Raw genomic sequence first — 144,179 nt, forward strand, 5'->3', positions numbered from 1 at the left:
TCCGGAGCTACCAGGATTACTGGGATTCCTTCCTCCTCTATTCTGCGAAGAAGTCTTGGCAGTAACGCGAGAGGAGGGAAGGCATATATTAGCTGGTATTGCCCCCACGGGGCGATCAGTGCGTCTGCGGTTTCTGCTAGAGGATCGCGGGAGCGAGCCACGAATCTCTGAACTTTCCTGTTGAATCGTGATGCCAACAGATCCACATCCGGGGTGCCCCACCGTAGGCACAACTGGTGGAAAACGTCTGGATGGAGGGACCATTCCCCCTGATCCAGGGTCTGACGGCTGAGATAATCTGCCTGCCAATTCTCCACCCCCGGAATGAACACCGCAGAGATTGCTGGAACAAATCGTTCCGCCCAGCGAAGAATGCAAGCCACTTCTTTGGCCGCTCGGACACTCTTGGTGCCCCCCTGATTATTGACATAAGCCACGGCCGTGGCATTGTCCGACTGGATCCGAACCGGGCTGCCCTGGAGCTGCTCGGTCCAGTGAATCAGACAAAGTCTGATCGCTCTCAGTTCCAATACATGTATCGGTAATCTGGATTCTTCCGGGGACCAAAGTCCCTGGACAGATAACTGACCGAGAATTCCTCCCCATCCGGATAGACTGGCATCCGTGGTCACTATCGTCCAATATATTGGCAGAAATGACTTTCCCTGGCTGAGCATTGGAGACCGAAGCCACCAAACCAGAGACTCTCTGGTCTGTTTGCTCAATCAGATCTGATTGTCCAGGGATTCCGGATTCCGATTCCATCTGAGAAGAATCTCTTGCTGAAGAATTCGGGTATGGGACTGGGCAAATGGGACTGCTTCGAATGAAGCCACCATCAACCCCAGAACCCTCATGCAAGTCCGAAGGGAAGACCAGCTGTTGGACAGTAACAACTGGACTGCTGATTGAATCTTTCGGAGTTTCCCTACCGGAAGGAACACTCTTGTCCTGACTGTGTCTAGAATTAGACCCAGATATTCGAGCCTCTGGGTGGGAACCAGAAATGACTTTTGCTGGTTCACCAGCCACCCGAATTCCTGTAAAGAAATCATAGTAATTTCTATGTTTTGTAGCAAGGTCTGAGGAGACTCTGCATGAAGCAGAAGATCGTCTAGGTAACCTAGAATCGATATACCTCTTTGGCGCAGAAGTGCCAACATTGGGGCCAACACCTTTGTGAAGACCCGCGGAGCCGTGGCGAGACCGAAAGGTAACGCCACAAACTGATAGTGGTTCTCCTCTACGGAAAAGCGTAGAAAACGCTGATGTCCTGCGAAAATGGGAATGTGAAGATAGGCGTCCTTGATGTCTATGGACGCTAGGACATCCCCTGGATGCAGGAAGGCTGCTACCGTGCGAATGGACTCCATTCTGAATCTTCTTATGTTGACGAAAGAATTGAGTGCTCTTAAGTCCAGAATTGGACGCACTTTGCCCTCTTTCCTGGGTATTGTAAACAGGTTTGAATAAAACCCTTGAAACCGTTCTGTCCAAGGAACGTGGACTACCACTCCTTGTTGTAGTAGATCTGTGACTGCTCTCCGCAAATCTTCTAGACGATCCGGAGATAGTCGGATATTGGAAGGGAAGAATCGCGCCGGTGGGAGAGATCGAAACTCGATCTTGTACCCTGACTTTATGACTTTGCAAACCCATTTGTCCGGGATTCTGGAAAGCCATGGATCCGGGAACCGGCGAAGACGTCCCCCCACCCCAGTTATGGGTGGGGGCGCACCTTCAGGCTTTGGATGGTTTATCTTCAGGTCTGGAGGGGGCGGGCTTTTGCTTGCCCGACCAACGACCCCTGACGCCTCCTGCAGGAGCTTTGGAGGACTTAGTTTTTTCACCCGCGGGACGAAAAAACCTCTTGTGAGCAGAAAAAGAAGGCCCTCGTCTTTGACGGAGTTCCTCTACCTTTAAAATTTTGCGGTAAAAAGGTGCTTTTTCCACCGGTGAGATCCTTAATGATCTCATCTAAGTTGGCTCCAAATAGACGCTCTCCTGAAAAGGGGATATTAGCCAATGCTTTTTTGGAACCTTGGTCGGCTATCCAACCTTTTAGCCACAGTGTACGCCTGAGAACCACTGCTGAGACTGATGCTCGCGCCATTAATGGAGTGGCGTCTAACGCCGCATCACATACAAACTGTAACCCCTGTATCATTTGTTCCAACAAATCTGATACCGCCTGAGGGACTTCTTCTAAGTCCCGGCGTAACCACTTGGTCCATTCAGTTACAGCCTGCGAAACCAGACCAATAGCAATTATTGGCCTGAAAGCTGATCCAATCAAGGAAAACATGGTGCGAGACATAGCTTCTATCTTGCGATCCACTGGATCTTTAAAAGACGGAGCGTCTTCTAAAGGAATAACCGTGGCTTTATTCAATCTAGCAATTGGTGAATCCACCACAGGTGGTTCTGTCCATTTCTTAATAAGGGTTTCCTCAAACGGATAACGTCTGTCAATGCGTTTAGAAATATTAAAAGTGCGTTTTGGCAGACGCCATTCTTCATCGATTGGATTGCCAAAACATTTGGGCAATGGAAAAACCTTTGCTACTTTGATGCGCTTTTTAGTCCCAAAGGGGATCTCAGTTTCAGCTATTTCTGATGGAATACCCTGTAACCTTAAAGTCTCTTGAACAGATACAATGAGTGCGTTTACCAGACTTGTATAAAGTACTCGAAATTTCTACTTGAGTAAAAGTACAAGTGCTCGATCAAAAAATTACTTGAGTAGAAGTGGAAGTGCTCGCAGAAAAAGTTACTTAAGTAGAAGTACTAAAGTATTCAACATTTTTTTTACTTAAGTATTGCAAGTAGTTTTTTCAAAAAATTTGCTACTTAAGTACTAAAAGTAAAAAGTACCAGTAGTTTTGAAAAAAAAATTCTACTCAAGTACTGAAAGTAGAAGTACAAGTACTGTGTTATGTAGTTATTAAAGAAATAAGTCAAAAGTTTGAACATCATATTGTTTTTTATTATTTCAAATGATTTATTCAAATGATTAACCTGTGTTTGTTAGTAGTTTCTTGATGCACTTTAAGCGCTGTAGCACCATTTATTTGTTTGTTTCATATTTTCTTTTTATTGGAAAGATTTGGTATAGCAGCTTTTATTATACACAGCCTTTATTTTCGTATGCGCTGATTTACAAATGACATTATACACACTTTTTTGAGCTTTATGCAACCTGCCATCTACTGTTCTGGCAGTGGTAATTTTTTTAAAAGTAACGAGTAACTATGCAGCACAAAAAAAAAATACTTGAGTAGAAGTATCGAAATCATCGAAAAAATGTAGTGAAGTAAAAGTAGAAGTAGGAGAAAAAAATTCTACTCTAGGAAAGTACAGATACCGCATTTCGGTACTTAAGTACAGTACTTAAGTAGTTCTACTTCGTTACTATACATCTCTGGCGTTTACCAACGCTTCCTCTCGGGCTATGGCGGATGCCGAAACATCCTCCTCACTGTCTGAAGAGACAGGACCCGAGACACCAATACCAGATGAAGTACCTGCAACTGCAGAAATAGGCTCAGAGTCTGAATCCGAGGTTTCAGATAATAAGGGGTTAGGCGGGGGTCGCTTTCTTGCGCCCTGTCCCTGACAAGCCACTTCCACCCGGGACACAAAAGTTTCCATAATAGCTGACAAAGATTCAATTGTCAATGGGGTGCTGGAGGATCCCGCAGACCCCTCGAGGGGATCCGGAGGAGATACATGAGTGGCAGGGTCCATGTTAATACAGGACACTTTTGCCAGCAAAAACAAAAAAACTTTTTTTTTTTTTTTTTTTGTGTGTCTCCCCCTAGCGCAATAGCGCCCCTCAGAGTACCTGCTTCTCTATCCCAGAGAGAGAGAGAGGGACCCCCAAGGCTCACCCACCGATGCAGTGCAGTTTCCAACAAACTGCAGCCAGCGTCTGTCTTACACAGACTGGAAGGAGCTGTTTGCTTTTTCCCGGGCAGAAGGCGTGGCTCCGCCCCCTGTGTACGCCTTCCGGCGTTCCCAGCCCTCCACGAGGAAGCTGGGCTCACAAAACATGGCCGCCCCCATAGAAGAGACATAAGACTCCAAAAACATGGCGGCCGGCGTGACCTGAGGACATATATGCATTCGGTCTACGGCAAAATGGCGGCGGACCGCCGATATCGTCTTCCCAGCACATCCACCTGCACTCTGCTGAGAGGTGACATATGGATCTACAGAGATACACTGCACATAAGGTAGGATTATACCTCCTATGTCTGCTGTAATGTTACAGTCTGCTGGGTAGAGTGTTAGCTCTTGAACCAAGTCCACTTCCCACAAACACATGCTGTATTACAAGGGGGACTTGTAAGTATCAGATATATACTGACCATATATGGAGGGGCCCATAATATATACTGCCTCATAAATGAGGAAAAAAGGGAACGTTTACTCACCATACCGAACCGACAGGCACCCTCTCTTCACAATACCCTCTCCACCGGGGTGGGGGTTTGTGGACGCCTCGACTCTCTGGTCCTGGCGTCCAAGCGAACTTTTAACTCGCAAAGTCAGTCCCTTTACTGGGACTCCGTCGCGGCCGACTCAGCGCACTGGTCTGCACGCGCTTTTAGGCAGAAACCGGGGTGACCACTGGATCTCAACATCCAGCCCGTCGCCCGGCCCCGCATACTTACTTGAATATGTCGCGGCCGACCAAGCGCAATGCCATGGTCTGCACGCGCTCGTAGGCCGGCTGGGGTGACCACAAGTGTCGCCCAGTCCGGCATTTTTGCTTGAAGATCTCACAGGAAAAAAACACTGGAGAAAACTACCTAAAAAATGTCTTTTTCTTAAAGAAAAAAAGTCTTGCCAGGACCAAAAGATCCCAGCAAGGAACTTAGGTCCTTACTCCTGACTAGACAGAAAAAAACTGATTCCCTGTAGCAGAAAGAGGGAGGATATACCCTCAGGGACTGCCCCCTAGGGTGGAGCCAGAACGTTTTGTCATTCTGCCTAGTCCTACTCCTGCGGAGACAACATAACCCAGCTCTTGAGAATCAAGAAGACTACGTCTGTCAATGAGCGATAGAGAAAAGTCATTTAAAGGGCTGCAATTTTTGGTATAGGTCCAGTCTCTTTTCAGGTTAGGGGCAGGTATCCAGTCTGTGCTTTAGGGGCAGTTAGAGAGATCGGCTGTAGTCACACAAATTGCTCTATTAATGTCCACAAAAGTCATTTAAAGGGCTGCAATTTTTGGTATAGGTCCAGTCTCTTTTCAGGTTAGGGGCAGATATCCAGTCTGTGCTTTAGGGGCAGTTAGAGAGATCGGCTGTAGTCACACAAATCACTCTATTAATGTCCACAAAAGTCATTTAAAAGGCTGCAATTTTTGGTATAGGTCCAGTCTCTTTTCAGGTTAGAGGCAGGTATACATTCTGTGCTTTATGGGCAGTTATAGATCAGCAGCAGTCACACAAATCGCTGTGTTAATGTCCACAAAAGTCATTTAAAGGGCTGCAAATGTTTTGGTATTGCTGTGCAGTGCACTAAAAAGGGGAGGGGGTAATCCACAGTATAATATACTTTGTAGAAAGCATATTATAGTGGATTAGTAGTATTGTGCACTGTGCAGCATTGTGACAGGTGTGGTGACTGAGCCTTGCTGCAGCAATACTACAAACCAGAGATGTATAGTAACGAAGTAGAACTACTTAAGTACTGTACTTAAGTACCGAAATGCGGTATCTGTACTTTCCTAGAGTAGAATTTTTTTCTCCTACTTCTACTTTTACTTCACTACATTTTTTCGATGATTTTGATACTTCTACTCAAGTATTTTTTTTTTGTGCTGCATAGTTACTCGTTACTTTTAAAAAAATTACCACTGCCAGAACAGTAGATGGCAGGTTGCATAAAGCTCAAAAAAATGTGTATAATGTCATTTGTAAATCAGCGCATACGAAAATAAAGGCTGTGTATAATAAAAGCTGCTATACCAAATCTTTCCAATAAAAAGAAAATATGAAACAAACAAATAAATGGTGCTACAGCGCTTAAAGTGCATCAAGAAACTACTAACAAACACAGGTTAATCATTTGAATAAATCATTTGAAATAATAAAAACAATATGATGTTCATACTTTTGACTTCTTTCTTTAATAACTACATAACACAGTACTTGTACTTCTACTTTCAGTACTTGAGTAGAAATTTTTTTTCAAAACTACTGGTACTTTTTACTTTTAGTACTTAAGTAGCAAATTTTTTGAAAAAACTACTTGCAATACTTAAGTAAAAAAAATGTTGAATACTTTAGTACTTCTACTTAAGTAACTTTTTCTGCGAGCACTTCCACTTCTACTCAAGTAATTTTTTGATCGAGCACTTGTACTTTTACTCAAGTAGAAATTTAGAGTACTTTATACAAGTCTGCTACAAACTGGTGTGATAGACCAGTGGGCCCCCCAATACCACATATTGAAGTGGGGTGTTATCTGAGTATACTTTTACAAGTGTATTTGTGTCCTGCAACAATATTGCCTCTTTTGCTGAGTTAAGTCTGATACACACAGTGCCAAACACACTGGCCAATTTTTGGAACAACTGGTGTGATAGACCAGTGGCCCCCCAAATACCACATATTGAAGTGGGGTGTTATTTAACAGTATACTTTTCTAAGAGTGTATTTTAGTCCTGCAAAAATTTGGCCTCTCTTGCTGTGTTAACTGTGCTACACACAGTGACAACAGTTACTGGCCAATTATTTGTAGAACTTGCGGACTGACAGACCGGCAGATAGGGAGGAGAGGCAGGCAGAACTTGCATTGCACGAGAGGTACAAGGCAGACTGAAAATGTATCAGGAGCGAGCCATCAACCATGTACAGTCACATCTGGCGCTCCCAGGACGCCGGCACATGGCTCCGCAGTGTGGGCTTTTTTTAATGTGTCCGTTGCCATTTGCAGCCTTTGCAGTCAACACATAAGTCGCGGTAAGCCCAACACTCACCTAGGGACAACCGCCTTAAGAAGGCATCTGAAATCCCATCACCGAGCCCAGTGGGAGCAACACCGTCAGAACCCACAAAGCCACACTCCAGGCTCTCACCGTCCAGCCTCTTCTCCTTCTCCTCACATTTGTCCTCCACTCCACCTTCCATGATGCTGTCGTCACGTTGTTCTGGAAAAAGGCAGGCTTCTGTGGCTCAAATGTTGGAGCGTAAAAAAAGGTGTCCGACTACATCGGGTTAACGGCTGATGTGGACGCTCTGAGGAGTGATGAACCCCTGGACTACTGGGTGGGCAGGCTTGACCTCAGGCCAGAGCTTGCACAATTTGCAATGGAACTGTTGGATTGTCCCCCCTCCAGTGTCCTGTCTGAAAGGACGTTCAGTGCAGCAGGGGGGGGGGGGGGGCGTTCAGCGCAGCACGGGGGGGTCGTGACCGATAAGTGCACTCGCCTAGCTCATGACAGTGTAGACTACCTCACATTTATAAAAATGAATGAGGCATGGATCTGAGGAATTCAACACATGTGACCAGTAGACCATGTTTCATTGAAATTCCGCATGCCAGGCCACAAATATCCGCAAGACCGCCATCCACCCACAGCAAATCCTGGTCCTTGGCTTCGCTACATACAGCAGCATAAAAGGCATTTCATGTCCATTGAATGGCTAATTATTGGAGCCTATACAGGCCGAAACTTAATTCTGTATACTGTGTGAATGCCTAATGTACCTCTAGCCATCAAATACTACGTTCTTTGCTGTCAGTTAAACCCATGTGGGCCAATTTTTGGGGCCTATACAGGCCGATACTTACTTCTGTATACTGTGAATGCCTAATGTACCTCTAGCCATCAAATACACTACGTTCTTAGCTGTCAGTTAAACCCATGTGAGCTAATTTTTGTAGCCTATACAGGCCGACACTTCTGTATCCTGTGAATGCCTAATGTACCTCCAGCCATCAAATACACTACATTCTTTGCTGTCAGTTAAACCCATGTGGGCTAATTTATGGGGCCTATACAGGCCGACACTTACTTCTGTATACTGTGAATGTCTAATGTACCTCTAGTCATCAAATACACTACGTTCTTAGCTGTCAGTTAAACCCATGTGAGCTAATTTTTGGAACCTATACAGGCCGACACTTACTTCTGTATCCTGTGAATGCCTAATGTACCTCCAGCCATCAAATACACTACGTTCTTTGCTGTCAGTTAAACACATGAGAGCTAATTTTTGGAGCCTATACAGGCCGACACTTACTTCTGTATACTGTGTGAATTCCTAATGTACCTCTAGCCATCGAATACACTATGTTCTTAGCTGTCAGTTAAACCCATGTGGGCTAATTTTTGGGGCCTATACAGGCCGACACTTCTGTATCCTGTGAATGCCTAATGTACCTCCAGCCATCAAATACACTACGTTCTTTGCCGTCAGTTAAACCCATGTGGGCTAATTTTTGGGGCCTATACAGGCCGACACTTACTTCTGTATACTGTGTGAATGCCTAATGTACCTCTAGCCATCAAATACACTACGTTCTTAGCTGGCAGTTAAATCCATGTGAGCTAATTTTTGGGGCCAATACTGGCTGACACTTCTGTATCCTGTGAATGCCTAATGTACCTTCAGCCACAGAATACTACGTTTATAGCTGTCAGGTAAACCCATATGGGCTAATTTTTGGGGCCTTTTATGGCCGACACTTACTTCTGTATCCTGTGAATGCCTAATGTACCTTCAGCCACAGAATACTACGTTCTTAGCTGTTAGGTAAACGCATGTGGGCTAATTTTTGGGGCCTGGAATGGCCGACACTTACTTCTTTATCCTGTGAATGCCTAATTTTTCAGACTGGAATGGAAAATCAATGAGTCTGTAAAGGTTCCGCCAAGTTGTGGAATGGATGCGGACCCATTTTACAGATGTGTGAATGGACCCTATATATATTTACCGGCTGCTGTCAGTTCTGGCTGATTTATGAAAAAATGTTTTTTTGCTGTAAAAAAAAAAAAGAATTTAGGGCAACTTTTCAAATTGCAATACTTCTGTTATGACATTGTCCTGGGACTAGTTGTGCACAGCTAGTACGTCTTTTGTGGCTGCAAATATGACCTAAAGGTTTTTAAAAATCACCTCCCATTAAAGTCAATGGAGCCCGCCACGAAATTGCGGTTCGCGGACTTTTGAGAAAATTTGCGGCTGACGTTCGTGAACCGCCCAGGCCGATGTTCGTCCATCTCTAGTCAAGAATCCTAAGGAGCGTATGTCAATGAATGAAAGGTAATATCAAAAAGTTAATTTTTCAAATTTTTTGAGATGCACCTGTAAACCTGTCTAAAACCCATTATCTTCTGATGCAGCCTATACCCTGGTAACTTGCTATAAGGTTACAGTGGTGCAGTCTGGTCACTATGGACACAGGAGAATGAACTGTAGACAGGAAGAAATGCTTCCTCTTGCTCATCTCAGCCTAGGCAAAGTCACTTGACTGGAGCTCAGGAAAAGCTTTTTAATTAAAAAAAAAAGTAAAGCCTTTCTAAACCAATACACGGTTGCTTCATATTGTGATATCAGGATGTGTGTCATGCAGACTTGAAAAATTAATAAAAAAAGTAAATTTTTCAAAACTTATCGTATTTATCGGTGTATAACACGCACTTTTTCCTCCTAAAAATGGAGGAAAAAGCAGCAGTGCGTGTTATACGCCGATATTAAAAAAAAAAAAAACGGCCAGGAAGCATTGCCGAGAGCAGAAGGGGGCGGGCCGGGCCGAGGAGAAGGAAGGACTAACTGTCTGTCATAAAAGCAGAAGGGGGCGGGCCGTGCCGAGGAGAAGGGAGAACGAGCGAGCGCAGTCATCGGAAGTCCCGCCTATGACTGACAGACGTCACACGTCTCGGCAGAGGAGGTGGGACTTCCGATGACTGCGCTCGCTCGTTCTCCCTTCTCCTCGGCACGGCCCGCCCCCTTCTGCTCTTATGACAGACAGCTAGTCCTTCCTTCTCCTCGGCCCGGCCCGCCCCCTTCTGCTCTCGGCGCTCCTTCCCGGTCTTTTCAAATATGGTCAGTTCAAATGGCGCTTGCGAGGCTGCATGTTTGGACATTGCGCTTGCGAGGCTGCATTGACACTGCTGGTGGGCTGCATGTATGGACACTGCTGGTGGGCTGCATTATGGACACTGCTGGTGGGCTGCATTATGGACACTGCTGGTGAGCTGCATTTATGGACACTGCTGGTGGGCTGCATGTATGGACACTGCTGGTGGGCTGCATTATGGACACTGCTGGTGGGCTGCATGTATGGGCACTGCTGGTGGGCTGCATGTATGGGCACTGCTGGTGGGCTGCATGTATGGGCACTGCTGGTGGGCTGCATATAAGGACACTGCTGATGAGGATGCATTGTTGGACTGCAGATGAGGCTGCATTCATGGGCACTGGTGAGATATCCTTTGATTTAAAAAAAAAAAAAATGTTCTGAGTTCAAAGCTGTTTATTTTAAATTTAAGCTTTTTTCCTGAAATTTCTCTCCAAATATTGGGGTGCGTGTTATACGCCGATAAATACGGTATCTCAAGAAAACTGCAGTCAACTTCTCATTGTGGGATGGAAGCTTCCAGTTTATCACCAATTCATCTCAAAATGTCCTTGCAAACATAGGCTTGCTATTATGATTTATAGCTCCCATGAAAAAAAAATAAAATGTCTCAGATTCTCCTTCACAGATACAATATGAAGCCCCATTCAACCTTGTATTTACATATTACAAATTACATTTGTTTACACACTCAAATGAACAAAGCTTTCCTTCGCTAATTTCTAAATTCCATCTTCTACTCCCACTTAATAGAACATAGATTGAATATTTAAAGGCTAATTTTACCTATTTATAAAAATAATGCACACCTTTTTGTAGGTTAAAAAAAGATAAAAAATGTGCATTTGCTATATTTTATAACAGAAGTCTGGAAAGCACTGCACTAACGATCAGCAGAGAGAGAAGGTGCAGGAGCTGGAACATGTGAAATGTTCCAGCCTAAAAACAGATGGGACATGTATCATATTTCTAAAGGTTAACTTATCCTTTAGGCCAGTCTGCTTTTTTGCCTCTTTCAATCTCTTTAACTTATCACTCTCTTTCAAACAAACAGTCATAATATAAATAAAAAAAAAAAAAAAAAACCCTTCTGATCTCATCACCGCTTTCCTCCCATCTCATATCTCCTTATCCAAACTGCCTAGTTTACACTAGGGTTGCACAGATACTGGTATCAGTGCCGATACCAAGCATTTGCATGAGTACTCAAGCAAATGCTCTGGTACCTGAAACCGATACCTTTGCAGTGCGATTTGACCTCATACAAAATGAATGGCCTCAAATTGCACTGCAAATAATTGCATGCAATTTGAAAAAGAATGCGGTGCAATTCTTGTCTGAATCACATGCAGTTCCCCCCATCGCTCTTGTATGAACCCAGGCTTGTCATAGTGACTTTAGACTGGGTTCACACAGGAGTGGTGTGGGAAACATCAGATTCAGACAGGAATCGCACCGCATTCCTGTTCAAATCACATGCAATTCTTTGCAGTGCAATTTAAGCTCATTAATTTTGTATGGGCTCAAATTGCACCGCAAAGGTACCAGGACTCTGTATCGTTAAGTACTTGATCTAAAATATCGGTACTCGCCGGTAAAAACGGTATCGGTGCAACCCTAGTTAACACAGTCTCTCAGGACCTGAAAACCTATCCCTGCACTTATTCCTGTAAAACCACCTTCCATGTAGGTTCCAGTTAAACACAACTGCCCTAACTAATGTTCATGCATACCCTTATAATGCACCTTTTCGTGCTAGCGTAAATTTTGACCTAAAAGTGACAAGACATCTGCTATTATATTGTTCTTGTTTTTAGCCTTATTCCTAAAGAACAGGCAGGGCTCTCACTTCTATTGCATCTTGCTACTGTGATTAATGTTTGTACATGCTTTATAGCTTGCCTTGTTTGTTGCAACATTTACTGCAATTGTATTATTAACATTACCCATAATAGTCTTACTTTGTACCCAAGTGCCCAAGAAGATGACAGTGCTTTATAAATCAATAACAGAAATGATGAGGACAATTCAGATTAATTAAAAGAAATTATCTTACATTTTTAGAAAACAAACTTCTTTAAAAAGAATTTTGACAACTTAAGAAGCTAAGTTCATTTATTATACACACACAGTTTTGTTTTTACTTACATTAAATACATTGGCAGATTGGGGTAAAAGTCCATTATGATTATAACCTAAAGTTAGAATTTTTTTTATATGCAAATGAGACAAAAAGAAAATGCATTTTAAAAAAGAGGGCATTTAAACTGTCAGAGTTGCAATGTACAAACTTGCCAGGTTCTATTTATATGTAATCAGAAAAGGAGGGTGAAGGCAGTCAGTTGCACTATGGCCTTCCTGTGGACAGTGGTAGTTGTATGTGGCAATACAGCGTGCTTCATTACCTTAACAGTACAAACATTACTTCAGGTGTCCCTGAGCACCAACACCATGACTACAGCAGTAAAATACTACTCCAAAGACGACTATGCTGAGGCTGGGCCCAGCTGTAACGCCAGGCACTTTAAAACCATGGCTAGCAATACAGTTTTACACTTCAAAGTAAAAAATACAGTTCAGTTTAAAGTCAACAATCATTTCTTTTTTTTTTTTTTTAAGTAAATGCTTATTTGCCAACATCTTCTGGCAGCAGAACTACACGGCTTTTAGGACATTACTATACAGCAGTTTCTCTATGGAACTATATTTCTCAATAGTGCACAATACAGAAATATTGGAGTGCTTACATTATGCCTGCTGACTAAAATCAACCAGTGCCACTGTGATAAAAGAAAAAAAATAAACCGGCATTGACTGATCTCAATTATCATACAATTGAAGATTAGCTGGATAGAGCTGCAAGAGTGAAAAACGATCTCTCACTAAGAACACAAGGCAAGGGAGTATAGCTGGCCATACACTGTTAGATTTTCCTTTGAATGTTCTTAGAAAAATTGTTTGTTAGAATATGCTTACTTGCTATCATTGAGTAAACTAGTTCAATTTGAAAACCATTAAAATTTAATCCAGACATTTGTCAGAATCCCAAATGTATTAAACAGGTTTCATTAAAATATGTACGATTTTTCCTTAATGAAAATTACATTCATGGTTAGAAACCTGTCAGCGAAAAACAAATTCCAACTACTTCAAATTCTCTTGTCACTACTGTTGAAAATGAATGTTGATTTGACCTCACTAACCATAAAAATCAAAATTACCATAACCAAAAAATGAAACTTTTGGATGAGATTCTACCAGCATATGACCAACATCTTACAGTCCTTACACAAAATTCATGCTCCTAAGAACAATGTCAATCTTCTCCTAACCTTGGGTCAGGAAATAGATGTGACCCACGTGCCATGAGAGCTTGATCCTTTTTCTCTATATGTAATTGTGCACAGATTTTACATTAAAAAGAATATTCTGGGTGTGGCTTCTCAGAAGCGATTGTTAACATTTAACTGTTGACCTCTACACAGCCCAATCACAAATGATGCTCTAATCTGTAACTCTATTTTCTTTCAAGGTGTAACTCTACACTCAAAGTATCCATAGACATTAGAAGACCGTTCTCTGATATGGCACTGATTGAGAGCAGCCCAACTCTGACTGATGGGTGTCAGGGAGAACACAGATCAGGTATGTTAGAAAACCTGCCTCTCCTTCTGATGCAAATGAACCCAAGGTTGAATGATGGTCAACATGTTTTGGCCAATGGATGTCCCTTCTGAATTTAATAACCAGAACACAGGACTCACCCATCCCAAAACTGTCAAATTTGGCAGATGGAAGTGCATGGTAACAGACGCACTATCAGAGCAAGATTTTATAGTCCACAGATATCAACCTTTACATATTGACACAAATGACAGGCATAGGTTTGTTAGCGGATTAAACCTAGATAAGACACTAACTAAATCCAATCAGCCAAAGAATCTGGATCATTTAGATAGGTCAATAACCAAAAGGGCGAGCTGAGTTCCTGGAAAACTACATAGAAATAAAAATTACACATAATAGTGTCAAAAGTATGTTGCCAAATACAAAGTATACCACATAAAAGTTAAAAGGGTATTAAACAACCACCCTGTTAAATCGATCCTCATCTGTAATGTAGTGTGAACCCAGACATTCATCATTTTTAACACTGCAGTAATATTTAGGAGTAGCAAGTCTTCCAAGATACCATAAAACATGTAAGAACGATTTTCTTTAATCAGAAAAAAAAGCGATATAAGCAGGTTTATAATAAAGTGGTTTTCATTTGCATTTCAGTGATTTCAGACTACTAAAATACATGATGAGTTTATCAAAGTGTTTAAACGAATAACTGCCTGTGTTGCATACTCTTAACCTGCACTGCAATGGAAAAAGGATTGCAACTTTAAATGGCAGCTAGGAACCATGTAGCTCTTTCACTTTAATAAACATTTTCAATCACTGCTAAAATTCACCCATAGCTTTGTCATTTAGGTGACCATTAGATCTTGGTAATAGGTGCTCTAGGACACTAGGTAAAACTAGCTAACAAGATATATTTTGCTCTTTGTCCTGCTTATAATATACAAGTACATTGTATACCTGTATATAATATACCACACACAAAACATATCAGCCTAGCTATGGAAGGAAGGCACATTTCATGGCAATCCATAAAGCCACCAACATCAGTAAGAACACTTTTAACACACAGAAAGGCACATACCTGCCATGTCACCTGGTGTAAGACTAAAGAGAACCTCGTGCCTTGGGCCTGGTAAAGTGTGGCCCAGCGTTTCTCACTTGCATGTACTTACAATAAATATGTGTTGTGATTAGTTAAGGAAAGACAATCCTAAACCAAAGGAATGCTGATAAAACACTAGTAAAGGGTGAGCAGTTGCTCATTTGCTACGGATAGGATAGCAGGCTTTGAAAATCGTTCTGAAAGTAAAACAAAGCAGACAATATATATATATATATATATATATATATATATATATGAACATCCCAACTATCTTTCAATGACTTCTGAAATAAAGTGCATGCTGTCCAAAGCAGCTATTGCTGTAAGCAATACTTAACCCACAGGTTTGCAAGAAAAATTTTTAAAAACAAAAAGCAGACAAAGAAAAATCAGTAAACTATAATCAGTTTAAAAAAAAATGAGAACATTAACATCTATGTCGTGTTTACATTACTTGTAGAGATGACTGCTAAATACAAAATGTGAGTTTAGCCCTCCTTAACAGTGCCTTTGTTGCATCAGGTATTGCAGGCAGCTAGTTACAGTTGTGTCTCTATATTGACCCAACAATGTCAAGTGTGGTGCCCTACCTTTTTTATGCACCATTTGACATTTTTCCCAGGACTCAGAGAATTTGTTTTTCATTGTTAGAACCCCAAAGAGGTTGCCAGCATTTTCAGATATGACAGACTGGGGTACTTAAAAACAGAATAAGCACCCCCTCTGAGTCCTCGATGTCCATTTTGATGGCATTGTACATTCATAAACAGAGCGGCGAATACATATTATACACAGATGGCTTTACAGAGATGGAGCTTCTAGAGAGCGGAGATGTAGTGCTTCTAGAAATGCAAACATTGAATAAAATCCAATCTGAGCTCCTAAACTGCTAGGCATATTAAATATTGCAAAACACAGAACCATCTCTTTAGGTTCTTGTAAACCATTGTATGTGCTTTATATTCCAGACACAAATGTGTTTTTCCATTCACAATAGAAAATTAATGAATGTTATTACTTCAATAAAAAGGTCCAACCTGCTGCCTATAAAATCTGACAGAGATAAAAAGATACAGAACATAAACTTCACGGTCGGAAGATGATGTACTCACCCATTCCAGTGCTCACAATAATCACAAGCTTGTCTTACGTTCCCTGTTCCACATCAACTCAGCATCCGTGTATCTACAATCGTTTAACTTTTCAGGCTAAAGCAATTAAAAACTCACCATGAGCAGATCATTTAACCACATACAGCTGTCAAAAATTTAGGCACACAAAATACACATTTGACAGAAGATGCAGGCAAGAAATCAATTGTTTACAAGTGGTAGGAAGTATGAGGCTCCTGGAAGTTCTACTGAGTGATGAGAAACTGCAAAACAGACACTTCAGAAGAAGGTAAATGGAAGCAAAGAAACTTACATGAAATCAAAACAAAATCAATATTAAAGTCACTATATGCATCTATTATACAAAGTAGTATCAGTTTCTTATTTTGTTTTTTCTTCTTTACTCTGTTCTGAAGGCGAGATCCCCAGATGCTTTCAATTGCTGTGTCACCAAGAGTAGTCTGTGTGTGTTTGTCGGAAGCGTTTAAAAAAAAAAGAAAATTAAAACCCACAATAGTGCAGTTATAGCAGGGAGGTCTCTGAGGGCTGCAGAGGTGTGGGAGGTGGAAGGGACAGGTTCAAGCCGGCTGCTCTGTTTCCATGTGTGTGCTGTTATCCATTGGTGAAGGGAAAGAAAGGAAGTGCAAAAGGGAAAGTCCTGGCAGAAGAGTGAGGTGCTGGAAAGTTGTTTAGTTGTAGTTCTGGAGGGTAGCAGGGCAGGTGCAAGAAGAGAGGTTATAATCTTATCTCGGTTCCCCATTGCTCTCTCGTCTCCTCCGTTAATTGCTGCAGCACTGGCTCTTATTTTGCTGTGTCTGCTCATGTAGATCCACGCCTCGGCTCCGACCAGCAGCCCCGCTTGTGTTCTGAGGCTCATTTTTTGGCAGTTTCTTAGCTGTTGAAGAAAAAACAAGAAATTAGGTAAAAATAGACCCCATCATATTCTAATTTCTTACAGGCAACAAGCTTTCTTTGTTATTATTGCTCGTCAAACAGAACATAAAGCCAAATAATAAAGTGTTGCAGGAATTTTGTAAAACCAATGAGGAATGTCAAGTTAACGTCTGTTGTGGAATTTTAGTCGGAAAATGAAGTCCTGCTAGACCTTTTCAGGCTGGCCCCTTTTGCAGGTATAGCTATGTCAAACATTAAAAATAAGTGCCTTTATTGTGTAAAATCTAGTTATACACTGTCTCACCCTGCTCTGCACATGCTCAGTTGCTCTCCATTTTAGGCACTGTTGAGTTTGTAGATGCCGATCTGCTGACAGCCTGAAAACAGAATTAAGCCCTTCTATCCTTTAAAGCCAAGGAAGATGTTCTGTTTGACCTGCATCTGCCATGGTGCTGCACATGTGATCAGTTATGACAGCAGCCATTTGATGATTTGACAGTTTGGTTGAGAACACAAGCAGATATGACAGTTAGCAATCCCGGCATTCCAGGAATGAAACACTTTTTTGAAACTGTTAAATCAAAGTGTTTAGTTCCGCTTTAGGATTTACTGCTGTTCAGGTGCTCTGGGCTTCAGGAAAATGGCAGCCTCCAGCTAGAAGAAACAGGAGCAATGGAGCAATACTGGAGGCAATTTACAGCACTCAGTACATTTTGGTAACAATCACTAATGTGGAATGCAAGTTTCTTGCTAAAGAACCTTATTTTTTATCAAGTTGTTATGGGTAAAGTTCAGCTTTAAGTTATACACTGAATAAATGTTTGCTGGTTCCTGATAAACCAATCGTATGCATCCACTGTTTCCGTATGTCGACAGCAGGTAGGGCCACCTGTCAGAATATAATAGCTACAGTAGGAGATTTGCACTGTATAGCACTGATGGAGGAATCTGTCTTCAGTCTGCGGGTTGACTGGAGAAAAGTGTGTGTGGCCAGCTTTATAGTGGGACGAGTGTTTTATGAGCTCTACAGGATTAACCTAGCAAATAGACTATGAACCAGACCTGCAACCAACAGTTTTTTTTTTTTTTAACAGAGTACAGCAGTGCACTAAAATATTGTTCCTCATTTCAAAGCACAGAATACAATCCGATCTGAATATTTTCTTTGGACAATGCCAAAAACATTGTCAGTTGTATTTCTTTCAACAATAACTACAATTAAAACCACAATTGCTTTTTCACAGGAAGAACAAGGAAAGGATTTCCAAATACACCTTAATTTTTAGAAGATACTTAATGTTAACCACTTTACTATCGGGCACTTTCATCCTCTTCCTGCCCAGGCCAATTTTCAGCTTTCAGCACGGTCACACAACACTATACCCATATGATTTTTTTTTTTTTTGTACACAAATCAAGCTTTCTTTTGGTGGTATTTAATCACCGCTGGGTTTATTTTTTGCTAAACAAACTAAAAAAGACCAATTTTTTTTTCTAAGTGTATTTCCTAGTTTATGTTATACAATTCTATAAATAAATAACTTTTCTTCTTCACTTATGAGGCTGCACTGATGAGCATTGCTAGGCGGCACTGATGATCAGTGCCCTGATTATCAGTGTAAACGATGGGCTGACAGGCTTGCCCGTTAATGGCTCTCCTTTCCTCCCACAGACACAGTGTGCGAGGAAAGGACTGCCGATAACCAGCAAGTCTGTTGACATGTGATCAGCTGTGATTGGTCACAGAGCGTGCTTGATGCGCGCTACAGGAGGCATGCAGGGGGCAGGGTTTTGGGAGGACGTCTATGGATGCCCTCCCAGAACTGGACAACTTCAATGTAGCCGTCTTTTGGCTTTAGCGTGGTCGGGAAGTGGTTAAACAAAATGAATCTCAAAAAGATTGAAATGTGTATTGTCACCTTCAGTCTTTAGAGTTAGACTATAAGGTAGATTAATAAAGCAGTCAATCTAAACCAGACAAGGTTTGCAAGTGAATTTTTCAGGTGTATGTGAAAAAAATGACAGATTCATCAGTGAATTTTTGGTGAATGTCGGTCCTTGCTTTATAAATTATGCCTCTATCAAGTGTGTACATTATTCTCGTTTATTTTCTTAGCCAGATTTGGCTCAAGATGTCTAGATTGGTTGGATGAAGCCAGCATGGCACTGAGGAAGCTGCCATTACTGACCTCCCTCTAAAAATACTAGTTGCCAAGTTACTTATGACTATTAATTTCTGAGACATTGAATTAGAACAAGCATGTAAATCAAGAAGGCCACATCAAAGTCGGAGCGGCTTTTAGTAGAAGGGAGCAGTTTGTGCCTCTGTCTGGGATTAATTGCTGCCTGGGTCCCCTTTAGAATATCTACTCTCACTTCTTTTACTGGTGTCATTGTGTCAGATAGTAGAGAAAGTGAAAATAAATACTCCCAAAAGGAGAAACAAGTAGCCTTCAATTCTGACAAAAATTATAACATTCCCCCACTAAATCTAAATTCTCCCTCCCTTCCAAAATGGCTGGAGTTACCCTAAGGTTTACAATTCGGGCCCGTTCACACTTTTAATGCAATATAGGTTTTTAACAGTTATTGGTTTACAAGAAACTTCGTAATAACATAAAGACACCCTGACTTTATGTTATTAATGAAGGCAGTTTATACAGTGTGTATTATATATATAGCTATTTCTGTTAGCTGTGACACCCTGACTTTACCATGTGTCATCACATTCCATTCTGTTTTCACCCCCGTTTGGCTAAAACTGGTTTTAACTAGTCAATGATCCTAAAAGTATATATATATATATATATATATAGATGTAAGACAAAAGATAAGTTGAGCTCAGGACTTTGAGGGACAAAGTGCCTGAGGAAAGAGGAATGTCGCATTCTGGATTTTCAAATGAAATTACGAGCGTCCCTGAACATGAATGATGCTGCATTATCTATTTTATCATCTGTAATACATCTTTAAACTGAGCAAGTAAATTCCTTTTATTATTCTACTTTTGAGCTGTTTGAATTATTGCACCACATACCTGAAAGGTTAAAACACAGGAACATGGAAATAATAAAGTTTAACCGCTTCCATACAGAGCAGTTAGACCCCCTTCCTGCCCAGACCAATTTTCAGCTTTCAGCACTCTCACACTTTGAATGACAATTGCTCAGTCATGCTACACTGTAACCAAACAAAATTTTTATCATTTTTTTTCACACAAATAGAGCTTTCTTTTGGTGGTATTTGATCACAACTGGGAGTTTTTTTTTTTCGTGATATAAGCAAAAAAAGAGCAAAAAATTTGAAAAAAAAAAAACACTTTTTTTTAGTTTCTATTATAAATTTTGCAAAAAATACATTTTTCTTCATACATTTGGGCCAAAATTTATAATGCTACATATCTCTGGTAAAATTAACCCAAATTAGTGTATATTATTTAGTCTGTGTGAAAGTTATTGAATCTAGAAGCTATGGTACCAATTACTGAAAATTGATCACACCAGATGTACTGATGGCCTATCTCCTTTCTTGAGGCCCTGAAATGTCAGGACAGTACAAATACCCCCCAAATGACCCCTTTTTGTAAAGTAGACAGTCCAAGGTATTTAGTAAGAGGCATGGTGAGTTTTTGGAAGTTATAATTTTTTCCCACAATTCTTGGGAAAATGAAGAAAAAATGGATTTTTGTAAGAACTTACCGTAAAATCCTTTTCTCTTAAGCTCATTGACAGACGTAGTCTTCTTGATTCTCAAGAGCTGGGTTATGTTGTCTCCGCAGGAGTAGGACTAGGCAGAATGACAAAACGTTCTGGCTCCACCCTAGGGGGCAGTCCCTGAGGGTATATCCTCCCTCTCTCTGCTACAGGGAATCAGTTCTGTTTAAAGCAGTACAGAGAAATTAACCCAACCCAACTCAATGATAGAGGGGCGGGTACTACGTCTGTCAATGAGCTTAAGAGAAAAGGATTTTACGGTAAGTTCTTACAAAAATCCATTTTTCTCTATCGCTCATTGACAGACGTAGTCTTCTTGATTCTCAAGAGCTGGGACATCCAGAAGCAGTGCCACAAATGAGGGGTGGGATTGACAAAATCAAATCCAATCTAGTAGGCCCAACCGGTGCCAAACTAGAAGTTTTAAAGGCTCATTATAAACAAAGAATGAGACTAAAGAAAAATTTTCCAACGGAAAAAACCCTCGAGGTAGACCACTGGTCTCCTCAAATTGCGGCCTGCAAACCCTTGCGGCCAAATGAGGCATCAGACGATGCCATTACATCAACTTTATAATGTTTAGAGAAGGTATGCACCGACGACCAGGTAGCCGCCTTGCACACCTGGACCACTGACGCCTGATGGCGAAAGGCCCATGACGCACTAAGTGCCCGAGTGGAGTGCGCCTTAACAGGGAACGGGGGCTCCCGACCCTTAATAGAATAAGCCTGCACTACCGTCTGTCTGATCCATCTGGAAATGGTCGCGGCAGATGCAGGCAACCCCTTTTTGGGTCCATCTGGGATCACAAAAAGTGAATCCGTCTTGCGAAACGAGTCTGTCGTTTTCAAGTATACCCTGATCGCCCGGACCACATCCAAGGAGTGCAAAGCAAATTCCCGAGGATGACTGGGCTTAGGACACAGGGAAGGTAATACAATTTCTTCATTCAGATGAAATTCTGAAACTACTTTTGGTAGGAAGGATGGATTCGGACGAAGAACCACCTTATCTCTATGAACCACCAGATATGGTGAACGACAAGATAATGCGGCCAGTTCTGACACCCTGCGTGCAGAAGTAATAGCCACCAAGAAGGCCACCTTCTGGGACAACGTGGGTAGAAGGATCTCCCTAATATCTACAAAGGGAGGTTTCTGAAGAACCGACAACACTAAATTAAGATCCCAGGGGGGTAACGGCGCGTGCACTGGCGGAGCCAGATGTCGCACCCCCTGGATGAAATTCCGCACCAAGGAATGAGTAGCCAAAGGCTTCTGAAAGAAGATGGCTAATGCTGAGACCTGACCCTTGATAGTACTCAAGGCCAGTTTCTGCTCAACCCCTTGTTGCAGAAAAACCAATATTCGACTAATCGAATAAGACCGAGGACGGAACCCCAAAGGTTCACACCATGCAATGTAGGACTTCCATGTGCGATGATAAATCTTTCTGGAAGTCGCTTTCCTTGCTTCAACTAGAGTAGGAATAACTGAAGCTGACAAACCTTTGTCCTTCAGCACCTGGGTCTCAATAGCCAGGCCGTTAAAGCCAGCGATCGTAAAGCAGGATGGAAGATCGGTCCCTGAGACAGTAGATCCTCTCTGAGAGGAAGTCTCCACGGGACGTCCGCCACCAGTCTGACCATGTCGGCGTACCAAGCTCGACGAGGCCAGTCCGGAGCTACCAGGATTACTGGGATTCCTTCCTCCTCTACCCTGCGAAGAAGTCTTGGCAGTAACGCGAGAGGAGGGAAGGCATATATTAGCTGGTATTGCCCCCACGGGGCGATCAGTGCGTCTGCGGTTTCTGCTAGAGGATCGCGGGAGCGAGCCACGAATCTCTGAACTTTCCTGTTGAATCGTGATGCCAACAGATCCACATCCGGGGTGCCCCACCGTAGGCACAACTGGTGGAAAACGTCTGGATGGAGGGACCATTCCCCCTGATCCAGGGTCTGACGGCTGAGATAATCTGCCTGCCAATTCTCCACCCCCGGAATGAACACCGCAGAGATTGCTGGAACAAATCGTTCCGCCCAGCGAAGAATGCAAGCCACTTCTTTGGCCGCTCGGACACTCTTGGTGCCCCCCTGATGATTGACATAAGCCACGGCCGTGGCATTGTCCGACTGGATCCGAACCGGGCTGCCCTGGAGCTGCTCGGTCCAGTGAATCAGACAAAGTCTGATCGCTCTCAGTTCCAATACATTTATCGGTAATCTGGATTCTTCCGGGGACCAAAGTCCCTGGGCAGATAATTGACCGAGAATTCCTCCCCCGGATAGACTGGCATCCGTGGTCACTATCGTCCAATATATTGGCAGAAATGACTTTCCCTGGCTGAGCATTGGAGACCGAAGCCACCAAACCAGAGACTCTCTGGTCTGTTTGCTCAATCGTATCTGATTGTCCAGGGATTCCGGATTCCGATTCCATCTGAGAAGAATCTCTTGCTGAAGAATTCGGGTATGGGACTGGGCAAATGGGACTGCTTCGAATGAAGCCACCATCAACCCCAGAACCCTCATGCACGTCCGAAGGGAAGACCAGCTGTTGGACAGTAACAACTGGACTGCTGATTGAATCTTTCGAAGTTTCCCTACCGGAAGGAAAACTCTCGTCCTGACTGTGTCTAGAATTAGACCCAGATATTCGAGCCTCTGGGTGGGAACCAGAAATGACTTTTGCTGGTTCACCAGCCACCCGAATTCCTGTAAAGAAATCATAGTAATCTCTATGTTTTGTAGCAAGGTCTGAGGAGATTCTGCATGAAGCAGAAGATCGTCTAGGTAACCTAGAATCGATATACCTCTTTGGCGCAGAAGTGCCAACATAGGGGCCAACACCTTTGTGAAGACCCGCGGAGCCGTGGCGAGACCGAAAGGTAACGCCACAAACTGATAGTGGTTCTCCTCTACGGAAAAGCGTAGAAAACGCTGATGTCCTGCGAAAATGGGAATGTGAAGATAGGCGTCCTTGATGTCTATGGACGCTAGGACATCCCCTGGATGCAGGAAGGCTGCTACCGTGCGAATGGACTCCATTCTGAATCTTCTTATGTTGACGAAAGAATTGAGCGCTCTTAAGTCCAGAATTGGACGCACTTTGCCCTCTTTCCTGGGTATTGTAAACAGGTTTGAATAAAACCCTTGAAACCGTTCTGTCCAAGGAACGTGGACTACCACTCCTTGTTGTAGTAGATCTGTGACTGCTCTCCGCAGATCTTCTAGACGATCCGGAGATAGTCGTATATTGGAAGGGAAGAATCGCGCCGGTGGGAGAGATCGAAACTCGATCTTGTACCCTGACTTTATGACTTCGCAAACCCATTTGTCCGGGATTCTGGAAAGCCATGGATCCGGGAACCGGCGAAGACGTCCCCCCACCCCAGTTATGGGTGGGGGCGCACCTTCAGGCTTTGGATGGTTTATCTTCAGGTCTGGAGGGGGCGGGCTTTTGCTTGCCCGACTAACGACCCCTGACGCCTCCTGCAGGAGCTTTGGAGGACTTAGTTTTTTCACCCGCTGGACGAAAAAACCTCTTGTGAGCAGAAAAAGAAGGCCCTCGTCTTTGACGAGTTCCTCAACCTTTAAAATTTTGCGGTAAAAAGGTGCTTTTTCCACCGGTGAGATCCTTAATGATCTCATCTAAGTTGGCTCCAAATAGACGTTCTCCTGAAAAGGGGATATTAGCCAATGCTTTTTTGGAACCTTGGTCGGCTATCCAACCTTTTAGCCACAGTGTACGCCTGAGAACCACTGCTGAGACTGATGCTCGCGCCATTAATGGAGTGGCGTCTAACGCCGCATCACATACAAACTGTAACCCCTGTATCATTTGTTCCAACAAATCTGATACCGCCTGAGGGACTTCTTCTAAGTCCCGGCGTAACCACTTGGTCCATACAGTTACAGCCTGCGAAACCAGACCAATAGCAATTATTGGCCTGAAAGCTGATCCAATCAAGGAAAACATGGTGCGAGACATAGCTTCTATCTTGCGATCCACTGGATCTTTAAAAGACGGAGCGTCTTCTAAAGGAATAACCGTGGCTTTATTCAATCTAGCAATTGGTGAATCCACCACAGGTGGTTCTGTCCATTTCTTAATAAGGGTTTCCTCAAACGGATAATGCCTGTCAATGCGTTTGGAAATATTAAAAGTGCGTTTTGGCAGACGCCATTCTTCATCAATTGGATTGCCAAAACATTTGGGCAATGGAAAAAACCTTTGCCACTTTGATGCGCTTTTTAGTCCCAAAAGGGATCTCAGTTTCAGCTATTTCTGATGGAATACCCTGTAACCTTAAAGTCTCTTGAACAGATACAAATGAGTGCGTTTACCAACGCTTCCTCTCGGGCTATGGCAGATGCCGAAACATCCTCCTCACTGTCTGAAGAGACAGGACCCGAGACACCAATACCAGATGAAGTACCTGCAACTGCAGAAATAGGCTCAGAGTCTGAATCCGAGGTTTCAGATAATAAGGGGTTAGGCGGGGGTCGCTTTCTTGCGCCCTGTCCCTGACAAGCCACTTCCACCCGGGACACAAAAGTTTCCATAATGGCTGACAAAGATTCAATTGTCAATGGGGTGCTGGAGGATCCCGCAGACCCCTCGAGGGGATCCGGAGGAGATACATGAGTGGCAGGGTCCATGTTAAAACAGGACACTTTTGCCAGCAATAAACAAAAAAACTTTTTTTTTTTTTTTTTTTTTTATGTGTCTCCCCCTAGCGCAATAGCGCCCCTCAGAGTACCTGCTTCTCGATCCCACAGAGAGAGAGAGGGACCCCCAAGGCTCACCAACCGATGCAGTGCAGTTTCCAACAAACTGCAGCCAGCGTCTGTCTTTACAGACTGGAAGGAGCTGTTTGCTTTTTCCCGGGCAGAAGGCGTGGCTCCGCCCCCTGTGTACGCCTTCCGACGTTCCCAGCCCTCCACGAGGAAGCTGGGCTCACAAAACATGGCCGCCCCCATAGAAGAGACATAAGACTCCAAAAACATGGCGGCCGACGTGACCTGAGGACATACATGCATTCGGTCTACGGCAAAATGGCGGCGGACCGCCGATATCGTCTTCCCAGCACATCCACCTGCACTCTGCTGAGAGGTGACATATGGATCTACAGAGATACACTGCACATAAGGTAGGATTATACCTCCTATGTTTGCTGTAATGTTACAGTCTGCTGGGTAGAGTGTTAGCTCTTGAACCAAGTCCACTTCCCACAAACACATGCTGTATTACAAGGGGGACTTGTAAGTGTCAGATATATACTGACCATATATGGAGGGGCCCATAATATATACTGCCTCATAAATGAGGAAAAAAGGGAACGTTTTACTCACCATACCGAACCGACAGGCACCCTCTCTTCATAATACCCTCTCCACCGAGGTGGGGGTTTGTGGACGCCTCGACTCTCTGGTCCTGGCGTCCAAGCGAGCTTTTAACTCGCTAAGTCAGTCCCTTTACTGGGACTCCGTCGCGGCCGACTCAGCGCACTGGTCTGCACGCGCTTTTAGGCAGAAACCGGGGTGACCACTGGATCTCACATCCAGCCCGTCGCCCGGCCCCGCATACTTACTTGAATATGTCGCGGCCGACCAAGCGCAATGCCTGGTCTGCACGCGCTCGTAGGCCGGCTGGGGTGACCACAAGTGTCGCCCAGTCCGGCATTTTTGCTTGAAGATCTCACAGGAAAAAACACTGGAGAAAACTACCTAAAAAATGTCTTTTTCTTAAAGAAAAAAAGTCTTGCCAGGACCAAAAGATCCCAGCAAGGAACTTAGGTCCTTACTCCTGACTAGACAGAAAAAAACTGATTCCCTGTAGCAGAGAGAGGGAGGATATACCCTCAGGGACTGCCCCCTAGGGTGGAGCCAGAACGTTTTGTCATTCTGCCTAGTCCTACTCCTGCGGAGACAACATAACCCAGCTCTTGAGAATCAAGAAGACTACGTCTGTCAATGAGCGATAGAGAAACATTTTTTTCTTTTTTTTCCCAAAACGTTGTCAATTTATAAGCTATTTCTAACACATAGCATGTACACAGCAAAAATGACACCCCAAAATTAATTCTGCTACTCCTTCTGAGTATGGTGATACCACATGTGTGAGACTTTTACACAGCCTGGCCACAAAAAGAGACTCCACGTCCAAGTAGCACCATAAGGCATTTTAGGAGCATAAATACACATAAAACTTTCTTACTACCTATCACACTTTTCAAGGCCCTAGAGCACCAATACAATGGAAAAGTCCACAAAATGACCCCATTTTGGAAAGCAAACACTCCAACGTATATTCTATGAGGCATTATGGGTCCTTTGAACATGCCATTTTTTTCCAAAAAGTTTTTGGAAAATGTGGGAAAAAAATAAAAACTTTTTTTTTTTACACAAAGTTGTCAATTTATAGGATATTCCTAACACATAGCATGTACATAGCAAAAATGACACCCCAAAATACATTCTGCCACTCCTCCTGAGTATGGCAATACCACATGTGTGAGACTTTTTCACCGCCTAGCCATATAGAGGGGCCCAACATCCAAGGAGCATCATCATGCATCCTAGCCACTTGCCTAGGCCTATTTTTGACATTTGGTGTTTACAAGCTAAAATCAGTTGTTTTTGCAAGAAAACTACTTAGAACCCCAAAACAATATATATATATTTTTTTTAGCAGAGACCCTAGAGAAAAAAATGGAGATTATTGCAATATTTTTTATCACACCGTATTTGCGCAGCGGTCTTCCAAACGCAATTTTTTTGGAAAAAATTCACTTTTTTGAATTAAAAAATAAGAAACCAGTAAAGTTAGCCCAATTGTTTTCCATAATGTGAAAGATAATGTTACGCCGAGTAAATAGATACCCAACATGTCATGCTTCAAAATTGCGCACGCTCACAGAATGGTGACAAACTTTGGTACTTAAAAATCCCCATAGGCGACACTTTAAAAATGTCTACAGGTTGCTATCTTAGAGTTACAGAGGAGATCTAGGGCTCAAATTATTGCTCTTGCTCTAACGATCGTGAAGATACCTCACATGTGTAGTTTGAACACTGTTTACATATGTGGAGCGGGGTTTCCGTATGCGTTCGCTTCTGCGCGCTAGCTCACGGGGACAGGGCACTTTAATTTTTTTTTTTTTTTACTATTTATTTTATTTTTTTTTTTTTTACACTTTTTTTTTAAAAAAAAAATTGATCATTTTTATTTCTATTACAAGAAATGTAAACATTACTTGTAATAGAAAAAGGCAGGACAGGACCTCTTTTTTGTGAGATCTGGGGTCAAAAAGTCCTCAGATCTCACAAGTACACTAAAAGATAGAAAAAATAAAAAAAATAAAAAAAATAAATAAAAAAAATTAAATAAAATGAAAAAAAAAAAAAATGGATTTTTGTAAAATCTTACCGTAAAATCCTTTTCTCTTAGCTCATTGACAGACGTAGTCCTCGGTGATACACCACCTTCGGGTTATGTTGCCTCCACAGGAGCAGGACTAGACAGGAAATTAAAAAGCTCTGGCCACACCCTAGGGGCAGTCCCAGAGGGTATATCCTCTCTCTCTCTGCCTCAGCAAATCAGTTATGTGAAAAAGCAGTCTTTAGAGATTTTAACCCAACCCAACTCAAAAACAGAGGGGCGGGGACTACGTCTGTCAATGAGCTACGAGAAAAGGATTTTACGGTAAGATTTTACAAAAATCCATTTTTCTCTAGCGCTCATTGACAGACGTAGTCCTCGGTGATACACCACCTTCAGGACGTCCCAGAGCAGTATCACAAATGAGGGGTGGGAAAATGGAAATCAAATCCCAATCTAGAAGGCCCAACCGGTGCCAACTAGAAGTTTACAATGCTCATCCTAAATGATGAGACTCAACAAAAAAAGAGAAAAATTTTTTTTTTTTTTTCAAACAGAAAAAAACCCTCGAGGTAGACCACCGGTCTCCTCAAATTGCGGCCTGCAAAACCTTGCGGCCAAATGAGGCATCCGCCGATGCCGTCACATCAATTTTATAGAATTTTGTAAAGGTATGTACCGACGACCAGGTGGCCGCCTTACATACCTGGACCACTGACGCCTGATGGCGAAAGGCCCAGGAAGTACTGAGCGCTCGAGTGGAGTGCGCCCTAACAGGGAACGGAGGACTCTGACCCTTAATAGAATAAGCCTGTACCACCGTTTGTCTAATCCATTTGGCAATGGTCGCGGCAGATGCAGGCAAACCCTTTCTGGGGCCATCCGTGATCACAAAAAGTGAATCCGTCTTACGGAATGATTCCGTAGCTTTCAGGTATACCCTGATTGCCCGAACCACATCTAAGGAATGCAACGCATGTTCCCGATGATGCTTGGGCTGAGGACACAAGGAAGGTAGTACAATATCTTCATTCAGATGAAAATCTGAAACCACCTTAGGAAGAAAAGATGGCTTAGGATGAAGTACTACCTTATCCCTATGAATCACTAGGTATGGGGACTGGCATGATAATGCAGCCAGTTCTGACACCCTGCGAGCAGAAGTAATAGCCACCAAGAAGGCCACCTTCTGGGATAAAGTAAGCAAGGGAATCTCCCTGATGTTTTCAAAGGGAGGTTTCTGTAGAACCGACAAAACCAAATTAAGATCCCAGGGCGGTAAGGGCGCGCGGACTGGAGGAGCCAGGTGCCGCACCCCCTGGATGAAATTCCGCACCAAGGACTTGGTAGCTAAAGGTTTCTGAAAGAAGATTGCTAATGCTGAAACTTGACCCTTGATGGTGCTCAAGGCTAGCTTCTGCTCAACCCCTTGTTGCAAAAAGGCCAATATTCGAGTCACCGAATAGGTACGTGGAGGAAATCCTAAAGATTCGCACCACGCAATATAAGTCTTCCATGTGTGATAATAGACCTTGCTGGAAGTCGCTTTCCTTGCTTTAATAAGGGTAGGAATGACTGAAGTAGACAAACCTCTGTCCTTCAGTACTTGGGTCTCAATGGCCAGGCCATTAAACCCAGCGACTGTAAAGCATGATGGTAAATTGGTCCTTGAGACCACAGACACTCCCTGAGACGAAGTTCCCACGGAACATCTGCGACTAGCATGTCCAAGTCGGCCAGGCCGGCTTGAGGAGGCCAGCCTAGAATTTCTAGGACCACTGGCGCTGATAGAATCTGAACCAGGCGTCCCTAGAGGTATCTGGCCCCGACCATCCGAGAAAGTCTGGTCGTTTTCTGTTCCCACACATTTATCAGATACCTGATTGTTATCAGGAAGGGTGATCTTTTCTGGTTGAACCTCAGGGACCGAAGTCACCCGACTAGAGGCTACTTGGCCTATCTGGTCAACCAGATCCGATTCCTGTGAGGTATAGGGACTAATCTTAGGAAAAGGTAAAGGAAAAGATCTATTCAGGGAACGGTAACTACCGCTTCCTGTAGTACTTAAATGTTGGAAGGGAAGAATCGCACCGGTAGTAGTGGTTGAAGCTCGATCTAATGTCCTGAATACCGGTGAAAACGTCCCCCCACCCTGAAACCGGGTGGGGGCGCACCTTCAGGCTGTGTACTCCTTTGCTTCGGGTTTGGCTGGGTTGGTCCTCTGCTTGTCCGACCAGCCCTTCTTGAACCCTCCTGGAGGAGTCTTGCCTTTCCCGCTAGTACCAGCCGGGCGCCCTTTATGGGCGGTAAAGAAAGGTCCTCGCTTGTTGCGAGGTCCCTTAGCTTTAGCAGCCTGTGGCAAAAAAATGCTCTTGCCCCCAGTGGCATCCTTGATGATTTCATCTAGGTTGGCCCCAAATAGACGATTCCCCTGAAAAGGGAGATTTGTCAAGGTCTTTTTGGAACCTAGGTCAGCTGACCAGCATTTTAACCACAGCACACGTCTGAGGATCACCGCTGACATAGATGCATGCCCTAATAAGGGAGTAGTGTCCAAGGCTGCGTCACAGATAAACTGTAGCCCTTGTATAATCTGTTCCATCAAATCAGATGTCTCCTGGGGAATATCTTTTCCCCTAAGGTCTTGGCGTACCATTTTCGCCCATTCCGTAAGTGTCTGGGAAACTAGACCAATAACAATTACTGGTCTAAATGCTGACCCTATCAGAGAGAAGATGGTGCGGGACTCTGCTTCCATCTTTCGATCCACCGGATCCTTAAAGGACGAAGTGTCCTCCACTGGGATAACCGTGGCTTTATTCAGCCTGGAAATAGGTGGATCCACCACTGGTGGTACCGTCCATTTCTTAATGATGGATTCCTCAAACGGATAGCGTCTAGCAATACGCTTGGAAATAGTAAAGGTACGTTTCCTTTAATCTGATTACCGAAACATTTGGGTACAGGAAAAACCTTCACCGTTTTGATGGGCTTATTAGTACCAAAAGGAATCTCTGTTTCAGTTGCCTCTGCCGGTAAAGCCTCAAGTTTTAAGGTTTCCTGCACTGCCACAACTAGTGTGTCCACCAATGCTTCTTCCTGAATTATAGCAGGAGAAGAAGCGTCCTCCTCACTGTCTGAGGGGGCTTTACCTGGGATAACAGCCTTTGCAGAGGAACCTGCAACTGCAGTGACCATCTCTGAATCAGAGTCAGAGGTGTCAGATAGTATAGGGGTAGGCGGGGGTCGCTTCCTTGACCCCCGTCCCTGACAGGCCGCCTCCACCCGAGCCACCATAGACTCCAAAATTGCTGTAAATGACTCTACACTCTGTGCACCGGCGGGTCCCGTGGCCCCCTCGAGGGAAACAGGTGGGGGAATATGTGTGGCAGGGTCCATGATAATTCCAGTCACTTCCTGGATAATATAATTCAAAAATAAAAAACGTTTTTTTTTTTTTTTTTCCCAGACCCCCAGCGCCACAAAAAGCCCCTTAGTGTTACCTGCTAGGGATCCCTATCGATCGAGAGAGAGAGAGAGATAGACCCCCAGGCTCACCACTTGATGCTCAGAGTTTAACTGCAACAGGTTACAGCGCTGTCTTGACAAACAGGAAGTCTTTTGGCTGGCTGCCCAGGAAGAAAGGAGGCGGCTCCGCCCCTCTGCACGCCTTCCGGCGCCTCCCCTAGCTCCACGAGGTGTTTGGATCACCTCAAACATGGCCGCCCCCATGCTGGAGACACGAGGCTACGCCAAAATGGCGGCTCGTGCGATCCAGCAAAAAAGAAAATGGCGGCGGCCTGTACTGAATAGCGGTGTGCTGCAGGGCACACAACACTCTCTCTGCATGGGGATTTGACGTGGTTGGCGGTACCGGCCCTGGCGGACCGCATGGCCATTCGGGAGGCCTGCTAATAGCTGGAGATCTGATTAGGAAGGCAGTCTACATGTCCGTGGCTTCTGACTGGTAGGTAGCTTATTCTTATCACCGTAAGATTCCCAGAATGCCACAGATTATAATCTTTTTAACATGTATACAATTAGATTGTTAGCTCCCAAACCAAGCCTCCTGGCTTTTTGCACATAAAATCACACTCAAAGTAGGAGGATCTGTGTCATTTATAGGATAGAGAGGGACTCTATCTTACCATACAGAGAGGGGCCCGCGTTCACCACAAGACCCGTCAGGGGAAAAGGGGGAACATACTACTCACCATACCGGAACCAGGCGGGCACCAACTCCTGACAGTACCCCTCTCCACCGGGGCGGGAGGGCTGTCGACCGATATGGACGCCGTGACTCATGGTCTTTGGCGTTTCAGCGAGACGTTTAACTCGCGGGGTCAGTCCTTTAATGGGACTTTGTCGCGGCCGACCCAGCGCGGAGCTATGGCCTGCACGCGCTCGTATGCTGAACTGGGGTGACCACCGGATCTCAACATCCAGCCCGTCGCCCAGTTCAGCTTTCTTGCTTGAAGATCTCACAGGAACACTGGAGAAAAAAAGCTGTCTAAAAAATCCTTTAAGAAAAAAATCTTGCCAGGACCTAAGATCCCAGCAAGGTATCTAGGTCCTTACTCCTAACTAGACAGAAAATAACTGATTTGCTGAGGCAGAGAGAGAGAGGATATACCCTCTGGGACTGCCCCTAGGGTGTGGCCAGAGCTTTTTAATTTCCTGTCTAGTCCTGCTCCTGTGGAGGCAACATAACCCGAAGGTGGTGTATCACCGAGGACTACGTCTGTCAATGAGCGCTAGAGAAAAGGGACCTTTAAACTGTTTGCTAGGCAACGACGTTTGCCGTAGCTCCGGTCCTCCAAGACCATAGAGTCGAGTGAGGGCAAGCTTGCCCTCACTCGACATCCTGTCTGTTAGGATCCGGGACCGGATAGTTTTCCCCGCTGCCGGCGGGTCCGGTAAGCGGGGAAAAGGACCAGAATGCGGCGGGAGGGGGGGGGCACCTCTTCTGCCACCCCGGAAGGGTGATCCCGCGGCGAATCCGCTGCTGGGACCACCCTTATCGGAAAGCCAACCGTCCACCGTTTAAAAAAATACCAGGGTTATTGGCAGCTATCTGCTGCCATAACACCGGTATTTAGGTTTAAACGGAGGACGTATATAAACCTTTTTGGACTTACGACATGGTGGCTGTATGAAGGGTGACAGGTACTCGGGTACTTTGCTGGGCAGGTGACAGGTACTTTGGTACTGATGAGCAAGTGGCAGGTACTCGAGTACTCCGATAGGCAGGTGACAGGTACTCGGGTACTCTTATGGGCAGGTGACAGGCAGGTGATAGGTACTGATGAGTAGTACTGATACTGATAGGTGATACTGTACTGATGGGTACGGATGATCAGTACTGATACTGATAGGTGATAGGTACTGATGAGTACTGATGAGCAGGTGGCAAGTACTCAGGTACTTCAGGTGTGAGGTACTCGATGAGCAGGTGGAAGGTACTCGGGTACTCTGATGGGTAGGTGACAGATACTCGGGTACTCTGTTGGGTAAGTGACAGGTACTCGGGTACTCCGATGACCCCGAGTACCTGTCATCAGAGTACCCGAGTACCCGTCATCAGAGTACCCGAGTACCCGTCATCAGAGTACCCGAGTACCCGTCATCAGAGTACCCGAGTACCCGTCATCAGAGTACCCGAATACCCGTCATCAGAGTACCCGAATACCTGTCACCAGCCCATCAGAGTACCCGAGTACCTCTCTGTATCCCATCAGAGTACCCGAGTACCTGTCACCTACCCATCAGAGTACCCAAGTACCTGTCACCAGCCCATCAGAGTACCCGAGTACCTGTCATCAGAGTACCTGATGGGCTGGTGACAGGTACTCTGGTACTTTGATGGGCTAGTGACAGGTACTCGGGTACTTTGATGGGCTAGTGACAGGTACTTTGATGGGCTAGTGACAGGTGCTTTGATGGGCTAGTGACAGGTGCTTTGATGGGCTAGTGACAGGTGCTTTGATGGGCTAGTGACAGGTGCTTTGATGGGCTAGTGACAGGTGCTCTTTATTGGGGGGGAGCAATCCGTGTGTTTGGGGTGCACTGTATTTGGTAACTAGCTGTTACCACAATCTCCTCCTCACACAGGATCAGTGTGTGAGGAGGAGAACACGGTGACAGCTAGTTACCGTGTTCTCTGTTGACATTTGTGACCGGCTGTGATTGGACACAGCCGGTCACGTGGTAAAGAGCCAATTTCATTGGCTCTTTACCTAGATCGGGGATGGGCTCTGTCCGAGGGACGAGCCTCGTCCCCGATCGGCGCACTGCGCGCCCCCGGGGGGCGTGCATTGAGAAGGGAACAAGCGGCTCGCGCTGGAGCCGCTCATGTGATCGGCTGTGATTGACACAGCCGATCACGTGGTAAACAGCCAATTTCATTGGCTGTTTACCGTGATTGGGGTTGGGCTCAGTCCAAGGGACGAGCCTCCCCCCCGATCGCCGCGCTGCGCGCCCCCGGGGGCGCGCAGTAGCGGGGAGATCCGAGCGCCGTCATATGACGTCCGCCCGGATCGAGAAAGGATTCCTGCCGCCGTCATTTTACTATGGCGCGGTATGGAAGGGGTTAAACCTTTATTACAACACTGATGTGCTTTTAATACGTTCCCACTGACTCACAATGAAAGGTAGCTTTTTGGTGTGAGTTTGAAAAACTGCACCAAAGATGTAGCTTGCAGGACTGCAGCACGGTGCACCTACAGTTTGAACAGATACATAGGATTTAATGGGAAATAGTTTTCATTGTTTTTTGTCGCCTTGGAAAAGCAAGGCAAAAGCACACCAGTGTGAAAAGGGCCTAAATCGAACACAAAAAGTAACCCCAACCCCAAAATGTAACAGTAAATCTGCATCTATCCCTAAACTTCTAATTCTAAAAAGAGTTTTAACCGCTTCCATACCGGGCGAAATGCAGAATTCCTCTCCTACATGTAAAAATCATAATTTTGTGCTAAAAAATTACTTAGAACCCCAAAAAATTATACACTGCTAAAAAAAACTAAAAGGAACACTTTTTAATCAGAGTAGAGCATCAGGTCAATCAAACTCCAGGGATATGAATCTGGTAAGTTAAGTAGCAGAGGGGGTTGTTAATCAGTTTCAGCTGCTTTGGTGTTAATGAAATTAACAACACGTGCACTAGATGAGCAACAATGAGATGACCTCCAAAACAAGAATGGCTTTACCAGTGGAGGCCACTGACATTTTTTTCCCTACTCCTCTTTTCTGACTGTTTTTTACTAGTTTTGCATTCAGCTAGGGTCAGTGTCACAACTGGTAGCATGAGGCAATACCTGGACCCTATTATAGAGGTTCCAAAGGCAGTCAAACTCCTTCAGGATGGCACATCAATACGTCCCACTGCCAGAAGGTTTGCTGTCTCCCAGCACAATTTCAAAAGCATGGAGGAGATTCCAGGAGACACGCAGTTATTCTAGGAGAGCTGGACAGGGAAAAGAAGGTCATTAACCCATCAGCAGGACCGGTATCTGCTCCTTTGTGCAGGGAGGAACAGGATGAGCACTGCCAGAGCCCTACAAAATGGCCTCCAGCAGGCCACTGGTGTGAATGTCTCTGACCAATCAGACAGATTTCATGAGGGTGGCCTGAGGGTTTGATGTCCTCTAGCTGGCCCTGTGCACACTGTCCAGTAAAGAGGAGCTCAATTGGCATTTGCCATTGAACACCAGAATTGTCAGGTCTGCCACTGGCACCCTGTGTTTCTCACAGATGAGAGCAGGTTTACCCTGAGCACATATGACAGATGTGAAAGGGTCTAAGGAAGCCATGGAGAACATAATGCTGCCTGTAACATCATTCAGCATGTGCTGTTTGGTGGTGGGTCAGTGATGGTCTGGAGAGGCATATCCATGGAGGGACGCACAGACCTCTACAGGCTAGACAATGGCACCCTGACTGCCATTCTGTATTGGTATAAAATCTTTGGACCCATTGTCAGACCCTATGCTGATGCAGTGGGTCCTGGATTCCTCCTGCTGCACGACAATGCCCGGTCTCATGTGGCGAGAGTATGCAAAGAACAACCAAAGGGCGAACCGGCCTAGCACATTATTCTCAATATAGGCTTTATTAGTAAAAAGTGACTACTCAAACAATGGTATAAACCAGCATATCAAATCTAAACACCGGGAGCAGTCTATGTAAATGTCAACTGTCCTTGACGAATGACAGCTGACGCGTTTTGAGGTTTTCGCCTCTATCTTAGAGCCCTCTGACTACTCCCGGTGTTTGGATTTGATCTGCTGGTTTATACCATTGTTTGCGAGTAGTCACTTTTTACTAATAAAGCCTATATTGAGAATAATGCGTTAGGCTGTGCGTCCTTTGTTTGTTCTTTGTTTGCAGTACTTTCAGACTACCCGGTCTTATAGGGCAGCAAGGCCTCAGCCATTTGGGATGCCAAGTACAAGTTCCGTGGAAGGAGTGATTGGGGGGGCTCTGGTTCTGAGAGCAGGAGCAAGGGTCCTACGCATCGCAAATTTGTTTTGGCAAGAGTATGCAGCCAGTTCCTGGAGGATAAAAAGGAACTGCTACCATTGAATGGCCCCCACACTCGCCTGACCTAAATGCAATAGAAAACTTCTGGGACATTAGGTTTCAGTCCATCGATGCCACCAGGTTGTATCTCAGTCTATTCAGGAGCTCAGTGATGCCCTGGTCCAGATCTGGGAGGAAAAACCCCAGGACACCATCCATTTCATTAGGACCATGCCCCGACATTGTCAGGCATGCATGCAAGCACTTGGGGGCCATACAAACTACTGAGTACCATTTTGAGTTTAGCAGAGACCCATTTTGAGTTTAGCAGAGACCCTAAGGAAAAAAATGGCAGTCATGCAATTTTTTGTGTCCACAGTATTTGCACAATTTTTCAAATTTGATTTTTTTTGGAAAAAAAAACATTCATGAATTAAAAAAAGATTTACCCAATTCACCTTGGTTAAGCTACTTTAAGTAGGAAGGCTGTACCGTAGCTGCGGCTACATACAGTATATCGCGCTGAGCCAATCACGAAAGCGATGTATTCTATTAATACAAAGCCAGCTCGGACTGGCTAAGTCAGAGGTTGCAACATTATCAGCCTGACTACTCTTTTTATTCTGTAGCTCATAAATCTCTCGAGGATTGACCACTTCCTTCCCAATTTGCAACTTTTACAAAAGGATGGCCCGAGCCTCTATCCATTCTTTCACCTGGTCGGACCATGCCCCCACCTCAGTCAAAATAAGCGGGGAGGGTAGGACTCGGCCCACTACCCTTTGGCGGAACAATACATTCCTTTTATCCCAAAAACAACCTCGAGAAAGAATCAGAGCTCAAATGCAAGAATATTTTCAGTTTAATGCTTCTCCTTCTGTAGACACATTTACAACCTGATGTGCCCACAAAGCGGTGGCTAAGGGCTTGCTGATTCAGCAGGCCTCTAGAGCACGGAAGCAGAGGATGCAGGCTGTGAGTGATCTACTGAATCAGATTCAGTTCCTAGAGTTATAAACCAAAATTGCGCCCCAGCAAGACAAATTAGCGGCTTTATTGAAATCTAGACGGGACTTACACCTTCTCTTAAAGTAAGAACAGGAAAAAAGATTGAAGTCTGTTAATGCTAAATACTATTCCCAGGGTAGCAAGGCTGGCAACCTTCGAGCTAGCCATCTCCAGAAAAAACATCTTAAAACCAATCTATCTTCCATTCAAAATCCTCTGGATGGCAGAGTAGTTCACCATCCAGTAGATATAGCTAAAGCATTTAATCAATTCTATCATTCCTTGAAGGCCCTAGGCCTGGTTTACACCTATGCGTTTTTTGGTGCTACAGTTCATTTACCATGGTTTCCTATGGGACACGCTTACAGCTTTGCTTTTTTTCAGCCGCTGCAAATTTGGAATGGGTCAAGAACTTTTTTCAATGCAAAACGTTGCTTTTTTTGTTCAATAGATTTTCAATAGAGATGCTGCAGAAAAGCATGTAGTGCTTATTTGCCTCGACTTGCCTTTTTTAATCTGCCGAACAACAAATTAGCCAAAAAAAACCATAAAAAAAGTAAAATGCAAATGCAGCAAAATCACAGGTGCAAAACGCACAGCAAAAAGCACTGCAGAAATGGATCAAAAGCAAACTGCAAAGGTGTGAACCGAGCCTTATGCTGCCAATACATGTATAGATTTTCGGATGAGAATATTCATATGAAAAATCTTTGTACATTCGCTGAATGAAAGGATGTCATTTGAAAAATGTTACTTGCTTTTAACATTAAGTTTTAAAACTAATGTAATTTCTGAAAGAAAACCAAATACACTGCCTGAAAATTCCTTTGACCAAGAAGTTTTCTTTTCTGCCCCTTCGAATTTTACAGTGACTGTGGTAGAAAACGAACGTTCTTAAAATTACATTTTTTTTTGAAGGAAGACGTTGTTTATGTATGGCCAGCATAAGTGTCAGCAAGTGCAGGAAGCTTTTATCATGCCACTGGCCTATGACAAGGGAGTCTGTCATACATAGTATCTTACACTTCTGTCTAAAAATCGGCAATAGAAAATTTGATCAGAGTCTGTTGATATTTACCAGATTCAACCTCCAATAGTATATACAGTATATCTCTTCTGTCTGTCATTCTCAGAGTGGATTAGAGATTTTGCTCCCTAACCATATAGTTGGTCATTTATGTTTACCGCTGTATATAGATATTTAAGAATAAATTGCCTTTTTTTTGTTTAAACGTTGCATAATTAAATTATACACCACACTTTCTTTTAGGTTATTATCCGATTAATCGAAAACAATAATCGGCCAACTAGTCGATCATGAAAATAATCGTTCGTTGCAGCACTAGAAGTGCTTAAAATGGACGTACGTTTGTTATCATATAGGGAACATATAGTAATGTCAAAGCATACTTAAAGTAACAAAAAAAATTTTTTCCCCAGATTTGGATGGAGTGGAGAAGGGCTTAGATCCACTATCAGGTTTTTGTTGCGGTCTGTGTCCCCCTTTAGGTAGATTTATCCGCTCTAATTGTCCTAATCACCATTGTCACTGGGAATGAAATTGAAGGTAAATCCTGAATTTTGAGTTGCTAACAAAACAGGGAAAGAGGGGAATCTTCCAATGAGGACACTTGTTCTTGTGCCAACTAAGAGGGGATTTCCCGAACATTAGAAAGAGATCCTATCATTTGAGGACTTGATAACACCATGCTTATTAATGCACATGCATTTTCAATGTGTGGTGGTGAGCATTTATGTGCAGTAAGGTGTGAAAAGACCCCAAGTCTACAAGGACAAGAAGTAAAGTGAAAGCTCTCCAATGACACGGAAAAAAAAAAAAAAAAATTCTACAGACATCAGTTTTAGCTTGACCCTACTATAACCAAAATGGGGGGGGGGGGGGGGGGAGAGATTATTGTTCAGGTTTAACCGCTTCCATATCGTGCAAATTCCGGCATTCCTCTCCTACATGTAAAAAAAAAAATGGGATTTTTGACTTACCGTAAAATCAAATTCACTGAGTTAATTGACGGACACAGCTCCTTAAGATTCTTGACCATTGGGTTATACTGCCCCCTACAGAGTGGGACACTAGGCAGAAAAAAGAACTTGACGATGCCTATGGGCAGTCCCAGGAGGTATACTTCTCTCTCTGCTATAGGTACTCAGTTTTGTTACAAGCAGTGTCAGAAGTATTACAACTCCATAGAGGGGTGGGTGCTGTGTCTGTCAAAGAACACAGAGAAATGGATTTTACAGTAAGTCAAAAATCTAATTTTCTCTTTCGTTCATTGACGGAGAAAGCTCCTTAGGTCTCTTGACTATTGGGACATCCCAAAGCAGTGTCAAACATGAGGGGTGGGAACAGCAAAAAATTCCCAAGGCTAAACAGTAGCAAACCAGGCAAAAGGAGCTCAACAAAAACAAATGGCGCCCACCTGAACAATAAACCCTCAAAGAGTACCATGTCCTTTAAACAGCAGCCTGCAAAACCTTGCGGCCAAAGGAAGCATCTGCAGATGCCAAAACATCCAACTTATAAAGTTTAGTTTAAGTGTGCGCTGACGACCAGGTGGCTGCCTTGCAAACCTGCGTCACTGACGCCTGATGACGGAAGGCCCAAGAAGCACTAAGCGCCCGAGTAGACTGTGCCTCAACAGGAAAAGGAGGAACCTGACCTTTGATCGAATAGGCCCGAGTCACCGTCTGTCTGCTCCATCTGGAAATGGTCGCAGAAGAAGCGGACAGTCCTTTTATTGGCCCAACCGTGAGCACAAATAGTGAGTCTGACTTCTGAAAAGACTCCGCAGCTGCCAGGTACAACGAATCGCCCAAACCACATCCAGGGCATGCAATGCAATTTCCTGAGGATGCTTGGGCCTAGGACACAGGAAAGGCAACACAATATCTTAATATAAATGGAAATCAGAGACTACTTTAGGAAGGAATGACAGACAGGGGCCAAGAACCACCTTTTCTTTGTGGACCCCCAAGTAAGGGGTAAGACAAGATAACACCGCCAGTTCTGACACCCTGCGAGCAGAGGTGATAGCCACCAAAAAGACCACCTTTTGTGACAGAGTAAGCAGGGGAATCTCTCGAATATTTTTAAACGGAGGCTTCTGGAGAACTTAAAGCACCAAGTTCAGATCTCAGGGCGGTAGAGGAGACCGCACCGGTGGAGTCAGATGTCGAACCCCTTGATTAAAAAAGGTACACACCAGGGATTGCATGCCTAGGGGTCGTTGACAGAAGACAGCCAAGGTGGACACCTGGCCCTTGATGGTACTTAAGGCTCTTTTCTTCTCAACCCTCCATTGAAGGAAGGTCAAGACCTGAGCCACTGCAAAAAAGAGCGAGGGTGGATATCAATCGACGCACACCATGAAATGTACGCTTTTCCATGTACAATGGTAGATCTTCCTAGGAGGTAGACTTCCTAGTCTTTAGAAGTGTCGGAATCACCGACCCAGGCAAACCTCTATCCTCCAGCACCTGGCTTTCAACAGCCAAGCCGTCAAAGCCAGTGACTGTAAAGCAGTGTCCAAACACCCTGAGCAGAGCTCGGACCCAGGACACCTCCCCACCTGGACAGAACAGCAACCCGTGGTGACCACTGTCCAATACAAGGGGATAAAGGACTTTCCCTGTTGAAAAACCAGGGAGCGAAGCCACCAGACAAAATACCCTTTGGTTTCCTAGTTCAGCCGAATCTGATTGTCCAGAGACTTCGGACACTTGTCCCATTTGACCAAGATCTCCCTTTGCAGGGACCTCGTATGGAACTGTGCAAACAGAACCTCCTCGAATGTAGATACCATCAGGCGCAGCAACCGCATACAAGTCCGGAGGGATAACCATTTGCTGGACAGCAGGAGATTAATCGCAGCATGCAACTTCTTGAGTTTGTCCAGAGGAAGGAACACTTAGGCTAGAGCTTAGTCCAGAGTCAGACGTAGATAATCAAATTTCCTGGATGAATCAGAGCAGACTTATGGTAATTCAGAAGCCAGCAGAACTCCCTCAGGGTCTGTATAGTGATCTCCATTTCGCTCATCAGAGTTGCAGAGGACTCCGCTCGCAAGAGGTCGTCCAAGTAACCTAGTTTTGAAATTCCCTGCTGACGTAGCAACACCAGAACCAGAGCCAAACAGTTTTGTGAAAGCCTGAGGGGCTGAGACGAGACCAAAGGCTAATGCCACAAACTGATAATGCTCTTCTCCTACAGCAAAGCGGAGGATGTGCACAGATTGGAATGTGCAAGTAGGCATCCTTGATGTTGATAGAGGCAAGAAAATTCCCCTGATGTAGGGAATCCACTACTGTGCGAATAGACTCCATTCGGAACTCCCGAACCTGTACAAAGCATTTCAGGGCCTTGAGATCCAGCATTGGGCGCACCTTGCCCTATTTCTTTGGGACCGTAAACAGGTTTGACTAAAAGCCCTGAAACCATTCAATCAGTCCAGAGACAGGCGCACATTGGAAGGAAAGGAACTTTCCAGAGGGAAAGAATGAAACTTTATCTTGTAGCTGGACCAAATCACTTTGTGGACCAATTTTTCCTGCACCAAGGAGGTCCACTGGCCCGGAAACCAGCAAAGACGCTCCCCCCCCCCCCACCCCAGGCAAGGGTGAGGGTGAGGGTGCACCTTCATGCTGAAGGGGCCTTGTCTGGGGGTCTAAAGAATCCCGCTCTCCACTTGCCAAACCAGGGCCGCTTGGAACCTCCGGAGGACTTGAAAGGTTGTAAACCCTTATTAGTGGGCCCTGTGGGATGAAAAAACTTCTTGTGAGCTAAGGACCGGCCACATCTGGGCCCAGGTTCCTTACCAGCCTGTGGAAGAAAAGCACCCCCCCCCCCCCGGTGAGACTCTTCATGATGTCATCCAGGGTAGCCCCAAACAGGCAATCTCCCTGAAAAGGTAGATCAGTTAAAGCTTTTGTAGAGGTCTGGTCCACAGACCAACACTCAAGCCACAATACGCGCAAGTACAACTGCCAAAACAGATAGCCTAGAAACCAGGGGAGCTGCATCCAAAGAGGCATCACAGATAAACTGCAGCCCTTGGACCAACTGGTCCGGCAGTTCAGCAAGGGCCGGGGGGAGCTGCTCATCCTCTAGGTCATGGCGCAAACTTGGTCAGAGTTTGCAACATCAGGGCAATGGTGAAGACTGGCCTAAGCGCGGAACCAGCAACAGTGAACATATTGCAGGCCACAGCCTCTGCTTTTCTGTCAGCCAGATCCTTAAATGCTGGCGATTCCTCAACTGGAATCATAGTTGCCTTATTCATCCTGGAAACAGGGGGAGGAACAGTCCACTTTTTAAGGAGGGACTCCTCAAAGGTGTACCTCTACACAAAGCGTTTAGGAACCACAAAAGGACGTTTTGGACCCCCCCACTCTTTTACAATCTGTCAAAATAGGAGGGAAAAGGAAACACCTTCACTGCTCCAGGCAGCTTGTAAATGCAAAAATGGACCGGCCCTTCCGCCACAGCTTCATCCTCCATTTTTAAAGTTTCATGCATAGGCACAATCAGTGCGTCAACCAATGCCTTTTCTTGCGCAGCTACAGGTGTGGAGGAATCATCCTTACTATCAGAAAAATCAGGATGTGTGGTCGCAGAACCCGCAGGGTGGGTCACATCCATGGCGGCAGAATCAGATTCAGGATCTGAGGAGACAGATGAGAAAGGGGAGGGCAGGGGTGCATTTTGCTAGCCTGCCACCCAAAAGCCACCTACACCTGGGACACACAGGACCCCAGGACTACCGTCAGTGCATCAATGGATGGTTGGGACCACGAGAGCCCCGCAGCTTCAGAGAGTGGGTCAGGTGTGGAAACGTGCGCCAAAGACTCCATCATTAAATAGGGAGACCCCACAAAAAACATGTCAACCACTGCCAAGTAACACCCCCACACGCTGGTAGCACCACCAGGTCGCCAGCAACGGAGCATCCCACAATCCTGCAGCAGAGAGAGGGAGGACCACACTAGACTCACCAACTCTCACCAAAAGGGCACCGTCTGCACCAGAATAACATGCTCCACGTGTGGCGTTCAGGGAAAGGAAAGACCCAGGAGTCAGCAACAAGGGAAAAGGAGGGGCTGAAATCACTGCCCAGAGGCTTCTCTGTAATGGCTGCCTCTTGGTAGTATGCCGGACCAACGAAAAATGGCCGCCAGACTATGCAAACATGGTTGCCAACCATAGACTAACACAGGCTATACCAAAATGGCTGCCACACACAGCTCCACGGGGCTCCTAGGGACCCAGGAATGACACCTAAGGGAAGGGGGGAATCGGACACAGAGGCCCCACACAGGTACAGCCCCCCCCCCTCCCAGTCGATAGCCCAGTCACCGGCGGCATAAACCCCCCCGCCCCCCACTACCATTACAGTGCCATGCCCCAGCCCCAGAAACAGCCCAGACAAGGACCCAAGATAGGGAGGGGGTGGATAGGGAGCTAGACAACCCACAGGGACCACCAGAATACAGGGGTGGGCTAACGGGAATGAGGGGAAACCCGTAGGTTTAACCATCCCAGGGAGGGGCTCATGCCTACCCCAAAACCCTCCAGGGGGACAGCTACTCACCATACCGGACCAGGGCGGGCACCGCTCCAGACAGAATCTCTTCGTCATCGAAATAGGAGGGGCTGTCGGCTAGGAGGAATGCTGCGACGCAGCCCAGGACCCGGTCATGTGCGAGCTCAAGAGGCATTTAACTTGCAGCCCAGCCACCTTAACTTGCAGCCCAGCCACCGTCCAGTGGGGCTATGATGCGGCTGACCTAGCGTGGAGATGTGGTCTGCGCGCGCTCACTGGTCAGACTGGGGTGACCACTGGATCTAGATTATCCAGCCCGTTGCCCAGTCCGGCAGTTGATTGTAGCGCTCGCAGGAAAAACAGGAGAAAAAAAAGCCACTTAAAAGTGATGCCAGGACCAAAGATCCCCACCAAGGAACTAGGTCCTTACTCCTGACTAGGTAGAAAAAAAAAAAATGAACACCTATAGCAGTGAGGGGGGGGGGGGGGTGTATACCTCCTGGGACTGCCCATAGGCGTAGCCAAGTTCTTTTTGCTGCCTAGTGTCCTACTCCTACAGGGGGCAGTATAAACCGATATATTAGCAGAGACCCTAGGAAATAAAATGGCGGTCATTGAAATTTTTTATGTCACACGGTATTTGCGCAGGAATTTTTCAAATGCAATCTTTTTGGAAAAAAAAAAACTTTCATGAATCAAAAAGAAAAAAAAAACAAAAAAACAGTAAAGTTATATGAGACTAGCATGCAACAAAAAACAAAAGAAAATTCGTCCAATAACCTGATCGTGTGTGCGAGGCTTTGGTCCTTCGGTTTCAATATTGAGTTGGCCCACCCTTTGCAGTTATAATATGACAGCTTCAACTCTTCTGGGAAGGCTGTCCACGTGGTTTAGGAGTATGTCTAATGGAATGTTTAACCATTCTTCCAGAAGCATATTTGTGAGATCAGGCAATGATGTTGGACGAGAAGGCCTGGCTTGCAGTCTCCGCTGTAATTCATCCCAAAGGTGTTCTGTAGGGTTGAGGTCAGGACTCTGTGCAGGCCAGTCACAGTATATTATATATCTATCTTTATACATCTATATACACACACACAAACTAATTTGAATATGTACCTCAAAAGCCACAAAGGATATAAATGCACATTTTGTGCACCAAATTCTTTAGGAAACCCAGATATTGCATTTTAAAAGTAGTAGTGACATCAACATTATGCTGCACATAGCCTTTCCAGAGCACAAAGCTGTGGGAGGAACCCTGCAGGCTCTACAGACATGCAAAAAATACTACAGGATGGAGGGGCGATAAGACCAGCAGTCACTCTGCACGGGGAGAGAGAGCAGCAGTGACTGGTCTGTATTACTGCAAGGGGGCAAAGTCTAACATTCAATTACTGCACAGTTCTGAAATAAATACACAAAAAACAACAAAATTATAGAATACACATTCCTCTTGTATTTAGAAAATATTTGCTTTTCCTGTAGTTCAGCTTATGTTAACCTACGTTCACATCTAGGCGCTGCTATTTTATAGGCGTTTTCCAGGCGTTTTTACAAGCGTTTTATAGGCGTTTGGAGGAAGGCATTGACATCTAACAAAAACGTCTGTAATCTGCCCAAAAAGCAGCTCATGTACTTTTTGGAGCATCTGGTGTTTTGCTCAAGGCGTCGGAACGCTCAGATGTGAACAGGGTCCATTGAAATTAATAGGATTTGTCTTGTTGGGCGTTTTTTGAGCTGATCCTTAGAGCTGAAAAATGTCCCAAAATGCCTACATGTGAACGTAGCCTTAAGGTAACCAGAGATTTTTGACCTGCAGTCTACATATTGAACCCAGGGTAATAGTACTTTCAAGTTACTTAACTAATGCAGGACTTTATTCCAAGGAAATGAGGGCTAATAATGCAGTCTGCCAAAATTCCGGATTCTGCAGTTGATCTGATCAAAAGACCCTACACTACAGAGCACATAACAGGCATTTAAAAAAGAGGTTACGGGACAACATCAGCTTCTAGAAAGCTCTACAAATGAAAATTAGCGATGCCATTACTTCCTAATGACACTCCAATCGCGGTGCGTTTTTTTCACGTTCAATTGATCTGCAATCACTGCAAAATTGCAACGGTTGAAGCTTGTTGCCCAAAAAAGAGCAGGAGCTTATTTTGGATGACAGCGTCACAATTTGCTGCAATTGCAGCGCGCTTTATATAAAAAGAAAATAAATTAAAAAAAATTAAATTGAAAAATCGCACTGTGATTGGGGTGCCAATAAAAAGTAATTGCATTGGAAATGGGTCCCACGTTTTGGAAATGCCTAGGTGTGAATGGAGCCTAAGTCCTGGTCGACATATATGCGATGCGGGAACAAGATTAATTCCAGTGCGGGTTCCCGCATCGCATGTCAGCTGCCGGCGGTTCGCACTGACATCTGCGAACAACATGGGGTGTCGATGCAAAGTTAATGACACCCCTAGATCAGTTTGCAGATTGTAGTGCAAACTGACAAATGGTGCAGAATTGAATTGCAAAGGTGTGAATACACATGCGATTCAATTCCAGTGCGGACCAAAATAAGCGTCCTGCACCATTTTGGTGCATATGCAATGTGAATTTAGCCATACAATCTGTATGGCTGATTTCACATCGCACAAACATCTCATGTGATCTGCACAGCAGTGCAGTGCAAATCACATAGTATGTCGAACATCGCACCAGTGTGAACCCAGCCTTAGTCAGAACAGCAGAATGCATTAGGACCTTCAAAAGGTGAATGAACTATATGTCAATGCCCAACCCTGGCCTCTGCACTTTGTATGCTAACAGGTCAATTATCCATCGACTCTACTTGTCATCATTTTCTAATCTAGTGAAAAATTGTATAACCTTTATGGTCACAAACAGCAAAGGTGGTATTGTAAAAACTCATGTCACAGAACAGTAGAGGTAAATGTTAAATATCTATAACACATATCCTAAAGCATTGGTTGTCAGAGCCTGCTAAATGCTTTCAAAACATTCCATGACTGAACAGTATATTAAAAAAAAAAAAAAAAAGTTTACATTCACACAAAGTATAGAAATGCAAAAATATGTATTGAGATGCTTGAGGGCTTTGCATGGAGCTGGGTGTCGGGGGGTTAGGGGACTCTGCAGCAAACTTGGTGACAGGTCTATTAGGGAAGAGATGAGGGCTCTGAAGAGGGCTGGAAGCAGGGTCTTTAGAGCGGCTGCAGGCTTTGTGAGGACACTTTGGAGAATAGAAGGCAATGTGGGGGTTATGAGGAACTATGGGAGGTTGAGGGATTTTCAGGCAGCGGGAGACTTTCGGGGATTGGAAGAACATAGTGGGAGCTGAATGCAACAGATATCCAACTCAACCCACTTCCTTCAGACCCGATACATGTATGGGTTGCTGGCTGCTAAGGGAAACATTTTCCATGGGTTGCGTCTCAGTGGTTAAGAACCACTGACCTAAAGTCTATTTAGTCAGGTAACTATTTAAATCTTGCAAATAAAAAAGGCTAAAGATGAATCCAGATTCAGACATTTTTGAGGCAAGCAATTCTGTAACAGTTGCAAGTATTTATTACCTCTCAGAGATTAGTGATTCCCCTAACAATGCCCACATCTTCTTTTCTCACCAGTATAGAGAGGCGATCAAGACAGTTCATCAGATATTAACCGCTTGCCAACCGCCGCAAGTACATATACTGCGGCGGTCAGCCCCGTGCAGGCAAAGTGACTTATGGGTACGTCACTCGCCTGTAAACCAATAGGGGGAGAGCGTGCTCCCGCTCGTTCATGGATACCTCCATGCGAGTGACCGGCGGACCGATGTCCCCTGGTCACTCGCGATCGTCAGTTACAGAGGGAGAAAGGCAGGCGGCTAATGTAAACAAAGACGCCTGTCATTCTCCCTTGTGTAACAGCAGAGATCATACAGTCCTGCTATGTAGGATCGTAGATCTCTGCTGTTACATGAAAAGCCACATCCCTGCACAGTAAGAAGCACGCCCCTAGGGATACACTTAACCCCTCCTTCTCCAATAAAGTTAACCCCTTCCCTGCCAGTGTCATTTTTACAGTAACAGTACATATGTATAGCACTGATTACTGCAGTAATGTCACTGGTACCCCCAAAAGTGTCAAAAATGTCAGGTCAAGGGTCCGATCTGTCTGCCGCAATGTCGCAGTCCCGCAAAAAAAAAAAAAAAAAAAAAAAAAGCAGATCGCCGCCTTTACTCGTTTAAAAAAAAAAAAACTCATATCCTGGAGGGAGGTACCTTCCGACGGGACTACAGGCACATGTAAAACTTATCCCTAAACCCCGGAAAAGACCCGGCTGAACCTAGCTTGTACCGCCCAATTTCACTTTTAAACCTGGACTCCAAAATCTTATCAAAATTAATAGCAACTAGATTGGCTAATATCATGCCCACAGTAATCCACCCTGCACAATCGGGATTTACTAAAGGGCGCTCTGCCACCTCCAACATTCGTAAAGTACTGGCAGTATTGCATGAAGCTCACATCGACCCCCTCAACGACATGGCTATAGTCACTTTAGATGCAGAAAAGGCATTTGATAATGTCAGTTTCCCATGGCTCCAACTGGTGCTACAAAAATTCGGCTTCCAGGGTCCTTTTCTGCATCTAATTTCTTCCATGTACTCTTCCCCCCTGGGCTAATATAGTAGCGTGCGGACACATATCGGACCCCTTTCCCTTATACAAGGGAACCAGACAGGGTTGCCCCCTCTCACCTTTACTTTTCAACTTCGCTATAGAACCTTTATCCCGCTATCTTTTAGACCACCCCTCTCTCCATGGTATACCAGTGGGGAAGCAGGAGGTGCGGACTGCTCTGTTTGCAGACGACATCCTGATCTTCACAGCCAATCCCGCCTCAGACATTCCTCTCATACGTGACATTTTTAATGAGTTCCGCATTTGCTCAGGTCTCAGGATAAACTTCGCCAAGAGCGAGATTCTCCCCCTTTCCCATTCCGCCTCCCCACGTTGGGCAGATGTTTCCATCTTTACTATTGCAAAATCCCACATTAAGTACTTGGGCATCAATATTGGAAAGTCACCGTCATCAATATACTCCTTGAATTTTCCCCCAGTAATTGACACGATCATCAAACAAATGGGGGTTTGGTCAGCCCTACCCCTCTCTCTTCTGGGCAGATGCCATCTTTTCAAAATGGTTGGCTATCCAAAACTTCTGTACCCAATGCAAACCATCCCACTATTACTTAAACATAAAGACTCCCAAAAACTGTATAAGGCTTTGTCCGCATTCTTGTGGCACATGAGGCGACCACGTATCTCACTAAAGAAGCTCCAAATGCCCAGAAGAGAGGGGGGGCCAACATTCCAGACATCAGACTCTACAACTTATCCTGTCTTTTGAGGGTGGGTCTTGACTGGATCACAGGGAAGTCTAGATTTGCTAACTTTGAATTGGAATCCCACATGGTGTCACCTCTTAGCTTAGCAGCTTTGTTACATTGTTCTTTACCTACTATACCGGCATCTCTGAGAAATAATTTGTTGTTGCGGGATACTGTGATAGCATGGAGGGAAGTGTCCAAGTTATTATCTCTGTCTCCCCGCTTCTCCAAATACCTCCCAATCATGGGCCACCCCTTGTTTCCGCAAACCAGACATTACATGCCTTTCTCTACATGGCCCGACAAGGGTCTCTCCCTTGCCCATCAGCTATTTGACCCTAACTCGGGTCGTCCACGTCCCTACTCAGAACTTTGTGACCTACACAATATACCACTTCACCATTTCCTGCATCTCCAACAAGCCACAAAGTTCGCTGAAGTCTTATGTCCGGATAAGAGCAAGCGCTCCTGTGACTCTTTGCTTGACTCCTTAGTTCAAATTAGGAAATTAACGATATTGGATGTTTATAAACCCCTCTTAAACCACCGTCTCCATAGAAAGGACATTGATCCACCAACGCCCTGGAAGACCGCCTTTCACTACCCTCACTTGTTCACCTCCATTCTCAGCGGCTTTAATACGACCTGTAAATTCATTGAAAACAAATTCTGGAGGGAACAACAACTAAAGATTATGCATAGTGCCTACTCTCCTTTTGCATCTTCTGCTACCTCGCCCACAGGTCAAGCATGTTCGTGGTGTCTACTGCATAGACCAACCCTATTCCATAGACTCTGGGACTGTCCTCAAATTGCCAAGTTTTGGTTGGATGTGCAGCATTTAGTTTCAACCGTATCAGGATTACCCCTTATGAACAACCCACTCCTCCTTCTGTTCGGAAATCTTCATGGTCTTACCCTGGGCCTGGCCCTGACACAGTCGGTTATATTATACCAGAACAAATCATGGATATCTACATGTCTCATGGTCGCCAGAAGGACTATCCTCAGGAAGTGGATCTCCCACGACCCCCCTAAGATCCAGGGGGTGCACGACGATCTTGGTTCACTTATGGTTAAGGAACTACTGGATGTACAGCTATTGTCGGGCTCCCCCGCACGCTTCCAAGCCAAGTGGAACTCGTACCTGTCTTATTTTCCCCAGCCTTCTTCTGGAACACCCTGATTGGAAATTATTGTGGGCCACTGTGAGCATCTTGTCCTATTATGTTAGATTCTTTGTGCCGAACTGAACCTCCCTTTCTTCTTACCTAACTCTCTCGTTTATCTCCCCCCCTCTCTCGGTATTCCTTTCCTTTCCCCAGCTACTTAATACCCCCCCCCCCACTACTCTACTCTACTCCCCCCCTCCCCCTCTGCTTCATCCCCACACGACATCTAGTGCAATTCCAGATCGTGTCTTCACCTCCTATCTGTATGAGTACAGTTGTATGGTTTACTGATATGTTCATTTGTTTTCTTCCATATGTTTATGGTTGTTTCTTATTTTGTATTTCAAAAAACTCCAATAAAATTTGGTATAAAAAAAAAAAAAAACAACAAAAATGACAAAAATCTTTCCCTTATTAAACGCAATAACTTTTGCGCAAACCAATCAAAATACGCTTATTGTGATTTTTTTACCAAACATATGTAGCAGAAAACAAATTGGCCAAAAATATTAAAAGATTTTGATTTTTACATTTTTTTTGGGAATTTCATATAAAAAAATGTGAAAAATATTGTTATCTTTGCAAAATTGTTGCTCTTTTTTTGTTTATATCGCATGATCAAAAAAAATCGCACAGGTGATTAAATACCACCAAAAGAAAGCTCTGTTTATGGGAAAAAAAGGACGTCAAATTCGTTTAGGTACAGCGTCGCATGACCGCGCAATTGTCCGTTAAAGTCACGCAGTGCCGAATCGCAATATAGGGCCTGGTCAGGAAGGGGGTAAAATCTTCCGGGGCTTAAGTGATTAACAGATAGGACAAGCACGAAAATTTTTCTCATTTGATACTAGATCCTACGATTTCCGTTTAGGCGGTACAGTTGTCCTTCAAAAATACAATACAAATACACTCCAACACAATACATCACTTCCGAATTCTTACTCTGTCATACGCAAATTTTCCTAAAGGGGAACTCCACTTTCGTAGAGAAAAAAATAGCAAATAAAAAAATATAGAGTATACAGATGCGACCCCAATCATATTGCAATTGAATGTTAATAAAAATTACCTTTACTTTTCAATCTGCAGCTGTTGTAATTTTCTGAAAATGCAATATGGCTACCTGGTGCTGTTCTGTATACAGAATGTGTACTGACCACACCCTAGAAACATAATTTCCTGCTTGTGTGATTGGCTCACCAATTTTGTCAGAAGTCTGCCTAAGATACAAGTCAGATTTCTGGCATCCCCTGCAACAAAAATTTCATTTTTGGCGAGATACTCCCAATAGGAACATGTCTAAAAGGGATGCAGGCTCAACAGCTTTTCTCATTAGAGCCCTGCAGCTGCCACAGCTGATAGATCATTATTAAACCACTCCCATCAGACCCACTCAGTACAGAGGCACAAACACTGATTTCTTCAGAACAAAAAGGTAGGAATCTGCAACAAAGTTTGTTAAAATCCTTGTAATCTACACAGATCACCCAGAGGGAAATGTTTTTTTCTCAACAAAAGTAGAGTTACGCTTTAACTTTCGTAAACTCCTAATTTTTGATAGATTAGCATGCAAAAGAAAAAAAAAAAAAAATGACAATCATTTGTCTGATAATCTCATTGTGTGTACCAGGCATTAGGCAGTTTATCACCAGACTAGGTGTCCACTTTGGAAGATTTCTCACTTATCCTGGCAAAAAAAGATCTCCTATCTCTAGTGTCTCAGTGATAATTGTCACCAGGACAAATGGAAAGGGTGGATCTAACAAACCCCCCATGTGAATCAGAGCCACAAGCAGGGAGAATTAGCTTTGCTGATTGCAGAGAGTTATGCCTGGTACACGAGATTATCAGACCAATAAGGCCCCTTTCACACTGTCCGTCTGTCGGACGGACTCCATTTATCTCAGCGGGGGATCGATCCGCCGATCCCCCACTGAGAAGGAGGATGACAGCTGTTCTCCGCGCTGTGTGCGGAGACAGCTGTCAGTTCCCTATACATCTCTATGGGGGAATCGGATGGGAACGGACCGTCGGTCTGTTCTCATCCGATCACATCTGATTCGCTGGACGGTTGGAAAATAGGATTTCCATCGGTCCAGGTTTGACGGTTCGGATGTCAGCGGACATGTCTCCGCTGACATCCGATGCCACATAGGGATTTATGGGGGGGCCGTTCAGATCTGCCAAACAAAAAAAACAGACAGGCGGATCTGAACCGTCTGCCTGTGTGAAAGAGCCCTAATGGTCAGTTTTTTTTTTTGCAAGCGAGTCCGATATCGAAAATAAAAATGGTTACTAAACTTATGAAAATTCTCATACGACAGAAAAAAAATTCTTAAGTGATGTAATGTATTGTATTTTCGGATGAAAACTGTACTGGTTACATGAAAAAGGTACGATCTGGTATCGTACAAGAAAAATTTTGTGTCCCATCGAATAGTTTTGCATGAATGGTCATGATCCGCTCTCGAAACCTGTGTACGAATGATCAGATTATCGTACGATCACTTTGGAAGGGGCATTTTTCGTATGATTTTCTGATTGGGTATATGGGCCTTTTGCCCTGACTCAGCAGGAGGTTTGTTAGAGCTCTGCAGAGAGACCAATGCTTATACAGTGAGCAAGGGTCACTCTCTACAGCATGCTGGCAGGGAACAGGTATTTCCAATCAGATACTGATTGGTCCTTTCATGCCTGCACCAATTTTACCCCAACGTCCACACCAATCAAATACCTCTTCGTGCTTCAACTCATTTGTATTCTATCTATTTAGAAAACTTTTCCCTTCTACCTATTCCGTGTGTATGTGTATAAAATTATATATTATATATTATATATACACACACACATACATATACACACACACACATACATACATATACTATACACACACACACACACAGTGCATCCGGAAAGTATTCACAGCGCTTCACTTTTTCCTCATTTTGTTATGTTACAACATTATTCCAAAATGGATTAAATTTAATATTTTCCTCGAGATTCTACAAACAATACCCATTAACAACATGAAAGAAGTTGGAAATCTTTGCAAATTTTTTAAAATTAAACAAACCCCCCCCCCCCCCAAAAAAAAAACATGTACATAAGTAACCACAGCCTTTGCAATGATACCCAAATTTGAGCTCAGGTGCATCTTGTTTCCACAGATCATCCTTGAGATGTTTCTACAACTTGATTGGAGTCCACCTGTGGTAAATTCAGTTTATTGGTCATGATTTGGAAAGGCACACCCCTGTCTATATAAGGTCCCACAGTTAACAGTGCATGTCAGATCACAAACCAAGCCATGAAGTCCAAGGAATTGTCTTGTAGGCCTCCAAGACGGGATTGTATTCAAGCACAGATCTAGAGAACGGTAAAAATGTTCTGCAGCATTGAAGGTCCCAATGAGCACAGTGGCCTCCCATCATTCATAAATGGAAGAGGTTTGGAACCACCAGGACTCTTTCTAGAGCGGGATGCCTGGCCAAACTGAGCGATCGGGGGGAGAAGGGTCTTAGTCTGGGAGGTGACCAAGAACCCGATGGTCACTCTGACAGAGCTCCAGCGTTTCTCTGTGGAGAGACAAGAACAACCATCTCTGCAGCACTCCACCAATCAGGCCAGACGGAAGCCACTCCTCAGCAAAAGGCACGACAGCCCACCTGGAGTTTGCCAAAAGGCACCTCAAGGACTCCGACCATGAGAAACAAAATTATCTGGTCTGATGAAACAAAGATCAAACTTTTGGCCTGAATGGCAAGCGTCATGTCTGGAGGAAACCAGGCACTGCTTATCACCTGGCCAAAACCATCCCTACAGTGAAGCATGGTCGTGGCAGCATCATGCTGCGGGGATGTTTTTCAGCGGCAGGAACTGGGAGACTAGTCATGATCAAGGGAAAGATGAATGCAGCAATGTAAAAAAAGACATCCTTGATAAAAACCTGCTCCATAGCGCTCTGGATCTCTGATTGGGGCGAAGGTTCATCTTCCAACAGGACAACAACCCTAAGCACACAGTCAACATCAAAATGACCCTGATCAAAAGTTTACATACCCCAGTTCTTAATACCGTGCATTGCCCCCTTTGACATCAATGACAGCTTGAAGTCTATTGTGGTATTTGTGGATGAGGCTCTTTATCTTCTCAGATGGTAAAGCTGCCCATTCTTCCTGGCAAAAAGCCTCCAGTTCCTGTAAATTCTTGGGCGGTCTTGCGTGAACTGTATGTTTGAGATCTCCCCAGAGTGGCTCAATAATATTGAGGTCAGGAAACTGAGATGGCCACTCCAGAACCTTCACTTTATTCTGCTGTAGCCAATGACAGGTCGACTTGGCCTTGTGTTTAGGATCATTGTCATGTTGGAATGTCCAAGTATGTCCCATGTGCAGTTTCCGGGCTGATGAATGCAAGTGTTCCTCCAGTATTTTTTGATAACATACTGCATTCATCTTGCCATCAATTCTGACCAAATTTAATGTGCCTTTGTAGCGCACACGTCCCCAAAACATCAGCAATCCACCTCCGTGTTTCACAGCAGGAATGGTGTACCTTTCATCATAGGCCTTGTGGATTCCTCTCCAAATGTAGTGTTTATGGATATGGCCAAAAAACTCAATCTTGGTCTCATGACTCCAAATGACTTTGTGCCAGAAGGTGTGGGGCTTGTCTGTGCTGTTTGGTGTATTGTAAGTGGTATACTTTGTGGCATTTGCGTAGTAATGGCTTTCTTCTGGTGACTCGACCATGCAGCCCATCTTTCTTCAAGTGCCTCCTTATTGTGCATCTTGAATCAGCCACACCACATGTTTTCAGAGAGTCCTGTATTTCACCTGAAGTTATTTGCGGATTTTTCTTTGCATCTCAAACAATTTTCCTGGCAGTCGTGGCTCAAATTCTAGTTGGTCTACCTGACCGTTGTTTGGTTTCAGCAGAACCCCTCATTTTCCACTTTTTGATTAAGAGTTCGAACACTGCTGATTGGCATTCTCAATTCCTTGGGTATCTTTTTCTATCCCTTTCCTGTTTTATACAGTTCAACTACCTTTTCCCGCAGATCCTTTGACAATTCTATTGCTTTCCCCATGACTCAGAATCCAGAAACGTCAGTGCAGCACTGGATGAAAGATGCAAGGGTCTGTCAGGAGTCCAGAAACTCATTGACCTTTTATACACACACACACACACACACACACACACACACACACACACACACCAATTACAAGCAAATAGGTCATAGGTGAGGATGGTTACCTTTTATAGCCATTCAAACCCCTTTGTGTCAACTTCTGTGCATGTTATCAGGCCAAAATCACCAGGGTATGTAAACTTTAGGTAGCAGAGGGTGTTAATCAGTTTCAGCTGCTTTGGTGTTATCGAAATTAACAGGGGCACTAGATGGGCAACAATGAGGCGACCTCCAAAACAGAATGGTTTTACAAGTAAAGGCCCTTAACAACATTTTTTCCTACTCATCTTTTCTGACAGTTTTTTTTACTAGTTTTGCATTTGGCTAGGGTTAGGGTAACTACTGGAAGCATGAGGTGAAACCTGGACCCTATAGAGCAGATGTAGGGAACCTATGGCTTGGGAGCCAGACATGGCTCTTTTGATGGCTGCATCTGGCTCGCAGACAAATCTTTAATAAAGGGGGGCGTGAGCCGCGCTGGACGTGTAGTTCCAGAGCGCCACCGTGTCTACCACTCAATCATAGGTTGAACTGGATGGACTTGTGTCTTTTTTCAGCCTCACTAACTATGTAACTATGTAATCCAGTGCCATCTGCGTAGCTGTGCCCGGTGCCAAGGAGATTTCTTCACCCATCGACGGTACTCTTTGTGGGCTACCCACCGCTACCCTCAGTTCGACTCTGGGTGACTGGATTGCCGCGCTACAGGCCCCGCGGGCTACCCGCGGTACCATCGGCGGCCCATGTACTGTGCATCTGAGGGCCTTGGCAATCACCGCCCGGTAAGGAGACCTGCCATCCGCTCCCTGTGCCCCGACAGACACAATATCCTTCCCCTCTGACACCCATGGACCCGCGGGAGCTGCCTCTCCCATCCATTTCTGAGGCCTTCCGCGGCCGGCCGCCATTTTCTCAGGGTCTATACTTACCTCCACCACTCACAGGCGATTCACCACTCCAGCCTCATTGCATACCTGCCTGCTCTGTTCTCTTCCCGACTGGACTCCAGGCACTTTCACACGACTCCATCTACTCACTGTATCGCTGCGGCCCATAAATATGAATATTAAATAAAGGTTCCCAACCCCTGAAATATAGTGTATGGCTCTCACGGAATTACATTTGAAAATATGTGGTGTTCATGGCTCTCTCAGCCAAAAAGGTTCCCGACCCCTACTATAGAGGTTGCACAGGCATTCCAACTCCTCCAGGATGGCACATCAATATGTGTCATTGCCAGAAGGCTTGCGGTGTCTCCCACCACAGTCTCAAGAGCATGGAGGAGATTCCAGGAGACAGGCAGTTACTCTAGGAGAGCCGACAGGGCCAAATAAGGTCCTTAACCCATCAGCAGGAACGGTATCGGTTCCCTTGTGCAAAAAGGATCAGGCTGAGCACTGGCAGAGCTACAAAAAATGACCTCCAGCAGGCCACTGGTGTGACCCATGGGCCTCTAGTGGGCCCTGTGCTCACTGTACGGCACCATGGAGCTCGATTGGCATTTGCCATTAAACCTAAGAATTGGCAGGTCCACCGCTGGCGCCCTGTGCTTTTCACAGAGGAGAGAAGGTTCACCCTGAGCACACGTGAAAGACTTGAAAGGGTCTGGAGAAGCCGTGAAGACTTTATGCTGCCTGTAACATCATTCAACTTGACCTTTTTGGTGGTAGGTAACAGCTTCAGATTTGCTAATTGGAGGCTGAAGAGTGGGACATTTGAGTGGAGAGTGATAAACAGTTTTGCTTTTGACTACTGGTGACTGTTTGCATTTTAAGGGGCTCTTTCCTTGCAGTTTTGGGGGTTTTTTCCCCCTTTTTTTCTACTCTTTTTCTGTCACTTTTTAAATAGTCTTTTTTTCTTCTTCCTTCCTTCAGACTACTAATTAAGGGGAGTGGTTAATTGGTCACAGGTGCTATTTAAATTTCTGCAGGACTCATCTGAGCTTGCTCTTTCTTGAGCTTGCCACCTTTTTGCTTGCTGGAACTCTGAGCAAGTGGAACTTGACAAGTGGTGAGTTAAAAACCAGAGTTTAAAACACGAGATAACAGAAGTCTTCAGACCTGTTAGTAACATCTAACATTTTCTATTAGTTGTAATATTGTTGTAACCAGGAAAATGTGAGCTAGCAATATTGAAGGTTTTGTGCAGTGCACAGTGTGCCACATGTATACAATAACGGAGAAACCGTTCCAGGATGGATACCACTGTGACAGATGTGAGCATGTTGCCCTTCTGGAAGCTCACATTAGAGATCTGGAGGAGCAAATTGCAACACTGGGCAGAACTGACAACCTTGAAAGGGGTCCTCTGCTCGCTGAGCAGGTGGCTAGTGGGGTTAATGGGGAGGGTGGAGGGGTAAGTCAGGTTTATCAGGTAGGAAGGTGGGTTAATACAGTCAGAGGGAGTGGTAGGGGCTCACAGAAAAGGAAGGCCAGCCCTGGGTTTGAGCACCCTAACAGATTTGCCATGTTGGGTGAAGATGTGGGGGTGGCAAGCTCAGAGGTGGAAGCCCTAGATGTTACTGCTATCCCTAACAGCCGGGAGAGCAGTCCGTCTAGTAGAGGTGGTGAGAGGACTGTAGATAGGCCTAGACAGTTGGTGGTAATTAGGGATTCTATAATCAGAAGGACTGATATAATAATTTGTTGCCAGGATCACCTCAACTGAATGGTTTGCTGTCTCCCTGGTGCCAGGGTTCGGCATGTGGTGGACCGGGTTCATAAATTACTGGGAGTGGCTAGGCATGACCCAGGTGTCTTGGTCCACATTGGAACCAATGACAGAATATATGGAAGGTGGAGGCTCCTTAAGAACCAATTTAACGAACTAGGCTGCAAGTTGAAGGGAAGGACCTCCAAGGTGATATTTCCTGTGCCATGCGCAACACAGGAAAGACAGGGGGGATTAGAGAGCTGAATGCATGGCTAAAGACCTGGTGTAAGAAGGATGAATTTGGATTTTTGGAGCACTGGGCTCGCTTTTCATTGGGGTGCAACCTATATGCTAAAGATGGTTTACACCTAAATGGAAGGGGGTCTTTTGTGCTAGGGGAGAGGTTTATGGGAAGGCTAGAGGAGTTTTTAAACTAGGATTGAGGGGGGGGAGGGTGAATTCGATTATAATGGGGCAGACAGGTCAGACAGGGGGCAGCCCCTATTGGTGGGTGGAATGGGGAAAGATGGGGGGAGAGTTATGGCAGAGGATAAGAAGGTTCCCATGTTACAAACAACCATTGGAAATGGTACTATTTGTACCAAAATTAAAAATATGCAAAATAAGTGTGCAAAATGTGACAATGAATTAAAGTGTTTGTTCACCAATGCCAGAAATCTGCCAAGCAAAATAGGTTGGAAGCTCTGGTGCACAAGGAGAACTAGGACTTAATTGGTATTGCTGAATCTTGACTTCATTCTTCACATGACTGGGCTATTAACATTCCTGGCTATGCTCTCAGTGGCGGCTGGTGCTCAAATTTTTTTTTGGGGGGGGGGCGCAAAAATGAAAAATGTAATAGGTATTGCTTCGCGGCAAAAAATGTGGTAAAAAATTGCGCGACTTTGAGGTCATGGTACAGGCATGGCACAGGAGATGGTACAGGCATGGCACAGGAGATGGTACAGGCATGGCACAGGAGATGGTACAGGCATGGCACAGGAGATGTCACAGGTCATGGTACAGGAGATGTCACAGGTCATGGTACAGGAGATGTCACAGGTCATGGTAAGGGCATGTCACAGGTCATGGTAAGGGCATGTCACAGGTCATGGTAAGGGCATGTCACAGGTCATGGTAAGGGCATGTCACAGGTCATGGTAAGGGCATGTCACAGGTCATGGTAAGGGCATGTCACAGGTCATGGTAAGGGCATGTCACAGGTCATGGTAAGGGCATGTCACAGGTCATGGTAAGGGCATGTCACAGGTCATGGTAAGGGCATGTCACAGGTCATGGTAAGGGCATGTCACAGGTCATGGTAAGGGCATGTCACAGGTCATGGTAAGGGCATGTCACAGGTCATGGTAAGGGCATGTCACAGGTCATGGTAAGGGCATGTCACAGGTCATGGTAAGGGCATGTCACAGGTCATGGTAAGGGCATGTCACAGGTCATGGTAAGGGCATGTCACAGGTCATGGTAAGGGCATGTCACAGGTCATGGTAAGGGCATGTCACAGGTCATGGTAAGGGCATGTCACAGGTCATGGTAAGGGCATGTCACAGGTCATGGTAAGGGCATGTCACAGGTCATGGTAAGGGCATGTCACAGGTCATGGTAAGGGCATGTCACAGGTCATGGTAAGGGCATGTCACAGGTCATGGTAAGGGCATGTCACAGGTCATGGTAAGGGCATGTCACAGGTCATGGTAAGGGCATGTCACAGGTCATGGTAAGGGCATGTCACAGGTCATGGTAAGGGCATGTCACAGGTCATGGTAAGGGCATGTCACAGGTCATGGTAAGGGCATGTCACAGGTCATGGTAAGGGCATGTCACAGGTCATGGTAAGGGCATGTCACAGGTCATGGTAAGGGCATGTCACAGGTCATGGTAAGGGCATGGCACATGGTAAGGGCATGAACAGGATACATCCAAACAGTGAGGCAGTACCTATTGTAGGAGCCAGGGGGGTGAATGTAAACGTCTCTCCAGCCTCTCAGATGGTGAAGGAGCCTGGAGGGCAGCCGCACAAGAGGAGTAGCGGAGAAGGGGATCCGCCTCCTGAAGGTGGTGGGGGAAAGGCACAACCCCCCCGTAGACCGAACCGGCCGCAGGTCCGCAGCAAGCCGGCATCTCCTCGCTTCAGCTGTCCTGAGCGGCGCCGGCGGATGTCATAGGCGGATGACAATTGGCTCCCGTCCCGAGAATCCGTTCCTGGCTGCAATGCAGAGGGTGAAGGCAGCCTCACAGGGACGTAGCACACACCGTCCACAACAGCGGTCGCTTCCAGCAGATGGGGGAAGATAAAACCCCACAAAGAGGAGGGGTTGTGGAGATGACCGAGATCGGGCGGTGATGGTGAGTGACTGACGCACGCACCGGCCCTGCCCCCAACGACGTCAGGATGTCCTGAATGATGATTGGTCCAGGCTGGAGTCTGTCCAGTCATGTCCAGTAATTCTAGCACCAGACCTCCTGTGTAAGTGAAGTTAAGTAAAGTAACCTGCATGGTTTTTAAATCGTTGCCTATAAATAGTATAATTTACGTTATTTGTCATCATTGCACGGGTGTGGACAATTTTAGCTGTGACATGACCTGTGACATGCCCTTACCATGACCTGTGACATGCCCTTACCATGACCTGTGACATGTTTGGTATCTATTTACTCAGTTTGATGTCAACTTTTATATTTTGCCAAAAAATGGATTAAGTATTGTGGGGGTTTTTTACGCATTAAGAAAAAAAAAAAAAAAGGGGGGTTTTGTTATATAATAAAATCCATTTCTCTGAGTTAATCGACGGACACAGCGTTTCATAGATCATAACTACTGGGATGTCCAAAAGCAGTGCGAAAAGGAAAATGAGGGGTGGGGAAAATAACCCAAGGCTAAACATAAGAGCCCGTAACCAGGACACAGGAGTCTTAACCGGGTCACAGGAGCCGCGTCTGAAAAATAAAGTTTAAAGAAAAAAACATCCCTCAAGAGGGAACAGCCCATCTTAAACAGCAGTCTGCAAAACTTTGCGGCCAAAAGAAGCATCCGTAGATGCCAAAGTATCTACCTTATAGAATTTTGTAAAGGTATGCACCGACGACCAAGTGGCCTCCTTGAAAACCTACGATATTTATGCCTGATGAAGGCCCAAGAAGCACTCAGTGCCCGAGGAAAAAGCTTTGTCCCCACTTTCTGGGTACCTCAAAAAGAATAAATTTGTGGATCCCCCTAACACTCATGAAGGATTTCTACAAGGCCAGAAACCAGCAAAGAGGTCACCACACCCCAATACTGGGTGAGGGCAGACCTGCATGCTAACGAGGTCTTGTCTGTGGGTCCGGAGAAGCTAGCTCTAGGTATACCAGACCAAGGATGCTTGGAAACTCCCGGGGAAGATTTGAAAGATCTATTTCCCCTATTCTCCGAAGCACAAAATGTTCTATGTGCTGAGAAGGAAGGCTCCTTACCTTTCCTAGACTATGGCTTTCCTGTCAGCCAGGTCCTTAAAGGACGGGGATTCCTCTACTGGGATCATGGTAGCTTTGTTCAACCTGGAAGCAGGAGAGAGTCAACCACTGGTGGACTAGTCCACTTTTCTAAAAGTGACTCCTCAAAAAGGTAACGTACAGCAAAACGTTTGGGGACCACAAAGGGTAAATTTGGTTGTTCCCATTCCTTACAGGAAAACCTGTCAAAATAAGGCACATAAGGAAACACCTTTGGAGTGCGAGGTGATTTATGCGTACCAAACAACATAGCCACATCTGTGGGTACATCAGCCGCATCCTCCATTTTTAAAGTCTCACGCACTGCAGTGATAAGTGCGTCTACCAGTGCTTTTTAATTAGCTGCTGCGACCATGGAGGAATCATCCTCACTAATTGATGGATCTGGGGGTGTGAGATTAAGCACCCCTAGACGGGCTGTGTCCACAGCGGCATCAGGTTCAGAATCAGATGAGACAGACTGAGCAGGGAAAGGCGGGGGACGCTTCCTCATGGGCCTTTGCCCACACGCCACTTCCACCCAGGACACTAAGGACTGCAGGATCAACGTCAGTGCAACCTTGGGATGGTTGAGTTCCGGGGGACCTGCCACCTCCATGAGGGGATCAGTGGGGGAGATGTAATGTGACCCTGAGACTTCATAAGGAAAGGAAGACATTGCAGTACAAAAACAATCTTTTGGCACCACTAAAGGATACCCCAAGGCTCAGGGTACCTATCAGCAGAGAGAGAGATAATAGGAAAACCCAAGGACTCACCCTACCGATCGGATGAGCACCGAGAATTCGGACCCAGAATCCCCATGGACGCCATCCCTGTTCATATGTCCCCGACATAGGAAGAGGAAACAGAGGAGGAAAAGGAGGAGCTTCGGCAGCCCCCCGTGACATCGGGCTACACAAACATGGCCGCCTACTGGAGACCAGCCAGACTAATGGAAAATGGCCGCCATCAGCTACAGCATGCTGCCAGGATCTTCCCTGTGCCATATGCAATGCTGCACCCTCTGCAAGGGGACCTCAATGAACTGTGCTGGCAGCACTCATGCAGCCCCAGACCATGACACTCCCACCACCATGCTGGACTGTAGGCAAGACACACTTGTCTTTGTACTCCTCACCTGGTTGCCGCCACACATGCTTGACACCATCTGAACCAAATATATTTATTTTGGTCTCAGCAGACCATAGGACATGGTTCCAGTAATCCATGTCCTTAATCTGCTTGTCTTCACATGTCCTTAATCTGCTTGTCTTCAGAAAGCTGTTTGGGGGCTTCCTTCTGGGATTACAGCCATGCAGGCAGGGTATGGTCTGAGCACTGACAGGCTACCCAATCACCCCCCCCCCCTTAACCTCTGCAGCAATACTGGCAGCAGGCATATGTCTATGTCCCAAAGACAACCTCTGGATATGACGTTGAGCACGTGCACTCAACTTCTTTGGTCGACCATGGCGAGGCCTGTTCTGAGAGGAAGCTGTCCTGTTAAACCATTGTATGGTCTTGGCCACCATGCTGCAGCTCAGTTTCAGGGTCTTGGCAATCTTCTTATAGTCTAGGCTTATTTATGTAAAACAACAAATCTTTTTTCAGATCCTCACAGTTCTTTGCCATGGGGTGCCATGTTGAACTTCCAGTGACCAGTATGAGAGAGAGAGAGCGATAACACCAAATTTAACACACCTGCTCCCCATTCACACCTGAGACCTTGCAACACTAACAAGGCACATGACACTGAGGAGGGAAAATGGCTAATTGGGTGCACTCACTTTTGTTGCCAGCAGTTTAGACATTAATGGGTGTGTGCTGTCTAGAGTTATTTGTTTTGGGGGTTCTAAGAAATTTTCTAAGAAAAAATTCTGTTACATGTAAAAAAAAAAGTGCCAGAAAAGGCTTGGTCTTCAAGTGGTTAAAAGGCCTTGAAACAAATGTAAAATAAATTATCTGGGGTCCTTACCCATAGGTCACACAATCCTGACTCATTAACCTGATTATCAAGAAACCTTCACTTTTTAAAGCACAGCCAAATGAGACTTTGACATGTCTAATGGAGTAAGATAACCATAAAATGACATTTCATTTGAGGACAGGAGTAAATCAGTTCATCTAAAGGCATTTCTTCTGAGAAAGATACTGCTTTACCTATTGCAAGAAACAGGTCATTGACATTCATGGCTGTTTTGGCGGAGGTTTCCATAAATAACAGGCTGTTATCATCCGCATACGCCTGGGCTTCCTGTAAAGAACAAAAGGGAGAGTCAGAGCTGTAAGGTTCAATGACTCCCAAGTTACTTTGTAGGCAGTAAACCTGTATGTGTGTAGATAACTCATAAGTCTGTAGATTTTCTACATTACAGACAACACTTAAAATCGGTAGTAAACTGCCGCAGAGCAAAAAGAGAAAAAAAAAACTGTAAGGCAATTGCATAATGTGCTAGTATGCATAGCTTAGAACGAAGCCCTCCAGCAGTGCGCTGTCACCGCTGAAAGAGCTGAGAGAGCTGACATCTTCCCAGTCTTTCTTCCAGATTCGCAGGCTCTGGCGCTCTGAGTGGCCAGAGCCGCGATGAAGTCACTCACACGCATGAGTACAGGAACCCTCGGTTTCAGCACAAAACTTTGAAGGTCCGGCAAAGTATGCTGGACTTTCAGAGCGCATGCGCCAGTGACATCACTGACTGAATCCAGGGTGAATATCTGCTAAATGGTGCACATTTAGCAGATATTAATTTTACCTACAGGTAAGCCTTGTTCTAGGCTTACCTGTAGGTAAAGAGCACAAAGTGGGCTTTACTACCGCTTAAAGGCCACGATACATATGTAACAGTTTCTTGTTCAATTATATTTACTGAAGGTTTCAGCAATACAAGGAAAAAAAAAAAAAAAGATAAAAAAAAGCAGGGGAATCATTTACCAGTTTCCAAAAGGAAATGTTTTGTAGCTTTTTGGATGTTCAACCTTATGCAAATTACCAAAAACTTTGTACCCAATTTGGTTCAATCACAATATTAATCTACAAATATTCTGTTGCATGAAACTCAACAAAAATCGTTAAAACTTATCAGCAGGGCCCTGATCAATATTATTTCATGTGTCATATTGCATATACATATTAGCCAGGCCAAAATACTGTATATTACTATTTACAGAAGATGGCTAGAGATTTTCTTCTAACTCATGAATGGTTTGATGCATCAACTTTGCCTTTAGAAAAAAGTCAATTATTTTATCGGTGTTTTAAAACCTTGTCACTTTTTTTTCCTTTAATTTCTCTTTATTCCTATTTCACAGAAGAAAAACAATACAATGCATTCTATATCAAACTACACAAATAGTTTTAAAACAGTGTTAATTCACATCTCTCTATAACGCGTAACACTCTACCTCAGTTTAAATATAATTAAAATAAAAATATCAACCTGTTTAAAAACAAATATAACTTGTATTGTTTGAACATGAACCATTTAACTAATAATTCCCTCGTCACCAATAGATCTTATATTAATAAATGAAAAGCAAAACCCTCTTGACAATTATGAGTTCTTCGGTTAAGCTGCTCACGGTTTATATTGTTACAGAGTAGTGATGCAGTTAAAAGTTGTCGGATTTCAATCCACCACAGAAGGCAGTACATAAGAGTATATACGCAAGCAGGCTCCTTCCTGTATAACCACATTTTCCATTTCTTAATAAGTTAGATTCCTATGGGCAGTGCTTTTCGAAGCATTGATTTGCTTGTGCAAATTTGGAATTGGAAAGGGCAATCTCTAAAACATTTTTTCATTCAAAGGGATGTTAAAGTGGAGTTTCACTTGTCTGCATCATCCCCCCTCCGCTGTCAGATTTTAAACCTTTTGGGGGGACCAGATATCTGGTTTTGACAGGTACTCACTCTTACTTCCAGCTCAGTTTGCAACAGAGACCCCTAGGGAATAAATTGGTGGTTGTTGCAATTTTTTATTTCACACAGTATTTGCGCAGCAATTTTTCAAGCACATTTGAAAAATCTTTACTACACCTATGGGACAGTCCCTGCAGGCAGGCAGACACTCACTCTGCTGTAGGATTCAGTTTTTTTGCAAGCAGTGTTTAGAAGAAAAAACTCCATCCCACTCAGAAATAGAGGGGCGGGTGCAGCGTCTGTCAATGAACTTCAGAGAAAAGGGTTTTACGGTAAGTCAAAAATCCAGTTTTCTCTATCGTTTATTGACAGACGAAGCTCCACATTCTTCTTTAACACTGGGACGTGCCAAAGCAGCATTTGTATAAGGGGTGGGAAAACGTAGAAAAGAACATAATTCCCCAAAGGCTAAACTTAGCCAACCAGTGAACATGGCGCTCAATCAGGAAAACTGGAGCTCACCTAGAAACAACATACACACTCAGAGAATAAATTTTTTTAAACAGCAGCCTGCAAAAAACTTGCGGCCAAAAGAAGCATCCGAAGATGCCAACACATCTACTTTGTAGAATTCTGTGAACATGTGCACAGACAACCAAGTTGCCACCTTGCAAACTTGCATTACTGTCGCCTGATGGAAAAAAGCCCAAGAGGCACTCAGCGCCCTAGTAGAATGCGCCTTCACAGGGAAAGGTGGAACCTGACCCTTCAGTGAATAAGCCTGTACCACCGTCTGCCTGATCCATCTGGATATGGTAGTGGCAGACAGCCAATCCCTTTCAAGGTCCTTCTGTGAGGACAAAAAGAGAATCTGATTTCCTGAAAGATTCAGTAGCCACCAGGTAAACCCTAATTGCCTGAACCACATCCAAAGGATGCAAGCCAATTTCCTTGGGAAGCTTGGGCTTAGGACAGAGTGAAGGCAGCATAATATATTCATTCAAATGGAAATCAGAAACTACCTTAGGAAGAAAGGATCAATTAGGTTGAAGTACCACCTTACCATCTCTGAAGTACCATCTCTGTGGACCACCAGGATAGCGCCGCCAATTCAGATACTCTGTGAGCAGAGATAATAGCCACCAAAAAGGCTACCTTCTGTGACAGCAGAGGAAGCAGAGGAATCCCCCTAATGTTCTCAAAAGGGAGGTTTTTGAAAAACAGACAGTACCAAGTTAGGATCCCACGAAGGTAACGGGGATCGTCTCGGAGGAGCCATATGGCGAACCCATTGAATAAAAGTAGAAATCAAAGCATGTGTAGCTAAAGGGCATTCAACCCCTCTTTGGAGAAAGGTCAAAATCCTAGCCACCGAAAAAAGGCGAAGATGCACCTTCAACGATTCACACCATGAAATGTACCATTTCCATTTCCGATGATATATCTTCCTGAAGGTAGATTTTCTAGCTCTCAACAGTGTAGGAATCACTGAGTCAGAAAGACCCCTGTCCAATACGTGGCTTTCAACAGCCACACCGTTAAAGCCAGCGACTGTAAAGCAAGATAGACAATCGGCCCTTGGGACAGCAGATCTTCCCTGAGAGGAAGTCTCCAAGGAGCATTGGTGACCAACCTTACCAGATCTGTGGAGTTTCATTGGAGGGAACGCCTAGATCAGCCGATACTGACCCTAAGGATCCACCAGTGCATCTGTGGCATCGGCTAGAGGATCCCGAGACCTGGCTACAAACCTCTGTACCCTGTTGTTGAGTCGAGAGACTAAAAGGTCGATGTCGGGTGTCCCCCACTGGACACACAGCAGGTGAAACACCTCAGGGTGCAGGGACCATTCCCCCTGATCCAACACCTGACGACTCAGGTAATCCGCCTGCCAGTTCTCCACTCCTGGGATATGCACAGAGGAAAGGGCTGGAACAAGATTTTCTGCGCATTTCAGGATCTCGGCCACCTCCCGGGCCGCCAAGACACTCTTGGTGCCCCCTTGATGACTGACGTAAGCCACGACTGTGGCATTGTCCGATTGAATCCGAACTGGACAACCCTGCAGGTGATTTGTCCAGTGACTCAGGCAAAGCTTTATCATTCTGAGTTCCAGAATATTGATCGGTAGTCTGGACTCCTCCACGGACCAGGACCTCTGGACACACAGCTTTCCAAACACTCTTCACCAACCAGACAGGCTGGCATCCGTGGGTTACCAAGGTCCAATACAATGGGAGGAAGGACTTGCCGTGGCGCAAGGCCAACGTCAAGAATTTCCCTTTGTAAGGGTCTCGTGTGGAACTGAGCAAAGGGAACCGCCTCGAAGGACGACACCATCAGGCCTAAGGCTCGCATGCAAGTCCGCAGAGAGGACAGGTTGATAGATAACAGCAAACAAACCGCCCTCTGCAACTTTTGCAGCTTTCCCGGGGGAAGAAACACCCTCACCAAAGCCGAGTCCAGAGACAGGTCCATATAGTCCAGTTTTGAAAATGGTCCCAGAGCAGATTTTTTGAAACTGATGTTCCAACCGAACTCTTGCAGAGTCCTTACAGCGATTGTCAAATCGCCCAACAAGACTGAATGTGAGTTTGGTCTTAGGAGGAGATCGTCCAGGTACCCCAGTACTGCAATCCCCCATTGTCGCAGTAAATGCCAATACCAGGGCCGACACTTTGACGAAGACCCTGGGAGTGGAGGCAAGACCAAAGGGTAATGCCACAAATTGATAATGCTCCTCTCCTACAGCAAAGCGAAGAAAACGCTGATGTCCAGTGTAAATAGAGATGTGTAGATATGCGCCCTTGATATTGATGGAGGTGAAAAAATCTCCTTGGTGTAGGGACGCCACTACCGTACAAATGGAGGTCATTGGAAACTTCTGTACCTGCACAAAGCGGTTCAGAGCCTTGAGGACCAGGATTGGATGCACTTTGCCTTCTTTCCTGGGAACAGTGAACAGGTTTGAATAGAACCCCTGAAAGTGTTCCCGAGAGGGATTTGGCACAACTACCCCTTGCCACAGTAGATCTTGTACCGCCTCTCGTAGATCCCTTAACTGATCTGGAGATAGGCGTAGATTGGACTGGAAGAATCTGTCGAGACCTGAATTCGATCTTGTAACCCGATTGGATCAGTTGTGGACCCATTTGTCCTGAATCAAGGAGGTCCATGGTTCCGGAAAGAAGTGAAGACATCCCCCCCCCCCCAGTTATGGGTGAGGGTGTCTCTTCAAGCAGGCAGGGATTTGTCGGTAGATCTGGATTGGCCTGCTCTCGGCTTACCCGACCATGTCTTCTTGGAACCCCCAGAAGACCTAAATGGCTTAGATCCTTTCTCCTGCGTGCCAGAGGCACGAAAAGGCCGCCTGTGGGCTGTAAAATAAGGCCCCGTCTAGAACGTCGTGACTTGCCCCTGGAAGATTGGAAGAGTACTCTTCCCACCTGTAAGACCCTTGATCAGTTCACCCAATGAGGATCCAAACAAACGATCCCTCGTAAAGAGGAGCTCGAATAGAGCCTTTTTTGAAGCCTGATCCGCAGACCAGATTTTTAGCCACACCATGTGTCTAATAGCTACCCCCACTGCGGATACTCTGGTTACAATAGGGGCCGCATCTCGCGATGCATCACATATAAATAGTAGGGCTTGGACCATTTGGTGAAAACCTCTCCTGAACGCAGGAATTTGGCAGCTAGTAACCGAAGGTTAAAAAAATCCGGTTTGCCGCGTTTAAGTTTAGAAGCGTTTTTACATTGTAAAATGGTTGGACATGAATTCCCATTAAAAACACCTATAAAACGAAATGCTTATAAACGTTGACGCTGTTACAAGCATTTGGCGTTTCAAATGCCAATTAACTTCCATCCTGAACGCAATTTTTTGCTTTAAAAAAAAATGCCACTAAACTCAACTGCCTCTAAACAACTATAAACGGCTCAGTGTACATGGACAGATAAGATAACCAGAGTTCAGGGGCTGCTGAAAAACAGCCAACTGCTCCTAAATGTCCGTTTATCAGCAGCAGCGTACATGAGGCCTTACGAACCTGAAAAACTGGTGTTTAAGACTTTCAATGTGGAGAAATTATTGGCGGACTGTACACTTGTCTTGTAGATATTATATTCCCAAGGTTTGTTACATTAATAGAAGTGATGTAGATGGAGCTTTTCTGATCATTTAAATTCACTGCAAATTTCCCAGACAGGATCTGCCAGACTGAAAATTATAGCCTTCCTGCAGTTCTCTATTGACTAAGAACACCAACAACTGTGCTGTTGTCCACTGACCATGTGAGCTTTGTTGAGGCTTTATGTTATATAGGGGTATTTGGTAGCAAGTGATGTTTATGAATGCTTAGTTTTTTTGAGGCATGATACGCCTTGTTATTGCCTTCCTAAGTCTAATGCCTCGTACGCCTTGTTATTGCCTTCCTAAGTCTAATGCCTCGTACACATAAGAATATTGGACGAATGATCATCTGTTTTTTTTTGCATGCTAGTCTCATATCAAAAAAAGGTTACTAACGAAAATTCTCATACTACTTCGGAACAACTTCGGAAGTGATGTAATGTGTTCTATTGTATTGCATTTCCTACCATGTGTGGTCTTGGTTCAATTTTTTTTGGACAAATACAGTACTGGATTAAACAAAATTGTAAGATCAATTTTCGCGTTTGCCGCTTTGGAATATTTTGGATGAACTGTTTTGATCGGCTATTAACAGCTGTGTACGAATGATCTGATTATTATACAACTGCTTTGAAAGCGGTATTTTTCATACGTTTTTCTAATCGTGTGTACCAGGCTTTAATCTGTGGTCCTGCATAAATCAGGTGTGATAAAAAAAATTCAAAGAATAACATAGAAAAAAAATTGAAAAAAGCAGAATTAGATGAACCAACACTGCAACATGGGCTTGCATGCTTTAATCCCAAAGATGTTCCAATGGCTATGAATTTACTTCCATCAAAAACATTTTCTTGCAGAGGTCCCTTAAGATCTTTCAACAAATACAAGTCACTGGTGGTCAGGTTTGGATGGATGTTTCACAATTTCACACTTTCCTTGCTTGATGGCATCTATTGTTAAAGTTCAGACTTGAAAATACAACCAGCTGCGCAGCTGGAATACAGAATGGGCCTCTGCATCACAACTTGGCCTGTTTTGCTTTCCTCCATAGCCTCCGATGATTTCAGAACTTTGTGTGCCAAGACCCTGTAATTGTTTCTCCATGTTCTAAATAACGCAATGAGGAGCATTCCTTCTAACGTGACAGTGAAGTCATCATTTTCCTGTGAGTCTCAAAAAAAGGCAGCACAATGGTTGAGATAAAGTGCCCAGCATAAATGAGTACACCCTAACAAATTTGTCAGAAAACCTTTAGTTTCCTTTCAGAGTCAACATTTTCTATGGGATACTATACTACAAAGTACTCCCACAAATGCAGGCCATTGATTGCAACCAAGATTTGTTCATTTGCACATACAAAAAAGTATATTTTATACAACAAAATCCTAACAAGAATTTAACTACAGTTGAGTCTATTCATTAAACAGGTGTCCAGCAGACAGTGGATTATAAAAGGGTGTTACTTAAAGAAAATCTCTTCCCATTTCATGCTATCAGCAATGGCACTGCTTGGAAGAGAAATGTCACTAGGCCTGAGAAAGAAAATAATTTCTTTACACAAGAAAGGTGAAGGCTACAAGAAGATCAGCAAAGCTTTACATGTCAGTCAGAATAATGTAGCAAAAGTGATGCAAAAAGTTACCAAGGATGGAACTGCAACCATCTCACAGAGATTTCCAGGCTATCCACAGAAGTTGTAGAAAGAGAAATAACGGAATTTTGTAAAATCTTACCTGTAAAATTCCTTTCTCTGAGTCCTCCGACAGTCGCCGCCTCTTCATATTCGTCACATATGAGGGTATTAGACTTTGCTCCGAAGGAGTAGCTAGGCAACAGAATATGTTAACATTAAAGCTTTTAACATATCCCACCCTCAAGGGGTGGTCCCCTCAGTCAATACCCTCCTACTTCCTGCAACCATATCTCAGTTTTAGTGGAATAGCAGTAGAGTATACAACCAAACCCCAAAAGAGGGGCGGGGGCGGCGACTGTCGGAGGACTCAGAGAAAGGAATTTTACAGGTAAGATTTTACAAAAATTCCGTTTTCTCTTACGTCCTCCGACAGTCGCCGCCTCTTCATATTCGTCACATATGGGGACGTCCCAAAGCAGTGCAAACATGAGGGGTGGGAAACGCATCCGCGCCGAAAAGGCAACGCAGTCTCCGCATCAAAGAAAGGAACCTTACCAAAGGAAGGAAACCAGCTGGGCAACAGAAAAAAACAAGTGCTCAACAGGAGCAACAACCCAGGAAAAGACAAAAAACCAGGGGATATAAAAACTTATCCCAACAGCCAGAGGTCCCTAACAAGGGACCCTAGGGAACTGCCGCACTAAGAACCTTGCGGCCAAAGGAAGCATCCGCCGATGCCTGGACATCTACTTTGTAGAATCTTGTGAACGTGTGTACGGTCGACCAGGTCGCTGCCTTACACACCTGGGCTACAGAAGGCCCATGACGACAGGCCCAAGACGTACTCAAAGATCTAGTAGAGTGCGCCTTCACAGGCACAGGGGGAACCTTCCCCTGCAAAGCATAGGCCTGTTCAATGGTCTGCCTGATCCATTTGGCGATGGTAGAGGCCGAAGCCGCCATGCCCTTCCGAGGACCCTCTGGAAGAACAAACAAGGAGTCCGTCTTTCGAAAAGACTCAGTCGATTTAAGGTAAACCCTTATCGCCCGAACAACATCCAGAGAGTGCAATCTCACCTCCTTTGGATGTTTAGGCTTCGCGCACAGCGAAGGTAAGACAATATCCTCATTAAGATGGAATTCCGAAACTCGTTTCGGAAGAAAAGAAGGATTAGGTCGTAAGACCACCTTATCCAAATGAACAACCAGGTACGGAGACTTGCAGGACAAAGCTGCCATCTCCGACACTCTGCGAGCCGAAGTGATCGCCACCAAAAAGGCAACCTTTTTGGACAACAGACAACGAGATCTCCCTGATCTGTTCAAAAGGAGCACGTTGCAACACAGACAGAACGAGATTCAAGTCCCAAGGGGGCAAAGGATCCCTCCTAGGAGGAACCAGATGCCGCACACCCTGAACAAAAGTGCCAACCAAGGAGTTGGAAGCCACGGGACGTTGAAACAGAACGGCCAGTGCAGACACCTGACCCTTTATCGTAGCCAGCGCCAAACGCTGATCAACACCCGTTTGAAGAAAAGACAGCACACGGGAAACCGAGTACGTGCGGGGTGAAAACCCCCTGGACTCACACCAGGCAAAATAGGCCTTCCAAGTACGGTAATAAACCTTCCCCGAGGAAGACTTCCTCGCGTTGATCAAAGTATGAACGACCTCTGGAGAGAGACCCCTCTCCTTCAGGACCTCGGTCTCAACAGCCAGGCCGTCAAAGCCAGCGACTGTAAAGCAGGATGGTATATCGGTCCTTGAGACAGTAGATCGAAGAGACTCGAAGAGGCAGACGCCACGGAGCGTCGACCGCCAGATTCACGAGGTCTGCGTACCAGGACCGGCGAGGCCAGTCCGGTGCCACAAGAATCACCGTGCTGCGTTCCGAGTGTAACCTGCGAAGGAACCTGGACAGCAACTGAATCGGTGGAAACGCGTACATCAGCCTGTACTGATGCCACGGGGCCACTAACGCGTCCGACGCGTCTGCCCGAGGGTCGCGCGTCCTTGCCACGAACCTTTTCACCTTGTTGTTGAGACGAGACGCGAACAGGTCCACATCTGGAAGACCCCACTTCGCGCACAACATCCGGAAGACAGCCGGGTGGATAGACCATTCCCCCTGATCCAGGGTCTGGCGACTCAGATAGTCCGCCTGCCAATTCTCCACTCCCGGAATGTGAACCGCCGTTATCGCCGGGACATGAGTCTCGGCCGACATTCTGTCTTGGGCCACTTCTCGAGCCGCTCGGGCACTCCTGGTGCCCCCTTGGTGGTTGATGTAGGCCACCGCCGTGGCATTGTCCGTCTGCACCCGAACCGGGCAGCCCTGCAGCCGGTCCGTCCAGCGATGAAGACAGAGCTTTATCGCACGCAATTCCAGAATGTTGATCGGAAGGGAAGACTCCCCCTCTGACCAAGTTCCCTGGGCGGACAGAACGCCCAGAACACCACCCCAGCCCGACAGGCTGGCATCCGTGGTGATCACCGTCCACGAGACAGGACGAAACGACTTGCCCCCGGACACCATCGGGGACTGGAGCCACCACAGAAGGTTTCTTCTGGTGCGATGACTCAACGAGATTTGAAGATCCAGAGATTGAGGTCGCCCGTCCCACCTGGACAGGATCTCCGCTTGGAGACCCCGCGTGTGAAACTGGGCGAAGGGAATCGCCTCGAAAGCCGAGACCATCAATCCCAGACATCTCATGCACGTCCGCAGAGACGAGTGAGAAACGTCCCTGAGGGACCTGACCTCCTCCTGAAGAGTTCTGAGTTTGTCTTCCGGCAGGAAGACCTTCGCCTGCACCGAGTCCAGAATCATTCCCAGGTAGGGAAGACGAACCGACGGACTCAGTGTCGACTTTGGAAAATTTATCGTCCAACCAAACTCCTGCAGAGTTTGCATCGTGACAGACAGGTCCTTCTCCAGACCCTGGCTGGTCGCAGACCGAACCAGAATGTCGTCCAGATACCCCAGGACAGAAATGCCCTGGGCCCTCAGTAATGCCAGAACCGGTGCAAGCACCTTGGTGAAGACCCGCGGAGCCGAGGCGAGACCAAAAGGCAATGCCACGAACTGGTAGTGATCCTCCGCAATGGCAAATCGAAGGAACCTCTGGTGACCCTCGAAAATGGGGATGTGAAGATACGCATCCTTTAAATCGATGGAGGCCATGAATTCCCCCGGAACCAGGGCAGCCACCACCGACCGCAGGGATTCCATGCGGAACTTGCGAACCCGCACAGAGCGGTTCAGAGCCTTCAAGTCCAGAATTGGACGAACCTTGCCCTCCTTTCTGGGCACGGTGAACAGATTGGAATAAAACCCCCGAAATCTGTCCCGATGAGGCACCGGAACCACCACTCCCTGGGCCCTCAGGTCCCGCACCGCCAGGTGCAGGTCCCGCAAACGCTCTGGAGACAGTTGAAGATTTGAGGGAAAAAATCTGCTCTCCGGCCGAGAGAGAAACTCGATCTTGTAACCAGACCGAACGATCTCCTGAACCCACCTGTCCCGCACACGGGCCAACCAGGGTTGAAGAAAACCGAGCAAGCGTCCCCCCACCCCAAAACTGGGTGAGGGCGCCCCTTCAGGCCGAACTGTTATGGGCTGCAGATCCGGATTGGCCGGACTTCTGTTTCCCAGACCAGGGCTTCTTCTGAGAGCCTTGACCTTTGAACGGCTTGCCCTTGTAGTGCGGCCGAAAGGCACGAAAGGACCCTGAGGGGGCCGAAAATTAGCATGCTTCTTCCCAGAAGCCCCCTTAGCCTTGGGGAAATGGGGCAAGAGAGTGCTCTTACCCCCGGTGATCCCCTTAATCAACACATCCAAGGACTCCCCAAAAAGGCGAGACCCATCATAAGGTAGATTGGCTAAGGTCTTACGCGAAGTTTGGTCCACCGACCAACATTTTAACCAAGCCAGGCGGCGAGACAACACCGCCACGCTGTGCACACGTGCAGCCAATGGAACCAGGTCCAGGTCCGCATCACACAGATACATGACACCCTGGTGGATTTGATCCACCATATCCAGGGTCGCCGGCGAGGCCGAGTCGGCCACTAGGACGCGCCTAAGCATCTGCGTCCAACTTGCGATCGCCTGGGCCGCCATGAGAGAGGCAAACAGAGCTTTAAGCATAGAACCCGTAACAGAATAAGTATGACGGGCAAGAGACTCCAATCTCCTATCCGTGGCATCACGGAACACAGGGGAATCCTCTGCAGGAATCGCAGTGGCCTTGTTCAAAACCGCAATTGCGTGATCCACTGGGGGAGGTACACACCACCTTTCATCAGTGGAAGGCGAGAAAGGATAACGCAGCTTGAACCTACTTGGTACAGCAAAAGGTTTGCGCAGATTGCGCCATTGTTCCTTAACAGCGCGCTGAAAATCATCATTGCAGGGAAAAACCTGTGGTGTCCTGCGTTTTCTCTGCGTCCCATAAGCCGCCAAGGCAGCGGGGGGACACACTTCATCCTGCAAACGCAATGTTTGCTTTATGGAAGCAATCAATTCATCCATGATTGCAAGCTCTTCAGGCGAGCCAGGGGGAGAATTATCAACCCCCTCAACTTCAGCCTCCACTTCGGACCCCACTAGATCTAGGGAGGAGCGGGACCCCGATAAGGAGGCCCCCGCCATAACAACCCCATCCCCTTCACCCTCAGAATCAGAGGAAAGAGCAATTCTGGGTCTTTTAGTAGATTGAGCAGCCACCAGCATCTGCACCTGAGCAGCAAGGCCAGCCACAATAGTGGCTAAATCCCCCCCTGGGGGGGAAACAGCGGTCCCCTGGCTTTCCACCAAGGCGGTAGGAAATGTGCCCTCCTGAGAATCCATTGCCCCTGTAATACCAGACAATAAAGGGTTAACTGCCCCTTTAAGCAAGCGCGGCAAGCGCAGCCCACCGCACCACACTCAAGCACAATGAGACCCCCACAGGGAATATGCAAACTGAACACAGGCAATGGATAGCAAGAACAGAAGGATAAAACCTGAGGAGACCCTCGCCGCTGCTGCTGCCTCGATCGGTGTTCCTGGAAAGAGGAAGTGATGCTGCCAGGGCGCTCTATGAAAGCCTATGGAGGCTACAAGAAAATGGCCGCCATGCATGTAAAACATGCGGCCGGAGCGAGGGTAGGCAAAATGGCGCCGTTTGGCGCCGAAAACGCCGCTCCACAGTGTAGTAATTCACACATGTCATCCATGTATAAGAACACGTCAGATAGCCGCAGCGATCGCTGTAAATGCCCAAACATGCCAAAAAAACATGCCCCACAGCACACAGCTTTTCACACTGACCAGACTGACACACACAGTGTCACACAGTTCCCCCCCCCCCCCCTTGCAGCCCACAGCATGCAGCCGAGAGATAGGGAGACAAGCAGTGTGAATAGAGGCAGGTTACACAGTCCCAGACTGACACCCCCCCAGACAGACAGGTCCCCACATAGATACACTTACCTCTTAATTGCGTGGGGGACCCGCACAGGCGAACAAGCCGCTGCACATGAGGCAGGGAGAGTCGCAATTCAAGACGCACAAAATGGGGGTTAAGAAACCGCACAGCGTCCAGTGAGGTAGCCACCTCACCAAACATCCCTGCACCGAACAGGGATGGGTCGTTCACTGTGCCAGGAGCGTTACCTGGCTGAACGCTCGATGGCAGGCTGGGAAGCCACTGACCCACGACCTGCGACCAGGGGGATCAGCCCGAGACCCAGCCCGCATGATCCTCTTCATCAGAAGAACTAACGCTGACAAAAATAACAGCTAAGTAAAGGTAGAGAGAAAACTCAAACAAAATATCAAAAAGAAGAAAGAGTCTGGGGCAGAAAGCCCCAGCACAGGAAAAGCCAGCCACTCCTGACAAGCTAGACATTAAAACTGAGATATGGTTGCAGGAAGTAGGAGGGTATTGACTGAGGGGACCACCCCTTGAGGGTGGGATATGTTAAAAGCTTTAATGTTAACATATTCTGTTGCCTAGCTACTCCTTCGGAGCAAAGTCTAATACCCCCATATGTGACGAATATGAAGAGGCTGCGACTGTCGTAGGACGTAAGAGAAATACAAATTTCTGCACAGAGCAGCAATAAATTTATGTAGTGCAAGGATGATGGTATCCTCTACCTACCTCCAATGAAATATGAACAAAGGCTAGTTTACTGAGGTCCAATATTCAGCTAATACAGCAATAAACCATTAAGCGGTCACTTGTAAAAAGTAAACACAGTAAATAAATGTACAAATGAATAAAAGTTCATAAAAATTCATAAAAAGTCCATAAAATAAACAACTGGTAGACAGCTTTCCACTTGTCAGCAGGATAGAGGAATGAATCGTGATATTAGAAGGGGTCACCATCAATCTCCACCACCACTGTGTCGGGACAGAAGAAATGGACACTCACCAACTCTCCATGCCTATCCACTTTCATGGACTAGGCTCACCAAGTATAACATCAGCAGGTTAACATCAGTGGGTACCTCCTTAATACTCCTCCCTCTAATAAATATCCTCCACTGGTGGTAATCCCCTCATGTGCAGAAAAAAAAGGGGACCGCCAATAGAGTAATAATGTTTACCAAATGTATTTATTTAAAACAGCAAAGTAATGCACTTACTTGTAATAGTACAGATAAAAGCATAAAAAGGGTCACACCGAGGTTGAGCAATGTCCAATGGTCCCGTGTTAGGGCCAAGCTGAATGCTGAAAACACCTGGACTGTCTCCTCACTGTGTGTACTTCCGATGTGGACGCCGTATAGGCTCTACCGATGCGTTTCATCACTTCCCGACGTCTTCACCGGCACGGCTTACCACTTAAGTACTGAGCCGCCATACGCCCTGCACTTACAAGCGGATCAGCACACTGGGCACACAGCTGCTAGGCTGTCCCTCCTTAATGCTGTCAACACTGATAAATGTATCCACCTGCGCCCTTAACCCTCCAAATGCCAGTCCCACTTAAGGACGAGAATGTGACACCATTACATAGTGCTCCTCACCAAACCCCCTCTAGTGGTACATAGTGTCACTGCCTCACAGCAAAAATGTACTATGGCACAAATACACTATTAGCACGGATGGAAATTAACCACCCATGCCGTTAACCCCTTTGATGCTATAGCCTCAATGAATAGTAATTTCCACCAAATTCCCTCTAGTGGTGCAGAATGGCACTGCCTCACGCAGAACTATGCTCTGACACAACTACACTGTTAGCACGGATGGAAATTAACCACTCATGCTGTTAACCTCTTTGGTGCTACACCAAGAGACCAGATTTAGAAATTAAATCAAAGTACTCCAGTAAGCATATCTAGTGATTACATACCAGTATGAATATATAATTTGTGAAAAAAAGAAAGTGCGCTAGGTCTGTGATAAGCTGCTACCAGAAAAATAATGTGAAATGTCAAAAATGGGTGGTGCGCTTTATCAATAAATGTGAATGCATAAACTGTGCATGAAAATGAATGTGCAAATCAATATACAAACATATAAGGCACATATAACAAAATCAAAGTCCCAAAATTTTCTTGATGAGAATCCAAATGAATATTCAGTGACTGATGTAAACTGGTGATGACAAATCAAAAGTAACAGTGATTCCCTCCACCTGTGTGAATTCCTCCTTACCGGACGGATAAAATAAGTGCTCCTCTATACAAATATTAGATGTCTGTGCTCAAGCCCAAAAAAACGATCCGTGTTCACCACCGTGCATGCTTATAAGCCTGCTTGGCCCCTTACCAGATCGATATGGAAAAGCACTTTGCCACAAATTCCTGGACCGCAATGGCTGTCTCTCAGAATGTCCAAGCAACCGTAGGGAGGACTCGGCAGGAAGATGGTATCATCCAACAATTGCATGTAAGAGAATGACCGCTATAGTGCATTACCTTTTAAAAATTATTTATTAAAAGAAAGATACACTTACAAGTATGCGGATTAGACACAGCGAATGAATGTAGAGGAGCAATGAGGAATTCTAATGAGCCCGGGTCCGGCTGCAGCTCAGATCCCGAGCGACGTCGTGACGGCACGCCTCCTGTCTAACGCGTTTCCACCGATTGGTTATCTTCAGAGATAATATCTCTGAAGATAACCAATCGGTGGAAACGCGTTAGACAGGAGGCGTGCCGTCACGACGTCGCTCGGGATCTGAGCTGCAGCCGGACCCGGGCTCATTAGAATTCCTCATTGCTCCTCTACATTCATTCGCTGTGTCTAATCCGCATACTTGTAAGTGTATCTTTCTTTTAATAAATAATTTTTAAAAGGTAATGCACTATAGCGGTCATTCTCTTACATGCAATTGTTGGATGATACCATCTTCCTGCCGAGTCCTCCCTACGGTTGCTTGGACATTCTGAGAGACAGCCATTGCGGTCCAGGAATTTGTGGCAAAGTGCTTTTCCATATCGATCTGGTAAGGGGCCAAGCAGGCTTATAAGCATGCACGGTGGTGAACACGGATCGTTTTTTTGGGCTTGAGCACAGACATCTAATATTTGTATAGAGGAGCACTTATTTTATCCGTCCGGTAAGGAGGAATTCACACAGGTGGAGGGAATCACTGTTACTTTTGATTTGTCATCACCAGTTTACATCAGTCACTGAATATTCATTTGGATTCTCATCAAGAAAATTTTGGGACTTTGATTTTGTTATATGTGCCTTATATGTTTGTATATTGATTTGCACATTCATTTTCATGCACAGTTTATGCATTCACATTTATTGATAAAGCGCACCACCCATTTTTGACATGAATATATAATTCACATTCATACTCAAAAGGTTACATGCTAGCAGGTATTGGCCTCATATTAGGGTCAAAATGCAGCATAACACAGTGCTCAAAAGTACGGGTTTAGAGAACAACTAAGGTTAGTAAGAAATCCCAGAAGCAGTGTCACAGCAAAAGTTGGTTCTCATCCTCCATTTTACTATATAAATTAGGCCTGCCGAATATAATTGGAGCATTGATGCATCGCGATTCGACCCTTCGTGATTCTGCATCCGGGGTGCCTTCAACATCGATTAGGAAATGACGTCATCAGCCGCGGCCACGCCCTATCGCGCCTGGGAGAAAAAAAAGTCACAAGATCACAGCTGATTGGTGGATTAGTGCGGGAAGTCACAAGAAGATAGCTGATTGGTGGATTAGTGCTGGAGCTTAATAAAAAGGATCCGCCCCTCTTCCCTCTCTTTGACCTGGGCCGAGGCGTAGCAAGAACATCCCCACGTGTATCGGCGTCCCACCTGCGGCCTTGCAGCCAAGAAGCCAGCCAGCCAAGCCAGTCCACACTCCAGTCCACACAGGAGCCCCGAGTGTTGCAGCCATCTAGGACCTGGAGCCCCAAGCGTCCCCATCGCAGCCAGCCAGCGCCGCCCGCCTCCCCGTGGTCGTCCGAGGCCCAGCCGCCACGCCAGTGACGCCACACCCCAGCCGCCACTGAGCCTAGAGAGCAGCACAGCACCTGTCCTCCTCTGCAATGCAGTGCACAACAACCCACACAGTCACACAGCAGGTAAGTCCGAACGAATAATTGTAATCATGGGGGTCTCTCTGTATCTCTGGGGGGGGGGGTCTGTGATGGGGGGGCCTGGGACAGGGGACGGTCGGTCGGGGCACCAGGGGTAGTGTTCTGCGGTGGCAGCCAGGGGGGTCTCTGACTATCAGTGTCAGTGGGGGGTGGGGTCTCTGTCAGTGTCAGCTGTGGGGGATTGGGGAAGGTGTGGGAAGGAAGGTCTCTGTCAGTGTGTCAGCTGAGCTCAGCTGTGGGGGCACTGGGGGAAGGGGATGGGGGTCTCTGTCAGTGTGAGCTGTTGGGTTCTAAAGGGGGTCTGGGGAAGGGGGGGACTCTGTCTGTCAGTGCTGTGGGGGATTGGGGAAGGTGTGGGACTGGGAAGGGAAGGTCTCTGTCAGTGTGTCAGGCTGTCAGCTCAGCTGTGGGGGGAGGGGGGTCTCCGTCAGTGTCACTGTCAGGCAGCTCAGCTGTGGGGGAAGGGAAGGGGGGGTCTCTCTGACTGAGTGTCACTCAGGCAGCTGTGGGGGAAGGGGGGTCTCTGGCTCAGTGCATGCATAAGAGGGACTGACAGACAGACAGTAATATTTTATGAAAGATGTTGCTTGCTTGTTGTGGCTTAGTTTACAAGTGCTTTTTTTTTTAAACACTGACAGAGTTTGGCAACTTACGTCATCCGTCTCCGTGACATACGTGGTAGTATGGTAATGGCAGAAGGAGAAAAAGATTGAGAGATAAAAAATGCACCCAGCGTTTTAAGAGCAAACATCTGGGCACATTTTGGATTTTACGAACACACAGGGAAGCGTGAGTTGGACAAGACACACGCTGTGTGTAAAGCCTGTCACACAAAAATTAAATACCTAGGGAATACTACGAACTTGAGAAACCATGTTAGCCATTTTTACTCTGAGTTAGTAACACCTGTCGCCACCAGCAGTGCCACCACTGCCAAGGAAAGACTGCTAGACCCAGAATTGATGCCATACTGTCAACTTAGCCGCCCAACTCTGAAAAAGGGAAGAAACTAACCAAAGCTGTGGCAGCTTTCATCGCCAAGGACCTACGGCCTTACTCAGTTGTGGACAACGCCGGGTTTGGCTACCTTTTGAAGACGCTAGAGCCACGTTATAAGATCCCGTCACGCAGTCACTTTACAGAAAACTTTATACCTGCACTCTACCACGACACCAAAGCTCAGGTACTTGCGTCAATAAACCAAGCCAGTCGAGTCGCAATAACGTGCGATTCATGGACTTCAGTCACAACGGAGTCCTATGTTACAATAACAGCACATTACATTACTAGGGACTGGCAGGTCTTGTCACATGTGTTGCAAACGAGAGCCATTTATGAGTCTCACACAGGTGCTCATCTGGCAGAGCTACTGTCTCATGTCGTGGAAGAATGGCAGCTGTCTGATAAATCTGTAGTGCTTGTGACAGACAACGCGGCGAACATGATAGCAGCTCAAGTTGGTAAATTTCCTCAAGTTAAATGTTTTGCCCATACACTCAATCTTGCATGTCAGCGGGCACTGAAAGGGGCCACGCTCTCCAGGCTTCTCGCCAGAGTGCGACGTATATCCACATTTTTCATCGCAGCACTAGAGCAAGCCACTGTCTAAAAGAGAAACAGAAATGTCTGGGCCTAAAGAATCATAAGCTAATAACTGATGTGCCAACAAGATGGAACAGCCCATATGACATGGTTGAGAGGTTCTTAGAACAACAACCTGCAGTTTGTGCCACCTTGCTGTCTCCAGAAGTCAGAAAAGGAGAGTCTGATCTCTGCACTCTCAATGAAACAGATGTGTCAAATGCAGAGGACACTGAGTGCATTAAAGCCAATGAAGGATGCAACCTTGCTGATGTCAGAAGAGCGCAACCCAACAGGGTCTCTCATTGCCCCTCTAAATGCACAACTGCTCCAGAGCATGACAGACACCATGGGAGACACACCCATGACCCATGAGATCAAGAATGCCATCAAAACAGATCTCCTGAAGAGGTACAGCAGTGAGGCAGAGAAGAAGATCCTTCATAAAGCCTCTGCACTGGATCCTCGCTTTAAAGGACTGCCTTTTATTCTCACAGAGGAGGAGAGATCGGAGATATACAGAGGAGTGACTGAGGAGGCTGCATCTTTGGAGGTAACTAGAATTTCATCATGTTTCCTCCCAGACAGCTAGAAGCTCAGCTACATTGTGTTGTGTAATAAGCCCTGATTCACTGATGTGGTGTGGGAAGTGGAACTGTATGGATTACCGTGCGGTTTCCCACACCTCATCAATGAATCACACTCTTAGGCAGTTCAGCTCTTCTTATACTATTATCTTTTGTTCAAACACAGATTACATCTAATAGAAGGACAAATGCAACTGTGGAAGAAGAAACACCCATTGAGGACAGCCATTCTCCTCCCAAAAAAAAAGGCCACAACATCGCTGCTCATGACTTTGCTGGGGCAGTCTTTCACTGATGGTGCAATAGAACCTAGGACCCCCTATGCCAAGGCAGAAGACGAAATGGAAAAATATTGTAAAGCCCCACCTCTGCCTCTCACTGAGGACCCTTTGAAATGGTGGCGTGAGCATGAGGTCTTTTTCCCCTCCTCTCTCAGCTGTCAAAGCAATACTTGTGTATCCCAGGTACAAGTGTATCTGCAGAGCGGGTTTTCTCTACTGCAGGAGATGTTATAACTGCGAAAAGAAGCAGTCTGAAACCTGAGCATGTGGATCAGCGAGTGTTCTTACAGAAAAACCTACATGTTCCCAAATGCTAAGCACTGCAATAATTACTAATTCATGTTTTTAATGAATTAGTAATTACTAATTCAGTCTGCCAGTCACACCAGTGTTTTATAGCTTTATAGCACTGATGGTTTGTTTTTGAAGATTGTCCTGTCCAATGTCCATTGCCAATCCATAATCCGTTGCTTCACACTAAAAGTGTCTAGGGGTTCATTAACCCTCAACCAAATAAATAATATTAAAGTGTATTTTCTTCTAGACAACTGACACCAAGCCAGCCACGGTGCCAGCATTATAGGAAGGAAAATCATTGAGAGAAATAACTTGTACATTGAAGCTTAACCTCGAGTAAATCTTATCTTATTGGAGCACAAATAAATTCACCAATTTTTGATTCTTGTGTAATATTACTATATTTGTGAGTTTGAATGTGACCCCATAAGGATTTCCTCAAGGTTAAGCTTCAGTTGACCATTTATTCTCTCAAGGATTTTCCTTCCTCTAATGGTGGCTTGTTGGCTAGCTTGGCTTCAGTTACAGATGTAATTGACGTGGTAGAGTGCAGGTAAAGTTTTTTCTTTCTGTAACGTGACTGACTTAGTGTCGTGACAACTCAAGAGCTTATAACGCAGCTCTAGCATTAACTCTCACACACACACACAGTGTGTGTTGAGTTGATGCTAGAGCTGCGTATAAGCTTTTGAGTTGTCACGACACACACACAGTCGCACACACACAGTGTGTTTAGTTGACTGGCAATGGCAGGGGCAAACAGAATCACAGTGAACCTGGAACATATTATATTTTTTACAGCTTTTCTGGCACTGGAGAGATGGAGAATGGCTTGTTTTCAAAAATGGTCTATTCACATAAGTGAATTGATAAGCTTAAGCTTATATTTATATAACTCCCCTCTAGCAGCCATCAACTCACTTGAGTTGACTGGCAGTTTAAGTGGGAGACAAACATCACGGTGAACATGGAAGTTATGCAGTAGTACACTATTGCCAGGTTCACCTTGATGTTTGCTACTAGTCAGGAAGTGCTCTGTTTTGTAGAGGACATGTTATGGCACACACCTGGAATTTATTGCAACGCATGTCTGTCTGGTGTCTGTTGTACACTGTAGCAATAGCAAGTGTAGGGGTTCCCTCAACCAAACAAATACTAAAGGTAAAAGTCCATCTAGACAACTGAAGGCAAGCTAGCCACCGTACAGGAAAGGACATCCTTGAAAGATTAAAATCAATCATACATTGAAGCGTAAAACCTTGATTAAATCATTACTGGATCACAAATACACACAAACCTGACCTAACCATATGCCTTGAGTTGTACCAGTGCCAATGCAAAACCTCTCTCATGATTCTGATGCAGACAGACAATCGTGTTGTGTGTTTTTTTGTGATCCCATGAAGAATTACTCAAGGTTTAAGCTTCAGTTGATGATTTACTCTGTCAAGGGTTTTTCTTCCTCGAATGGTGGCTTGGCTTGACTTCAGTTGGGTTTAATGGTGGTAGAGACAGACTGTCTGCAGGACAAGTAACGTTTTCTGTAAAGTAAGTGACAAAAAAGTGACATAAGTGAATTGATAAGCTTAAAGCTTATATTTATAACTCCCCTCTAGCAGCCATCAACTCACTTGAGTTGACTGGCAGCTGCAGGGGGAAACAAACATCACGGTGAACATGGAAGTTATGCAGCAGTGCACTATTGCCAGGTTCACCTTGATGTTTGCTACTAGTCAGGAAGTGCTCTGTTTTGTAGAGGACAGGTTTTATGGCAGTGGCACACCTGGAATTTATTGCAATGCATATATTCACATAAAAGGATTTATATATAATGTTTTGTGGGAATTTATGATGACCATTTTCACAAGAATATTAGCTTGGCTGGCTGGTTTCTATCTTGGGTTTAAAGTACAACTATAGGCAAAACTGTATCCAAAATCAAAAAAGTTTTGCCTTTAGTTGTACTAAAAGGTAGACCTTATATTAATATTTTTTTTTATGAGGCAGTAAACTGCACTACTACAGTTTTTACTAATTTTACTGTTACTTCTAGTAAATACTAGTGTTGTTGTCTGTCTCTGCTATGCTATTTTCATTTTCAGACCTTCCTATATGTTTGCAGTGCAAGTGCACTATGAGTATGCAGGGCTTGCAGGCCATGACAGGGTCCAGGGAAGTGTCCTTTAAAAGCAAATAAAAATAAAAATGATTCTTTACTTTGGGACTGCTTGATTGTTTGTTTTTATTTTATAACGTTTTGAAAACCATTGGGCAGTGGGCTGGGCATGGGCATTGGGCAGTAATTGTGATGCATCGCGGAATCTAATCGTATCGAATCGTGACCCTAATAATCGTAATCGCATTGAATTGTGAGGTAAGTGAAGATGCGCAGCCCTAATATAAATCCAATACTGTAATATACATTTGATTATACATTAGAGTATATAAAATGAACACCCCCAATAGGTAAAGGGTGGGCATACCTAAAAAAAAAAAAATCAAGAAGATAAAAATCTCAATTACGGATTGGATAAACAACCTAAAAATCACCATAACCATAAAATAACAGTAAACTGAGTATCCAAAGAAGTTAACACCTCGACAGCAGTGTCTTCTGATGAGAAGGGATGAAGAAAATTGCCATGCAAGTTCAATGCAGTTAGCTAAAAAAGTAGAAAGCCAAACTAGGGTGATTGTTTCTGGTGACAATACAGCATAGAAATTGCTTGCATAGGTGTCATCCATAAAGGCTCTCTTAAAGCCCATGCACAAAAAAGCCCACCTAGATTTTGCCAGGGCCCATGCTGAAAAAGAATACTACTGGGACTCTGGAGTGATTAAAAACAAGATAAATGTTTTTGGAACGGATAGCGTCAAAAACGTTGCAAAGGTGAGAAGTACAAAGAAAAATGCATGGTGTCTACAGTGGAACATGGTGGTGGCAGTATCCTGTGGGGCTGCATGAGTGCTGCTGGTGTCAGGGAGCTGCATTTCATTGATGGTATAATGAATCCACAGATGTACTTCTCTATATTGAAAAAGAAGATGCTACCATCACTCTGTGCCCCTGGTCCTGGTGCACTTTTACAGCATAGCAATAATCCAAAACACACATCTAAGGCCACTGTTGCATTTCTGAAGAACAACAGGGTGAAAGTGTTTCAGTGGCCAAGTAGGTCTCCTGATCTGAACCTAATCGAACACCTATGGGAAATTCTGGGAGTTGAGCATCACTCTCCATCCAGCATCTAAAAAAGAGATCGCTCTTAAAGAATAGAAAACGATAGATATTGCAATATGTCGTCAAATTGTTCATTCCATGCCTAGAAGACTTGGTGCTTCCTTACAAAACATGGAGGACATAAAAAATACTAGATTAAGTAGTTTTTGTTGTGGGGTGTATTCATTTTTTCATCAACTAATTTGAGTAAAACTGAAGATTTTGAAATCAGTTATATTACATTACTTTCATATAATGAGCTAAAAAATTGTTCTACAAAACTCAGTTTATTCAAAATATTGGAAATTGTTCTTGCTTTCATTGGGATATTGAGTAAAATCTTACTAATCTTACTTAAAGAGGTGCACTCATTTATGCTGAGCACTGTATCTGAGCTCTGTATCTGCCTCGTTTGAATCCTCCCCAAGACACTATCTGCATGGAGTTTGTATGTTCTCCCTGTGTTTGTGTGGCTTTTCTGTGTACTCCAACTTACACGCACACTCTAAAGATGTGCTTGTAGGTTAATTGGTTCCTGTCTAAATGTGTATAATACTACATAAGGATTACCTTATTTACCACAAAATAAGAAGGCATAGGTTACAAGTGGTTAGAAAGAACTCATCTCGGAGGGGGGGGGGGGGATATACCACTTTAGATATGCTGGATGGAGGCAGCCATCTCGGTAGAGGCAGGACTTTGTAGGAAGCAGCCCGGGTTTACCAAAACCCACTACACATTTCGCAAGACTAGCAGTCAGAGGAAGCAGCACCTGAGATCCCACACTGCAGATATACGACTGTAGACACGGGATTGTTAATGTACACTCAAAATGCAAGAAAGAAGAAAAAGAAAAAAAAAAAAAAAAAAAAAAGGTCCAATTTTCAGGGTACTGCTTAGGCACAATTAGCAAATATTCAGATCAGGTCCATTTTAAAAGCACTGCTGTTAGAAAACTATTATTGACAACCTGATTTTTTTTTTGGATTATCCAAAATATGCAGGGCTTGACATGGAGTGGAAGGACAGGACCAATGTGTATACAGAGGGGGGGCAGACTCCGTGTGTATACAGAGGAGGGGGGGGGGGCAGGGTGTATATAAAGGTGGGAAACAGACCCAGTGTGTACACTGGGGGGGGGGGGGACCCAGACCATATATAGAGAAGGGGGGGCAGGGTGTATATAGAGATGGGGGGAATCAGACCCAGTCTGTATACAGAGAAGGATGGGGGGCAGGGTGTATATAGATATGGGGGGGGGAAATCAGACACAGTGTATATACAGAGAAGGAGGGGGGGAGGGAGAGAACCAAACCCGGTGTGTATATAGAGATGGGGGGGGGGGGGAATCAGACCCAGTGTGTATACAGAGAAGGATGGGAGGGCAGGGTGTATATAGATATGGTGGGGGGGGGGAAATCAGACCCAGTGTATATACAGAGAAGGAGGGGTGGGGGAAATCAGACCCAGTGTGTATACAGAGGAGGGGAGGCAGGGTGTATATAGAGGGAGGGATCAGACCCAGTGTGTATACAGGGGAGGAGGGAGTGATGCGTATAGGGGGAAACCAGGGTGTACATAGAGGTTCGGGGCTCGACAAACCCTAGGTTGCCATAGCGACCAGAACCCTCATCCCAGCGCCTGGGCTTCTGCCAACCCACTCACTGCCGGCACCAGGCACAACCAACTCCTTTTACCCGACGCCCCAGGTATATGCAGCTCTGGGCAGCTGATCCAGCTCTAACATCTAAAAAGAAAGCCAAAGTTTCATTATTCTTCTCCACACAACTGCACCCCTTCCCCCAGCAGACCCACCGCTGACGTGCAGAAAGGCTCCTTCACACACCCTTCTCCCTTGGCACCAGCCAATCTGTGCGCGCCATGGCCCACCCCTCCTCCTCTTTCCAGCACATGGGCTGGAGGCAAACAGGGATGTAAGCAGTATCCAGCCCACACACCACAACAAACACACCAAAAACCCCAGCCCCAACAACCTCAACCTAATTTTAGCTGGCTCCAAGATTCAAAGCTAATTTTTCAAGTCCTGAAAATATGTCTGAGGAAACACTACAAATGGTTGTGCAAGACAGGATACACAGTTTTATCCTGTGTTTATATCCAATTGTAGGAGCGATGCATAAAAAATTATTAAACACAAAGAAACACTTAAAAAGTATTACATGCTTCATTGAATTGTTTATTAATTGTTAATTGATCTGTACTGTACCATTTTCAATTCGAATGCAAAAAGAAAGTATGTAACCTAATCATAATACCGGTCACCTGTGTACCATTCACTTTCTAATACAGGCCTACAAGTGCACAGGGGTGCAGAAGCCGCAGGGAAAGCCCTAGCTGGTGGGAGGAGCAAAGGATCCGGTAAGAAAACTTCTGTTTATCGTTCCCCTAGCCATAAACAGGCATTTTTTTATTTGCCTGGAGTCAGGCTTCAACAATGTATCCATAGCCTCTACCTTGTGCTTCTGTTATAAAGCTTCACTGTCAGCACCAGTGGTTGCAGGAAAGAGATATAAACACTGTATAGAAAAAACCATTACAGTGTACTGAGCACTCTTAGTGGGTCTATAAAATATCAGGTGGCTAGGCAGACTAACAGATGGCCATTTAGCACAGGCACAGAAAGTGAGCTTCACTGTACATTTATAAAGCAACAACCCCAATTCCAAAAGTGTTGTGACGCTGTGTAAAATCCACATACAAAAACAGAATGCAATGATTGTATTCGCAGACAGTGATTTTTGGAAGTATTCCTGAGCCCTGGCTTTACAGGTACCTTTTCCCACTTCCACTCGAATCACCTAGGCGATCTGAGCGAGAGTTCATCCCTTTACCCGCAGCCTTCTGGGACCTATCACAGGTCCCAGAAGGCTACAGGACCTTTCACAAAGTGCAGTGCGGCTCACGCATTGCGCAGTGGGAGGCCAGCTGTGAAGCTCCAAGAAGTCACAGCCAGCTTCCGTTAGTAAACATGCCAGCACCAGGGACCTGAACACCAGTGAATAACCAGCCCAGGAGGATGGTGCTGGATTCCTGGACAGTTAGGTGTCCTTTTATTAAAAGTTAACAGCTACAGTTCTGGTAGATGCTAATTTTTTTTTGTTTTATACAGCCTGAAGATCCTCTTTAAAATCTGCAATTTTACATTGAGGAGCATTATTCTGAAATTGTTCAACAATTTTTGGATACAGTTTTTTACAGATTGGTGGACATCTGCCCATCTTTTGCATACTTGCACATTATGGTTAAAACCACACGGGGCAACATTTTTTATTTATTTTTTTTAATTCAAGAGTTTACTACCGCATTAAACTTCACTTTCTAGAATCCATGAAACAACACACTACATAGATTATGAGTGTGCTTCCCGTTTGTGTGGTTATTCCAAAAGTCTGCACAAAGGCTAAAGGGAAAATTATAAACATCCACTCAACTACTACAATGAATATGATACTGGCCAGGGCTGCTAAAGGTATGCATTTTTCTTCAATTACAACACTGAGACTGACTAATAGTAGGAGACATACTCTATTACTTAGAACTTTGCCTGATAAAAGTTTGCCAAGTTTGCAGTTTGTTTTTTTCTTTTTGTAAAACACCCATCCAACAAAAAACACAGCAAAATTATTATTAGGAAGAGTAGAGTACTCACTTCATATTCAACCATACGCTTATTAGTAAGGTCTGCCTTGTTGCCCGAGAGTGCAATCACAATGTTTGGGCTGGCTTGTCTCTGCAGCTCTTTAACCCATGTCTTTGCTCTGGCAAACGTCTCCTATAACACAAGAAATCAAAAATATGAAAAAGGTAGCTTGGAAAGCAGGTCATGAATATTTAAATGACAGCAAATGACAGTTGTGCATTTTTACCATCCACGTCCTTACATTACCCACAATAAAAGAAAAAAGTCATAAACAATTTTATGATAAACACTTACAACCTTACACAGCTAGATGATAACAGCTCATTTTCCCACAAATAAAGTCCAAAGAAACACTGCATGCATTAAAGTGGTAATTAGGCTGGAATATAATGGCTGCCATTAATTCTGATTACTTTTTCAGCAACAGTTTCTTCCATATGATGATATATGACAACCTGGCTGCAGTGCATGAAATAATGGAAATTTATTGTCAAACGAGGATCAAAGTAAGTTTAGGGTTGTAACAATGCTTCTTTATATGATGATTTATTATACTTTAGTGTAGTATCAGCGCATAGGAGGAATAAAGTAAATATAAAGATGCCCTTTCCCGGGCAAATCAAAATAAACTGTATAAAACCAGTGCTACCCAAACTATTGGAATTTCCAATTACCCACCTCCCACCCAGGCCAATTCTGGTGTTTCTCTCCTACATGTAAAAATCGTTTTTTTTGCTAAAAATTACTCAGAAACCAAAACAATATAACACACACACACACACACACAGTACCTTTACAAAAGTGAGTACACCCCTCACATTTTTGTAAATGTTTTATTATATCTTTTCATGCGACAACCCTGGAGAATTGATACTTTGCTACAAATGTAAAGTAGTGAGTGTACAGCTTGTATAACAGTGTAAATTTGCTGTCCCCTCAAAATAACACAGCCATTAATGTCTAAACCACTGGCAACAAAAGTGAATACACCCCTAAGTTCTGCTTGTCTTCAGCAAACTGTTTGCAGGCTTTCTTGTGCATCATCTTTAGAAGAGGCTTCCTTCTGGGACAACAGCCATGCAGACCAATTTGATGCAGTGTGCAGCGTATGGTTTGAGCACTGACAGGCTGACCCCACCCCACCCCTTCAACTTCTGCAGCAATGCTGGCAGCACTCGTACGTCCATTTCCCAAAAACAACCTCTGGATATGACAATGAGCACATGCACTCAACTTCTTTGGTCGACCATGACAAGGCCTGTTCTGAGTGAAACCTGTCCTGTTAAACTGCTGTATGGCCTTGGCCATGCTGCAGCTCAGTTTCAGGGTCGTAGCAATCTTCTTATAGCCTAGGCCATCTTTATGTAGAGCAAGAATTATTTTTTTCAGATCCTCAGAGAGTTCTTTGCCATGAGGTGCCATGTTGAACTTCCAGTGACCGGTATGAGAGAGTGAGAGCGATAACACTAAATTTAACACACCTGCTCCCCATTCACACCTGAGACCTTGTAACACTAAGGCCCCTTTCACACAGGGAGTCCATCAGGCGGACTCAGTTTTTCTTAGCGGGGGATCGATCCGCCGATCCCCCGCTGAGCAGGCGGATGGCAGCTGTCTCAGTGCTGTGTGCGGAGACACAGCTGTCAGGTCCCGCTGTTCTCTATGGGGGAATCGGATGGGAACGGACCGTCTGTCCGTTCTCATCTGATCCGTTAGACGGATGGAAAATAGGGTTTCCATCCGTCCAGATTTGACAGATCGGATGTCAGCGGACATGTCTCCGCTGACATCCGATGCCCCATAGAGATTCATGGGGCGTCTGTTCAGATCCGCCAAAAAAAAAAACTGACAGGCGGATCTGAACGGTCACCTGTGTGTAAGGGGCTTAAGGGGTCTCATTGACAACAACGGGGAAGGAAAATGGCTAATTGGGCCCAATTTGGACATTTTCACTTAGGGGTGTACTCACTTTTGTTGCCAGGGGTTTAGACATTAATAGGTGTGTTGAGTTATTTTGAGGGGGCAGCCAATTCACACTTACACAAGCTGTACACTCACATTGTAGAAAAGTGTCATTTCTTCAGTGTTGTCACATGAAAAGATATAACAAAATATTTACACAAAATGTGAGGGGTGTACTCACTTCTGAGATACTAATATATAAATATATATATATATATATATATACACACACACACACACACACACACACACATATACATACACGCACACCCATGCACACAAAAATTAAAGGAACACTTCAAAAAAACATCAGATCTCAATGAGGAAAAATCTTGATATCCATTCTGATATGGACTGGGTAATGTGTTAGGAATGAAAGGATGCCACATTGTTTGATGAAAATGAAAATTATCCACTAACAGGGGCTGAATTCAAAAGATACCCCAAAAATATAAGTGAAAAAAATTATGCAGCAGGCTAGTCCATTTTGCTGAAATTTCATTGAAACAACTCAAAATGGTACTCTTAACGAGACAACGGATGATGTCCCAGGGTATTTCCTCCCCGATCTGGACCAGGGCATCACTAAGCTCCTGAACAGACTGAGGTGCAACCTGGCAGGAGTGGGATGGACCCAAACAACGTCCCAGGGGTGTTCTATTGCATTTAGGTCAGGCGAACGTAGGGGGCCATTCAATGGTATCAATTCCTTCATCCTCCAAAAAACTGGCTGCATACTCTGGCCACATGAGGCCGGGCATTGTTGTGCACCAGGAAGAACCCAGTGCCTAGCGTAGGGTGTGACAATGGGTCCAAGGATTTCATCCCGATTGCTAATGGCAGTCAGGGTGCTAGCCTGTAGAGGTCTGTGCGTCCCTCCATGGATATGCCTACTCCAACCATCACTGAGCCACCACCAAACCAGTCATGCTGAACGATGTTACAGGCAGCATAACGTTCTCCACGGTAGAGGGCTGCATTGGGTTTGGGCTCCCAAGGGACCCAATGCAAATCTTGTGGAAGCGGGCAGTTTTACCTCCGCTGCAGGCGGGAGTGGGCGGTCAAAAAATTTTGCGGAGACCCGCGGGTAACGGTGCAATTTGGTGTAACGTATTTTTCGGCGTATAAGATTACTTTTTAAAATAAAAAACATACCCCAAAAATCGGGGGTCGTCTTATACGCCAGGTACTGTAGAGCTTCAGCTAGTTAGGGAACCTCCCTATTAAAAATGTTAGCCTGCTGGATGTGTATACAGTACCTTTGGCAACTTACAAAATGTCCCTGTGCTGTAATACTCTATGTACCGTGCTGAGCCAATCACGGCAAGCGGTGTATTCTATTAATACATACAAAGCCTGCTCGGATTGGCTGAGTCAGAGAGGCTGGCTTATACAACCTTTGCCAATCCGAGCAGGCTTTGTATGCAATAATAGAATACACAGCTTGCCGAGATTGGCTCAGCGTGGTACATAGAGTATTACAGCACAGGGACATTCTGTAAGTAGACAAAGCTTACTGTATACACATCCAGCGGGCTAAACTATTAACAATAGAGAAGTTCTGTATGTAGCAGAAGCTACAGTACATATTAGGGCACATCCAGCGGGCTAAAATTTTTAATAGGGACATGATGGCTCCACTGATATGAAATGGTGTTGCCTCAGAAGAGGGGGTAGTCTTACACGGCGAGTATAGGGCAAAACCGCAGGAGTGGACACAAAAATTGCGGGTGCGGGCGGGAGTGGACACAAACATTTTGGGTGTGGGTGGGAGTGGAACACAAACATTGCGGGTGGTCCTGGTCATACATTCAGCGAGTGCTGGCGGGCGTGTTTAATAAAACAGTCCCGCGCAGGGCTCTACTCCACGGCTTCTCCAGATCCTTTCATGTCTGTCACATGTGCTCAGAGTGAACCTGCGCTCTTCTGTGAAAAGCACAGGGCGCCAGTGGCTGACCTGCCAATTCTGGTGTTCAATGGAAATTGCCAAATGAGCTCCACGGTGCCAGGCAGTGAGCACAGGGTCCACTAGAGGATGTCAGGCCCTAAAGCCTCTTTCATGAAGTCGGTTTCTGAAACGGTCAGAGACATTAACACCAGTGGCCTGCTGGAGGTAATTTTGTAGGGTTCTGGCAGTGCTCATCCTGTTCCTCCTTGCACAAAGGAGCAGAGACCGGTCCTGCTGATTGGTTAAGGACCTTCTATGCCCCTGTCCAGCTCTCTTGTGGAATCTCCTCCATGCTCTTGAGACTGTGCTGGGAGGCACAGCAAACCTTCTGGCAGTGGCACGTATTAATGTGCCATCCTGGAGGAGTTGGACTGCCTGTGCAACCTTTATAGGGTCCAGGTATCGCCTCATGCTTCCAGTAGTGGCACTGACCCTAGCCAAATACAAAACTAGTGAAAAACTGTCAGAAAAGAGGAGTAAAAAAAAAAATGTCAGTGGCCTTTACCTGTAAAACCATTCCTGTGTTGGGAGTTGTCTCATTGTTGCCCATCTAGTGCACTTGTTAATTTCATTAACACCAAAGCAGCTGAAACGGATTACCTACCCCCTCTGCTACTTAACTGACCAGATCAATATTCCAGGAGTTGAATTGCCTTAATGCTATACTCTGATTAAAAAGTGTTCCTTTAATTTTTTTGAGCAGTGTGTATAATATACTTTTAACAGAGACCTTAGAGAATAAAATGGCTGTCGTTACAATTTTTTTTGGTCACATGGTATTTGTGCAACAATTTTTCAAACAGAATTTTTTGGGAAAAATTACACTTTAATGGATTTAAAAGCAAGAAAAACAATACAGAACCCAATTTTTGGTAAAATATAAAAGATAATACGCAGACTAAATGGATACCCAACATGTCACGCTTTATAATTGTGCGCACTCGGAAAATGGAGCAAAACTACTATACTAAAAACTCCATAGGCAAGGTTTAAAAATTTTTTACAGGTTAACCAGTTTAGAATTACAGAGGAGATCAAATGCTAGAACTATTGGTCTTGCTAGAACGTTCACATCGATACCTCACATGTGGTGCAAACATTATCCAGAGTGCTCTGGAGTAGGTTTTGATCAAGGATGTCTCTGTATATTTCCTGCCACTAAAAAACATCCCCCACAGCATAATGCTGCCAACACAATGCTTCACTGTAGGGATGCATTGGCCAGGTGATGAGCTGGGCATAATTTCCTCCAGACATGACGCTTGCTATTCAAGCCAAAGACTTCAATCTTTGTTTCATCAGACCAGACAATTTTGTTTCTCATGGTCAGAGTCCTTCAGGTGGCTTTTGGTAAACTTCAGTCGGGCTGTCATGTGCCTTTTACTGAGGAGTGGCTTCCGTCTGGCCACTCTACCATACAGGCCTGATTGGTGGAATGCTGCAAAGATGGTTGTCCTTCTGAAAGGGTCTCCTCTCTCCACAAACGCTGGAGCTCAGTCAGTGACTATCGGGTTCTTGGTCACCTCCCTGACTAGGGCCCTTCTCCCCCAATCTCTCAGTTTGGATGATGGAAGCCACTTTGCTCATTGGGACCTTCAGAATGTTTTCTGTACCCTGATACAATCCTGTCTTGGAGGTCTACAGACAATTCCTTGGATTTCATGGCTCGGTTTTTGGTCTGACATGCACGGTTAACTGTGGAACCTTATATACTACGCGATTACACTATTGCCTATACTGCGATAAATATGAAATTATTTTTATACCTATTTATCGATTGTGGATTAGCTCATTATATAAATTAATTTAAGTGTAAGGATGACAAGCGATTATTATACTAAGCGATTACATTAATGCCTATACTGCGATGAATACGAAATTATATTTTTATACCTTTTTATTGATTGTGGATTAGCTCATTATAAAAAAATAAAAAGTGTACCATCAAATCTGTTTCTTCTACCATGTAATAAAAGTATTAATATGTTTATTTTGTAAGTTGCCTCATCTAAAGTCCCATGACCCTTGTATTTTCTGTTGCATTATTAACAATGAAATGCTGCTTTCAGGTAGGTTGAAGTGTGTAGTATAAAATTGCAGACTTGAGATGGAGCTCATTAAGCATCACCACACATTTTCGACCACCACTTAGGAGTGCAAAGAACACAATGGAATGTCACCCATTTAAAAAAAAAAAAAAAAAGAAGGACGGACCTGGCCATGAACCCCCCCGGCGCCAGTTCCCTTACCTTGTTCCTCCGGACGGTGGCAGCTTCCCCATCAGTCTCCTCCATGTCCCCTCTCGGCGGTCATCTCCTCCCTCCTCCTCCACCAATAGGATGCCTTCTCCTTTGGCTAATTGGGAAACAGGTCTCAGGACTCACATCCTGATTGGCCGGGAGGAGAATCAGTGTGGCAATAGCTATTGTCACACAACTGGGTGGGCTCAGTGCTCTGTGCCCCGAGCCCACCCTTTTTTTAAGCCTATTAGAGCCTCTGGCTCTAATCACGTGCTTAAAAAAAAAAAAACCCTCATTGGAATCCATGCATCTGGCACCCTGCATGTAGATTAGGGGGCCAGACGCATGGATGGGGGGGGTTCGGCGCCCCTGCGCCCCTAATGGACGGGCCGGCTGCCACTGGTTAAAACCCCTTCAGTGGCTTACAGTAAGTCACTTACCTTCGGGTCAGGCTCCCTGCCTTCATTAAAGAAAAAAACTGATATTTTAATTTTTAATGAAAACTGCACATTTAAAAAAAGAGTGAAGGTTTTTACAAAGTGGAACTTTACTTAGTAAAGGCAGAATTTTTTAATGAAGAAGAGACAAACTGTGCCTTTTGTAAAAAAAAAAGGTGGTGTTCTTACTGGCTTGTTCACAATGTACAAAATGGCTGAAGATCAGAACGTGAAAGAAGACTGAAGATGTCAGTGTCCGGTGAGGGTGCTCCTGAAATAACAGCATTGGAGTTTTAGGCTTTCCTATTTATAAAACTAGCTAAAAAGTATTTGACAAGCCTCCGTGCTCTTAAACAGTGGAAAAGGAGAATTTGCGCTGGCAACCCCCGTCTCTCCTTTTCCCCATCATTCTACCCTCTCCCTTCTCACCCCCACCAACTTTCCTTCCCATTCATTTTCTTGAATCTTTATCTGTTTAAGTTCTTTACTCTTCTATATATAAGATGATGGTGTTATCCTCTCCACTCTGCCAGACATTGGAATTTTTTGTTTTTGCAATTAACCCCGTACCCTGTACATTTATGTTATGTCCGTCACTTGTTCTTGAATGAAAAACTCAAAATAAAAAATACAAATTAAAAAAAAGTTAACAAGAGTTAGACTTTACAATACAAACAAAAATATAGTTTAGGGCAAATTTTCTTCGTGAATTTTTAAAATATTTCTTTTTTTTTTTTTAAATCTTTCCCTCTAATATAATCTTTGTTTAACAAAAACATTTACACATGACAAAGCCTTCCTGGACCATTATGTGTTTTTGTACAGCAATATGATTAGTCGTCTCTGGAATACATGAAGACTACAGCTCCATCTACTGGATAAAAATATACATTAACCTGCAAAATTTCACATCTACCCGACAAGATCTTTTTAGAAGTGTTATTCTTTATTCCGGTTCATAACACATAAAAATATGTACAATACTATTCTTATTTCAAATTCTTTATTAGAAGTGAGAAACAGCAGATACAAACATGAGGCATACTCAGCATAGTCCAGCATATGGTAAGGTACAAAAACAGAATTAGTAAATTGAAGCAACACAGTGCAGACAGTTAGGCCCCTTTCACACATGCTGTCTGTTGACGGATGAAAAACGGACATCAATGTATCTCTATGTAAAAACGGATGACAACGGTTGATCCTCCGTTAACATCCGTTTTCATCCGCTTCCGTCAATGTCCGTTTTTTTTAACGGATGAATGCCCTATTTTTCATCTGTCAAAAAAACGGATCGGACGAAAAACGGACGACAAACGGACGAACAACGGACGAACAACGGACGAACAACGGACGAACAACGGACGAACAACGGACGAACAACGGACGAACAACGGACGAACAACGGACGAACAACGGACGAACAACGGACGAACAACGGACGAACAACGGACGAACAACGGACGAACAACGGACGAACAACGGACGAACAACGGACGAACAACGGACGAACAACGGACGAACAACGGACGAACAACGGACGAACAACGGACGAACAACGGACGAACAACGGACGAACAACGGACGAACAACGGACGAACAACGGACGAACAACGGACGAACAACGGACGAACAACGGACGAACAACGGACGAACAACGGACGAACAACGGACGAACAACGGACGAACAACGGACGAACAACGGACGAACAACGGACGAACAACGGACGAACAACGGACGAACAACGGACGAACAACGGACGAACAACGGATGAACAACGGATGACAAATGGATGACAACTGAAGAAAAAAACGGATGACAACTGACGAAAAAAGGATGAAAAACGGATGACAACTGACGAAAAAAGGATGAAAAACGGATGTTGACTGAAGACAAAAAACGTGACTGAACGGACCATATGTGTGAAAGGGGCCCAAGTGCCCACTCAAACGTACATGGAGAAAGGCATGTCGATAGCAAAGACCAGTATCAGGTTAGCAAATCTCAGATCAGCGGCAGTAAATCAGGAACCACATCTGAAGAAGTACAATGGAAAGTATGCAACACAAAACCAAGTGTGCATATGAATGCAAAATGTGGATTCAAAAGGAAAAATAGATGCTTTTTTGCTGTATAAGGGAAGGGGGAAGCAGAGGGAGAGTATGGGGGGAAGGGGGAACAGGAAGACAATGACCACTGGGATGGGGAGAGAGGAAAGAGATGCAGACGGAAGGGCAAGGAAATAGGCGTCTTCGCAGCCGGCCGCTCAGCAACCAGCAGCAGGACAGGCACTCAGAGCTTGGCCCTCATCCGAGAGTATGAACAGGTTCCAACAATCCCATGTTTTGGCATACTTTTCTCTTCTACCCAGTGCGGTAAGTATCAGGTCCTCCAAGTCATTAATTGACTTCACCTTTGCAGCCACAAAGAGATCGTGGGTGGGGCTGTGTCCTTCCAACGGAGGCCAACACACAATTTAGCAGCATTCGTAAGCTGGCGGACAATGGATGTCTTATATAGTGTCGGTGAGATTGCAGAACAGTGGAGTAAGAAGGCAGGATCATCAGGGATAAGTCATGAGTTGGATTATCCTGCGGACTTCAGTCCAAAAGTTGCGCAGTTTAGGGCAGCTCCAAAAGATGTGGAGTAACATGCCCCGAGCTTGCGAGCATCGCCAACACTGATCAGAGGTCTAAGGAAAGATAGGACGCAGCTTATCCGGAGTGTAGTACCAATATGACAGAATCTTGTAGTTTGATTCCTGGATATGAGTGCAAATCGACGGACAATGTTCCGTCTTTGAGCCACTGAGAACGTCCTATGGAATTCAGCCTCCCATTTTACAATACCTGGGAGGGTGAAATCCTCAGGGAGTATGGAGAGGAGAGAGTACAGCTGGGACAGAGCATGAGGCAGGGGATCCTGCCCCATCAGAAGATCCTCGAAGGGCGTCGGGTCCCTTGCAAAGCGGGAAGGAGGGCCCAGTTCTGGCAAAAAGTGAAGGAGCTGCAGTGCCTGCCAACGGGAAAGGCAGAACGGAACAGCGGATGAGATCAATTGAGAGAGGGACGGCCAGGCGTCCCCAACAACAAAGTGGTTCAGCTGAAAGCGTCCCTCCCCCATAAGGTCCCTGAACCTGCCACGTTCGCAACCAGGGGAGGGTACAATACTATTCTATAGTTTCTGCAAGACAGCATTTCGAGAAAAATGGGAAACAGAATATCATCCAATGCTTACTGCTGGGATAGTGTGGTGGAGGGGCAATGGAACTTTGATGGGTAAATAGCAACTTCGTAGAGCTGCAAGTTCAGTTGTCTTGTCAATTATTCACATAGTCTAAACATATTCTGACATCAAAGTGTAGCCAGCAGAAGACAAGCAGTGGATACAATGAAGACAATAGTATTGTCATGTCACACCATTGAACATATTTGGTATATAGGCAGAGGTCCATGAGCTCTCAGAGGACAGTAAAAACACAGTAAGAAACAACTTCATGAAAAATACGTTACAGGGTCATTAAGTAGTGGAAGTGTATGGATTATTTTTGAGGAATAACTGTCACTTGTTCAGTGTCTCTTTAATATACTAGAGAAGCTGAAGTGCATAGTTAATTATTTTGAAAATGTGAATTAACCCTTTAAATAACATTTTCAAATACTAACAATTTATTAGGGAAATGGCTTTACAAAGTTTGATCTGTATTTATTAAAGCGGAGTTCCGGGCACAGATCTCATTTTTTAATGAACATACCCCCGGGACAGTCAGGGCTAGCACATTCCACAATGACTAGCCTCTGATCTGTCCCGGTTCGCACTTACCTTTTAGAAGAAATACTTACTTTGAAAATTTCTTCCACAGCGTTTCCATCTCTCTTGTGGGCAGCTGAAGCCGGCGCGGTCCTCTTCGGTGTCTTCTTCTCCCAGAATGCGCCGCACCGGCCCCTCTCGTCGCCCGGAAGTGACGTGTGGGGCCGGTGCATTGATTCCTGGGAGCAATGACGTTCAGCTCCCAGGAATCTTCGCGAGGCAGGAAGTGAAGGGGTGAGCCTCGGCGCTGGAGGAGGAAGTACCCTGAGGTGAGTATTTACGATCTTCGATTACAAGGTGAGTATACAAAAAAAAAAAAAATAACTATCCAATTCCTTTTCAGGTTATGTGTAGCTAGTCGAGGGGCACAAAAAAAAAAATACAGATTTTGTGCCCGGAACTCCGCTTTAACTCATAACACAAGTTCTAATGTATATTTCTGCCACAGGATACATGAAAAGCAATTACTCAAAATGTAAAAATTACCTGGTTGGTGATGTCATAGACCACAATGGCAGCTTGGGCACCCCTATAGTACATAGGAGCCAGACTGTGATATCGTTCTTGTCCCGCTGTGTCCCAGATCTCAAATTTTACCGTTGTGTCATCCAGGCAAACCGACTGTGTGAGAAATGCAGCTAAAAAGAAAAAGAGCAGAAAATAAAGTAGTAAAAGGATCACAGCTATATTTTGTGAATACTACATAGAGAACCAACTATTCTTTAAACATGTATACAGGGAGTATAAACTTAAAGTGATATTAACCCCTTCTGGACCGGAAGATTTCCCCCCATAATGACCAGGCAATTTTTTCGATTTGGCACTGCGTTACTTTAATGGACAATTGCGTGGTCATACGACACACAGTACCAAAATAAAATTGATGTCCTTTTTTTTATATAAACATAAAAGAGTGACAATTCTGGAAAAAAAAAACAAAAAAAAAAATATTTTTCACTTTCTGCTATATAACATTCCAAAAAAAAAAAAAAAAGAATTTAAAAATCTATTTTTTTTCATAATTTTAAGCCAATTAGTATTCTGCACATATTTCTTGGTTAAAAAAAATCCCAATAAGCATATTTTGATTGGTTTGCGCAAAAGTTATCACGTCTACAAACGAGGGGAAAAGATTTATGTCATTTGTATTTATTTTTTTACTAGTAACGGCGGCGATCAGCAATTTTTAGCGGCACTGCGTCATTGCGGCGGACAGATCGGACCCCTGACATTGACACTTTTGGGGGGACCAGTGACATTACTACAGTAATCAGTGCTAAAAATATGCGCTGGTAATGTAATAATGACACTGGCATGGCAGGGAAGGGGTTAACCCAGGGGCGATCAAAGGGTTAAATGTGAGCCTAGGGAGTGTTTTGTAACTGTAGGGGGATGTGCTCGTGAAATCAATACAGAGACCTGTGTTCCTAAATATGAGGAACCTGTACAGGATCTCTGCATTGATTCCTGAGAGAACAACGGTCTGCTGCGTTTACAACAGCAGACTACCATTCTCTTCTCACAGGGAGCGATCCCGGGTGCCCGGTGGCGATCGCAGGTACCTGGTGGCAATTGCGGTCGCTGGCCCCGTGGATCGGCTTCCCCGCTGGCCACGCCCCCAGGATCGATCCCGCAAACCGGCGATTCCTGGGAACCTGCCGACCTGCCACTGTATAACTGCGACGGCTGGTCGGCAAGTGGTTAAAGGCTATGTTTTTTTCTTTCTAAAATTAACAAACTTGTCATATATACCTGCTGTGTGCAGTGGTTTTGCACAGAGCAGCCTAAATCCTCTTCTTCTCGGGTCCCCTCCCTCCTGCTGAGTGCCCCCAGAGCAAGCAGTTTGCTCTGGAGGCACCCAACGAGGTTCGCTCCTGAGCCACTGCTCAGTGTGTCCATTGAGACACGGCTTCACCTCTCTCCTTATTGGCTCACTGACTGACAGCAGCGGGGGCCAAAGGCACTTGCTGCTGTCTCAGAAACGAGGGAGTGTCCCCGGGGAGCCAAGGCTCTCACATAGCTGGATCGAGAAGGGGCTCAAGTATTAGCGGGGCTGCTGTACAGAGAAGGGTATTTACAGTATCTCACAAAAGGGAGTACACCTCTCACATTTTTGTAAAATTTTTATTATATCTTTTCATGTGACAACACTGAAGAAATGACATTTTGCTAGTGTGAGTAGTGAGTGTACAGCTTGTATAACAGTATAAATTTGCTGTCCCCTCAAAATAACACAGCCATTAATGTCTAAACCGCTGGAAACAAAAGTAAGTACACCCCTAAGTGAAAATGTCCAAATTGAGCACAATTAGCCATTTTCCCTCCCCAGTATCATGTGACTCAGTGCTCGTGTGAATGGGGAGCAGGTGTGTTTATCACTCTCACTCTCTCATACTGGTCACTGGAAGTTCAACATGGCACCTCATGGCAAAGAACTCTCTGAGGATCTGAAAGAAAGAAATGTTGCTCTACATAAAGATGGCCTAGGCTATAGGAAAATTGCCAAGACCCTGAAACTGAGCTGCACCACGGTGGCCAAGGCCATACAGCGGTTTAACAAGGCAGGTTCCACTCAGAACAGGCCTAGCCATGGTCGACCAAAGACGTTCAGTGCACGTGCTCAGTGTCATATCCAGAGGTTGTCTTTGGGAAATAGACGTGCTGCCAGCATTGCTGCAAAGGTTGAAGGGGTGGGGGTTCAGCCTGTCAGTGCTCAGAACATACGCCGCATACTGCATCAATATGGTCTGCATAGCTGTCATCCTAGAAGGAAGCCTCTGCTAAAGATGATGCACAAGAAAGCACACAAACAGTTTGCTGAAGACAAGCAGACTAAGGACATGGATTACTGCATGAGACCAAGATAAACTTATTTAGTTCAGATGGTGGTGGGAGTGTCATGGTCTGGGGCTGCATGAGTGCTGCTGGCACTGGGGAGCTACAGTTCTTTGAGGGAACCATGAATGCCAACACTTACTGTGACATATTGAAGCAGAGCATGATTCCCTTCCTTCAGAGACTGGGCCACAGGGCAGTATTGCAACATGATAACGACCCCAAACACACCTCCAAGATGATTACTGCCTTGCTAAAGAAGCTGAGGGTAAAGGTGATGGACTGGCCAAGCATGTCTCCAGACTTAAACCCTATTGAGCATCAGTGGGTCATCCTCAAACTGAAGGTGGAGGAGCGCAAGGTCTCCAACATCCACCAGCTTTGTGATGTCATCATGGAGGAGTGGAAGAGGACTCCAGTGGCCACCTGTGAAGCTCTGGTGAACTCCATGCTGAAGAGGGTTAAGGCAGTGCTGGAAATGAATGGCGGTCATACAAAATATTGACACTTTTGGCCCAATTTGGACATTTTCCCTTAGGGGTGTACTCACTTTTGATGTCAGCGGTTTAGACATTAATGGCTGTGTGTTGAGGTATTTTGAGGAGACTGCAAACTTACACTATACAAGCTGTACACTCACTACTTTACATTGTAGCAAAGTGTAATTTCTTCAGTGTTGTCACATAAAAAGATAATATTTACAAAAATGTGAGGGGTGTACTCACTTTTGTGAGATACTGTATCTTCCTACATACAATGCCTGAAGGTAAAAATCCTTCTGGCTTTAGAACCACTTTAAAAAGAGAAGTATGGCCAAAGCTTTTAGGCCAAGCTTCTCTTGTGGGTCATTGGAGAACAATTGCTTTTGCACTCCTATGACCCAGAGTCGGCCGAAAATGCGCTGTTGCCCGCCATCAGCTGACATGGCAGAACCACTCCAGGCTCTGGAAAGATCCTGCCCATAATTTTAGGATCCACCCAGCTACCTGACAGTTGGCTGCAGATTACAGCGTGTGGTTGAGAGCCAAACTAACTGCACCCACCCTTCCTCCTGAGCGGTGCTACAGTGAGCGATGGAGGAGCAAATAGGAGAGGGGTGTTTTGAGTCACTGCTCTTTCCTAGGAGCAGATGAGAACTGAGCGTTCATCGGTCATGTGACTGCTCTGTTCTCAGACTTAGAGCCAAAGTGGGATGGCTGCTGCATTACCGCAATGCTGCAGCATAAAGGGAAGTACACTGCTCAAAAAAATAAAAGGAACACTTTTTAATCAGGGTATAGCATCAAGTCAAGTAAACTCCTGGGATAATTATATGGTCAGTTAAATAGCAGAGGGGTTGTAAATCAGTTTCAGCTGCTTTGGTGTTATTGAAATGAACGGGTGCACTAGATGGGCAACAATGAGATGACCTCCAAAACAGAAATGGTTTTACAGGTGGGGGGTCACTGACACATTTTTTCCCTACTCATCTTTCCTAACTGTTTTTCATTAGTTTTGCATTTGGCTAGGGTCAGTGTCACTACTGCTAGCATGAGGCAATATCTGGACCCTATAGAGGTTGCACAGGCAGTCAAACTCCTCCAGGATGGCACATCAATATGTGCCATTGCCAGAAGGTTTGCTGTCTCCCCCAGCGCAATCTCAAGAGCATACAGGAGATTACAGGAGACAGGCAGTTATTCTAGGAGAGCTGGGCAGGGCCGTAGAAGGTCCTTAACCCATCAGCAGGACCGGTATCTGCTCCTTTGTGCAAGGAGGAGGATGACCACTGCCAGAGGCCTACAAAATTACTTCAAGCAGGCGACTGTTTTGTCAGAGACATTAACACCAAACAGACTTCATGAGGGTGGCCTGAGGGCCCGACGTCCTCTAGTGGGCCCTGTGCTCACTGCCTGGCACCGTGGAGCTCGATTTGCATTTGCCTTTGAACACCAGAATTGGCAGGTCTGCCACTGGTGCCCTGTGCTTTTCACAGATGAGAGCAGGTTCACCCCGAGCACATGAGACAGGCGTGAAAGGGTCTAGAGAAGCCTTGGTGAATGTTATGCTGCCTGTAACATTGCTCAGCATGACCACTTTGGTGGTGGGTCTGATGGTGTGAGAAGGCATATCCATGGAGGGATGCACAGACCTCTACAGGCTAGACATTGGCACCCTGACTGTCATTAAGTATCAGGATGAAATCCTTGGACCCATTGTCAGACCCTACGCTGGTGCAGTGGGTCCTAGGTTCATTCTGGTGAACAACAATGCCCGGCCTCATGTGGCGAGAGTATGCACCCCGCTCCTGGAGGATGAAGGAATCAATACCATTGAATGCCCCCCCCCCCCCCCCCCCTACGATCGCCTGGCCTAAACTCAATAGAACACATCTGGGACAATATGTTTGGGTCCATCCGACGCTGCCAGGTCTGTTCAGGAACTCAGTGACGCCCTGGTCCAGATCTGGGAGAAAATACCCTGGGACACCATCCGTCATCTCATTAGGAGCATGCCCTGATGTTGTCAGGCATGCATACAAGCACGTGGGGGCCATACAAACTAGCACCATTTTGAGTTGCTGCAATGAAATTTCAGCAAAATGGAGAAGGCTGCATCGTTTTTTCACTTTGATTTTCAGGGTGTCTTTAAATTCAGCCCTCTGTAGGTTGATAATTTTCATTTCCATCAAACAATGTGGCATCCTTTAGTTCCTAACACATTACCCATTCCATAGCAGTATAGATATCCAGGAGGATATTTTTCCCTATTGAGATATGATGTGTTTTCAAAGTGTTCCTTTAATTTTTTTGAGCAGTGAATATATGTTTATTTTTTTATATAATCCAAATGTCTCCTAATATAATCTGCAGTTAAAAACCATGACTCTACTGAAAAGAATCTTTAAGCAAATTTGTACTTTGTAAATGCAGGTTAAACACATTTATTTTAGTTGACTTGGTCTAAATATCTTGGAATACAAAGCATATCATGTAGGAGGTCACATAAAATACAACTTACAACATTTCCAAAAACCATTTTCCCTTTGGACAACCTACCTCCAATTGTGCTCTCCTGGAATTCATGAAACTGGCCTTTGACAAAACGCAACACCAAACTGGATTTGCCCACTGCAGATTCACCCAGCAACACCAACTTGAACTGGCAGATTTTACTGCCCTGTGACTGACCATTTGGCCTTGCTGCTCCTCTTCCAGCCATTTCCTTGAAACTAACTTACAAGGAGCACTCCAAAAGTTGGAGGACTGTGCGAGACTCCCTAGGGACTGTTAGTGAAAGGCAGCTGGTGTTCAGATGCAAGAATCTATGGGGAAACAAAAATAAAAATACAGGCATATTAACATCACCTAATAACTACAAGAAATATATCTATGTTTACATAGAGAAAGAAGACAGAAGTACAGGGTTATTTTAAATTGAGCAACTGTGCAAAGTTTTCAGACAATGCATGACTGAACTCACTGGTTTTCTTCCTTAAATATTAACCAGTTAAAACCTAGTACAGACATACCCCACGTTAACCACTTGCCTACAGTGAACTTTCACCCCCTTCCTGCCCAGGCCAATTTTCAGCGCTGTCACACTTTGAATGACAATTGCACGGTCATGCTACACTGTACCCATATGAAATTTTTATCATTTTTTTCACACAAATAGAGCTTTCTTTCGGTGTTATTACCGCTGGGTTTTTTGTCTTACAAAAAAAAAAAACTGAATTTTTGTAAAATCTTACCTGTAAAATTCCTTTCTCTGAGTCCTCCGACAGTCGCCGCCATCTTCATATTCGTCACAATGGGGTATTAGACTTTGCTCCGTAGGAGTAGCTAGGCAACAGAATATGTCAATATTAAAGCTTTTAACATATCCCCACCCCAGGGGGTGGTCCCCTCAGTCTATACCCTCCTGCTTCCTGTTTCCTGCTTCAGTTTCAGTGGAATAGCAGTAGAGTACCTAAACCCCAAAAGAGGGGCGGGGGCGGAGACTGTCGGAGGACTCAGAGAAAGGAATTTTACAGGTAAGATTTTACAAAAATTCAGTTTTCTCTTACGTCCTCCGACAGTCGCCGCCATCTTCATATTCGTCACAATGGGGACGTCCCAAAGCAGTGCAAACATGAGGGGTGGGAAACGCAGCCGCGCCTAAAGGCAACGCAGTCTCCACATCAAGAAAGTAACCTTACCAAAGGAAGGAAACCAGCTGGGCAACACGAGAAAAAATTTGCTCAACGGGAGCAATAACCCAGGAAAAAAACAAATAACCCAGGGATACAAAGAAATCCCAAACAGCCCAAAGGACCAAAACCAGGGACCCTAAGGGACCGCCGCACTAAGAACCTTGCGGCCAAAGGAAGCATCTGCCGATGCTTGAACATCCACTCTGTGGAACAGAGTGAAGGTGTGCACGGTTGACCAAGTCGCCGCCCTACACACCTGGGCCACAGAAGCCCCATGACGACAGGCCCAAGACGTACTCAGAGATCTGGTAGAGTGCACCCTCACAGGCATAAGGGAAACTTTTCCCCGCAAAGCATAGGCCTGTTCAACGGCCTGTCTGAACCAATTGGCGACGGCAGAAGCCGACGCCGCCACGCCCTTCCGAGGACCCCCGGAAGGACAAACAAAGAATCCGACTTGTGAAAAGATTCAGACGATTTTAGGTAAACCCTAATCGCCATGAACAGCATCCAAGGAGTGCAACACCACCTCCTCCGAATGTTTAGACTTCGCGCAAGGCGAAGGCAAGACAATGTCCTCGAGGTGAAATTCCGAAACCCTCTTCGGAAAAAAAGAAGGGTTAGGTCGCAAGACCACCTTAACCAAGTGATTGACCAGATACGGACAATGGCAGGACAGGCTGCCAGCTCCGACACTCTGCGAGCCGAATTGATCGCCACCAAAAAAGGTGACCTTCTAGGACAACATAGACAACGAGATCTACCCGATCCGTTCAAAAAAGAACCATGTTGTAACACGGACAGAACAAGATTCCAGTCCCAAGGAGGCAGAGGCACCCTCCTAGGAGGGACCAGATGCCCCCGAACAAAAGTGCCAATCAAGGAGATAGATGCCATAGGACGTTGAAAAAAGAACGGCCATCGCAGACACCTGACCCTTGATCATAGCCAGCGCCAAACGCTGTCAACACCCTTTCGAAGGAAGGACAACACCCCAGACACCGACCACGGCGAGGTGAAGACCCCCTGAACTCACACCAGGCAAAATAGGCCTCCGAAATACGGTAAAAGACCTACCCCGAGGAAAAAATTCCTCGCGTCCATCAAAGTGTGAATGACCTCAGGGGAGAGACCCCTATCCCTCAGGGCCTCGGTTTCAACAGCCAGGCCGGCAAAGCCAGCGACTGCAAGGCAGGATGAAATATCAGCCCTTGAGACCGGAGATCTTCCCGAAGAGGCAGACGCCACGGGGCGTCGACCGCCAAATGCACGAGGTCTGCGTACCAGGACCGGCGAGGCCAGTCAGGTGTCACAAGAATCACCGTGTTTTGGTTCCGAGACCAACCTGCGAAGGAACCTGGGCAGCAATTGAAACGGTGAAAACGCATACATCAGTCGGTACTGATGCCACGGAGCTACCAACGCGTCTGCCCGAGGATCGCGTGGCCTTGCCACGAACCTGTACACCTTGCTGTACAGACGAGACGCGAACAGGTCCACCTCCGGAAGACCCCACGTCGCGCACAACATCTGGAGAAAACCCGGACGGAGGGGCCATTCCCCCTGGTCCAGGGACTGGCGGCATCAGATAATCCGCTCTCCAACCCCTGGATTGTGAACCGCCGATATCGCCGGGACATGCGTCTCGGCCCAAGACAGAATGTCGGCCACTTCCCGAGCCACCCGGGCCCTCTTGGTGTCCCCTTGGCGAATGACGTAAGCCACCGCCGTGGCAATGTCCGTCTGCACCCGAACCGGACAGCCCTGCAGCCTGTCCGGCCAACGTTGAAGGCAGAGAATCATCGCACGCAATTCCAGAATGCTGACCGGAAGGGAGGATTCCCCCTCCGACCAAGTTCCCTGGGCGGACAGAACGCCCAGAACACCACCCCAGCCCGACAGGCTGTCATCCGTGGTGACCACCGTCCATGAGAGAGGACGAAAAGACTTGCCCCCTGACACCGGCGGGGACAGGAGCCACCACAGAAGAACCCTTCTGGTGCGATGGCCCAACGAAATCCGGATCCAGAGATCGCGGTCGCCCGTCCCACCTGGACAGGATCTCCGCTTGGAGACCCTGCGTGTGAAACTGGGCGAAGGGAATCGCCTCGAAAGCCGAGACCATCAATCCCAGACATCTCATGCACGTCCGAGTGGACGAGGACGGATCGTCCCTGAGGGACCTGACTTCCTTCCTGAAGAGTCCTGAGTTTGTCGTCCGGTAGGAAGACCTTCGCCTGGACAGAGTCCAGAACCATTCCCAGGTAAGGGAGACGAACCGATGGGCACAGTGCTGACTTTGGAAAAGTAAAGCCCCGTACACACGCACAGATCGTCGTCATACAAATGTTCGTCTTTTCTCCCCGGGATGTCGAAAAGTGCAAAGACAGCGCAAGGACAGCACAAGAATTTTGTCCGCAGACTTCAGCTGACTGCAGAAGTGATGTCATGTAATGGTTAACTTTCCCTGTGTTTTTTATTTTCTGAGCATGCCCAGTCTTGCAAATCTGCGGTCTGTCGGCTGATTTCTGTACTGACAGGCGAACAATCGTCCGTTCTGGTGTCCGCAGACAAAAATTTTCATGTTTGCAAGAAAGACTCTTGTCCGCGGATTGTGTGCAGACAGCTGTCGGAGGCACCATACTAACACGCGTACAATCGGCAGATCTTTCGTCCGCCGACGTTTGTATGACGACGATCTGTGTGTGTGTACGGGGCTTTATCGTCCAACCAAACTCCTGCAGAGACTGCATTGTAACGGACAGAGCCTTCTCCAGACCCTGGCTGGTCGCAGACCGAACCAGAATATCGTCCAGATACCCTAGGACAGAGACGCCCTGGGCTCTCAACAAAGCCAAAACCGGTGCCCGCACCTTGGTGAACACCCATGGAGCCGAGGCGAGACCAAAGGGCAACGCCACAAATTGGTAGTGATCCTCCGCTATGGCGAATCGAAGGTACCTCTGGTGACCCTCGAAATTCGGGATGTGAAGATACGCATCCTTCAAGTCGATGGAAGCCATGAACTCCCCCGGAACCAGGGCAGCCACCACCAACCGCAGAGATTCCATGCGGAACTTGCGCACCCGCACAAAGTGGTTCAGCGCCTTTAAGTCCAGAATCGGACGTACCTTGCCCTCCTTCCCGGGCACGGTGAACAGATTGGAATAGAACCCCCGAAACCTGTCCCGATGAGGCACCGGGACCACCACTCCCTGAGCCCTCAGGTCCTGCACCGCTAGATGCAGATCCCGCAAACGCTCCGGGGACAGTAGAAGATTTGAGGGAAAAAATCTGCGCTCCGGCCTATAGAGAAACTCGATCTCGTAGCCAGATTGAACGATTTCCTGAACCCACCTGTCCCGAACCCGGGACAGCCATTGCTGAAGGAAACCGAGCAAGCGCCCCCCCCACCCCAGAGTCGGGTGAGGGCGCCCCTTCAGGCCGCACTGTTGTGGGCCGCTGAACCGGACTGGCCGGACTTTTGTTTACCAGTCCACGGCTTCTTACCAGGAGCCGTCTTAGCCTTGAGGGATTAGGGTAAGAGCGTGCTCTTACCACCCGTGATCCCCCTAATTAACGTATCTAGGGACTCACCAAAAAAGGCGAGAACCATCATAGGGCAGATTAGCCAAGGTCTTACGCGAAGATTGGTCCACCGACCAACACTTCAACCAAACCAAAACGGCGAGACAATACCGCCACACCATGTACACGCGCAGCCAACGGAACCATATCCAGGTCCGCATCACACAAATACATGACACCCTGGTGGATTTTATCCACCATATCCAAAGTCGCCTGGAGGGCAGAATCAGCCACCAGGACGCGATTAAGCACCTGCGTCCAGCTCGCGACAGCCTGGGCCGCCATAAGTGAAGCAAATAAAGCTTTCAGCATAGAACCCATAATAGAATAGGCATGACGGGCAAGGGACTCCGTCCGTTTGTCCGTGGCATCCCGGAACACGGGGATATCCTCAGCAGGAATCGCAGTGGGCTTATTCAGAACCGCTATCGCGTGATCCACCGGAGGTGGGACACACCAACGCCCATCAGTAGCGGGCGTAAAAGGATAGCGAAGCTTAAACCTACTTGGTATAGCAAAAGGCTTGCGTATATTACGCCAATGTTCCTTTACAGCGCATTGAAAATCATCAGTGCAGGGAAATACCTGCGATGTTTTGCGTCTTTTCTGCGTCCCATAAGCCGCCAAGGCAGCAGGAGGACAAGGTTCATCCTGTAAACGCAGTGTTTGCTTGATAGAAGCAACCAATTCATCCATGAGTGCAAGCTCTACAGACGAGCCAGGGGGAGAAATATCAACCCCCTCAACCTCAGCCTCCATTTCTGACCCTACAAGGTCCAGGGAGGAACGGGACCCCGACAAGGAGACCCCAGCAACAGCAGCCCCATCACCAACACCCTCTGAATCAGAGGAAATTGAAAACTCTGGGCCTTTTTGAGGATTGAGCAGCCATCAGCAATTGCACCCGAGTCGCAAGGCTAGCCACAATCGCAGCCAAATCCCCCCCCGAGGGGGAAAACCGCAGTCCCCTGGCTTCCCACCAATGTGACAGGAAATTTGCTTTCCTGAGAATCCATGCCCCAAAATGAGTAAAATAAAATGGGTGACCGCCCCTTTAAATAAGGCGCTGCGAATGTAGCCCACCGCCACACAAGCACACCCACACCAGGGACCCCCACAGGGAGAAGTTATACTCAGGCAAGGATACAGAGAATAGAGGGAAAAAACCTGGAGAGACCGCTGCTGCTGCTGGCCAGATCGGTACTCCTGTAGAAAAGGAATTGCTGATATTCAGGGCGCTCCATTAAAGCCTATGGGAGGCTACAAGAAAATGGCCGCCATGCATGTGTACCATGCGGCCGGAGCGAGTACAGCCAAAATGGCGCCGTTTGGCGCCGAAACCGCCGCTCCCCCACCTCATGAAGGTGGAATAAAAATACACCACATAGTTATAAAGAACATGGTGGACCGCCGCAGCGGCGCTGTAATGTGCCCCAAACATGATAGCATCAAGTTCCACAGCACACAGCCGTTCACACACTCAGACTGACACAGAAGTGCAGCACAGCCCCCCTCCTTGCAGCCCACAGCATGCAGTGTGAGAGATAGGGAAACATCAATAGTGTGAACACAGGGCAAGGTAACACAGTCCCAGACTGACACCCCCCAGACAGACAGGTCCCCACATGAATACACTTACCTCTTACATGGCGTGGGGGACCCGCACAGGCGAACAAGCCGCTGTACATGAGACAGGGAGAGTCGCATCCAGGACGCAGCAGAAGGTGGGTTGAGAAACCGCACAGCGTCCAGTGAGGTAGCCACCTCACCCTAGCATCCCCGCACGGAACAGGGATGGGTCGTTCAGAAAACTCAGGAGCGGTACCTGACTGAACGCTCGATGGCGGGCTGAGAAGCCACTGACCCACAACCTGCGACCAGGGGAGTCAGCCCGAGACGCAGCCCGCATTATCCTCTTCATCCGAAGATCTAACTATTGCTGGTAAAAATAACAGCTAAATAAAGAAAGAGAGAAAAAACTCAAATAAAATCAAAAAAGAGAAGGCTGAGACAAAATGCCCCAGCATAGAGACATCCAGCTACTCCTGACAAGCTAGACATTGAAACTGAAGCAGGAAACAGGAAGCAGGAGGGTATAGACTGAGGGGACCACCCCCTGGGGTGGGGATATGTTAAAAGCTTTAATATTGACATATTCTGTTGCCTAGCTACTCCTACGGAGAAAAGTCTAATACCCCATTGTGACGAATATGAAGATGGCGGCGACTGTCGGAGGACGTAAGAGAAAAAATGTTTCTTCTTTTCTGTGAGTAAATTTTGAAAATAAATAATTTTTCTCCTTCACTGATGTGCGCTGATGAGGCGGTACTGATGAGGTGGCACTAATATGCCGCACTGATGGGACACTGACAGGCGGCACTGATGGACACTGACGGGTGGCACTGATGGACAGCACCATCAGATCATTTCCCATGTCAGTTCGCACTGGTGACCCAGGGTCATGTTGTCATTGTATAGGCAGCGTTCCAGCATTCAGGGAGATACCAAAACGATCAACAAAATACTTCACTGTCTGCATGCTTGTTCATAAATACAGTGCACAAAAAAAAAATAAAAAAAGCTTGAAGCATCCTGACACTTACCCATCCTCCCCACACCCCCAACTCCATGGAACAATTGACCTCCAGGAAACTGGTCCCTGGTGCAGGGGAGGCTGTTGGATTATAGAAATCCAACTTTCCATAACATTCATAAACTATGACTCGTGTCGTGCAGAAGGGTATTTCCAGCCATGGGCTTCCTGAAATTGGTAGTCTTTACAGCAGTCCTGTATTTTTCAATTTTGAGATAAAGAAACTGAATTTCCTTAAGATTATATTTGTATCTAAGATCTTTAGGGCTCATGCACACTGCATGCTTTTACAGGCATTTGAGCTTTTATTTCTTTGCCTAACAGCTTGAAGAAGCTAGTTCTTTTTTTGTGCTCTTTTGCATGTTTTTATTGAGCTACTTGAGCATAAGCATTTTTTTCACAAAACCTTCCCCTCAGCTCATTTTTCCTATTTTTTTTTTTTTGTGTGCATTTTCAAGCTCTTTTGAGCTTTTTCATTCCTTTTCATGCGTTGGGCACTTAGGAGTCGGCGCCTCGGGACAGTCGGCGCCGCTTTTGCAAAGGAGGAGGAGGAGGGGCCTGGCCGCCGGGAGGGAACAGAGGGAGGAGGATTTTTTTGGGTTCCGGGCCGCAGAGGTGCTACACGCAACAACGCGTTGATGTGAGGTGCGTCGCCTGACCACCTGGGGGGGGGGGGGGGTGCCAGATATAGGAACCGCCCTGGATGCCAAATGCTCTAGGTACGCCCCTGCCCCCCCACCCCCAAGCCACCAGTACATCATCAATGTAACTGATCCCCAAAAGAACACGCTTATCATACCCATATATAATGCTATACACATACGCTCCCACCATCCCAGGTGCAGGCATGCTTAGAGCAGGCAGTGTCCATCACCACACCTATTTTCAACAAAGTACATGCTACAACATAGACAGAAATATGAAATATTGGGGCACATACTTTAACCCTGCCATGGAATCCAATTAAAGAGGGTCAATGGTTCCAATAAGTAAATCCCAATGCTTGGCCCAAATGACATACTTAGTAAAAAGAGTCTTCAGAAACCGGGTTGCACCAGAGACTGTGCCATGGCTCAGTACTTGGAAAGCGTTCTGCGACTAATACAGAACACAAAGATCTGGAATGTCCAGTATGTAAATGTCACATTTTAGGCAGGCCTGGCAAGCTTTGTTCCAGTGGGATCCAGGTATAACCTCCCAAGCTGTTAACTGAGGATATGCTGATCCGGATAGCTGCATTAAAAGTCTAGCTGAGCAGAAAATAGAAGAGGTCTTGATTAAATGAAAAAATGAATACTGAAAACAAAATGGCTAGGAAAAAAATTTCTCAGTAGAGAGGAGATATGCATCCAACACTAGAGGAAAACTGCTAGAAGTGGGTAAGGTTATACCTGCTGACCCCCGTTTCTGGTTTGCCAGTGTCCTAGTCTTCCAGTAGTATAACCAATTGTGTCTGAATAACCAAATCTTGTTACCCCAACTTTTCAAATTCTTGACATGTGCACATTGTACCATGTACTTGTGTTAAGAGTATCCGGTTCTCTTTGTATTGCTTCCTTTGTGTGAAATACCTGGTGGTTCTGCCAGTCCCCCTGCTCGATTATTTCAAACTGACCATGCTAGACATGAGAGCTCATCTATCCCAGCGTCGTTCGTTTTCTGGCTGTGGTGGGAAAGCAGCCTGCCTGTCCTCTAATGGTCAAGACTTCGATTGACACTCGCCCCTGCACAAACCATTTACGGAGAAAACTCAACCCCAAACTTGCTCATCCGTGTCTTCATGGACCTTGCTTTGTGCACTGGTCCAAATCATTTGGTGGTGGTGGGGGGGGGGGGGATTATGATGTGGGGTTGTTTTTCAGGGGGTGGGATATGGCCCCTTAGTTCCAGTGAAGGGAACTCTTAAGGCATCAGCATACCAAGACATTTTGGATAATTTCATGCTCCCAACTTGGAACAGTTTGGGGATGGCCTCTTCCTGTTCCAACATTACTGCGCACCAGTGCACAAAGCAAGGTTCAATAATACATGAATGAGCGAGTTTGGGGTGGAGGAACTTGACTGACTACAACCCGATAGAATATCTTTGGGATGAATTACAGTGGAGACCACGGGCCAGGCCTTCTCATCCAGATCAGTGCTTAACTTCACAAATGCGCTTCTGGAAGAATGGTCAAACATTCCCATAGGCACATTCCTAAACCTTGTGGACAGCCAGAATGAAAATTCCTACAAGCTTTAACCAGACACTCATAGAAGTCACAAGACTGTTCTATACTGCTGATTCGAAATGGTATTTATCAGTTTCAATTTACTAAGCAAGGTCCATAAATGCATGGATGAGCGAGTTTGGGGTTAAGGAACTTGACTGGCCTGCACCTCAACCTTTGGGATGAATCTTGGCAGAGACTGCGAGCCAGGAATTCTCATCCACACCAGTGCCTGACCTCACAAATACGCTTCTGAAAGAATGGTCAAACATTCCCAAAGACCCACTCCTAAACATTGTGGACAGCCTCCCCAAAAGAGTTAAAGCTGTTATAGCTGCAAAGGGTGGGCCAACTCAACATTGAACACTACGGACTAAGATAAAGTTCATGTAAAAGGCAGACGTCCCAATACTTTTGGTAACAGTGTATATACACCCAGACTTTTTTGCTTTTTAATTCTATTTAAAACTCAATAGGTTGTTTTTTTTTTTTTTATAAGATATGGGTTTACATATGCTTTTACGGTTTACCACACTGACAGCTCTGCATTCTGCATTGCCGGCTGCGGTAGGGGGGCAGTGTAGTGCATGATTCAGCGCATCACACGGCTTTTTTTTTTTTTTTTAAATAAATTATATGTGAAGTGTACAAAACTTACACTTCGTTCAATCCAATGTAAAGCAGCACGCTACGCTGCCTTACGTTGCAGCAAAATCTGGCACAGTGCACTGCGATAAAATACTAAAGAAAAGCACTAGGCTGTGTTGCAGTGTGAATGGTACACATAGGAAACAATTGTTTCATGTGTTTCGCTGCAGTGACAGACATTTTACACTGCAGTAAAACATCTGTCACTACAAATAGTGTGAATTAAGCCTATCGAACAATAAAGAAACAATATTTGGCTTTGGAATCATCCCAATGATCTTCTGTAACCTTTATAAAAGTTCTAAGACATACTCTATAATACAATAAAGCACATTCATTATTATCTAATAATTATATTACAGCTTGACTGGATTTTTACAAGAACATTAGGCAGCCTATTAACACTGTTTAAGCATATTATAGCAATATTAGTACACATTATGGTGTGTAGACTAGTGTGGAACCGCTTGCACATTCCTCCACAGTTGCCAAGAAATCAGAAACAATGGCTAATTGGAGAAGTTAATCCATCTTGTCCTGTGATCAGAGCTAACATCACATGGGTTGTGCTTTTATTCCTAAAAAATGAAGCACTAAAGCTGGGATTTTTGTGGCAATCTGTGCATGACCAGCGAGCCTGATACCTTCAACTTTTCAGCTTCTGCATGTGCTTAGGGTTAAGAAAGTCAAACTGGATTAAAACAGTGGGGCCCATTTATAAAATGTGGTGCACACCAGAAGCAGTCCCTTCCCTGGATTCACCCAGACCACAAGAATGATGTGTTTGAGAAAGTTTAGAAATAGAAAGTAATAAATCTGGGCTAGGCAAATCCTTCCTGGGAAGAAATATTTGCTGAAAATATCTGAATTCAGTAGATCAACATAGGGGACAGCAAACCTGAGAGTCTCATCAGATGTAAGCAGTGAAAGAAGGACCTGTATTGTGGATGCTGTTAACAAAAGGGGCAAGCAATGGGCAAAGTTCTATTCACCAGTATTGTCTGAAGGCCTGCTGAAGTTGATCTGTTCTTGACCTTTTCTATTCTGTCTGATGACTAAATAGAAGCATTCTGTGAAGTAGAGGAAGTAGGTCCATAGAATGGATGAAGCAGAATCAGGGAGATCCTGCAGGCTCTCAGATACAACTTTCTCTCCAGCAACCCTCCAGGAGAACAGTGAGCAGCACTGTAGCAACTATCACCAAATCTCACTCCAAACTTCACAGACTAGCAGTTGGAGGCAGCAGGTCCTTAAGCTGGATACACACTATCCAGCCTTTGTGGTTAGATTTCCTTCAGATTTACCTTTTCTATGTAGTGCAAGGGCCTGCCAGATTGCATGCAAATTGAAAGTGTTTAGGTTTGACCTCATATTATATAGTTTTGGTAAATCTAAAGGAAAAAGTCTTCAGAAAATCTTATAGTGTGTATGGCCCATTAGATCAACCTTTCCCATTTTAACCTCAGAGGAACCCATTGAATAATTTCCTGAACGCAGAGAACTCATGCTATAAATGATCAAACCTCATGGTACACTGTTGTGACTGATAACTTGTAGAAAGTTTTTAATAAAATAATTAAGTGGCATACCAGCTGTATTTGTTATCCTAGGCCAATTTATGTAACATTGCCTCTCAATACAACTAAATTCATTTAATAAATGACAAATAAATCCAGAAAAGAAACCCAGAGAAAATGACCTAAGGTGACCCCTATCATTAGTGGTCAGTTAAGAAATGACTGCTTACACTGTGTTTAGTGTAAAATTGACCCCTTGTCATGGTGGTCAGTGTAGATGGGAGATTAATTTAACATTGCTCACACCCATAGAAACCTCAGGAGAAACTATGTTTGAAAAAGGATGTCATAAATCCCACACTGCAGATTACACACACATTATATTATATATATACACACACACACACACACACATATAAAATACATACACACATATATACAGTGCCTTGCGAAAGTATTCGGCCCCCTTGAACTTTGCGACCTTTTGCCACATTTCAGGCTTCAAACATAAAGATATAAAACTGTAATTTTTTGTGAATCAACAAGTGGGACACAATCATGAAGTGGAACGAAATTTATTGGATATTTCAAATTTGTTAAATAAAAAACTGAAAAATTGGGCGTGCAAAATGATTTAGCCCCTTTACTTTCAGTGTAGCAAACTCTCTCCAGAAGTTCAGTGAGGATCTCTGAATGATACAATGTTGACCTTAATGACTAATGATGATAAATAGAATCCACCTGTGTGTAATCAAGTCTCTGTATAAATGCACCTGCACTGTGATAGTCTCAGAGGTCCGTTTAAAGCGCAGAGAGCATCATGAAGAACAAGGAACACACCAGGCAGGTCCGAGATACTGTTGTGGAGAGGTTTAAAGCCGGATTTGGATACAAAAAGATTTCCCAAGCTTTAAACATCCCAAGGAGCACTGTGCAAGCGATAATATTGAAATGGGAGTATCAGACCACTGCAAATCTACGAAGACCTGGCCCTCCCTCTAAACTTTCAGCTCATACAAGGAGAAGACTTATCAGAGATGCAGCCAAGAGGCCCATGATCACTCTGGATGAACTGCAGAGATCTACAGCTGAGACGAGAGACTGTCCATAGGACAACAATCAATCGTATACTGCACAAATCTGGCCTTTATGGAAGAGTGGCAAGAAGAAAGCCATTTCTTAAAGATATCCATAAAAAGTGTTGTTTAAAGTTTGCCACAAGCCACCTGGGAGACACACCAAACATGTGGAAGAAGGTGCTCTGGTCAGATGAAACCAAAAATCTAACTTTTTGGCAATAATGCAAAACGTTATGTTTGGCGTAAAAGCAACACAGCTCATCACCCTGAACACACCATCCCCACTGTCAAACATGGTGGTGGCAGCATCATGGTTTGGGCCTGCTTCTTCAGCAGGGACAGGGAAGATGGTTAAAATTGATAGGAAGATGATGCAATGCAATGATGCATCGATTTTTGACGCTGGAATGCTCCTCTCCTGAACGCGCTAGTTCAGGGTGTTTTTTTTTCTGCCTCTAAACTCCTGTGTTTGCAGTCTATATAGGTCTGAGTGAATGACTGTTTTTATTATGACAGCAATTAGGCCAGCAGCTCTTGTGAACTTCCTAGTACAGTACTAGTATTTATTTTTGCGTGGGTAGCATAGTAGGGAGGCAGCTGATGAAGAGGTAGCCACCTCGAAATGCGTATTGCACAAGTGTCATGCAGGGGGCTAGGCTCCAAGATAAGATCAAATCCTACAAGGTTTCTGCATCGTCAAGCACAGCCTGTCATTGCAGGCTTTCAGGAAACTGCTTCCCCAGTTTACATCTATGCCCCTGCCCAAGGCTTGTGGATAGTGTATGGTTTTTCCATCCCCTGCTTGGCAATCCCCATTTGTGCTATGCAACATACCCTGCGAGTAGGATTTTGAAGTAAATATCACTAGGCATCTTTGGATGCTCAGATTTTTTTCTACATTTACTGCATGGACATAAAAGGCTAACTTTAAAAGGGCCCTTAGAAGCAGAAAGAAAATAAAAAAGCAAGCTGCCTCTAAAAGCTGCATTTAAACATCTTGTGCATGAGGACATAATGTTTAATTCATAAAAAAATCTCTATTCAAGTACCTGAGCTTTCTTCTTTTTACTAGGTTTGCCCCAATACTGCGACACTATGACAAGCCTGGGTTCACACAGAAACAATGAGAGAAAATGGATGCGATTCGGACAGGAATCACACCGCATTCCTGTTCAAATCGCATGCGCCTCTATACAGCGCAATGTAAGCCCATTCGTTCAAATTGCACTGCAATAGGTATCAGTTTCAGGTATCGGAGTATTTTCAGGAGTACGAGTACTTGTGAAAATACTCAGTATCAGCACAGATACCGATAACCGTATCAGTGTAAGCCTACTTTTTACTTGTGATCATGTCACTGCTATCCCACTTACCCTAGTCACTCCCTATAGTGAGCAGAACTTATTGGTGATGGTGCATTCACTTGAGCGACAGCCAAGGATTTCTTTGGTAATGGTGCATGTGCAAGAGATGGAAGCCGACAATCGCTGGGCTCATGCATAACTAACAAAGCGAAGTGACTTCCAGGTACTGACAATACTAGATAAATCAGCCATTTGCAAGATGGCTGATTAGTGCTGTCCGTGCCGAATCGGAAATAGTTTTGACAAGAGAGAAACAGAATAAAAAAAAAATGCAGTTAATGGGTAAATATAAAGGAAAACTTGCAGGATACTGTTTTTTTTTCTTGCCCGGAGACAGTTTAACAGCAGGGACAGTAACAAAATTTTGCATCAAGCTATTTGTGTCAACAAAGTACATAAAGGTCAGTGACAAGTACACAGCCAAGTAGAAGGATTTAGCTTGTACAAGAGTGACAACTAGTGGCCAGTCTGGTTAATCTACACATAGTTATTTTTTACACAAGAAATGTTGGCTTACTGAAAAGTATGTCCATGTACTGTATAGTATGCACTTTACTAATACTGGGGCTCCTTTTACATGAATTACTGCATCAATGCGGCGTGGCATGGAGGTGATCAGCCTGTGGCACTGCTGAGGTGTTATGAAAGCTCAGGTTGTGCGATGTGTGATAGAGCCTTCTGCTCGTCTGCATTGATGAGTCTGGTGTCTCATCTTCCTCTTGACAATACCCCACAGATTCTCTATGGGGTTTAGGTCAAGCGAGTTTGCTAGCCAATCAAGCACGATACCATGATCATTAAACCAGGTATTGGTACTTTTGGCAGTGTGGGCAGGTGCCAAGTTCTGCTGGAAAATTAAAGCGGTAGTATCCCGCTTTTTGACACTTTTACCTACAGGTAAGCCTATAATAAGGCTTACCTGTAGGTACAAATAATATCTCCTAAACCGGCATGGTTTAGGAGATATTTACAGTGCATGCAGCGCGCTCTCGCGAGCGGCGCATGCGCTCTGAAGGTCCGGGGGGACCTTCAATTAATTTGCCTGGAGCTTGCCGGAAAATCACTCCCGCGCGCATGCGTGGGAGTGACGTCATCGCGGCTCCGGCCAATCATCGCGCCGGAGCCGTCTCTTCCGGCCAATCACCGTGCCGGAGCCACCGAACCCGGAAGAGACGGCGAGGGATCATGGCAGCGCCCGCAGCGATGTCCGGGGGTCCGTGTGGGGGCTTCGTTCTAAGGTAAGTTACACATAATGGGCTGGTATGCGATGCATACTAGCCCATTATGCCTTTGTCTTGCAGGTTTTCTTTTTTTTTTTTTCCTAGGGTTTACAACCGCTTTAAATCAGCATCTCCATAAAGCTGGTCAGGAGAGGGAAGCATGAAATGCTCTAGAATTTCCTGGCAGAGGGCTATGCTGACTTTGGACTTGATAAAACACAGCGGGCCAACACCAGCAGATGACACGTCTCCCCAAATCATCACGGACTGTGGAAAATGTTGCATTTAATTTGGAAATCAAGAGTGGAGAGGCACAGAATCCAAGTTGCATGAGTTCCAGTGTGAAGTTTCCACGGTCAGTGATGATTTGGGGAGCCATGTCATCTGCTGGTGTTGGTCCACCATGTTTTATCAAGTCCAAAGTCAGCGCAGACCTCTACACAGAGATTCTAGAGAACTTCATCCTTCCCTCTGCTGACCAGCTTTATGGAGATGCAGATTTCATTTTACAGCAGGACTTGGCATCTGCCCACACTGCCAAAATACCAATACCTGGTTTAATGATCATGGTATTATCACTGAGCTTGAATGGTCAGCAGTGTTAATTTTGGCAGCAAATTTCAATTTAGTTTTAGTCTTAGTACTAAAATGGCATTTTAGTTTTAGTCCCATTTTAGTCTTCTGCAAGTGTTTTAGTTTTAGTCGTATTTAGTCGACAAACTCCAGTACATTTTAGTCGACTAAAACTCATTTTAGTCATCTAAATGGTCATGGTCAGGTCAGAGAGGAGGCCTGTAATGCTGCTGCCTGCAGTCAGTGCAGTGAGTGCACACAGTGCTGCTCAAGAGTGCTGGATGGGGGTCTCAGGTTTAAGGGCGGTCTCTGGTCTGACTCTGAACTGAAGTTGTTGAACAGGATGGGTCAGGCGGGCCTCAGTGGCCTATATGCACGCACACAGTCCTGGATGGATGGCGGAATCGGATGCCAGTGGTGACTGGTGAGTGGTCTGAGGGGACTCAGGGAGGCAGTAATAGCTGGCCTGGCTGTTAACTCACAGTGGGTGCTCTGCTCTGGATGTGGTGGTGGCCGGGTGCCAGTGCCGTGTGATGAGTCGGGCCTGGCGCGTCTGGCTGTAGTGCTGCAGCTGCAGTGCTCTGGTGAGGTCAGGTGACTGGTCTCGAGTCGAATCTCTTGTAGTAGTCCACTCCTAACGTCGGACGTCACAGGGGCACACCACGCCAGACGCCACACAGGCGGTGCTCCGTGAAAACCGGAAGTTGGGTAAATGTCCCTGCCTCACATTTTCGTTTAGTTTTCGTTCGTTAACGAAAACGGATTTTATTTTCATCATAGTTGTCGTCATTTGACGAAAATGTGCTATACTTTGCGTCTCGTTTTCGTCAGTTGAAAAATACCGGAGACGAAAATGTTTTAGTTGACGAAATTAACACTGCTGTAAACTCCATTGGCTGTAATGTCATTGCACATATTACCTGCACATATTACCTGAATATATTACCAACATTAAATATTAGGGAAAAATAAGAAAAGCCTTTTTCTTAATTGTTTAGTTTTCAGCAGCTTAGTAGATGCTCCTTACTTATGCGTATGTGGTGGTGCAATACATGTTTAAACTATAATGTGCTATTATTACAGGCTCTGTATGGAATTGTGTTGCCGATATAGAAATGGCCAGCAGAGGAGTGTTAATGTTGATGTCAATTTTTTATTTAGTTTTAGTTATAGTCTTATGATTAAAATGCCATTTTAGTCGTATTTTAGTCATCTGAATTGTTTTAGTCGTATTTTAGTCGACGAAAACGTTTTAGTCGGTTTTAGTCGACGAAATTAACACTGATGGTCAGCAAACTCACCTGACCTAAACCCCATAGAGCAGGGGGGTCTTCAAAACTATGGCCCTCCAGTTGTTCAGGAGCTACAATTCCCATCATGCTTAGTCAGGTCTGTGAATGTCAGAGTTTTACAATACCTCATGGGACGTGTAGTTCTGCAACAGCTGGAGGGCCATAAATTGAGGATCCCTGCCATAGAGAATCTGCTGGGTATTGTCAAGAGGAAGATGAGAGACACCAGACCAAACAATGCAGATGAGCTGAAAGCCGCTATGAAAACAACCTGGGCTTCCATAACACCTCAGCACTGCCACAGGCTGATCGCCTCCATAGTAACATAGTTAGTGAAGTTGAAAAAAGACATCAGTCCATCCAGTTCAACCTATGATGTGTGTGTGTGTGTGTGTGTGTGTGTGCTGTTAACCGTACATTGTATACCCCTGTATGTTGTGGTCTTTAACCACTTAAGCCCCAGAGGATTTGGCTGCTAAAAGACCAGGGGGTATTTTACGATTCGGCACTGCGTGACTTTAACGGACAATTGCGCGGTCGTGCGACGCTGTACCCAAACGAATTTGACGTCCTTTTTTTCCCACAAATAGAGCTTTCTTTTGGTGGTATTTGATCACCTGTGCGATTTTTTGATCATGCGCTATAAGCAAAAAGAGCGTAAATTTTGCAAAAATAATATTTTTCACATTTTTTTCTATATGAAATTCCCCAAAAAAAATGTAAAAATCAAAATTTAACATTTTCGGCCAATTTGTTTTATGCTACATATGTTTGGTAAAAAAAAAAAAAAAAAACGCAAAAAGTGTATTTTGATTGGTTTGCGCAAAAGTTATCGCATTTACTAACAAAGGGAAAGATTTTTGTCATTTTTGTTGTTTTTTTTTTTTAACGCGTAATGGCGTCGATCTGCGATTTTTTTGCGGTACTGCGACATTGCGGCGGACAGATCGGACCCTTGACTGACATTTTTGACACTTTTGGGGTTACCAGTGACATTTCTACAGTAATCAGTGCTACATATATGCACTGTTACTGTAAAATTACACTGGCAGTGAAGGGGTTAACTTTTTTTGAGAGGGAGGGGCTGTGTGTGTCCCTAGGGGCGTGATTCTAACTGTGATTGGCTGTGACTTCAGATGTATGAACGGGGTCTGTGACCACTCGGGGGCGCGCTTGCTCCCTAGACCCTCACAGGCTAGCGACGTAGACCTACGTCACTCTGCCTGTGAGGGGCTGACCGCCGCAGTAAATAGTCGTGCGGCGATCGGCAAGTGGTTAAGGTGTCCATCTAATAGTTTTTTTGAAACTATCAATGCTCCCTGCTGATACGACTGTTTGCGGAAGAGAATTCCACATCCTTACTGCTCTCACAGTGAAGAACCCCCTGCGTATTTTAAGGTTAAACCGCCTTTCCTCTAGTTTTAGTGAGTGGCCACGTGTCTTATTGTATTCCCTTTCTCTAAATAGTTTGTTCCTTATGCTAGGGTTGCCAGTACAATATTTGTACATTGATATCATATCCCCCCTCAATCGTCTCTTCTCCAGAGAGAATAAGTTCAGTGCTTGTAGTCTTTCCTCATAGCTGATGTCCTCCATTCCCCTAATTATTTTTGTTGCCCTTCTCTGGACTTTCTCCAGTTTCAGCACATCCTTCCTGAGGACCGGTGCCCAGAACTGGACAGCATACTTCAGATGTGGCCGGACCAGAGTCTTGTAGAGTGGGAGAATAATCTATTTCTGGATTGAATCCCCTATTTTATACTTCCCAGTATTCTGTTGGCTTTGCTTGCAGCGGCTTGGCATTGCATGCCACTGCCAAGACTGTTGTCTACCAGTACCCCCAGGTCCTTTTCCATCCTAGACTCACCCAGAGGTTCCCCCCCCTAGTGAGTAGCTTGCTTTCTGGTTTCTGGCACCCAGGTGCATTACTTTACATTTTTCAACATTAAATCTCATCTGCCATGTAGTTGTCCACCCCATAATTTTGTTCAGGTCCGCTTGTAAGGTTTCCACATCCCGCATAGAAGATATTGGCATGCTTAGTTTAGTATCATCCGCAAATACTGAGATTTTACTCAATATCCCCTCCTCTAGATCATTTATGAATAAATTAAACAGGATTGGCCCCAGGACAGAACCCTGGGGGACCCGACTTTCCACACCTGCTCAATCCGAGTACTCCCCATTAATCACCACCCTTTGCAACCTCCCCTGGAGCCAGTTCTCTATCCAGGTACTCCCCTTATGGTCCATTCCTACCTTCCTTAGTTTGAACAGTAAGCGTTTGTGGGGAACGGTGTCAAAGGCCTTTGCAAAGTCCAGATACACCACAGGCTTACCTTTATCTAGGTGGCAGCTCACTTCATCATAGAAGGTTAAGGCCATGCTGCATTGATTCAGTAATTCATGCGAACTTCAGCTAAAAAGGGAATTTCCGCTTCTTCTCCTCCTACCTCCTCTACCATATTTGGAGTGTTTTTTTTTTCTTCCAGGCAGCGGGTACCAACCACCTGCCACCCCCTGGGACACGTAACCGGTCCCAGGGGGATGTGGGTACATTCAGAGAGTGCAGTGCAACTTGCCTATGCACAGTGGGGAGTTGGCTCTGAGTCAGTAGGAAGATGGCAGCGCCAGGGACCCAAAGCCTCGGGCGATGACAACGCTGGATCCCTAGGCTGGCGAGTACCTGTTTATTAAAAGTCAGCAACTACAGTAATTACAGTAGTGAACTTTTAATGTTTCTGCAAATGACTGGAGTTCCTCTATAAGGGGTCCTTACTTAAAGAATTCACTACCTACTGTGAGAGTGACTTTGCGCAATTCACTTGAATAGGATGTCCTATGCGTGCCAAAGAAGCTTCTGCACCTTTTTGGGCAGTGAGCTTTGCATATTTTGTACCACACTTTTTGACAATTGAAAAAAGAACATGCATTTACTAGCCAAGTTTGGAGTGCCATTCAGAGCTGAATGGGATGGATGTCTTTTTTTACATCCGTGCCCATTCAGTTTGTGCCCAGTGGGCACGGGCAAACCTGTGATAGCTCCATAGATGGCTGGATGTAAACTAACTCCGGTGTCCATTTACATCAGGCTACCTCTGATTCGTCACGTTTTTTTCCAGATCTGGATGGACTTGGGAGGTAGACAAGTGTAAACCAGGGACCCACATAGAGGTTACGATCAGGTCTACCTGAAAAACTGACAGGTGGACCTGATTCGAAAGCCCCTGTGAATGTGCCTTAAATGTAAATTATATTGCATTGGGTACAATTTTGTGTTTTAGAAGTTTTAAACTAATGAGTCACAAATAATTCATCCGTGTATGATTTTTAAACTAGAGCTATTGTGCTCTGTAAACAGCAGGCTTTTTTGCAACAAAGGCACCAAGCAGACCCTGGAAACATGAAAAGGACCCGAGAGCTCAGCCTGCTGGGTATTTATGAAAATACAATACAAAACGTCACAGCGACCAAATTTACAATTTTGTTAGTCCTGACCCATCAGTTAGGGGGGGGGGGGGGTGAAAGACACAAAACCATTATGTATTCCCTTTAAAATTAAAATGCAGACAAGCATCTAAATGTACATTTGAAATTTATAAAATAAAGCTATAGAAACTATTTTGTCTGTCAAAAGATTTGGACATTTTGTGTAGGCAGTCCTGGCTCCTACTATAACACAGGGGAAAGAAAACACATACATATGTCAAATGTTCAGGAAAGAAATGATGTAAGAATTTGCCTTTTGTTCCAGTTAAAGCCAGAAAGGTCTATCCTGTCCTAGATATCTGCGACTCTGAGCAAGCGTAAACAGGATTTTCAGAATGTGCAAAATTTTATTCATTCCTTCAAATCTACGTATTTTCTGCATGTTGTGTAAAGTTAACTGGAAGTACATTCAACCTGGATGCAGAGCAACACAGTTGTAATACTGTACGACATTGAAAATGTATGTGAGGCCAGTAAATGGAAAATTTATAATAGACGATGGCTTTCCTGCCCCATAAATGTCTATGTTTAGGCGCTTTCTGTTATACGGGGACAACGTTTTATCACCATGTCCCAACTGTTCTCTATGGTCACCCTCTCACATGGGCTTCCAGTGGAGACTAAAAGCAGTGATGCTGATGAACACTGCATAGGCATGGTTCAATGTTGTCATCAACCACCCTGAGATTTAGGCCTAATGCATGCTGGACTTCGCCAACTCTTTTAGACTCCTTTGCTCCTGGCAGCAGAGTTTTGGCAGAAAAAAAAGCTTGACACTTGTAAACGCAAATAACATGTTTAGGCGCATCAAGCACGTGGGCGTTATTTTAAAGGCCTAAATAATAATTGATAATGGCTAATAAAATGAAACACTAATGCGCTAAACGCACCTAGTACTTTGTGTTCACACACGTTTTGGCACGGTAAGCATTTTTTCTGCCTCGCTGTGTTTTTCTTTTTCCTGCCTCTAAATGTCTATGTGTGCATGGACACAGACCTTATGCAGGGGCGTTTAGAGGAACCGCACCAATTTCCAAAAAGACTTCCGGCACTACTTTTAGGGACTTCAGGGGCGACTTCAATAAACATCTGTGCATGAGCCCACACAGAAGTCTTTCAATTCACCCCCAAAGTCAGACTGAAATGCGGCTTTGAAATCGTGCGAGTTCAGATGAAGTTGCACGATTTCAAAGCCGCCTTCAATGTGAACGAGGGCTGCAACCTGGAAGCTGATTGATTTCTATGCAGAGCTGCACCAGATTTTGCACTCTCCAGTTTTAGTAAATCAATCCCTATTTGTCTTGTTTACGGTTATCACTGAAAGTTAAAGAATGTCACAAATTTTAGGTTGTCACCAGAATAGTAATAGTGGGAAAATCTTCCAATGGGGACAACCAGGGATTCCCTTATATTTGAGAAATTTCTTCTCACTTCCAGTTTTGGCTATGGGACAGAAGTGGAGAGAAATCTCCCCAATGGTACACACATAAAAATAAGCTGACAGGAGTTAGAACTAGAGCCGCACCATTCTGGATAAAATGAGAATCACAATTTTTTCACTTAGAACAAAGTTTACGATTCTCAGCGTAATATCTTTCACATTATACAAAAAATTAGGCTAACTTTACTGTATAGTTTTTTTTTTTTTTTTTTAATTCATGAAAGTGTTTTTTTCCAATTTTTTTCACATTTTAAAGACTGCCTGCACTACTTTGATGCGACTTTAATCCAGCGAGTGTAAAGTTCGATCAAAGCTGCGTTCAAATTCGCACAACTTAAAAGTCGCACTACTAGGCTAGAGTGCGACTTTAAAGTGCGACCGAGTGCAGCTTTGATCCAACTCTACACTCTCTGGATCAAAGTCGCATCAAAATAGTGCAGATACCTTTTCAAGGTCGCTGATTTTCAAAGTCATATAGATGAGAACGGGTGCCGTTGAAATTAATGGGCTGTGACTTGTCATGCGACTGTGTGTCCATGACAATTCACACAGTGGAATTAAAGCTTTAGTCTATGTTTCCACTATTGCGATTTAGAGTGCGACTTTAAGCCAAATTTACACTCTCTGGATCAAAGTTGTCCACTTGCTACACAGGAACAGTGCCCCTCCCTGGAAAATATGTCACTTGCTTTCAGTAACCACACCCACTTGCTGCTCTTGTACTCAACAGGAAGAGGAATTGAAATCATGTGACAGCACTGCAAAATAAAGGTAGAAAACTAGGATTTTTTTCATTTTTGACACATAAGGCTGAACTCTTACATTAATGATTGCAGGGGAAAATTTAAAGTGATTGTAAAGGTTCGTTTTTTTTTTTTTTTTGTGCAAACTATGTTATACTTACTTGTTCATTTGCACAGAGCAGCCCCAATCCTCCTCTTCGTCGGGTGCCCTGGCTTCGCTCCTGGCTCCTCCACTTCATCAGATGCCCCCACGGAGAGCCACTTTCCATGGGGGCACCTGTGCGGGCGAGCTCACGAGTCCCGCTGCTGCGTCCATTGACACAGACAGCAGGACTCGGCCCCGCCCCCCACATCACTGGATTTGATTGACAGCAGCAGGAGCCAATGGTTCCTGCTGCTATCAATCTATTTATTCAATGAAAACCCGAGATGGTGGCTGGAGCCACTGGGCTCGTGCTTGTTACTGGAACGATCAGGTTCAGATAAGATTTTTTTTTTTTGACAGGATTGAGTGAGCAGAGAAAAGATCTGCTCTATGAATCGAGGAAATGCAGAATTAAGATCATGAGTAGGGGGTGGACGCGATTTTTTTTTGTTAACAATCACGCAGGTCTAATTTTAACCCTCCCTTACTCTATCCAAAATGAAAAAAAATCCTGTAATTTCTGGAGTTTGTCCAGAGGAAGGAGCACTCTGGCTAAGGCTGAGTCCAGAGTCAGGCCCAGATAGTCAAGCTTTGTGGATGGAAGCAGAGCAGATTTCTGAAAATTCAGAATCCAGCCAAACTCCCGCAGAGTCAGTATTGTGACCTCCAAATTTTCCACCAGAGCAGTAGGAGAATCCGCTCGCAGAAGGAGATCGTCCAAGTAGCCCAATACCACAATCCCCCGTTGGCGTAGCAAGGCTAGCACTGGAGCTAACCTTTTTGTGAAGACCCGAGGAGCAGAGGCGGGACCAAAGGTAACGCCACAATCTAATAATGCTCCTCTCCCACAGCAAAGTAGAGAAAAATGCAGGTGACTTGCACATAAAGTATTGGAATGTGAAGGTAAGCATTAGGGATGCACCGAAATGAAATTCTTGGCCGAAGCCGAATAATAATGAAATGCTTGGCCGAAGGCCGAATACCGAACGCGGTGTTTCGCATTTTTCCATTTATTTTGCCAATTTTTTGTCCTCTCTCGTCCTCTCGTGTCTCTCTCTCTCGTCCTCTCGTGTCTCTCTCTCTCTTGTCCTCTCGTGTCTCTCTCTCTCTTGTCCTCTCGTGTCTCTCTCTCTCTTGTCCTCTCGTGTCTCTCTCTCGTCCTCTCGTGTCTCTCTCTCTCTCTCTTGTCCTCTCATGTCTCTCTCTTGTCCTCTCATGTCTCTCTCTCTCTCTCTCTCTCTTGTCCTCTCATGTCTCTCTCTCTCTCTCTCTTGTCCTCTCATGTCTCTCTCTCTTGTCTCTCTCTCTCTCTTGTCCTCTCATGTCTCTCTCTCTCCCTCTCTTGTCCTCTCATGTCTCTCTCTCTCTCTCTCTTGTCTCTCTCTCTCTCTTGTCCTCTCATGTCTCTCTCTCTCCCTAAATGTTACTGTAGGGAATGGGATTCAGTGCACACTGCAGCCTTGTACCATAGGGTTAATGTTAGTGACACTGTAGGGATTGGGAAGGATGCTGGGAATGGAAATCAGGAAGCATGCAGGCAGCCTTGTAAATTTTAATTGCAGATACAGGGCACTGGGCAGGTCAGGGTTAATATGGTAACATCAATTACTCAGTGACAGTCAGTCAGTGTGGACTCGATCAGATTAGACAGTCTCTCATAGTGGTGGTAGTAGGAGGCTGGAGGTGGACTAGTAGGAGCCTGGAAAGGAGCACAGCCGCATACATACATTACTCACTCGTGCACTGCAGCTCGCCCCACACATTCAGTGAGTCTTACTCTCCTCCCTAGTTTTTTCAATGGCACATTCAGGAAGCCAATCACGCCGTGAGTAGCGGCACAGCAGAACCAATCAGGTGTGCAGGCATGCGTGATTGGTTCGCTGTATGTATGCTCACCGTTGAAGTGTCCCGGCTTCCCCTGCCTAAAACGGAAGTCTGTGAGTCCTCCTGTCCTCCTCTGAGTCCCTTCCCCCTGCCTATGTAAATATCGTGACCTCTGCGATATGAATATCGCCTACGGCCACAGAACGATAGTCGATATCATATCGACTATCGTTCAGCCCTATTGTTCGGCACAAATTTATTTGGCCTTTTTACTTATTCGGCCGAACACCGAAAGTGCTTTTTTTGCTATTTTCGGCCGAATAATGTTCGGTTGCCGAACATTCGGTGCATCCCTAGTAAGCATCCTTGATATTGATAGAGGTGAGGAAATCCCTGATGGAGGCATGCCAACACCGTTCAAATGGACTCCATTCTAAACTTCTGTACCCGCACAAAGCAGTTTAGTGCCTTGAGGTCCAGGATTGGACACACTTTGCCTTCCTTCCTTGGGACTGTGAAAAGGTTTGAGTAAAAACCCTGAAAATGTCCCGAAGTCATAACCGGGACAATCACCCTTTGAAGTAACAGGTCTTTAACCGCCCCAAACAGACCCTGTAAGAGGTCTTGGGACAGGCAAGTTGGAAGGAAAAAACTTTGCCGGGGGACAAGAGCGAAACTCGATCTTGTAGCCGGACTGTTTGACTTTGTGGACCCACTTCTCTTGCACTAGGGAAGTCCACGGGTCTGGAAACCAGCGAAGACGTCCCCCCACCCCCCGATACGGGTGAGGGCGCACCTTTATGCTGAAGGAGCCTTGTTCACATGTCTGAAGAGGCCTGATCTCAGCTTGCCAGACCAGGTTCTTTTGGATCCTCCTGAAGAGGCCCTGAAAGGCTTCGAGCCCTTGTCAGTCAACCCTGAGGGACAAAAAAACGTTTTACGAGCTGAGAAGGAAGGCCAGCGTCTACAACGAGGTTCCTTGCCCTTAGTAGCCTGCGGAAGAAAGGTACTCTTCCCCCTGTGATACCTTTTACGATATCATCCAGGATAGCTCCAAACAGGCGATCTCCTTGGAAAGGAAGATCAGTCAAGGCCTTTTTCGAAGTCTGATCTGCAGACCAGCACTTGAGCCAAAAGACGCAGAAGGACCACTGCCAAAACAGAGAGGTGAGCCATCAGGGGAGCCGCATTCAAAGAGGCATCACAGATAAACTGCAGTCTGAACCAGCTGTTTCGGTAGCTCGGCAAAAGCAGGGGGGAGCTGCCCCCCCCTCCAAGTCACGGCGTAAGAGCTTAGCCCACTCAGTCAGAGTTTGTGTCAACAGGGCAATGGTGAATACCGGCCTCATTGCTGAACCAGCCAGAGTGTGCCATATGGCGGGCCACAGCCTCCACCTTCCGGTCAGCTGGATCCGGAAGGCCGGGGACTCTTCAACCAAAATCATGGTTGCCTTGTTTAATCTGGAAACGGGAGGGTCCTCCACCGGTGGAACAGTCCACTTCTAAAAGAAGGGACTCCTCATAAGGGTAACGCCTAGTAAAGCGCTTAGAGACCCCACGGGGACGCTTTGGTCGTTCCCACTCTTTAGCGACAATTCTGTCAAAATAGGCAGGTAAAGGAAACACCTTTGCCGCTCTGGATGGCTTGTGAGTGCCAAAGGGTACCTGAGCCTCCATCGCAGCTTCAACTGCATCCTCAATCTTCAGGGACTCACACGCAGATAAAATTAGGGCATCCACCAGCGCCTTTAAGTGCGCCGTCGCAGAAGCGACAAACGACATCACCAGGTTAATCTGCACTATACTTGCTGCAATTAGGAAGTAAAATGATTCAGGAGTCAGCACCAGGGGATGAGGAGGGGCACCCACCGCCTAAATCGCCCCCAACAGGGCTCCACTGTCATGGCCGCTGCTATTTACAATGGAAAACCAAAGTAAAATGGCCACCGGACTACACAAACATGGCCGCTGTGTATAGAACACACAGGCTACAACAAGACACCGGCCCCACGAGGCTCCCTGAGACCTAGGATTGGGAGACCAGGCCTCAAGGACAGATCCAGGCAGGAGCCCCCACCAGGTACAACCCCTCCCCCACACAGTCGATTGTCTGTTTGCCGGGGGCGCACCCCTCCGACCCCCATAGCCACTCAGCGCCTTGACCCCACCCCAGGAAAGTGGCCAGACCACCCAAACTGCCCCAGCATATGTGAAAGGGGGGGGGGGAATAAAGGACTCGGTAAGGGAGGCTGCCTGCGGGAAGGAGGGAAACCCGGGGGTCCAACTGTCCCAAGGAGGGACCCATGTCCACCCCAAAACCCCCCAGGGAGAGACAGCTACTCACCATACCAGGAACAATGCCGAAACCCCTCCAGACAGAACACCTCTCCATCGAAATCGGGGGCAGTCGGCCAGGAGGAACGATGCGACTCAGGCCAAGACCGGGTCGTATGCAAACTCGTAAGGCATTTAACTCGCAGGCCAACCCCCCTCCAGTGGGGCTACATTGCGGCCGACCTAGAGCGGAGCTGAGGTCTGCGTGGTCTCGCTTGCCAGACTAGGGTGACCACTGGATCTAGATTATCCAGCCCATTGCCGAGTTGGGCAGTTGACTGTAGATCTCACAGGAAAAATCCAAAGAAAAAATTGCCAGGACCAAAGATCCCAGCAAGGAACTAGGTCCTTACTCCTGACTAGGCAAAAAAAAAAGAAAAAACTGAGCTATAGCAGAGAGAGGGAGTATACCCCCTGGGACTGCCCATGGGTGTAGCCAGATTTTTTTCTGCCTAGTGTCTTACTCCTGTAGGGGGCAGTGTAACCCAATGGTTATGAATACCAGGAGCTGTGTCAATCCATGAACGAAAGAGAAAAAAAGGTTACAGCTAAATTAATGTACACTATGGGTAGACATGCCTGTTTCAGGTCAATGACGCAAAGTTTAGAAGCCAGAAACAGCCAGGCAATTAGCATTATTAGGTCTGTTTAGAAAAGTTCACCCAATACTTTGAGATGGGTCTTCAGCACAAATGTGGCCAAAGACAGAATATGTCATACATTGACAGATTATATATATATATATATATATATATATATAATTTTTTTTTTTGAGAACAGACACAAGTCCCAAAATTATGCTTATAATGAAAGCAAACAAAAGCAAGGAATTGCCAGCTTTCCCCAAGACTTGTAGAACATAACATGATTATGCATGGTCCACAGCACAGGAACTCAAGACAAGATCTAGACACCAGTACTGTCTGCACACACAGGGTCTCTCTGTAGAAAGTCATTCTCAGCACCTACACAGTAAAGCGTTTACACAAAAAGAAAACCTCAACAAACCACACTCTAAAGAAGCAGGACGTGTACAGAAGTAAATGACAAGCTTCATACAGGTCAAAATGAAGTAACAGAACATGGGAACTCTCATCCTAACAGAGAACATATCATAATGTACATGTAGGGCCAACTTAGACAAATAATACACTCAGTAGGGTCTATTCTGTAAAGGAAGTATAAAAAATAATTCTGCAAAGACCCACATTTAGCATATCTATTCACTGTATTCAGATTGATAAAAAAAATTGTTTATTGGTATAATGTCTGATCACATCTTTAGTGACATGCGAAGGAGTACTCTATAAGAGGGGGGCACACTGGAGCCTGCAGTAGTGGGACGCTGACTATGCACTGATGAGTCCATGGGGTACGCTACAGCAGATATTCTCAACTAGCATTCCTACAGAGCAGGGGTGGACAATTCATTTTCTTAAAGTGGTTGTTAAGCCCCTTGTAAGACTTTGTATAATCCTCTGTTTCGTAAGCCTGTGTGCCTTTGTGTGTTTTATAAAAAAAATGCTGTATATACCTGATTTCTGTGTGCTGCTTGGCGATCACGTGACGGGGAAGCGAGAGAGAGAGCCTGCCACGTGATTGCCCACTGAAATTAGGTAAATACAGCATTTCCTTTATAAAACAGAGAGGCACACAGGCTTAGGAAACAGAGGATTATATAACACATTAAGTGCCGGTTCACACTTCAGCATAGTCCGACATTGCATGCGATTCATACTGCACTGCACATGCGGTGCAAATTCAGCCATACAGATTGTATGGCTGAATTCACATCACATTCGGACCAAAGTCGTTCCACACCAGAATCTGATTGCATGGGTGTTCACACCTATGCAATCCGATTCCTGTTTGAATTGCACAGTTCGCACTGCGATATGCAGACTACTCTGGGGGGTGTCAATAACTTTGTATTGACACTTCCAGCAGTTTGCAGAGGGCAGTGTAAACTGCCTGCGAGTCAAGTGCGATGCAGGAACCCGCCGTGGATTTGAAGGGTTCCCTCAAAGCACCAATGTGAACCGGCACTAACAGTTATTTAAGCAGCAGGAGGGGCGGGCAGGCGATGACACAGAGCTGACAGGCAGGGAGGGGAGGAGGACACAGGAGAGCTGAAAGCAGGACTGTGGATGATGGAGGCACGTAAACTGACCACGGTGTCAAGGCTGAGCAGCCATGATACCCAGTGGTCAGTTTACAGGAGGGAGGGCAGAACCAGGCAGGATCAGACAGGTTTTTTAGGTGATACAGTGGGGAGGGGGGGGGGGGGAGGCAAATTACACAGCGAAAGCACTGTGCTGAATAACATGCTTTAAGGGAACAGGATCAATCTTTTTTTTTTTAGGTTAACAATCGCTTTAACCACAAACAGGTAATTTTTCTCTCACTGATGTGCGCTGGTGGGCACTGTTGGGACTGCACTGATAATCAGTGCCCTGATTATCAGTGTAGATGTCCCTTTCAGAGAAGCCAGTTATCTGCTCTCTTCTGCTCGCCTCATGCTGTCAGCACGAGGAAAGGGGTGCCGATAACCGGCTTCTGTTGACATCTGTGATCATCTTTGATTGGACACAGCTGATCACGCGGTAAAGAGCCGCTGATTTGCGCTTTACCTAAATATGTCCGGAGGACACTGCCATCACAGAGCGTGCCGTCTGCGCCCCACAGCACACCGACATGATGGCATGCCAGAACTAGACGACAACGCTGTAGCCATCATTTGGCTATAGCGCTGTAGGCAAGTGGTTAAGTAGCCACATGTGAAACGGACTGCTGTAGAGGCCCGAAATAAAGTTTAGTGTACAAGATTTTGATTAAGCCAGCAGTCTTAGGTGAAAAATACTGAACTAGGAAGGTCTGTAAGTACATAAAAATATAGAAAACAAACACCTGGCCCTAGGAATAATAGGTACAGAAATTCAAGAAACACTGCACACTCATGATGATCAGAAACGACAGTGAAGAAATGTCAGTGTAAGGCAGGCCGGCAAAAGCAGATGACGGAGCTTACAGACTCAGGGGTTACCTGATCTGCCGATGTGGGACTGACAGGGGAGATAACTGGCAGAGCTGCAAGTACTGTGACTGGAAGGAGAGTGCCTTTGCAGTGTGCAGGCGCCAACATAGGAAGAACTTTGCCAGGTAGCAGAGTGGCAGGAAAGCATCAGGATGCCTCCTAGGTAACACTCTCCTGCCAAAAGCAGCTCCTCAGGCTCTCTCCTTCCAGTTCTTGCAGTTCCCCCACATGGACATCTGTCAGCATGCTTCTATGAGCCTGTCAGCTTCCTCGTGAGGCTCAGAGAGGCACACTGACAGTGGAGGCATCAAGGGCTTGGTAGGGACAGCCAAAGGCCTAGATATGGCCCTAGGGTTGCAGTTTGCCCAGATCTGTGAATAAAAGTGGTTAAAATATTTTAAACAACTTTTAGAATAACATCACTATTTTAATGCCTACATGAGATTTGAACAATCAGGTTTAAATCTACTTTATGATGCTCACAGACACTAGATGACAGTCTTCCAAATGTGATGGTCCACAAAACAATCTTGCAGATCTGAAAAATCCACTTAACCAGGCCATACATTATGCAACTTGCTTTCCTTTAACCATGGGTTGAAGGAAAGAAAATTGCTAGGATTTCCCCATCAACACATTCAGTGTTGATGGTGCAATCCCTCCCGTAGCACTGTTGTGTTCTGCTAGTGGGGAACGCAGACTACAATTATTACTGCTGGCAGGTAAAGCCGCCAGCAGTGATCAGGCTAACAAAATCCCGACAGGCTGGTTTTACTAGCCTGCAAACATACAGATCAAAAATTGGCCTGTTCCTACTGAAAGTTTCCCTAATGTCCATGGCCAAGTTTCCTAAAACTCCCTAGCCACTATGTAAACAAGCCTGGAGGGTAAAAAAAATAATCACATTGCAATGAATGCTTCCAGGAAGTTAATGTTTCTGCAGCTGATCTGTATCTTTAAACCAACAGAAAGCAACTGAAAAGCAGATAATCTTGCAATCCTCACAGAACATAAAAATAGCCATGCTGTAGTTAATTTTTGATGTAAAACGAGCCTTCATTAAAATACAGTTGGAATTTCAAAAAGCCCTGTTTCCACAAACTAGTTTGTTTTGGGTGGAAGCCGATTGAAAAGAATGTGCATATAAGGTCTCATTCACAAAGGTGATTAGGGCCAGTCTGCCAATTCCTTTGGTAAGAACCAGCAGATTCCTGCAGCTGGAATCACCAGTGTTTAAATAAAGCTATGTTCACTCTGCTGCTGGATGTAGACAGATGTGTCCAGGCTCAAACATCCATCCCTAACTGCAGTAACCACTAGTTCTGTGGATACATGTGAACAACCACGGCTCCTCTCAGCTGTCATTGCTTTTTACAAGTGCTGTCATATACACCTGTCACCCCAGCCACAAGAATCCACTGATTCCTGCTTCTAGAATCTGATGTATGTAAATAATTGCCCATGAGAAGCAGGCCATACCTTTCCAGCTCTGCTGTGAAATTTCAGTTCCGTTAAGATGTTTTAGAGGATGCACTTCTCTGGCACTGTTCAACCTACTGCCACTGGTGAGGGAAGAAAGGAGGAACCAGGGCCAAATATAGGCAGACTAAACTTCAGCTCAAGGCCTTGTACACACTAGTCATTAAAATGCTGCTTTAAAGGTTATATGACAACTTTTTTTTTCTGCCTCTAAACACCCCTCTAAGTTAGCCTATGTATGAACAAATAGCAATTTGCAGGCGTTTAGAGGCCGAAAAAAACCCCCAGGGCCAGGGCATTCAGAATAGGCATGTTTCAGAGCAAGAAAGGCTTGATACGCCTAAGGGTCCGTGTACACGGGACGCTGGAAATGGCCATTTAGGAGCAGTTGGGCGTTTTTTTCAGAAGCCCCTGAACCCATCTACATTTTATCTTATCTGTCCATGTACACCAGGTCGTTTACAGTAATTTGCAGGCAGTTGCGTTCAGGGACTTTTTTTAGAACGCAATTATTTGCGTTCGAACGCGTGTTTCCCGGCGTTTCAAACGCACAAACGCGTCCGAACGCGATGACCCGCGTTTAGCGTTCTTCCATTTTAAAGGGGAATAATTTTTTTGACCTCTAGGAACGGTTCTAAACGCAAACGCCCGCAAACGCCGCTAGATGTGGGTACAAACGCGACCGAACGGACGTTTCAAACGTCCTAAAAATTCCAGCATTCAAAGGGACTTTTAACAACGTCCCGTGTACATGGAGCCTAAATGAGCGCTCATTCCAATGGCCAAAATCTGTGCAATTGAATGAATCAATGCCCAAGCGCTTGACATGCCTCAATGTGTTTAGAAAAAAAATTGAAGGCGCAACGGTATTTCCATGAATCTTCCAGGACAGCTACTTGAAGAGATGATTGGCTCCGCCTTCTACAGGAAACAGAAATCAGACAATTTAAAATGCCCTCACCTTCCTCTGACCCTCAGTTATTTTGAAGATCAAGTAAACACCTCCACCAATGTGCAGGCAGAGGAATAATAGAAGAAAAATTCCATAGTCCACCATCACCAAGCTACATAATCAAATCAGTGCTAAAAAGGATAGGGAGGGAATTCAGATGCTGTCCTGGAAGATTCATGAAAATACCGTTACCGGTAAGTCTACCGGGGGTTTTCCCCTCTTCATCTTCCAGGACAGCTACTTGGAGGAGTATAAGCAAGAGTCTAAACCTTTAGGGAGGGACGAAAGCCTGTAGCAATTTCCTTCCAAAGGAGAGGTCCTGGCTGGAGAGCATCTGTACTCTATAATGCCTGATAAATGCATGATAGAAAGACCAAACAGCAGCCTTGGGCATTTCTTCCCACAATGCTCCTGCCCATGATGTGGCCAATGATCTTGTTGAGGGAACCCTAATGTTGCTAGGAGGGGCATGCCCTGAAGAACTGTAAGCCTTGCACATGGTTTCCCTGATTCACCTAGCGATGGAGCTCCTGGAGGCCCTAGACCCTTACCTGGGCCCACTAAAAAATACTAGAAGCTGTGAGGTTTTTTTTAAACTCACTAGTAACCTCTAAGTACAGAAGAAGGCATCCAACATCCAGAAAACTGAATATTTTCTCCTTCGGATTCCTTTGGGCAGGTACAAAATCTGGGAAGGACCACTTCCTGTGATATTGTGAAAACTAGAAGCGACCTTAGGTAAGTACAGAAGGTCTGGTTTAATAACGACCCTATCATCCAAAATTCTAAAAAAGGAGTCTTTACAAGAGAGGGACTCTAAATCAGAAATTCTTCTACCCAAAGTGATGGCTAAAAGAAAGGTTATCTTCATAGTTAATAATTTTAAAGAAACCTCACTCAAGGGTTTAAAGGGAGCTCTAGTAAGAGTATTTGCATAAAAGACAAATCCCATGGAGGCATTTGCCTAACTATCCTGGGAGTATGTCTGGCTCTTGATAAGAGAAAACTTCTTATCAATAGATCCTCACTAGTCTGAAATGTAGGAACAGTGACAGATTGGCAATCTAAACTCTAAGGGTACTCACAGAAGGTCTATTTTCTACTCCATCCTGTAAAAAAAAAAAAATATATATATATATATATATATATATATATATATATATATATATATATATATATATATATATATATATATATATATATATATATATATATATATATTAAGATACAGGGAATAGCAAAAGAGTCAAACCCCACTTTATTTTGCCAGGAAATAAACAGTTTTCCAAACTGCACCGAAAACTGTTTTTGTGACCGACTTACGGCTGTCTAGAATAGTACAAATAACTTTCTCCGATCACCCCTTCAACTGTAATATGCGCCGCTCAGCCTCCAAGCCGTCAAACTGTAAATCCGAGAGTTTGGATGGAATATTGGCCCCTGTCAGAGAAGGGGCCAAGGAGTAGTTGTGGAAAGATTTCTCAGAATTGAGAACCAACTTCTCCTGAGCCACCAAGGAGCTATTAAGGTTACTTCTGCCTGTTCATAGACAATCTTCCAGATCACTAGAGGCAATAGCGCAAAGGCATAAGACAAACTGAACCTCCTTGGAAAGGTCAATGCATCTGTTCTCGAAGCCTTCATCTCTCTTTCCAGTGAGAAGAAAGCAGGAAAATTCCTGCTTCAACTGGATGCAAAAAGAACCACCAAGGGGACTCCCCATCTCCCTGTGATTTCTTGGAAAACTTCACTGTTCATCTCCCAACTGCTGTTGCTGACTTTCACCCAGCTCAAACAGTCTGCTAGAATATTTGCTGTGCACGGATGTGGACAGCTCTGATTGAGGCAACATGGCTTTCTGCCCAGCTCAGGATTTGCTGGGTTAAGAATAATAGATTGAGCAGGTGCCCCCTTGTTTGTTGGGGTATACTACAACTGTGGCACTGTCTGTAAAAATCAATCTCTCTCCTGCTTGAATTCTTGGCTCGTGAGCAAGCAATGCCCTCCTCACTGTAAGGAGTGCTCTGAAATTGGATGACTGAGCCGCCTCCTCTGGCAGCCAGGGTCCTTGAACCTGCCAGTCCTCTGAGTGAGCTCCCAAACGACTGGCGTTCATGGTAACCTTTATAGGTGACCACTGTGTCCAAGGCCTTCCTCTCTGCAAATGTTCTGCATGTTCCCACCAGGACAGAACCAGAGAATCGACATCTGGAAGTTGAACCATGAGATTCAAGGAGCTCTTACTGTGATCCAACATATGAGAAGAAACGATTGAAGAGGCCTGGAATGTGGTGGAACCCATGGCACCTCTGGGATTGCTGCTGTCATTAAACTTAGCAACTGCATTAATTGACGAGCAGAGGGCTGGGAGAGCAATTTGAAATTCTTTATAGAGAGAATGATTTTTGAAATCTTCTCCCACAGAAGAGTGATCTCCTGCCTTACTGAGCAGAGCTCCCAACTGCCAATGGTGTAACCTGTTTTCTGTGAAAATCACAAAAAAAATTAAAATTTCTAAAGATTCTGGCAAATTGGCACATAAAGGTAAGCGTCCTGAAGGTTCAGAGTTAACATCAACACATTTGACAATAACAGATTTCTGACTGAATAGATGCTTTCCATACAGAATCTTCAGCAAATCAGAAATCTGTTGAGGACGCTTAAGTTGAGAGTCATCCGAAATTTGGCTAATGGCTTTTTCACAAGAAAAACGTGCGAGAAAAAAACCTTGAAATGTTTGATTCTCTGGAACAGAAGAAATTATTTTTTGTGACTACCAAAGAGAGAGCAGGTCTAACACGGCCCACCTTGTTTCCTGGTCAATGGGCAGCCTGGTGAGAAAAAAATCTCTGGGGCATAGGGAAGTTTGAACTCTAACTTGCAACCCTCTCAAAATCTGGAGGATAAAGGAGTTTTCAGTGATCTCTGCCAACTGGTCGGCAAACACAGTAAGCCTTCCTCCCACCCCCAAACTGGCATCACTGAATTTTTGGTTGGGGCTAAAGGAGTAAAGAGAGCGCCCCCCTTTGACTTGTCCGTATTGAATGACCCCTTCTATCAGATTTATTTTGGAAACCACAAAAAGGTCCTTTACCTTGAGGTTTACCTCTATTAGAAGGGAAAATCTTACTTTTCTCTGAAGAGCGTGCTAGTATTTCCTCTAAAACGGAACCAAACAAAAAGTTTCCCCTCAAAAAGGAATATCGCACAAGTTATTTTTCGAAGTAAGGTCCCCCTCCCAGGACTTCAACCAGATAGCTCGCCTACTGAAATTAATGAGTGCTGATGTTATGGCCACAGATTCAACAGTTTAAGCTGCAGCATCAGCCAAAAATGTCACAGATTTAGCAACTAAGGGAAAGGATTATCTAACCTCCTCTACATGCATGTTGGAGGAAAACAAAAACATGTAATCTTTGAATCCACACATCCAAATTTTTAGCCACACATGTGGAAGGTAGGGCTGGACCCAGGGAGAAAGCAGAGGCATCTCAGGCTTTACGCAGCAGTGTTTCTGCTTTCCTATCCATCTGATCCCTTCAGTACGCCAGAATCTTTGAAGGATAGGTCTGATCTCTTAGATACCTGAGTGAGAGGAGCATCTAATCTAGGGCACCTAAAAAAAAATACCTCTTCAATTTCAGACTGAAAGGAAAAAACGCTAGGGATGCACCGAAATGAAAATTCTGGGCCGAAACCGAAAATGCAGGATGCCCTTGGCCAAAAACCGGAAATGACTTTTTTCCCCCAAATGATTTTAAAATAGATAGAACAGGGGCATACACCAAAAACAGGCAGGCTTACACCTGTAGCTGCCACCCTGTCGCAGCATAGTGGTTAATTTAATTACCAATGGTATTTGTATTATGCAGCATGAGGGGGTTAATGTATTGCCACTGCTGGTCACTGATGAATTAGTGACCCAGTTAATTAACCCCTTTGTGCTACATTAGTGCAACCAGTATCAGTGTTAACACTGGTTGCACTAATGCAGCACAAAGGGGTTAATTAACTGCCACTGGTCGGTCACTAATTCATCAGTGACTAGCAGTGGCAATACATTAACCCCCTCATGCTGCATAATACAAATATCATTGGTAAGCTCGCCTCAGCGTCCCCCCCCCCTGCCTCAGTGCCCCCCCCCTCCCTGCCTCAGCGTCCCTCACCATCCCAATGCAATCTCCTTACTTTCGCTCGGCTCCTCCTATGTCCTTCCTTTCAAAAGACCTGCCTCTGGCCGGTGGCCCGCCTCCCGGTGATGTCACTACTACGACGTGTGTATGAATGAACTAACACACCGGGCAGGCGAGCGGCCGCTAATAGCTATAACTATGTGAGCGCTTCACTTTCCTGTCAGAGGAGATATCCGCCTGATAGGGAAGTGAAGCGCTCACATAGTTACAGCTGTTAGCGGCCGATCGCCTGCCCGCCCGGTGTGTTCATTCATGCGCATCGTAGTAGTAGTGACATAACCGGGAAGGCAGGCCGCCAGCCAGAGGCGGGT

At 45.3% G+C, this 144,179-nt stretch overlaps 1 protein-coding gene across 1 annotated transcript; it reads right to left on the reverse strand.

Annotated features, from left to right (window-relative positions):
• Nucleotides 1-15,763: 15,763 nt before the first annotated feature.
• RAB5B (RAB5B, member RAS oncogene family) lies at nucleotides 15,764-107,274 on the reverse strand. The gene is made up of 5 exons (XM_082245742.1): nucleotides 107,015-107,274; nucleotides 101,628-101,779; nucleotides 90,753-90,875; nucleotides 64,080-64,173; nucleotides 15,764-16,837 (listed from the first exon to the last, which is right to left on the reverse strand). The coding sequence occupies exons 1-5, from the start codon at nucleotides 107,175-107,177 to the stop codon at nucleotides 16,722-16,724; spliced, it is 648 nt and encodes a 215-aa protein (XP_082101868.1). The 5' UTR covers nucleotides 107,178-107,274; the 3' UTR covers nucleotides 15,764-16,721.
• Between the last annotated feature and the right edge of the window lie 36,905 nt (nucleotides 107,275-144,179).

The sequence above is a fragment of the Pelophylax lessonae genome, assembly GCF_965119305.1.
Source record: "Pelophylax lessonae genome assembly, chromosome: 2".
Taxonomy (NCBI): domain Eukaryota; kingdom Metazoa; phylum Chordata; class Amphibia; order Anura; family Ranidae; genus Pelophylax; species Pelophylax lessonae.

Bases quoted from the DNA above. Each gene is read 5' to 3' on its own strand.
- RAB5B (XM_082245742.1), bottom strand. From the start codon at position 107,177: ATGGCTGGAAGAGGAGCAGCAAGGCCAAATGGTCAGTCACAGGGCAGT. The intron at 64,174-90,752 runs GTGAGTACTCTA...TGTTCTTTACAG, and splicing joins AGCGTATGGTTGAATATGAA to GAAGCCCAGGCGTATGCGGA. The intron at 16,838-64,079 runs GTAAAGCAGTAT...TTTCTTCAACAG, and splicing joins TGACCTGTTTCTTGCAATAG to CTAAGAAACTGCCAAAAAAT.